The sequence below is a fragment of the Scyliorhinus canicula genome, chromosome 13 (assembly GCF_902713615.1).
Source record: "Scyliorhinus canicula chromosome 13, sScyCan1.1, whole genome shotgun sequence".
Taxonomy (NCBI): Eukaryota; Metazoa; Chordata; class Chondrichthyes; order Carcharhiniformes; family Scyliorhinidae; genus Scyliorhinus; species Scyliorhinus canicula.
In genome coordinates, this window is record NC_052158.1 from 54,964,014 (window position 1) to 55,099,136 (window position 135,123).

A 135,123-nucleotide genomic window follows, 5' to 3' on the forward strand; every position below is an offset into this window, starting at 1 on the left:
TTCTCAATTGTCCCACAATAAAGTATTTTCTCTCAGTCTACCTTTGCCAACTCCTCCCTCATCCCATTTCAGTCTCTTTTGTTTAACCACAAGACACTGGTATTGGATTTTAACTTCTCACACTCCATCTGTATTTTAAATTCAAACATACTGTGATCGCTCCTTCCAAGAGGATCTCTAACTATGAGATCATTAATTATTCCTGTCTCATTACACAGTACCACATCTAGGATAACTTGCTCCCTCGTAGGGTCCATTATACGGTTCGAGGAAACTATTGCGGATATATTCTATGAACTCCTCCTCAAGGCTGCCTTGGCCAAGCTGGTTTGACCAATCGACATGTAGATTAAAATCCCCCTATGATAATTACCATACCAGGAGGAAGCCTTCACCAGGGTAAAGCAGCAGCTCATATCGTCGGGATTGCTGACACATTACGACCCCTCCATGTTGGTGATATGTGATGCCTTGCCTTACGGAATTGGGACAGTGTTATCCCACTGCATGCCTGATGGTAGAGAAAGCCAATAGCGTACACATAACGGGCTTTGGCTTCTGCGGAACGCAATTAGGTACAAGTCGATAAAGAAGGTTTGGCCGCCATACTCGCGGTGAAGAAATGTTATCAGTTGTCATTGTGTACAGTCATTGATTCACCATTGCAACAGACCGCAAGCCTTTGCTGAGGCTTTTTAAAGGGGACAAGGCGATCCTGCCAATAGCATCTTCCCAAATATAGCAATGGGCCCTATTGCTAACGGCGTATGAGTACGTCTTCAAGTATCGCCCAGGCCCACAGATCGCAAATGCAGTCACGCTGAGCTGGCTCCCATTGCCGACAACCGCCCCCCCCAAAGGGTTTGAAAAGTTGTTTTGTCATTTAACTTATTGCCGGTCACCGCTGCCCAGATACATGACTGAATACAAAAGACTCTGTATTGGCGAAGTACACCACATTTTCTTATACAGGGACTAACAAGAGAAGCTACCTGAAGAATTATAGGCCTTTGAAGCCAAGATGCAAGAACTCAGCAAGGCAGACGGCATCCTCCTGTGGGTGGCTCGTGTCCTGGTCCCAAGCCTGGGCAGGTAAGTCATTCTCCAGGGCTTACACAACAGACCCAGGGGTCAAAAATGAAGATGCTGGCCAGAAGCTATGTTTGATGGCCACACCTGGATGGTGAGATCGAATAAATGGCCCAACAATGTACCACATGCCAGGAACATCAGAAGCTCCTATCTGCCACCTCACTGCATTCATTGGGAGTGGCCAGGCTGGTGTGTGGTGGGCACCTGGAAGTCCATCATCTGTCTTCCACCACATCTAAGGCTACTGTTGAGTAGCTAAGGCTCTCCTTCAGCATCCACGTCATCCCGGAGGTGTTAGTCACAGACAATGGCATCCTGTCCACCAGTGATGAATCTGAATGCTTTGTGAAGGCAAATGGGGTGAAACACACCTGCACAGCCCCCTTTCACCCTTCCTCGAACGGGCTGGCCAAGCGAACAGGAAAAGTAACAGACCACAGGATCCATGGAGACAGGATTAGCACGATTTTTGTTTACCTACTGGACCAAGACTGTGACTGGCATAGAACTGGCGGAACTGTTGATGGGTCGGAGGCTCAGGACCCGCCTCAGCCTCATGTCCCCCAATATTGGCCGGAAAGTGAGACATGGTCAGGACCTGCAGAGACAAGACCAAGGAAGATGTGCGCGGACCAAGAGTTTCAAACCAGAGGACGCTGTGCATGTCCGAAACCTGAGAGATGGTGCCCGTAGGATTCCAGGGTTACTGGTACAACAAATCGAATCAGTCTCGTACCAAGTAAAGACTCAAAGACAGTATGGAAGTACTTTGGTCACCTCAGGAGAAGAGGACCAGTGTTAGAATACGCCCCACCAGAGGAACTGTGAGCCTGGCACACGGGGGCCTGGGGGTGTTGCCCCCTGGGGGCCCAGACGACGAGAAGAGGTAGTGGACTCGGACTCTGAGATGGAGGCCCAGGCATCTGCGATCGTGCCAGAGATCAGAAGCCAGCGGTACCCCCCCCAAGACAGTCATCGCAGAATAGACGTTCCCTGACATGCTACTCCCCCCCCCCCCCCCCCCCCCCCCCCCGACCCAGCACCACAGCCACAGGAGGTGCAGCTGTGGGCAAAGAGGGGTAAATGTCTACCTGCACTCCCTCCTTCAGAGGGACCTACAAACGTTGCGGGGGGTGGGGGGAGGATGTTACAACCCCCAACTCCCAGGGACGACCCGATTGGTTCGCACGGTAGCCACAGTGGTTTGCACTGTTGCCTCACAGTGCCAGGGTCCCAGGTTCGATTCTCGGATTGGGTCACTGTCTGTGCGGAGTCTGCACGTTCTTCCCATGTCTGCGTGGCTTTCCTTCGGATGCTTCAGTTTCCTTCCACAAGTCCCGAAAGACGCGCTGTTAGGTAATTTGGACATTCTGAATTCTCCCTCTGTGTATACGAACAGGCGCTGGAATATGGTGACTAGGGGATTTTCACAGTAACTTCATTGCAATGTTAATGTAAGCCTACTTGTGACAATAATAACGTTTATTATGATTATTAATCTCCCTGTGAGCCTCATGGAGTACAAGCTCCACAGCTGAGGTGCGGAGACCCATCAGCGGGCTAAAAGCCGGCCCAGGTAGGAGCCCAGTTGCAGAATAATCCCAGCTGGGACTCCAGTTGTTGCATGTAAATAAACTTTTCGAAATAAACATTGTTTGACTCGTCTTGACTACTAAAAAGGGTTTGAATAGTCTTCAGGCAGGATGGGGTGGAATGGGGGGGGGGGGGGGGGGGGGGCGGTGGAGAGCCACATGTGTTTACATTATAAAAAAATCTCTAGCCACAAAAACAGCATGTGATAATGTTTGATTTCCAATTTCATTTACTCCAGGGAAATTTCCAGATTAACTCTGTGGCTCCATCATGTGGCTAGAGACTGAATATCAACATCAGAGCTCCAGATTTCTCAAATGTTAAGCATGAGCTTCTGAAGTGGCTGACTTGGGGATCCATATAGATTGCTAAACAACAAATGGACAGTTACCGAGGCTGGAGGGGTGGGGGCCAGGTGAATACAACTTGGTAAAAAAGAGGGGAGCTTTTTAAAAATAAATTAAATTACTGCAAAATTAAACTCTGAGAAAATTCATCAAAATACAACTGAACACCAGAACAACTGAACACCAATTTCCTTAAAGCCAAGAAGAGAAGGCCGAGATTCTGTCTGTCCACCCTGCCTATATGAAGTGGAGAATTATATAAATGTGTTACTGTCAAATATGTGCAAAAGGATGGAAGACTGTATTGAGAAACACCCCATCTCACTGATATCTGTACCTAAACTTTTTTGTTCTCCCAAAAGTTCTGAGTATTGGTGTTCATGATTCTTAAGTCATCTGAAAAGGAATCTTTCTACCTTGAGGTTCAAGACAACAGAGTTATGTCATGTGTAATCCGTTACTCAGTTAGCTGGACAGCTGGTTCCTGATGCAGAGTGATGCCACCAGCATGGGTTCAATCCCCGGACCGACTGAGGTCATTCATTCAATGTTGCCCCTTGCCTGAGATGTGGAGATCCTCCGGTTCAATCACCACCAGTCAGCTTTCAAAGTGGAGAACAGTGTATGGGTCCTCTGGGACTATGGCGCCATTCACATTAAATCTGTTGAAGAAAAAATCTTATATTTACTGTTTGCCTCTGGAGAGAGCTACACACATTTTCATTTATATGGCACCATTGATGGCCAGCAGATATCTCTAAGTGCTTTCCAGTTAGTTAAGTACTTGTGGAAATGAGTCGGTTATAATTTCGGAAAGGTGTAGCCAATTTGCGCACAGTCAGCTCCCACAAACAGCAATCCGATAATTACCACGAGGACACGGTAGCACAGTAGCTTCACAGCTCCAGGGTCCCAGGTTCTGTTCCCGGCTTGGGTCACAGTCTGTGCAAAGTCTGCACGTACTCCCCGTGTCTGCGTGGGTTTCCTCTGGGTGCTCCGGTTTCCTCCCACAATCCAAAGATGTGCAGGTTAGGTGGATTGGCCATGCTGAATTGCCGTAAGTATCCAAAAAGGTTGGGTGGGGTTACTCGGTTGCGTGGATTGGGTGGAGGTGTGGGCTTAGGTAGGGTGCTCTTTCCAAGGGCCGGTGCAAACTCGATGGGCCGAATCGCCTCCTTCTGCACTGTAAATTCCATGATTCTATGATACCAGAAAATCTGAAAGAGCTGGAGCCCAGGCCAAAGATTGTGTGGGTGAATGTAGAGGATAACACCTGCAGTGGGCATCTGATGGGCTGTGGGCCTGTTATGGAGAGAACTCCTTCCATAGTGAAACCTGAGAGGCTGGGCTCTTGAGCATCCTAATGCTGCTGATTCAATGGTGGCATGAGGTCATTAAGTGGGAATTAATTGTTGACTGTAAGGTGGGGAGGCAGTGGCATAGTGGTATCATCTCTGGACTAGTAATCCAAAGACCCACGGTCATTCTCTTGGCACCCAGGTTCGAATCTTATCACTGCAGATGGTGAAATTTTAATTCAATAAAAAAAAATCTGGAATGAAAAGTCTAAAGATGACCATGAAACCATTGTCGGTTGTCGTAAAAACCCATCTGGTTCGCTCGTGTCCCTTTAGGGAAGGAAATCTGTCGTCCTTACCTGGTCTGGCCGACATGTGACCAGACCCACAGCAATGTGGCTGACTCCCAAAGGCCGCAGGTATGGGCAATATGGTCCAGCCAGCGACGTCCACATCCCATGGACAAATTTTAAAAAGCTCTGCTGCTGGTATAATTGCATGGGGGCAGAGCAGGAGAGTTCAGTGGCAAAGCCACATGCTGTATTGAACATGTACCCCCCCCCCATATTGAAAACTGCCAGCGGGGAAGCAAACATTACATCCAGCTGCAAGACTGGATAATCCAGGTCAGTTTGATAGACATAGATAGGAATTTGTTACCTTTCGCCATGGTGTCACCGCAAAGCTGCAGTAAGTGTAACTGGAGGCTGATTTGCTGAGAATATCCATAAATGAATACCCTGGGGAGAAGCCAAAGATGTCTGGCAGCAGGAATCATAGAATCCATACAGTGCAGAAGGAGGCCATTCGGCCCGTCAGGTATGCACCGGCCCCTGCTCCGAAACAGCACCCTACCTAGGCCCAATCCCCCGCCTCATCCCCGCAACGCTACCCGACCTTTGGACAATAAGGGCCAATTCACCCAACCTGCACATCTTTGGGCTGTGGGAGGAAACCGAAGCACCTAGAGGATACCCAGGCAGACACGGGAATAATGTGCAAACTCCACACAGGCTACACCCTGCTGGAGCGACTGCTGCTCCCGGATGTGGAAGGGGATATAACAAGTGGCTGGGGGAGCAGGGAGGTGAGCGGGTGGTGAAGATCAAAGAGAAATGGGAAGCAGAGTTTGGCGGGGAGATCAATTGGGGAGTATGAAGTGAGACACTGCGTAGGGTAAACGGGACCTCCTCATGTGCAAGGATGAGCCTGATGCCGTTTAAGGTGGTGCACAGGGTGTATATGACTCGGGCGAGAATGAGTGGGTTCTTTCAGGTGGTAGCAGATGAGTGTGAGAGGTGTGGGCGGGGGCCAGAGAATCACGTGCACATGTTTTGGGGTTGTGAAAAATTGGGAAGATTCTGGGTGGGAGTGCTCGCATCTTAGCCAGGATTGTGGAGGAGGAGGTGGACCAGACCCTTTGGTGATGATATACGGGGTCTCATAGAAGCCGGAGCTCATGGAGAGGAGGAAGGTTGTGTCGTGGCCTTCGCCTTTCTGATTGCACAACGGCGAATTTTGCTGGAGTGGTGGTCGGCATCGCCACCGGGTTTTGCGGCTTGGTTGGGTGACCTGTACGACTTCCTGCGATTAGAGAAGGTAAAGTATGAGTTTTTTTTTAAATTTAGATTACCCAATAATTTTTTCCAATTAAGGGGCAATTTAGCGTGGCCAATCCACCTACTCTGCACATTTTTGGGTTGTGGGGGCGAAGCCCACGCAGACACGGGGAGAATATGCAAACTCCACACGGACAGTGACCCAGAGCCAGGATCGAAACTGGGACCTCAGCGCCGTGAGACGTTGTGCTAACCACTAGGCCACCGTGCTGCCTGGTAAAGGGGCTCTTCAAGAGGGGGTTTGAGGAAAAGTGGGGGATGTTTGTGACCGTGTTTGAGTGGCTGGTCGTCGCAGGGCGGTGGGGGGGGGGGGGGGGGGGGGGGGGGCATTAAAAAGAGGAAAAATCTGTACAGACTGTGTCGTTGATTGTCGGGGAGAATGTTTCCCGGGGGTGTTTGTTCGCTGTAACCTGTTTTGATACATGTTTGTAACAAAATACATTAAAAAAACACCACAAGGCAGTCACACGAGGTCACAATCAAACCCAGGTCCCTGGTGCTGTGAGGCAGCAATGCTAACCACTGTGGCACCGTGCCATCCTCTGAGGTTTATGTTCTGATAGTGAATGGGTGATGAATTTCACAGCCATTCCCTGCTGCTTTCAGGAGAGCTAAATTATACCCATAGGTCATCTCAGGGGAATGAATAATAGACATTGGTAATTATAAAACCATATACTGAGCCAGTCCACCGTTAGAATTATGGATTCGGATCAGAATCCCAATTTTTGCATTTGGTAAAACTGAGGAAATAGTGCTGCACCAGAGGAGTGATAACACTGACCAGTAGACAGCTTTTATATGAAAACACATTTTAATATGAACACAGAATTCAGCACATAACAACAAACAAATAGCTTTACAGTTCACAGGTACATCTGAATTTGCTTCCTGAAATCTGCCTCTACATTCTGATTAACCAACCCATATATCACAGCTCTATCAAACACACTTAACGTGCAGCATTTTAACCCAGGTTTTATTAACATTACTGGGAAAATACAAACTATGAAGTATGAAAATTTCTTATCTTCCCCTCTTAAAAAGATGAACAAACAATATGAAAAGGTTGCTTCATTTTCCCGAGCCTTTTCATTGTTAGATGTTCCATTTCTCTCCCATTTTAAAGTTATGATAGACCATCTGCAATTAAGCTACTTGTATAATTATTAAGTTAAATGGTTGTAGCATTAAGCTCAATTTAAACAATCTTGCATTCCGATCTTAAAACTTCTCTAGAAACTTTAAGGGATTATGGTCGGTATAAATAATTGTCTCCGATAAATTATTGGAAACATGAATATTAAATTGCTGCAAAGCCAGGACAGCATGGTGGTGCAGTGGCAATCAATGGCGCTGAGGACCCGGGTTCGACCTGGCCCTGGGTCACTGTCTGTGTGGAGTTTGCACATTCTCCCCGTGTCTGCATGGGTCTCACCCACAACCCAAAGATTGTGCCGTTTCGGTGGATTGCCACGCTAAATTGCCCCTTAATTGGAAAAAATAATTGGGTGCTCTAAATTTACTTTTAAAATATTAACCTGGATACTGAACAGTCCATGGTCAGTATTAACCCAGATACTGAGCCAGTCCATGGTCAATATTACCCCACTGAGCTAGTCCATGGTCAATATTAACCCAGATACTGAGCTAGACCATGGTCAATATTAACCCAGTTACTGAACTAGTCCATGTCAATATTAACCCAGATACTTGACTAGTCCATTGTCAATATTAGCCCAGTAAGAAGTCTTCCAAAGCCAGGTTAAAGTCCAACAGATTTGATTTGAATCACTAGCTTTCAGAGCACAGCTCCTTCCTCAGGTGAATTACGAGGTGTGTTCCAGAAACAGATATATAGACAAAGTCAATGATGCAAGCGATACTTTGAATGTGAGTCTTTGCAGGTAATTAAGTCTTTATAGGTTAAGATGGAGTAACGGGAGAGAGGGATAATCACAGGTTAAAGAGGTGTGAATTGTCACAAGCCAAGGCAGGAGGAAGGAGCTGTGCTCCGAAAGCTAGTGATTCGAAACAAGCCTGTTGAACTTAACCTGGTGTTGGAAGACTTCTTACTCTGCTCACCCCAGTCCAATGTCGGCATCTCCATGTCATGGCTACCGTCGACACCGCAAACTACCGGCTCAAAGTGGAGAGGATCTCCAAGAAGATCGCGCATATAGACACTGACATTAACTTTCTACAAAGATGCAAGAATGCAGACAAGATCCTGAAATGGCTACAGATCACAAACCCACTCAAGTCGACCTACAACACAGACTACGCTGAGAGACTCTGCCGTCACACCTCTCACACACTCCTCAACAATCTCGTACACCAGCTCTGCAGCAGACGCCGCAACCTGGAAACCAAGATAGAGGCCATATTCTCAACTTGCGCTCAGGACACAGCAGACCAGCTGTGGAACTCCACCAAACAGATGAGACAATGATACTATGCCACCTGCATGCACACCAAGAACAGGAAGCTTGAGAAACTTGACATCACTACCAGCAGCAACCAAACCTTCCCCGGTACCATAGTAGAAAACAATACAGGGAAATCTATTGTCAACTTGAATTGGCGGAAGGTCGAAAACCCTTCACCCAGACAAAGTCCTCAGCAGAGGGCTCAATTTCTGCACCACCACCAAAATGGACCCCATCAGTCTCGTGCAGATACGGAGGAATTAATCAGGCGAATGAGGCACCGGGAGTTCTTCCACAGACCCCAAGAGGCCAACAGTGAACCCAATGAGACAAGCAATGAACTGGAACAGCAGACCGAGAGATCTGCGGTGCGGTGTCCAAAGAGGAAAGAGACGAATTGGGACTCTCCGGCAGGCTGCTGCCCTAGATTCGACGTGTATGCTCAAGCCGTCAGGAGTCGCGTCAAAGCCAGATTCATCAGTCGCATTCAGAAAACAGCCCCGAACTTCACCCAAGCACAACGCAATGCCATCCACGCTCTCAAAACCAATCGCAACATCATCATCAAACCAGCAGACAAAGGAGGGGCCACCATCATACGGAACAGAACGGACTACTGCAAAGAAGTGTACCGACAACTCAACAACCAGAAACACTACAGACAGTTACCCACAGATCCGACCAAAGAACACATCCGCCAACTCAACAGACTAATCAAGACCTTGGATCCAGACCTTCAGAGCACCCTACGTGCTCTCATCCCACGTACTCCCCGCATTGGAGATCTCTACTGCCTCCCAAAAATACATAAGGCCAACACACCAGGCCGTCCTATTGAATCAGGCAATGGGACCCTGTGTGAGAACCTCTCTGGCTACATCGAGGGCATCTTGAAACCCTCGATACAAGGAATGCCCAGCTTCTGTCACGATACAACAGACTTCTTATAGAAACTCAGCACCCATGGACCAGTTGAACCAGGAACATTCCTCGTCACAATGGAATCTCGGCACTCCACACCAGCATCCCCCATGATGACGGCATTGCTGCAACAGCCTCAGGACTCAACACCAACAACTGCCAATCTCCACTTGCAATTCTGCAACTCATCCGCTTCATTTTGGATCACAACATCTTCATCTTCGACAACAAGTTCTTCATCCAGACACACGGAACAGCCATGGGGACCATATTCGCACCTCAATATGCCAACATCTTCATGCACAAGTTTGAACAACACCTTCTCACACACAGGACCTTCAACCAAGGTTATACACCAGATACATTGATGACATTTTGTTCCTTTGGACCCATGGCGAAGAATCACTGAAACGACTACACAATGACAGCAGTAAGTTCCATCCCACCATCAGACTCATCATGCACTACTCTCCATAATCGGTTGCATTCTTGGACACACTCATCTCCATCAAGGACGGTCACCTCAGCACTTTGCTATACCGCAAGCCCACGGATAACCTCACGATGCTCCACTTCTCCACCTTCCACCCTAAACACATTAAAGAAGCCATCCGCTGTGGACAAGCCCTCTCTGTATAAACAGGATCTGTTCAGACGAGGAGGAGCCTAACAGACATATACAGACGCTGAAAGATGCCCTAGTAAGAACGGGACATGGCGCTCGCCTCATCGATTGACAGTTCCAACGCGCCACAGAAAAAAACCGCACCGACCTCCTCAGAAGACGAACACGGGACACAACCGACAGAGTGCCCTTCATCATTCAGTACTTCCCCAGAGCAGAGAAACTACGACATCTTCTTCGCAGCCACGTACGCGGTACATATTCGTGCAACTCAGCCAACATTGTCTACCTCATATGCTGCAGGAAAGGATGTCCCGAAGCGTGGTACATTGGCGAGACCATGCAGACGCTGCGACAACGGATGAACGGACATCGCGCGACAATCACCAGGCAGGAATGTTCCCTTCCAGTCGGGGAACACTACAGCAGTCAAGGGCATTCAGCCTCTGATCTTCAGGAAAGCATTCTCCAAGGCAGCCTTCGGGATGTGGGACAATGCAGAATCGCCGAGCAGAAACTTATAGCCAAGTTCCGCACGCATGAGTCTAGCATCAACCGGGACCTGGGATTCATGCCGCAATACATTCACCCCCCACCATCTAGCCAGGGCTGGCAAAATCCTACCAACTGTCCTGGCTTGAGACAATTAATTTACACCTCTTTCACCTGTGCTTATCCCTCTGTCCAGTTACTCCGTCTGGACCTGTAAAGAGTTAATTACCTGCAAAGACTTGCATTCAAGGTATCATATTGCATCTTTTACTTTGCCTATATATATATATGTTTCTGGAACGCACCTTTTAATTCACCTGAGGAAGGAGCAGTGCTCTGAAAGCTAGTGATTCGAAACAAACCAGTTGGACTTTAGCCTGTGCTGTAAGACATCTTATTGTGCTCACCCCAGTCCAAGGCCGGCATCTCCACATCAACATTAACCCAAATACTGAGCTAGTCCATGGTCAATATTAACCCAGATACTTAACTAGTCCATGGTCAATATGAACCCAGAAACTGAACCTTCCCTCTCTGATTGTGGCATGTGGAGCCACTGAAGAGCAAAACCAAGGCCGCTCCACAGCATCACAGCTGGCCAGTGCCGGCAGCGCAATGCAGGCTCGCCCTGAGCGCGACTGCGCGGTGTTGTTCCGGCATCAGTGTGGTTCCACAGTGTGTCCGGGGACACTGCGGCTGCGCTATCGTGAGTGGCGTCACTATGGCTGCGCCATGTCTGTGTGTGTGTGTGTGTGTCTGGCATCTGCGCCTGCGCAGCGCTGACCTGGAGCCGAGGGAGAACTTCAACTCCCAGCAGTCCTGTGCGCAGGCGCAGTGGAGCGAAGCCAGTCTGGCTGGCTCTGGCGGCGGTGATTCTGAGGTAACCGGGAAGGGGAGGCGGGTAATGGTCAGCAGGCTGGTTCAGTGGCTTCCCGCCGGAAACGGAGGCTTTCTTTCTGTGTTTGTTCAGTGTGTGGGAGCCAGTGGGAAAGCCGGTGATTGTTGCCCACTCTGACTGCAGTTGAGCTGTTGATGTGGGGGCACCTTCCATACGATAAGGCCATTCGGCCCCTCCAGCCTGTTTTATCAAAGAACAATGCACCACAGGAACAGGCCCTTCGGCCCTCCAAGCCTGTACCCGTCATGATACCACCCTCGGCCAAAACCCTCAGCACTTCCTCTATACCCGTCCTATCACTCTGGCTGTCATGGTTAAGATGGTTGTGGCCTGAGACCCACATTTACATCTGTCTCCTATCACCCGCAACTTTCTCACTCATCTAAACTCAGTCTTCACCATATTCACTGACCCAGTCACTGCTCTCTAAGGAAGGGAATTCCTCAGCGTAATGATTCTCAGAAAAGATACCTCCTTGTGTCCGTCCTCAATGGGGAAACCTCTCATTCTTGAATTGTGCCTCCCAGTTCTAGATTCTCCCAACAGGGGCAACGTCCCCTCAGCATCGGTCCTCTCAAACCTCTCAGAATCTTATAGTCTTCGAGAAGATCTGTTCTCCTAAACTCCAATGAGTACAGGCCCAAGCTGCGGAACTTTTCTCTGTAAGAAAATCCTCTTCATCCTCAGAATAAAAACAAAAAGTTCTGGAAATACCCGCCAGGTCTGGTAGTGTCCTTTGGAGAGAGCAATAGACATTTCAAGTCAAATGTGACTCTTTGCGACTTGTCTTCTGCTTCCAGTGCAAGCAAGTCCCTGCTTAAGTAAGGAGATGAAAACTGTAAACAGTACCTGCAGTCTCGCCAATGCGCTGTATATTTGTAGCAAGATTTCCCTCTATTTTAATAGAACCCCCCCTTTCAATAAATACTGTCTGCAAATCTGGCTACAATCGTCTGTCCCTTCATTGAAGGCATCATTATAGATTGTAAATAGCAGAAGCCCTTGCACTAATACTTACAGTACACCATTAGTTTGCTCACCTGAAAATGACTGATTTATCCTGAATCCGTTTCCTGTTAGTTAGCCAGTTCTCTATTCATGCGAATGATAGCAGCACAGTGAGCAGCATGGTGACATAAGGTTAGCATTGCTGCCTCACACTGCCAGGAGTCCACATTTGAGTCTGGCCTTGGATGAATGTCTGTGTGGAGTTTGCACTTTCTCCCCATGTCTGCGTGACTTTGCTCCAGGTGCTTTGGTTTCTTCCTACAGCCCAAAGGTGTGCAGGTTAGGTGCATTGGCTATGTTAAAATTGCCACTTGGTGTCCAGAGGATAGGGTGGGGGAAGTAGGGGCTGGGTACGGATCAGTGCAGACTCAATGGGCGAATGATTTCCTTATGCATTCTGGGATTGGGGAGAGCGTGGGGGTGGAAATAAACTGCATTCAGATTGGGGACAGAATGGGGCAAGGTGTTAAACCAGGTGGGTAGGGGGTGATAGCTTGCAGCAAGTTTGATCTTTTTGCCTGTCCGTTTATTTTCTGTTCTGGCGAATCTTGCTGGTGTTGATCCTCATATTCTCTGGTATTCCTGCGAATCACTAATCTGCACGTTTTCAGTATTTTAATTTATAATATAAATGTTGAATTTTCTTCTGCCCCTCAGTTCAGTGCACTGAAGGTGAGGGTGGAGTGATGTCGCTGAAATTGAAACAAAGCTGATTGTGACCATTAACCTGAAAGTATAACTTCACTTTTCAAACAATTTATCACAAATGATTTTTTTCATTATTGTTTTTACTTTTCTTTGCTTTCTGTCCTTCTTTTTACTCTGTGCTTGTATTCTGTGTGCATTACTGATTTATCCTTTGTTTCGTTCTGCATCTCACCGTATACATCAGGGGATGGTTGAATGATCGATTCAGCAGATATTGAGGTAACAAATGACAGATATTTAAACAAACCAGTGGAGATGAAAACCATGTGGGTCAATGTTGCCCTCGGGGCTGGCTCGCTGCAATTTCATTGAGCATATTTGTTTTACGATTTGTTTTTTTGTGGGCATTTTAAAATGTAGCCAGTATTTTACCACCTTTTCCATGATGCACCGATTGCATTTAAGTGATGGAAATATTGCAATTCATAATTGGTTCAACTGTTGGTGGCAGAAGCAGAGACCGTGATCACTAAAAATCACCAGTGGCTTGTGAATCTGCTGAAACTGTCTTTGAGTCTTATGAACAGGTTAGCTGTAATTTACTGTGTATTTATAGAAGGAATTCTGTTATAAATCAGCTCCAAGTTAAGTAACAGTATTAATGTAGCTGTACTAATGTAGTGTGCCTCACTGAGAAACTAATTTGAAGGACCACAGCTTACTAATGATCCCAAAGCCCACGGTAGCACAACATTTTGAAAGTTGAAATGAATAAAAGAAACATTAAATAAATCAGAACATATTATTTGTTCTTGGAGTGTCACCAGCAATTGTTATGCATCCCAAATTGCCCTTGAGAAGGTGGTGATGAGCCACCTTCCTGAACCACTGCTGTCCATGTGGTGTAGGTACACCCTCTGTGCTGTTAGGGATGAAGTTCCAGGATTTTGATCCAGGAGCGGGAGTGCAAGAAAGGTGATATATAAGTCAGGATGTGTGTGACTTTGAGGGAAATCTGCAGTTGGTGGTGTTCCCACGTGTTTACTGTCCTTGTCCTTCTGGATGGGAGAGGTCACAGGTTTGGCAGGTGTCATTGAAAAAGCCTTGGTGAACTGATGGCACTGCATTAGGTGTATAGCACTCACTGCCACCACTGTGTGTCAGTGGTGAAGGGAGTGATTGTTTAAGCTGGTGGATGGGGTGTCAATCAAGAAAGCTGCTTTGTCCTGGATTGGGTCAAGCATCTGGAGTGTTATTGGAGCTGCACTCATCCAGGCAAGTGGAGTGTAATATTCTATCACACTCCTGACTTGTGCCTTGAGATGGTGGACATGCTTTGTGCAGTCCGGAGGTGAGTTACTCGCTACAGGATTCCCAGACTCCAACCAGCTCTTGTGGGCATGTTCCATTCCAGTTTCTGGTCAATGGTAACCCCGATGATGTTGATAGTGGGGATTTAACAATGGTAGTTCCATGGAGTATCGAGGGGAGTGAGATAACCTTCACGGGAACCACGAGGAATCACTCATTGATCTCCCTGTATGAGTTTCCATGGTAACGGGCGGACGTCTGTCCATCTGTTAACAAGCTTTTTAAATAATGGCCTGGACCGGACTCGGAATGCTTGTTAGCGTGATTTAACCTCTATCTTTGTGTCTCCTGGATTACTACATTGGCAATGAGGAGCAATAACTGTATTCTGGAACAGCTGTGCTTAAACGAAAATCACCTCCGGTAAGAAGTGTGAGGAGGAAACCTGGAAATGCCATTATTTTGATGTGGGTGTGGAGGATTTGCCCAGTACAGTGAAATATGCTATTTCTTTCGTGCGAATAGAATAGAGGGTGACGACCGACAAAAGGTAATCTTTTTGACTGCTTGTGGAGCCCAGACATTCGGCATCGTTAAGAGCCTGACTTACCCAGCGGCCCCAGACTCTCAATCTTTTACTGACTGGTGGCAAAACACTACAACCCGAGACCATCGGTTATTCTTCAGCGCCACAGGTTTAATACAGCTGGAAGCCTCCTTGGAGAGCCTTTAACCGAGTTCCTGACCAGGCTCAGGAAACTGGCCAAGTACTGTGAGTATGGGCCATCCCTGCGGGAGATGTTAACGGGTCTACCTGGTATGTAGGATAAACAGTGTCGTGACACAGAGAAAACTGCTTGCAGAACCCACCCTTGATCTCAAAAGAGCCATAGAGTTGATGCTGTCCCTGGAAAATGCTGAAAAAGGGGCCCAGGAACTCCCAAGTTTCAATGGACTGCAGCATGCTCTATGTTGGACATCCCCGGTAGCAGAAAACCTGTAAACAGCATTTCCGCGCCCTGTCAACCACCTGATCCTTACTCAACCACGGCACACAAGGACATGGAATAATGACGTCAAAACTCCAGGACTGTTAAAGAAGCTCTCACAGGACTTTGGGGAGTAGTCACATGAGTGCTGTACCTGCAGCCGAAGGATGGGCCCAAAGCAAAGCTGCCAGAATCGTCTGTATGCATATCGACCAGTCCGGAAGCCAAAGTCGCCTCCAGCCTGTGCCCTGAAAATCCACTGGCCAGAACACGATAAACTAATGCAGTTGAACTGCATCACACCGCCAAAGTCACCCCACCCCAATCAAAATTAAACTGTGGGTCAATGGTCACCATAGGAAATGGAAGTGGACATGGGAGCTGCCATCTCCATTGTGAGAGAACAGACCTTCAGGTGCCTCCAAGCTGGCATCATGCCCCTGTCAGACCAGGCTGGCCACGTATATGGGGGGAGTCTCTGTGGCACGTATCAACCACCTTGACCCCGGGCCAGGACCCAATCTTCTGGGCAGAGACTGGCTGCAAAAATCCAATCGGACTGGCAGCAGATCTTCAGGATGCAAATCAGGGGCCTGTGTGAAGTTGTTGGGAAATATTCTGAGGTGTTTCAGGAGGGCCATGGCAGGATCAAAGGAACAAGGGCAAAGATCTACATTGACTCAGAGGCCCGGCCTAAATATTTCAGAGCACAATTGGTCCCCTAAAGGCCAGACTTGGGTCTCTGGAGCGCCTCTGCATAAGATGCCCAATACAGTTTGCGGAATTGCGCTGGTGGTTTCAGGACTAAAGCCCAACAAGTCGGTCTGCCTTTGCACAGACTATTAATTGACGGGCAACAGAGGCTCCCATCTTGACCAGTACCCCGTGCCGCATATCGACGATATCTACCCAAAGCTGGCTGGAGACCACATGTTTGCCAAGCTGGGCATGAGCCATGCATACCTTCAGCTGGAACTCTATATGCATCCAGGAAAATCGACCCCATCAATACCCATGAGCGGTTCTTTGAATACATCCACTTGCCTTTTGGAGTCTCATTAGCATGTGCCGATTTTCAGCACGTACTACTAAATATCCTTCAGGGCTGCCTCGATACTGTATTAATCACAGGATGGTATGTTGTCTCCCTGGTGCTCGGGTCAAGGATGTCTCGGAGCGGTTACAGGACACGCTGGAAGGGTAGGGTGAACAGCCAGTGGTCATGATACAAGTTGGTACCAACGACATAGGTAAAAAAAAAAGGATGAGGTCCTAAAAGCAGAAAACAGTTAGGAAGAAAGTTGAGAAATCCCATCTCAAAGGTAGTGATCTCAGGATTACTACCTGTGCCACGTGCTCGTCAAGAGTAGAAATAGCAAAATGAACAGGTGGCTAAAGAGATGGTGTGAGGGGAATGGTTTCAGATTTCTGGCGCATTGGGACCGGTTCTGTGGGAGGTGAGACCAGTACAAACTGGACGGGTTATACCTGGCATGATCGAGACTGATGTCCATGGGGCAGTATTTGCTCGAGTGGTTGGGGAAGTTTTAAACGACAATGACGGGGATGGGAACCTATGCAAGGAATCAGGAGGAGGAAACAAGGACAAAATCAGAAGACAGAAAGGGGAATAAGAAAAGTGATATGCAGAGAAACCAAGGGCCAGATTCAAACAGGGTCACAGTGAAAAATATTGGGAGCGGGACAAGTAATGTTAAAAAGAAAATCCTCAAGGCTTTGTGCCTTAATGCGAGGAGCATTTGCAAAAAAGCGGATGAATTAATCGTGCAAATAGACGTAAACGGTTATGATATAATGTGGAGTATGGAGACAAGTCTGCAGGGTGACCAGGGATGGGAGTTGAATGTTCAGGAGTATTCAGTATTTAGAATGTACAGACAAAACGGAAAATGTGTTGGAGTTGAAGTGCTGGTTAAAGGAGGAATTAACACAATAGTGGGGAAGTATATTAATAATAATCTTTATTATTGTCACAAGTAGGCTTACATGAACACTGCAATGAAGTTACTGTGAAAAGCCCCCAGTCGCCTGTTCAAGTACACGGAGGGAGAATTCAGAATGTCCAGCATGTCTTTTGGGACTTGTGGGAGAAACGGGCAGCACGGTAGCACAAGTGGCTAGCACTGTGGCTTAACAGCACCAGGGTCCCAGGTTCGATTCCCCGCTGGGTCACTGTATGTGCGGAGTCTGCACGTTCTCCCCGTGTCTGAATGGGTTTCCTCCGTGTGCTCTGGTTTCCTCCCACAGCCCAAAGACATGCAGGTTAGGTGCATTGGCCATGATAAATTGCTCTTGGTGATCAAAAAGGTTAGGGGAGGCTATTGGATTACGGGGACAGGGGGGAAGTGGGTCGGTGCAGACTTGATGGGCCGAATGGCCTCCTGCACTGTATATTCTATGTTCTAAAACGTGAAAACCCGGAGGAAAATTAGCTCCGACAATGTGGAATCTGTATGGGTAGAGCTGAGAAATACCAAGGCACAAAAAACACTAGTGGGCGTCGTATATAGACCCCCAAAATGCAGTGGTGATGTTGGGAAGAGCATTAGAAAGGAAATCAGAGACGCATGCGATAAAGGAAGATCTGTAATTATGGGAGATTTTAATCTGCATAGAGATTGGTCAAATCAAATTAGCCACAATACCATATAGGAGGAATTCTTGGAGTGTATAGGGAATAGTTTTCTGGACTAACAGTTGAGGAACCAACTAGCGAGAAGGCCATCCTGGACGTGAAAGAGACTCAAGGATTGTGTGTTGGCTCCCTGGTGCCAGGGTCAAGGATGTCTCTGAACGAACACAGGACGTCCTGAAGGGGAGGGTGAACAGCCAGAGGTCTTAGGACAAATAGGTACTAAAGACATAGGCAGGGAGAGTGATGAGGTCCTGCAGAAGGTGTTCAGCGAGTTAGGCAGTAAGCTAAAAAGCAGGACCTCCTAGTGTTGTAATCTCAGGATTACTCCCTGTGCCACATGCCAGTGAGGCTAGAAATAGGAGGATGGGGCAGCTAAACACGTGGCTAAACTGTAGGAGGGAGGGTTTCAGATTTTTGGACCATTGAGATCTCTTCCGGGGCAGTTGTAACCTGTACAAGAAGGACGGGTGGCATCTAAACTGGATCGGCACCAATATCCTGGCTGGGAGGTTTCCTGGAGTCACGCGGGAGGATTAAATCTCTTGTGGCGGGGGGTGGGAACTGGAGCGTCAGCTTCGAAGGTGTAATAACTGAAAGGGAAATAGAGAACAAAAATAAGAGAACAACATCACCCTCAGGCAGAGCAAAAAAGGTGACAAGTGTTAGAAAGGAAGCGGTCAGTGCAGGACTGAGGGTGTTGTACCTAAATGCGTGCAGCATATGGAACAAGATAAATGAGCTTGTTGCACACATTGAAATTGGCCGGTACGATATTGTGGGCATCACAGAGACGTGGTTGCAAGAGGATCAGGACTGGGATCTCAATATATAAGGGTATGTGTCCTATCGAAAGGACAGGCAGATGGGCAAAGAGGGCGGGGTTGCATTGTTAGTAAGGAATTAAGTTAAATCAATAGCATTGGGCGATAAAGGATCAGAAGGCATAGAATCTGTGGGTAGAGTTGAGGAATCGCAAAGGTAAAACGAACCTGATGGGGGCAATGTACAGGCACCCGAGCAGTAGTCAGGATGTGGGGCAGAAAATAAATCGGGAGATAGAAAAGGCATGTAAAAAGGAATGTATAGGAGACAAAGAAATGGCTGAGCAACACATACTGTGGTTCTCTCTTCACAAATGAGGACACAAATCAAATACCCGAAATGTCGGGGAACGCAAGGTTTAATGAGGGAGGAACTGAAGAGCTAGTAGAGCAATGGTGTTGGGGAAATTTGGATTGCAGCTCAATAAATCTCTATGGCTAGATAATCTACGTCCCCGAGTACTTAAGGAAGTGACTCTAGAAATAACGGATGCATTGGTGGTCATCTTCCAGGATGCTACAGACTCTGAAACAGTCCCCGTAGATTGGAGGGTAGCTAATGTAAATAATGTCCATTATTTAAAAAGGTGGTAGAGAGAAAGCTGAATTGTAGACCAGTAAGACTGACGTCAATGGTGATAAAAATTTTAGAATCCATTATCAAACAGCACTTAGAAAATAGTGGCAGGATCTGACAGAGTCAGCATGGGTTTATGAAGGGGAAATCATGCTTGACAAATCTACTGGAATGTTCTGACGATGTAACTAGTAGAGTTGACAAGGAGGAGCCAGTGGATATGACATATTTGGACTTTTGGAAGGGTTTTACAAAGTCCTGTATAAGAGATTAGTGTGTAAAATTTAAGCACATGGGATTAGGAATGGTGTGTTGAGATGGATAGAAAACTGGTTGTGAGACAGGAAACAAAGAGAAGGAATTAACAAGTCTTTCAAATTGTCAGGCAGTGACTAGTGGGGTACATAAGAACTAGGAGCAGGAGTAGCCCATCGGGCCCTTTTAGCCTGCTCCCCCATTCAATGAGATCATGGATTTTTTGTGGACTCAGCTCCACTTTCCCACCCGAACACCATAACCCTTTATTCCTTTACTGCAGGGATCGGTGCTAGAACCCTAGCTATTCACGATATATATTAATAATTTAGATGAATGAACAAAATGTAATAGATGAGATTCTCCGCAAATGCGGAGAATCGTAAAGGTTGCCGTGGGTCAGGCCGTGACCCACGGCAGACTTCTTCCGGGGCCGATTCTCCCCCCCTCCCCGGGCGGGGCTAGGAGCGCGGCCCCGTGGGCCACGGCGGCGTGGCCTTGACGACGGTCGTCAAGGTCGCATGTCAAGCGTCACGCCGGCTGACGTGGCCGATGACGTCGGCCGCGCATGTGCAGGTTGGACAACGCCAACCCGCGCATGCGCAGTTGCCGTCTTTTCCCTCAGCCGCCCCGCATGACGTGGCGGCTTGATCTTGCTGGGCAGCGGAGGGAAGGACGCACGCCCCGCGATCGGTGCCCACCGATCGCGGGCCTATGCCCCTCTTGGCACGGCCATGGTATTGCCGTGCCAATCGGGCCCCCAGATGCCCCAAACGGGCATCTGGTGCCCGTTTCACGACGACAGCGAGCAGGTGTGTTTGCTGCCGTGTTGAAACGGGCGTGAAGGCCCGGCCGCTCGGCCCATTGGCCTCGGAGAATCGGCGCTTGCCATAAAAAACGGCGAGTGACGATTCGTGTTGGGGGGGGGGGGGGGGGGGGGGGCGAGAATAGCGGGAGGGTGTGAAAAGTGTCGGGAGGCCCTCCCTCTATTCTCCCACCCGGCGTGGGGGGCGGAGAATCGCGCCCAATATCTCCAAATTTGCAGATGACGCCAAGTTATGTGGGAGGGTGAGCTGTGAGGAGGATGCAGAAATCCTTCAATGTGATTTGCGCAAGTTGAGTGAGTGGGCAAACGAATGGTAAATGCAGTATAATTTGGAAAAATGCGAGATTATCCACTTTGGTAGCAAAAACGAGAAGGCAGACTATTATCTGTGGTCATAAATTAGTAATGGGGAATGTGTACCAACACCTGGGTATCTTTGTACACCAGTCACTTACAGGTAAGCATGTAGGTACAGCAGGTGGTAAAGACGGCAAATTATATATTGGTCTTCATAGCAAAAGGATTTGAGTTCAGGAGTAGAGATGTCTTGCTGCAATTATACAGGGCCTTGGTGAGACAGCACTTGGAATATTGTGTGCAGTTTTGATCTCTTTTTTTAGAAAAGAAATTCCAATTTAGGGGCAATTTAGCGTGGCCAATCCACCTATGAGGAACAATTGAATGTGTTAGGATTAAATTTTGGAGTTGTAGTTTGGATGTAGGAGTTCAGAAGAATGAATGGAGGGGGAATTTCATAGAAATCTATAAAATTTGATTTGATTTGTTGTCAGGTGTACTGAGGTACAGTGAAAAGTATTGTTCCATACATGGAAAAAAAAACATAGGACATACGATAAAAACACAATGTAAATACATAGACACAGAGAGATCAGTTCAGTCCATAAGAAGGTCATTCAGGAGTCTGTTAACAGAGGAGTGAAGCTGTTTTTGAACCTATTAATGCGTGTTTTCAGACTTTTGTATCCAGAGGATGGAAGAGAGAATAACCCGGGTTGGAGGGGTCTTCGATTATGCTGCCCGCTTTCCCAAGGCAGCGGGAGGTTCTAACAGGACTAGACAGGATAGGTGCAGGAAGGATGTTAGAGGACAAAGGCCATGAATGGGGCAACGACCCCGTGCAACACGACGGAATTGAGGTCATATCTAGGCATTGTCAATTATTATTGGACATTTATCTCCAACAAAGAACAGTACAGCACAGGGACCTCCAAGCATCAACCCTCCAAGCATGTGCCCTTTCTAGACCAAATGCCTGCATCCTTCTAAACCCTGTATGTTCATGCGTCTATCTTAAAGGTCACTAACATATCTGCCTCAGCTACCTCACTTGGCAGTACATTCCAGGCCACCACCACATTCACGGTAAAAAGATGTCCCCTGCACATCTCCACTGAACATAGCCCCTCTCACCTTGAACTTGTGCCCCTTGTAATTGTCATTTCCACCCTGGGAAAAAGCCTCCCAACTGTTCACCCTATCTCCCCTTATAATTTTATACACTTCTATCAGGTTGCCCCTCAGCCTCTGTCTTTCTAGGGAGAACAATCCCAGTTTATTCAATCTCTCCCCATAGCAAATACCCTCCATACCAGGCAGCATCCTGGTAAACCTTTTCTGTACTGTCTCCAACCTGGCCATCTTCCCCATCTTACTGGCACCCCTACATGCAGGCTCCACAGTACAAAGCCTTCACAAAAGTGAAGCAACAGCTGCTGTCATCCAATATCTTGCCATACTATGATCCCACTGCTAGTACTAACATGCGATACCTCTCCCTATGCACTAGAGGCAGTCCATAATATTCGGAGTAATGAAATTCCATCCACACATTTACTGCCAACACTTTATGATAAGAACATAAGAACTGGGAGCAGGAGTAGGCCATCTGGCCCCTCGAGCCTGCTCCACCATTCAATGAGATCATGGCTGATCTTTTGTGGACTCAGCTCCACTTTCCGGCCCTAACATCATAACCCTTAATCCTTTTATTCTTCAAAAAACTATCTATCTTTATCTTAAAAACATTTAATGAAGGAGCCTCAACTGCTTCACTGGGCAAGGAATTCCATAGATTCACAACCCTTTGGGTGAAGAAGTTCCTCCTAAACTCAGTCCTAAATCTACTTCCTCTTATTTTGAGGCAATGCCCCCTAGTTCTGCTTTCAGCCGTCAGTGGAAACAACCTGCCCGCATCTATCCTATCTATTCCCTTCATAATTTTATATGTTTCTATAAGATCCCCCCTCATCCTTCTAAATTCCAACGAGTACTACTCAACCTCTCCTCGTAATCCAACCCCTTCAGCTCTGGGATTAACCTAGTGAATCTCCTCTGAACACCTTCCAGTGCCAGTACGTCCTTTCTCAAGTAAGGAGACCAAAACTGAACACAATACTCCAGGTGTGGCCTCACTAACACCTTATACTCCATCCCTCTAGCAATGAAGGACAGAATTCCATTCGTCTTCTTAATCACCTGTTGCACCTATAAACCAACTTTTTGCGACTCATGCACTAGCAAACCCAGGTCTCTCTGCACAGCAGCATGCTTTAATATTTTATCATTTAAATAATCCCGGTTGCTGTCATTCCTACCAAAATGGAGAACCTCACATTTGTCAACATTGCATTCCATCTGCCAGACCCTAGCCCATTCACTTAACCTATCCAAATCCCTCTGCAGACTTCCAGTATCCTCTGCACTTTTCGCTTTACCACTCATCTTAGTGTCATCTGCAAACTTGGACACATTGCCCTTGGTCCCCAACTCCAAATCATCTATGTAAATTGTGAACAATTGTAGGCCCAACACGGATCCCTAAGGGACACCACTAGCTACTGATTGCCAACCAGAGAAACACCCATTAATCCCCACTTTTTGCTTTCTATTAATTAACCAATCCTCTATCCATGCTACTACTTTACCCTTAATGCCATGCATCTTTATTATATGCAGCAACCTTTTGTGTGGCACCTTGTCAAAGGCTTTCTGGAAATCCAGATATACCACATCCATTGGCTCCCCGTTATCTACCGCACTGGTAATGTCCTCAAAAATTCCACTAAATTAGTTAAGCACGATCTGCCCTTTATGAACCCATGCTGCGTCTGCCCAATGGGTCAATTTCTATCCAGATGCCTTGCAATTTCTTCCTTGATAGATTCCAGCATCTTCCCTACTACTGAAGTTAAGCTCACTGGCCTATAATTACCCGCTCTCTGCCTACCTCCTTTTTTAAACAGTGGTGTCACGTTTGCTAATTTCCAATCCACCGGGACCACCCCAGAGTCTAGTGAATTTTGATAAATTATCACTAGTGCATATGCAATTTCCCTAGCCATCTCTTTTAGCACTCTGGGATGCATTTCATCAGGGCCAGGAGACTTGTCTACCTTTAGCCCCATTAGCTTGCCCATCACTACCTCCTTAGTGATAACAATCCTCTCAAGGTCCTCACCTGTCATAGCCTCATTTCTATCAGTTGCTGGCATGTTATTTGTGTCTTCCACTGTGAAGACCGACCCAAAAAACCTGTTCAGTTCCTCAGCCATTTCCTCATCTCCCATTATTAAAACTCCCTTCTCATCCTCTAATGGACCAATATTTACCTTAGCCACTCTTTTTTGCTTTATATATTTGTAGAAACTTTTACTATCTGTTTTTATATTCTGAGCAAGTTTACTCTTATAATCTATCTTACTCTTCTTTATAGCTTTTTTAGTACCTTTCTGTTACGCCTAAAGATTTCCCAGTCCTCTAGTCCCCCACCAATCTTTGCCACTTTGTATGCTTTTTCCTTCAATTTGGTACTCTCCCTTATTTCCTTAGATATCCACGGTCGATTTTCCCTCTTTCTACCGTCTTTCCTTTTTGTAGGTATAAACCTTTGCTGAGCACTGTGAAAAATCGCTTGGAAGGTTCTCCACTGTTCCACCATAAAGTCTTTGCTCCCAGTCTACCTTAGCTAGTTCTTCTCTCATCCCATTGTAATCTCCTTTGTTTAAGCACAAAACACTAGTATTTGATTTTACCTTCTCACCCTCCATCTGTATTTTAAATTCCACCATATTGTGATCGCTCCTTCCGAGAGGATCCGTAACTTTTAGATCATGAATCAATCCTGTCTCATTATACAGGACAAGATCTAGGACCGCTTGTTCTCTCGATAATCACGGACCAAAACCCATGCTGTCTTTTTAAGGAGGATAATGCAATCTCGCGCATTGCTTCAGCTCAGATTCAGCACTGGGCACTCTTGACCGCACATGAATACTGTTTTGAGTACTGCCTGGGAACGCACACGCCAATGCTGATGGCCTGAATTACCTACCGTTGCCCACAAGCTTGCAACCTCACCGAGAATGGATGAGGTCATCATGACTTCGAATTTTATGGACACCCTGTCTGTGTCCGCCAGGCAGATCCAGACATGGATCCAAAAAGACCCTAAGTTGACAAAACTATGGCATGTAATCCTAAGCGGCAGAATTCAAGGACACCCTACAGAAGACCTGAAGCTCTTCCTATCTAAACGCCAAGGATTTCCTCGCCCTGGCCCCTACCCAACCGTGAAGGAGCTCCACAGTGGTCACCCAGGTGTCTCCAAGATGAAGATGCTTACCAGGAGCTATGTCTGGTGGCCATGCTTGATTCCAACATTAAAAGTTTGGTGAAATCCTGCCCATCATGTCAGGAGAATAAGACGCTCCTGCCATTTGCCTTGTTACATCCATGGGAGTGTCCAAGAATGCCTTGTGTATGGATACATGCGGACTGGTAATGGCTGGGCCATTCATGGGGTCAATGTTTTTGATCTTGGTCGATGCCCATTCTGAATGGATGGACATGCATTGGATATCCTCCGTGACTTCCAGCATTACTATAGAAAAACTCCGGCAATCGTTTTTCACTCATGGTCCTAATGTCCGATGACGGGACCCCTTTCACCAGTGGAGAAGTCCAGGCATTCGCAAAGTCCAGTGGGATGAAGCACATTTGGGTGGTGCCCTACCACCATCTTTTAATGGCTTGGTCGAATGGCAGTTTGCCATCGGCATGAAGAAACAGACCAGCAGCTCACTCAACACCAAACTGACTCTGTTCCTTTTCACTGACCGGAACACGCCACATGTCGCGACGGGGGTTGTAGAGATCTACCATGTGGATCTAGTGGCACTTGAGAACACTAAAACTCAGTAGAAATTTGAGTTAACACTTCTTGGGTGCAAATGACAATCGTTTTATTGACTCTAGTTGATTACAATTAAGAATCACTTAAATCTTATTCTCTAATAAGTCCGGCTAGCAAAGAGAAGCAATTTGTAGACAATATGACTTTCAAATAATACAGAAATGATTTTCTTGCCTACGGCAAAACAGGTTGCATTTACTTCAATAGTCAGAGTTGGAAAGTGAAAGTATTAAAGATAGAGACAGCGAATAGCTTAGATCAAAGAATATTGAATGATCCAGATAAAAATAGCCACACAATCTTTCACGGTTATACTAAATCATATCTGTCTTTAGCCATCTAACTACACCCCTGTGTCGGGTTAGGGTTAGGGTTCGAATCAAATTAGTTTGATTTGACGGTTAGTTGTCTGTCTTTAATGTGCGACATTAACTTGAAATGTTTCATAAATGAATTTTTGTATGTGTTCGGGAATGCGATTCTGTGCCGTTATTGCAAGCTGCTTGAACTGGATTCTTGCTGAGGATTATAGCGCCTTTAGATTGCCATGGAGCCTGCCCTGTCCTTGGATGCTGTCTTGAGAAATGTATTTATTAGCTTAGTGAAAAGTGTTTGTTTTACCATGGATTTTGTGTTTGTTAAATTGTGTATTTTAATGTTGTACTGTCTTGAAAGGAATGATGCTGTGTCATGCTGAATGTGTTTTGAAATGACCTGAGGTTATGAGTGAGTTTTAAAATGGGTATTTAATAGACTAGGGGCTTAATGCTAAATAGCTATCTTTTACCTATCATTTTTACCTATCAGGTGTGTTTAGAAAATAGCTGGCTTCTACAGGGGTGCACCAGGGAATTGCTGATGGGCCGACGCCTCTGGACCAGATTCCAGCTAATATTTCCCAACCTAGATAGGAAAGTGAAGTCAAAAAAGGAGGCTCAAAAGAAAAATTATGACACCCGACAACCTGATCGGACTGCCTAGATCCGCAATTTCAGGGACGGGTTGGCCCCCTTTGATCCCTGGAGTGGTAGTTGAGAAGACTTGACACTGTGTCATACAAGGTCAAGACCAGGGAGAGAACAGTAAAAAAGCAGGTGGAACAGGGAACCTTCGACTACACAGACTACTTCCCTGCTGTTACTAGACTCCTGAATGACCCTGTTAGGATCTGAACTAATCTTATGGACTGAACAGATCTTTCTATGCATCTTCTCTACAGGGGTAGCATTATATACTGTATACTACACCCATCGTCCATGTTATGTATTTTCATTATGTATCCTCTGTGTTTATCGTATGTTCTATATTTTCATGTTTGGACCAATCTGCCTGGACTGTAAGCAGAACAATACTTTCACTGTACCTCTGTACACGTGACAAAAACCGAAATCTACTCCGGGTGGTGTGACACCCTCAACGTCCTTGGAACCAAGCACTGGGGCAGAGGACTAAACCCATGGTACTCCCAACAGCCGTCCCCCAGGAGGATGAAAGTTCAGGTTCTGATATACAAACTAAGGTTATGAACCTGCAGCTGAAATCAACATTGGGGTTGAGCACCCCACACCCCGGTCTGCTTTACACCCCCATAACCGACTCCACTGACGATGGTCTCCAGGCTATTGGCGAAGCGGTGCACGAGTCTGCATGGTCGTGGGAGCGAGGGGGAATGATCTGGACACGTGGCGGAGGGAAGGGAACATGATAATCTTCATGAGGAGGACCATTAGGAATTACTCATTGATCTCTCCATGGGGCTCCTTGAATATGAGTTCCTTAGGAACAGGCAGAGGCCTGTCCAGTTGGGACTAATATTGAGCCTTTTAAATACCATCCCAGACTGGGAGTTTCTGTAAGTCCGGGGCTGGGACACTGGTGTTGTACATAGATAACCTAGATGATAGGAGCAGGAGGAGGCCTTTTTTTTTGGCCCTTCAAGCCTGCTCCGCCATTCATCACGATCATGACTGATCATCCAACTCAATAGCCTAATCCTGCTTTCTCCCCATAGCCTTTAATCCTATGCTCCCCAAGTGCTATACCAGCCGCCTCTTGAATATATTCAAAGTTTTAGCATCAATTACTTTCTGTGATAATGAATTCCACAGGCTCACCACTCTGTGTGAAGAAATATTTCCTTATCTCTGTCCGAAATGGTTTACCCTGAATCCTCAGGCTGTGACCCCTAGTTCTGGACACACCCATCATTGGCAACGTCTTCCCTGCATCTACCCTGTTTAGTCCTGTTAGAATTTTATAAGTCTCGATGAGATCCGCCCTCATTCCTCTGAACTCCAGCGAGAACAATCCCAACCTAGTCAATCTCTCCTCGTATGACAGTCCCGCCATCCCTGGAATCAGTCTCGTCAACCTTCGCTGCAGCCGCTCGAGCAAGAATACCCTTCCTCAGAGAAGGAGACCAAAACTGCCCACAATACTCCAAGTGTGGCCTCATCAAGGTCCTGTATAATTGCAGAAACACATCCCTGCTTCTATACTCGAAGCCTCTTGCAACAAAGGCCAACATACCATTAGCCTTCTTTACCGCCTACTGCACCTGCATGCTTACCTTCAGCTAATGGTGCACAAGGACATCCAGGTCCCGCTGCACACGCCCCTCTCCCAATTTACAACCATTCAGGTAGTAATCTGCCTTCCTGTTTTTGCTTCCAAAATGAATAACCTCAACACTTATCCAAATTATTCTCCAGCTGCCATTGGTTTGCCCACTCACCCAACCTGTCCAGATCTTGCTGTCGGATCCTCGTCACAATTCACCCTCCCACCTAATTTGGTATCAGCTGCAAACTTTGAGATGTTACATTTTGTTCCCTCATCCAGATCATTAATATATTTTGTGAGTAGCAGGGGTTCCAGCACCAATCCCTGCGATACCCCACTGGTTACTGCCTGCCAATTTGAAAAGGACCCATTAATCTCTACTGTTTGTTTCCTCTCTGCCAACCAGTTTTCTATCCACCTTAATACATTTCCCCCAATCCCATGCGCTTTAACTTTGCATAATAATCTCTTATGCAGGACTTTGTCAAACGCCTTCTGAAAGTCCAAATATACCACATCGACTGGCTCCCCCTAGTCGACTGTACTGGTTACCTCTTCAAAGAATTCCAACAGATTTGTCAAGCATGATTTTCCCTTCATAAATCCATGTTGACTCACTGATCCTGCCACTGCTTTCTAAATGTTCCGCTATAAAATCCTTGATAATGGATTGAAGCATTTTCCCCGCTACCGATGTTCGGCTTACTGGTCTATAATTCCCTGCTTTCTCTCTACCTCCCTTTTTGAATATCGGAGTGACGTGAGCTACCCTCCAATCTGCAGGGTCAGTTCGAGAGTCTCTAGGATCACAGAAGATGACCACCAATGCGTCCACTATTTCCAGAGCCACCTCTTTAAGCACTCTGGGATGCAGATTCTCAGTTTTATCCGCCTTCAATCCCATCAGTTTTCCCAGCACCATTTCTCTACTAATGTTGATCTCCCTCAGTTCTTCCCTCTCACTAAACCTTTCATTCTCCAACGCCTCAGGTGCAGCTTTTACTTTTGCGTTAAAATAAATTTGAATCAACCTTTAGCCTCATGTCTCCTGAATTACTACAGGGAGGTTGTTAAATTTGATCTTGTTGGAGATGGTCATTGCCTGCCACTTGTATGGTACGAATGTTACTTGTCACTAGCAGCCCAAGCCTGGTTGTTATGCAGGTCTTGCTGCATATGGACATGGACTGCTTCAGTATCATGAATGGTGTTGACTATTGTACAAGCATCAGTGAACATCGCAACTCGCCTAATGATGGAAGGAGGATCATTGGGCAGGATTTTCCGACCGCCCAGCCACATGTTTCTCGGCAGCGGGAGGAGACATGCCATTTACTGACGGCGGGATTCTCTGCTCCTGCTGCTGTCAGTGCTGTCTTGGAAACCCACGTGCGGGGTGTGCTGCCGACGATTGAATCTGCCTCCATCACACTCTCGGGTAGTGCTATCCAGATCCTAACCACTCGCTGAGTGAAACAGTTTCTCTTCATGTTGCTATTGCTTCTTGTGCCAATCACCTTAAATATGGACCCTCTCGTTCCCAGTCCTTCCACCAATGAGAACAGTTTCTCGCTATCTACTCCCTTCAGACCCCACATGATTTTGACCACGTCTATCAAGTCTCCTTTCAATCGCCTCTTCTGCAGTCAACCTGTTTCCTCGTCTTGGAGCCTAACAGAATGAGAGGATGATTGAACACCTCTATGCTGGTCATGCCTATGCTGACTCTTTGAAAAATTGATCTAAGTACTCCTACTTGCCTCAATGCTTTCTCTGCACAGTCACATAGATGTAAACCAGGTGATTTGAAAAAAGCAAAGGTAAGCTATGGGGTAGCAGAGTGAATTTAACTCATCTACTTCCAAAGAAGGAACACGTGGGAGTGTATTGTAGAAATTAGTGTGGATGTTGTGAAAGAAAAGGGTGCAATGACTCCAGATTTCATAAGTATGATGAAAGTGGAGCAGCAAATTTAATCGATTGTGGCAAATATGGTTTTGAAAACATTTATTTTCAATGAAACTTACATTTATCTCTTCCTGTCATTGTATATGTGAAGCTGGGAGGAAGGAAGGAAATGGAGGCTTTACTGGAAGCAGTGCAAAGCTTTGGCCAAGATGGGTGAGTAGAATATCTAACTCTAATGGATAGAGTATTGTTGTGCTTAGAAAATCTGATGTTTAGGGGCTTAATCTCGCTTTTGTTTTTGCCACTGTGGTGAACAGCTTCTAAATTGCATTGCTGTACAATCATACCTCAGATTTGCCCCAAAACCTAGCACAAGATTTAATTCTATGTTAGACTTTTCTTTCACTTTTTTTTTACCTTGCTAGAAGACTCCGAAGTCGCTGTGGGGAAAGAAGGGGGAGGTGGGGCTACTTGGATCACTCCTACAGAAAGCTGGCACAGACACGACGGCTACGTGATTGCCTTGCTGTTGTAAATTGTGAAAGGGAAAGGAGGGGAGAAATGGAGGATTAGGTAGTGAGAAAAAAGACAAGTGGCTACAGAGAGTGCAAAAGGAATAATGCGCAAATGTATGGTTTTCACTCCTGGACATTCTCAGTAATGGTGCAGTTGTCTTAATGCCTTTGAACCAACAAATGGGTTATGGGCAACCTCATTAATTTGGTTTGGCATGCACGGGGTGATCTATTTAAATTCATATTTTTCGTGCAGCTATATACGCACGCCAATTTAAAGTGGCTGGCTTTTGCGTGACATGGGAAGGGGCTTTTAGGTAACCATGTGGTCGTGGAATTTATGTTGGTTATTGAATTATATTTCCAGTGGATGCATCTCCGCTGGAATTATGCTCAAGTGGACAAAGCTTTTTTATAATCTGTCCTTGAGAAATGTGCGATGTTGGCAAGGTAGCATTTGGTTCGTAGTTGTCCTGAGGACATTGTGCTGAGAGACAACTATTTACTGTGTACTGGAGTCACAGGTTAGAATGGCAATTGTGAATCAAATTCCATGGTCATGCCTTCTGGTACTTGCCCACAATCCCATGGATTTTCATGCCTGGATTTTCATGCCTCAGTCTGTGTTGGAATGGAGGCTGGGATTTAAAAATTGTGACCAGCAGCCGATTCTGGCATTGCTGCTCCCATTCCCATTAGATGGGATTTTTATGACCCCGGGATAAGGGTGCAGGTAATGAGCCTGTACTCAGCAGGCTGATCCTTATCCACTTCATTGTTGGTGTTGCTATTTCGGATCATCTTTTTATGGGGTTGGATCCATTTTGATAAGAGATGTGGTCCATGGCACCTCGGGGATAATAAACTGTGGGGCCATGGAAATCTGGCCCTCTAAAACTAAATTAGCAAATTATTTAATTTTGTTACTAATTAGCCAACCTATGGGCTGCTAGCCTAGTACCAGAACATAATATTAACTTGTGATATGGTGACGCTTACAGTGGAATAAGCTAATATTTACTATCGAGAGGTGAAAAATAGCCACTGGGAGCATTGAAGGCACCCGCTTTCTCAATCATGCCCTTTGCCTGAGGTGTGGTGATGCTCAGGTTAAATCACCACCAGTCTGGTCATCTGGGACTATGGTGACTTTACCTTACCTAAAATGAATCATTAGCTGAATGGGCTGGTGAAACATATACAGAGAAATGATGGGTAGAAAGTGAAAGGAAAGTAAATAACTGAGGACAACTAAAGAAATATTTTATTTTGTTAGTTTGTTTCCAGCCTCCTTTTTTTTCAATAAATTTAGAGTACCCAATTTTTTTATTCAATTAAGGGGCAATTTAGTGTGGCCAATCCACCTAACCTGCACATGTTTGGGTTTGGGGGTGAAACCCACGCAGACATGGGGAGACTGTGCAAACTCCACACGGACAGTGACCTAGGGCCGGGAGTCAAACCCGGGTCCTCAGCGCCGTAGTCCCAGTGCCACATGCCGCCCCTCCAGCCTCTTTTGTTGATGACAATGGCTCCCATTATATATCGGCAGTGCTCTGGTATTGCATCAAAGTCCGGCGGGATTCTCCATTGCACTGGCAGTGCCCCCCCCCCCCCCCCCCCCCCCATTTACAGCTGGTGGGAACGGAGAATCCCGCTGCAGACGAGGGCACGCTGCCCAGGAAAATGCGGCTGGCGGACCCGACACTCCTACCCATTGTGTGCAACGTATGATTCCGGGAGTATGACTGTCAGGCTGTTGCTTGACTAGACTGTGGGGCAGCCCCGAAATGTTAGTGAGGAGGACTTTGCTGGGTTGAAAGGGTTGGGTTTGCCGTCATAGTTTCTGGTGCATAAGTTGATGCTGGCCCGTTTGCCTTTATTGCTTTTAAAATTTTCTGTAGTAGTTTGGTGCAACTGACTTCTTCGGCCATTTCAGAGGGCAGTTAAGAGTCAGCCACATTGCTATTGGTCTGGAGTCACATGTAGGCGAAACTGGATAAGGATGGCAGAGTCCATCCTTAAAGGACATTTTTATGGCAATCAATGATAGTTTAATGGTACCATTGCTGAGACTATGTACTGGTGTTACCTTTATTTACCAAGTCATTAAGGTAGAGAGTCTTTTAAAAAAAATAATTTCTGAATTTCTATCTCTCTCCTAATTTTTATTGTCTTTGAATGAATCAAGTTGCAGCAGTGCCCTGACCACCTGCGAGGCTGAATTACAAGAATTAATGAAGCAAATCGATATTATGGTGGCTCAGAAAAAGTCTGAATGGGAAGCGCAGTTCCATTCGGTAGAAACCAGACTGAAAGTTCGGGAACAGGAGCTCAGTGACTTTCGACTCCTGCTTGACCAGAAACACACAGAGGTAGGAGCAAAACCTCCCTCAATACCATAACCGAAAGTGGTCTTGCAGACTTTGAATTTAGCCACCTGTTACCAGGTCGGTTCAGTTGAAGAGGATATTGCAATTTCTGTATGAGTGTGGTTATAAACTGACTGGGGAGGTGTGTACATAAGGAGTGACCCTCACAGTAGACAACAACCTGGAGAGTGTGAGGCTGTGCAGGATAGCTGATCTTGGAGGGGTGGGGGGGGGGGGTGGCCGTGATTGCAGGGAGAGGGAATGGTTGGATGGGTATATCTGCCAACAGTACAAAGTGAACTTGAAAGAGTGGGGAGATGGAAGCTTTCAGTGTGACGTTCACATGAATTTAATTCAAAGATTTCCAACAAATGCTGCTGAAAACCAATTTCCTCTGACTCATTTATACAGCACTCGGAGGAGTCTGGTTTTCAGCGCCATTTGTTGGAAACCTTTGAATTAAATTAATGTGAACATCAGACTGAAAGTCCGGCACGGTAATTGAGATATTAGTGATTTCATTGCCACTGCAGTTTGCTGAAAGTTGTGAGGTTTCATTTGAGTTGCTGATGGGGCATGTTTTGATTGACACCCTGGTGAAACTCAGAACTGAAATGGTGCCTTGCTCCAATCTCATAGAATCATAGAAATCATAGAAATTTACAGGAAGCCATTTGGTCCATTGTGTCCGTTCCAATCATATCTATCCAACCTAATCACACCTTCCTGCACTAAGTCCAGATCTTCAACTTGACTACTTTACAACTGTGGTGGCAGAAGCAAAATCTGTCACCCTTTCAGGCAATGGTTCCAAGTCCTTATCACCCTCTGGATTAAAAACTGCTCCATCATCTCTGCGAATCCTTCGACCAATCATTTTATTTATTTATTTTTTATTTATTTTTTTAAAATTTAGATTACCCAATTATTTTTTCCAATTAAGGGGCAATTTAGTGTGGCCAATCCACCTAATCTGCACATTTTTGGGTTGTGGGGGCGAAACCCACGCAGACACGGGGAGAATGTACAAACTCCACACGGGCAGTGACCCAGAGCCGGGATCGAACCTGGGACCTCAGCGCCGTGAGGCGGTTGTGCTAACCACTAGGCCACCGTGCTGCCCTCATTTTAAATCTATGCCCTTAGTTTTTGACTCCTCTGCTAAGATAAATAGGTCATGTCTATTTACTTTATTTCGCCCCCTCATCATTTTGTACACCTTAGTTAAATCCATTTCAAATACCCTAATATTAACTGGGATACAGTCAGTGTAAAAGGTACAGAGGCACAGAATTCCTAAATTGAATTCAGAAGAATGTTTTTAGTTAGAATGACAAAGTCAACAAGCGATGGGCAATTCCGAATTTAGATTCAAGGAAACAGGGCTGGTGATAGGAGTACCAGTGGGAGAGCGTTTCAGGACATGTGGGAGGAAACCGGAGCACCTGGAGGAAACTCACGCAGACACGGGGAGAACGTGCAGACTCCACACACAGTGACCTAAGCCATGGCCTAGATATTTTTTTTTTTCTGACTCAACGATATTGCCCATTTTTTCTGTGCTCTCCCTATCCAAGCTGCGGTGACACAGTGGTTAGCACTGTTACCTCGCAGCTTGCAGAGTTCGATTCTGATCTTGGGTGACTGTCTGTGTGGAGTTTGCACTTTCTTCCTGTTTCCACCGGGTGCTCCGATTTCCTCCCACAATCCAAAGATGTTCTGGTTAGGTTGTTTGGCCGTGCTAAATTAGCCCTTAAGGTGGGGCTGCATGAATAGTGCAGAGGATTAGACAGAGATAGAGTGGTCTTTCGGAGGGTCGATGCAGACTCGATGGGCTGAATGGCCTTCTGCTGCACTGTAGGGGTTCTATGAAATCGGCAGTGCAGACACTGCAGGGCAAGTCCAGTGTAGGAGAATCTGGGGCGGAGAGGAGGATGTTTCCTTTTAACGATAGTAACTGCCATATGTTCAGTTAATTTCTAAAGGTCTTGATCCTTTCAATGAATGAGTTTGGGTGAATGTGTGAGGTGGGTTGGGTGGTCGAGAGGGGTAATTGGGGGGAAAGAGGTCAGTTGAGATGTTCAGTTGAGTTACACAGCTTGTAGGCTAGGCATTAACTCAACTTAAACGATCCAGTGACCCGTGTTTCGGTGGCAACTAAAAACTCATATTTCCAGACGTCAATCTTGTTGTGTTCCGTGATCTTTTCTAGCACAGAACTGCTGGTGACGTAGCCAGAACGATGATTTATTAATGTACACGTGATTAGGTAATGATCAGAGTCTTATAGAACATAGAACATAGAACAGTACAGCACAGAACAGGCCCTTCGGCCCTCGATGTTGTGCCGAGCAATGATCACCCTACTTAAACCCTCGTAACCCGTATACCCATAACCTTACACTCCGGGCAATTTAGCATGGCCAATCCACCTAACCCGCACATCTTTGGACTGTGGGAGGAAACCGGAGCACCCGGAGGAAACCCACGCACACATGGGGAGGACGTGCAGACTCCACACAGACAGTGACCCAGCCGGGAATCGAACCTGGGACCCTGGAGCTGTGAAGCATTGATGCTAACCACCATGCTACCATGAGGCCCCAACTTATACAGGCCAAGTTATCACAGAGTTACTTTAGACTCTCCTGAAAGTTGCCTTACAACTTTCTGCTGGTAGCTGGATGTCACCTGACTGATCTCTTAGAGTGAAAAGTCGCATTGCTGAGTACATGTAATACTATCTACAGGCATATCACCACAAATCTGTGCCCTTATTATTTATGATGCTTCTCGTTGTTAGGTACTTGCCATTAAGCAGAACCAGATTCTCTCTCTGTTTATTTTCCAATCTTTGTTACTCTGCCTTCAGACTCTCTTTCTAATGGCAAAACTTCAGAATATAGAAAGCCAGAAAGATCTGGGCGTGCAGGTCCACAGATCTTTGAAAGTGGCAACACAAGTGGACAAGGTAGTCAAGAAAGCATACGGGATGCTTGCTTGCATTGGATAGGGCATTGAGTATAAAAACTGGCAAGTCATGCTGCAGTTGTATAGAACCTTTGTAAGGCCGCACTTGGAATATTGCGCACAGTTCTGGCCACCACACTACCAGAAGAATGTGGAGGCTTTGAAGAAGGTGCAGAGGAGGTTTACCAGGATGTTGCCTGGTCTGGAGGGTGTTAGCAATGTGGAGAGGCTGAATAGACTAGGACTGCTTTCATTAGAACGGCGGAGGGTGAGGGGTGGCCTGATAGAGATCTACAAGATTATGAGGGGCATGGATAGAGTGGATAGGCAGGCACTCTTTCCCAGGATGGAGTGGTCAGTCACCAGGGGGCAAAGATTCGAGGAGATGTGTGAGGCAGGTTATTTTACACGGAGGGTGGTGAGTGCCTGGAACGGCTTGCCAAGGGAAGTTGTGGAAGCAGATATATAATGGCGTTCAAAACGCATCTTGACAAATACATGGATAGGATGGGTATAGAGGGATACGGCACAAGGAAGTACTGGGGGTTTTGGCCAAGGTTGGTATCATGGCAGGTACAGGCTTGGAGGGCCGAAGGGCCTGTCCTGTGCTATTTTGTTCTTTGTTTTAATTTTCTGTCTTCCATTTTTAGCTCTCCCTTTCTCCCTTCTGAATCTCTGCTCAATTTCCCAACCCAGCTAGTTAGAATTTCACCCAACAGCATAAGCAATTCTGTGCTATCTGTAACTGGATCAGTGCAGTCCTTCACTCTGAAAGTCAATCCTGCCAGATTTTCATTTCATTTAGATCATGTAGCAGGAAGTTGCCTCCTGGCTTATCATTGCACTTAAATGTGTCTGTAGGTAGCATCAGTGCTGTACGTTTTATTTGATTCTTTACGGCAAAGGTATACAGAAGAACTACTGTTGAAATTGCAGTGAATAAGAAGAAGAATAAGGATTCAAAATACAAAATACTGGAAATACTCCAACAATGCAGGCAGCATCCGGGGAAGTGAGGAACAGGGTTTTAAATTTAGGTTGATGACCTTTCATCAGGACCTCTCCTCCGTGATGAATATAAGAAATCCTCTCAAAATGCTTCACCTCAGACTTGTCACGGTTAAATTCCAGGGCAATTTATAAACAGATAAAAAATAAATAATTTTGATCCTGGGAGAGGGCAATTAGAAATACAGTGAGCAAGAAAAGGGAAAGGTCAAAGGGAAAATATATTTAAGGGGATATTGAAACCTTGGCAGGGTGGTTGGGGATCCCTCTGCAGTTTGCATGGAGGATGCCATTTATTGGTTTTCTCTTCCGCCTCCCTCCCTGTTTAACTGAAGGAAAGTCTTTGGGCACTCCCCTCTCTGCGTCGGCCCACCCCAACAACACAAAAACATCTGCTGCTTTAGATCTCGGCCAATAGCAGAATTAGCTGTTTAACTCCCAGCAAGCAGTGTGAAGGAAACCAGATTCAAAAAGTAAATTACTGGTTATCTTCAGAAGCAACCCCAAGAGACGTGAATTTCATAGAATTTACAGTGCAGAAGGAGGCCATTCGGCCCATCGAGTCTGCATCGGCTCTTGGAAAGAGCACCCTACCCAAGCCCACACCACCCTATCCACATAACCCAGTAACCCCACTCAACCAACACTAAGGGCAATTTTGGACACTAAGGGCAATTTATCATGGCCAATCCACCTAACCTGCACATCTTTGGACTGTGGGAGGAAACCGGAGCACTTGTAGGAAACCCACGGACACACGGGAGAACGTGCAGACTCCGCACAGACAGTGAGAACCTGGAGCTCTGAAGCAATTGTGCTAACCATGATGCTACCGTGCTGCCGAAAAAGTACTGTAAAAGTTATTGGTCTTGAAACCTATAAGGTGTGGAACAGATTAGCGAGAATTAGCTCCGGTGGTAGTTAAATTAAGAATGTTTGGACCTGTTTAAAGTATCGATAGTATGTAAAGCAATTGTCTTATTTTAATGTACTTCTATTTTACGTTATTTTCTATTTCTTAATAAACATTTACTTTGTTACAAAATCATCACAATTAATTCTGGATTTCACATCTCCTTGTAACATACAAGTTGCAAACACAGTTGAGAGTAGTTGTTTCAAGTTTCCCTTCTGGGATTTGAACAACTCGGCACACATCTGCTGCGTATTTTTCAGTAGTTTCTGTGTTTAATCCATATTTGAATAACTTATTCACCAACTCTGGGAGTGAAGAGCACACTCTGTGGGTAATCACTGAACTACTCTTTGATTACATGCTTGTGTGCGATTTCTCTCACAAATAACAAAGGACTGTTTCTTCTATTTTTCAGGTGGGACTATTACGACAGCAGTTACAGGACAATGAAAAGGTTCAACATGATATGGTGGTGCAATATGAAGCACAGCTGAACATATTTCGGGAAGAGGTAAGAGGTAGTCTCACAAAAACTAATTTTCTCTTTTGAAAGAGAAGCTGTATAAATTGTACATTAATATAATTATTTTCTTGACAGTTCCTCCTTCTCCCTACTGTGTCAAAGCGCTATTGTGGGGTCGCAGGTCCATAAGTACCTCATTCGCATTCCTACATCTGTGAGTCTGAACACTGTGCTGGGGGACATCAAAATCAAGCTTATCAGGTCCTCTCTTGGTGGCCACACATTAATGCTACCATATTGAATTCCTGCACAGCATCACGAGACTGAGCTGACATTTCCTCTCTTCACCTCACTGTAAATCTGGCTGACATGCTGTTGCATTCTGTACCCCACCATAACAGAGTTGAGGCTGTAGCTTTTTGTTTGTTTACCTTGCCATGAGATGGGGTTCAACATTAAAGTATCATGCCTTGGCCTAGTGTGGAAATTCTCATAGCTCAGGAGACTTACTGCACAGTTCACCAAGGGATCCCTGAGGCAAGCCAGCCCAGCTGCCTGCCCATTGCAGGCTACAGAAGTGGGGAACGTGGGGACAGAATGTATTTAGCTTTCATTCAAATTTCATATTTCAGACTCTCTTTTATTTCATACTTTCAGATTGGGAAACTGAAGAAAAGCTATGAGAAGCTGCAGAGACGACATATGAAGGACAAGAAGGACCTATGTAAGGAGGATCTGAATGACCGACATGAGAAGCAGGGCACACCTGAACTTAACAGGCTGAATAAGAAGGTTGAGGTAAACAACCCCATTTGAAATTTAGCTTGCTTGCTTTGGCCATTTTGATTATTCAGTATTTCTCCCAGAGTTTTACCAATATTTTCAGCTGTCAAGGTTCACTGAGTACACTGCATTTTTGTTTTTTCCCTGCCTGACTTTCTGCTGCAAGATGGTACTGAGGGTTTAACAGCATGGGTTATTGTGAGTGGGCACAAGTATGGTATATGACAGTCAGGTAGCTATTTGGAATTCTGTACAATTTTATCATCTTCAACCCAGGTGTCCTGAGCTAGTGCTCCACACCGGCTTTATCTAAGCCAATTTCCAAGTGTTCTCTTTCTTATATGTTTATCTAGCTTCCCTTTAAATATATATGTGATCACCTCAACTACTCTCTCTGGTAGTAAGTTCCACATTCTCACCGCACTCTGAGTAAAGATATTTTTCCTGAATTCCTTATGTGATTTATTAGTGACTATTTAATATTTAATTTTGGATTCCCTGTAAGTGGAAATACCTTGTCTACATGTACCCTTTAGAGCCCTGAACCCTGTCATAAGGGGAGGCGGTGGCATAATGGTATTGTCACTGGAATAGTAAACTGGAGACCCAGAGTAACGCTCTGACGACCCAGGTTCAAATCCCACCACTGTAGATGGTGAAATTTCAATTAAATAAAAATCTGGAGTTAAAAGTCTAATGATGACCATAGAAACCATTGTTGTTTGTCGTTAAAAACCCATCTGGTTCACTAATTTAGATATAGATTGTCATGTGTAATGAGGTACAGTGTATTATTCTGTATTCAGTCCAGGCAGATTGTTCAATACATGAGAAACAAAGGACATACGATAAATACACAATGTAAACACATACACATCGGGTGAAGCATACAGAGTATAATGCTGCAGCAATAGCAAAGATGTGTAGATCAGTTTAGTCCATATGAGGCTCATTCAGGAATCTGGTAACAGCAGGGAAGAAGCTGTTTTTGAATCACTGGACCAGGACAGATTGTTGGTGATGTGTACACCTAGGAATTTGAAGCTGTCAACCATCTCCACCTCGGCACAATTGATGCAAACAGGAGTGTGCATAACACTTCCCTTACCTGAAGTCGATGACCAGCTCCTTAGTTTTGTTGACATTGAGGTAAAGATTGTTGTTGTTGCACCATGCCACTAGGGTCTCCATCTCCCTCCTGTACTCTGACTCATCGTTTGAGATACGGTCCACTACGGTCGTGACATCAGCAAACATGGAATTGGAGCTGAATGCTGCCACACAGTCATGTGTGTAAAATTAGTATAGTAGGGGGCTAAGTGGGACTTTTGGGACCCCAGTATTGAGGACTATCGTGGAGCAGGTGTCGTTGTTTATCCTTACTCATCGTGGCCTATGCATCAAGAAGCCGAGGATCCAGTTGCAGAGGCAGGAGCCAAGTCCTAGGTTTTGGAGTTTGGATATGAGCTTGGCTGGGATTATAGTGTTGAAGGCAGAGGTTTAGTCATAGGAATCAGACGTAGGTGTCCTTGTGTTCCAGGGATGAGTGTAGAGCCAGGTAGATAGCATCTGCTGTTGACCGGCTGTGGCGGTATGCGAATTGCAGTGGATCAAGGCATTCTGGGTGTATGGAGTTGATGTGTCTCATGACCAACCTCTCGAAGCACTTCATAGAACAGTACAGCACAGAACAGGCCCTTCGGCCCTCGATGTTGTGCCGTGCAATGATTACCCTACTTAAACCCACGTAACCCGTAACCCAACAATCCCCCCATTAACCTTACACTACGGGCAATTTTAGCATGGCCAATCCACCTAACCCGCACATCTTTGGACTGTGGGAGGAAACCGGAGCACCCGGAGGAAACCCACGCACACACGGGGAGGACGTGCAGACTCCACACAGACAGTGACCCTGCCGGGAATCGAACCTGGGACCCTGGAGCTGTGAAGCATTGATGCTAACCACCATGCTACCGTGAGGCCCCAAAATGAAATGAAAATCGCTTATTGTCCCAAGTCGGCTTCAAATTAAGTTACTGTGAAAAACCCCTAGCCACCTTATTCCGGCGCCTGTTCGGGGAGGCTGGTATGGGAATTGAACCCACACTGCTGGCCTTGGTCTGCTTTACAAGCCAGCTATTTAGCCCACGGTGCTAAACCAGTCCCTTAAGGAGGGACTTCATAATGATAGATGTCAAGACAACCGGACGGTAGTCGTTGAGACATGTTGCTTGGTTCTTCTTTGGCACCGGTATGATGGTGGTCTTGTTGAGGCAGGTGGGAACCTCGGAATGGAGTAGGGAGAGGTTAAAGATGCCCGCTAAAAGACCCGCCAGTTGGTTCACGCAGGGTCTGAGTCCACGTCCTGGAACCCCATCAGGACCCGTTGCTTTCCATGGGTTCACTTTCAAGAAGGCCGATCTGACATCTGAAGCTGTGACGGTAGGTATGGGAATGTCACAGTCTCAGAAATCACATGGGCCTTCTTGAAAGTGAAGCCATCAATGCCTTTTAGGGAAGGAAATCTGCCATGCTTACCTGGTCTGACCTCCATGTAACTCCAGATTCACAGCAACGTGGTTAACGGAGCGGCACGGTGGCGCAGTGGTTAGCACTGCTGCCTACGGTGCTGAGGACCTGGGTTTGATCCCAGCCCTGGGTCACTCCATGTGGAGTTTGCACATGCTCCCCGTGTCTGCGTGGGGTTCACCCCCACAACCCAAAGATGTGCAGGGTAGGTGGATTAGCCATACTAAATTGCCCCTTAATTGGAAAAAACATAATTGGGTACATAGATCACACAGTGCAGAAGGAGGCCATTCGGCCCATCGAGTCTGCACCGACTCACTTAAGCCCTCACTTCCACCCTATCCCTGTAACCCAATAACCTCTCCTAACCTTTTTGGTCACTAAGGGCAATTTATCATGGCCATCCACCTAACCTGCACGTCTTTGGACCCGGAGGAAACCCATGCAGATACGGGGAGAACGTGCAAACACCGCACAGACAGTGACCCAGTGGGGAATCGAACCTGGGACCCTGGCGCTGTGAAGCCACAGTGCTATCCACTTGTGCTACCGTGCAACGTGGTTGACCCTTAACTGTCCCCTCGAGGGCAATTAGGGATGGGCAATAAATGCTGGCCCAGCCTGCAACACTCACGTCCCATGAACAAATTTAAATTAAAAAGAAAAATAATCTTAAAGATTGTTATTAGGTCAGCCCTTGGTCTTCTGAGTGCCAACCTGTTTGTCCTTTCCTGATGGTTAAGGCCCTCAGTTCCGGTATCATCAAATTATAATATGGAGACCAGAATTGCTCACTGTCCTCTCAGTGTGAACATTGTAAGGCCATGAAGTAGCATATGTTTGAGTTCCCATTAGAAGTAACTCTATAAAGCTGATTTCCTCCTTATGGATAGGCAGTTGTCCTGCCTCAGGTTGTATGTACAGATGAGTACAGTTGACATTCTTCCAAAATTGCACTTGCTGAGTTTGGAGCTGTGTCGGCTTCCAAATCTGTCAGCGCATTGCCTTGGCAATCATAAAATGGTCACCTGGCTACCAGCTAATATCAGGTATTTCTGTGACCTCTGAAGAATGACTATCAGTAGGCTGACATTTGTCTCCTGAGTCTGGAACACCTGAATGCACTCATGTGAGGCAATGCTGACCACAGTTCTTTGAAAGGTGTTGGAAAGGGGATCTGGTATCATGTTGCAGCACAGGCTGGTGATTCAAAAATAGATCCAAATGAATAAAATACATGTTTCCAATTGCTGCACGAGTGTGGATGTGGCAGCTACAACTTGAAAAATTAATCTGCCCAGAATTTTAATGTTTCCTTTTAATTTCTAGAATATATAATACCTTTATAGGAGGTCTTGTGGCATCGTGATTATCAGCTTGTGAATCCTTCCAATGTAGACCAATAGCAGGCAGTAATGTAATGGAAAGAAATTGGAGCCTCTACCCCCAATATCTATAGCCCTATAGGCTGCAGCATGCTTGTAAAGGTGTATGTCGCCACAGCAAGCAGGACTCCTGAGGGAGTTGGTTGGCCAGTCGGTGCTAACAGCACGGTAGCATAGTGGTTAGCACAAATGCTTCACAGCTCCAGGGTCCCAGGTTCGAATCCCTGCTTGGGTCACTGTCTGTGTGGAGTCTGCATGTTCTCCCCGTGTGTGCGTGGGTTTCCTCCGGGTGCTCCGGTTTCCTCCCACAGTCCAAAGATGTGCAGGTTAGGTGAATTGGCCAGGCTAAATTGCCCTTAGGGTCCAAATTGCCCTTAGTTGGGTGGGGTTACTGGGTTATGGGGATAGGGTGGAGGTGTTGACCTTGGGTAGGGTGCTCTTTCCAAGAGCCGGTGCAGACTCGATGGGCTGAATGGCCTCCTTCTGCACTGTAAATTCTATGAAAAAAAAACATGAGTTTTGATCGGGACCTGCCTCCTTATGTCGTAGTCAATATTTCCCCCGCTTCTGTACTGTGATAGAAAGATTCAAACAGCATTCATTAGGTAAGCAAAACTGAACTTTATTTTACGAATTATAACTGCTAGCAGTATTGGCTGAGACTTGAAGTCGGAAGGCAGTCAAGTACAAACTGGTGGTTCCTTTCCAAGTCAGCAATATCACAGAAGAATAAGACAATTTTTATACATTATAGGATCAAGATAACATGAATACAGCTTGGTCAGGAATTTGATCAAAAGTAAAACATAAGTAATATATCATTACAATGGCGTCACCTTGCTGACCTTTAGGGGACTGGGGTCTCATATCATTATCTTGTCTTTGTTTTAAGAGATGGACAAATTTGTTTAAGTACAGGAAGAGACAGTTTTTTAGCTTATCGTATGTATTTAGACTACTCTGGTCTCATGACGAACGCGCCTTAAACCAAGTTTTAGAGTCAGCCAGTTCTCGGGTCAAGTTGACCTTGGCTGTTTGTATTTGTGCCTTAGGTTATGTGAAGTCAGTTTAAATTCAATTGTACCAAGAAGACTTGACTAGTTTTCCCATCATGCCATTATTTGCTTCGCACAATACCACACTCCCCCCTTTTGTCATATCATGACAACTAGCTAAATAGGTATATCCATGATTCGTTTGAAAATGCATTTACACAAGCAGGCAAGCAATCCTATCCCTAGTAGCATTAGTAGTAGTAGAATAAAGGCCTTAAAGATCCAATCAAATAATCTATGACCCAACCACCCTAGCCGTTATAGTCGTGAAATTCGCTGCCAATTTCTAGAATTTGAGCAGCCTGTTTCTTAATATGGTCGGCCAGGTTAGTGATATTTTCAGAGCCTTCAGGAATGTAAGTACAGCACTCTTGGCCTATGATAGCGCACGTTCCTCTCTGCGAGGCTAACAGATAATCCAAAGCCAGTCGATTTTGTAATGCCACGGTCCAGACAGCCACTAGCTCAGCTGAGACCTCGGCCATTGCCTGTCCAGTGTCCCTGGCTTCTGTTGCCGTTACGTTTGCCAGATGTTCCAATGCTGAGGCCATGTAGATCAGTTTGATGGATGCCTTGCCCGTTCCGTACAAGGGAAAGGCCATCATAAGGAATTGTTCCGTTTTAGAAATAGTTCTTTTTGCTCGCGAGTGGGAGTGCTTAAGGATGGGTCGGGATGCATTTGGGGTATGACATATCCCAAAAAGCAGGATCCTGTCCAATCAATGGGGAGCCACGGATATGCTTTAGTGCCGCATATGAAATAGGTTCCATTGCAGGCTGTAAAATCATCAGCTGATGTCATCCAGGGGATTGTATTGGTAGGTTGAACCTACTTTGCCCCATTAACTTTCCTTTCCCTGATTTATTAAAACATATGGAACCTTGAACATTATACGAGTGGACAGTGAGGGAGGGTAGAGGCATGATTATAGGTAGGTTGATACGAAGCTGAAAATTTAGTCATGTCATAGCCAGCAGATCTCCATATCTTCAAATTCCCCCTATCTCCCCTGATCCCTGCTTGATTTTGTCGTAAAATCCATTCAACTGTCTCTGCGGTATGAATGGGGAGGGATTGGAGAGGTATTCCTTCCCTCGAATGGACGGGGATATGGGTGCAAACCCAACACTTGCTAATATTCAATTTTGTCGGCGTAAAGATATAACATATGTAAATAGGTATTGGAAGGCAGGTCTCGTTGAGTTCGTTTTTTTTTCTACCGAGTGGCCATTAAGGCTAAATAGTCCAGAAAGTCCAAAAATTATACTGAAGATCTTCATCCTGTGTTCTCATCTGGGTTGGAGACTATCTTCTTGCAATCGGATAGATGTATCCAACTGGCACGTCCTTCAAGTTTGACCGAAGTTGGTGTCGTCAGTAGTACGAGGAAGGGTCCGCTCCAGCGTTGTCCTAGTTTCTTTCTGTCCCAGTTTTTCACCAACACGTGGTCTCAGGGTTTGATCACTGGATATCGAGGGACGGCTGTCCCTGTCGTTACTGGGAGATGTGCCTGTTTTACCTGTGAGTGGAGAAACGTCAAAGAAAGTGTTAATTGCTTCAAATAGTTCTGCATTTGTTCCCCCATCACATGGAGGTCTACTCCCTCTAGGAGTTTTTCATGGGCATCCCAGGGAGTCCTCATTGGCCGACCATAGACTATCTCTGCAGCTGACAGTCCGGTCCGCGAATGGGGAGTCACTCGCATGTGAAACAGTGCCAAGGGTAATACTTTTAGCCAATTTAACCCAGTTTCTTCAGTTAATTTAGCATGTCTTGCTCCCCTGTACTTATCTGTGCCCCCGTGGGTACAGACCTATTCTAAATCGTCAAGTCGGGAAGAGGGGGAGATCCCACTGTGGGAGAACGATACAGCAGGGAAGCCCGCTAATACAATTTAAATAGGGTTTCCGTCACTGCCGGGGGCAGGGGTGATCACATCACAAGATCTCCCTGGCACAGATCTTGTTTTTGGCTCTTCGTGAGATTTTGCACCCTTGTGGACATTAACGTGCACGATAAAAGGGCGTGCAAACTCCCCGCCCACTGTCTGTACGTGCTTTAGATTTTGAGTGTTTTTTCTCTCGTTTACTGAATCCCACTAAAAGCATTTTTAATTTTAGGAGTTTCGAGAGAAGTCACTGGACTGGGAAAAACAGCGGCTTTATTACCAGCAGCAGGTGTCATCGCTGGATGCAGAGAGAAAGCTGCTGGCAGAGCAGTGTAAAACCATTCAGGTACAACACTTGATCAGTTTTTGGCTACATGAAACAAATTTACTTGTGCTCATTAGAATCTGCTTTTGGCATCCTGTGCATGACAATTGTTTGAAAAGAAATACAAATTGCATCGAGAGCATTACAAAGCAGGAACAATTACTAGGTAGTTCTCTCTTCAGAGAACCCAGGAGACATGAAAGTTGCTCCCCCTCTTGTGGTTGCTAATTATTTGAATAAATTAGTGTTTGGAAATGGCTCCAAGCATCCAATATGTCTCATAAGCGTGCAACAGAGTTTTGGAAAATTAATATTTTGTTGTTTGTTGGATTTGCTGCTCAGTTGTCGGTGATGGGTATCACGCTACTGGTAACCAGTTGAGGAGCTCCACATCACTGCGCAGTAATACGCAGATTGAAGGACTGTTACAAATTTGGGGTTCATTATCATTGATCTTTCCAATAAATGGACCCTCTCTTTTGATTGGGTGTTACATTTACTGCTCACTGTCAAATGATATGGTCATGCAAGCTGGGATTTGAAACACTTGTTATAAAAGGTGAGTACATTAACCCTATGTGTGCCTTATCCAGTATTCCGAAAAGTGGTCTCGATATTGTAACACAGAAAATAGGAGCAGAAGTAGGCCATTTGGTCCTTTGAGCCTTCTGGGCCATTCAACATGATCATGGCTGATCCTGTGTCAATGCTACACTCCCGCACTCCTTGATGCCTTTGGAGTCGAGAAATTTATCTAATTCTTTTTTAAATATATCCAGTGACTTGACCTTCACAGCCTCCTGTGGCAGAGAATTCCACAGGTTCACCGTCCTCTGAAGAAGTTTCTCCTCATCTCAGTCCTAAATGGCCGACTCTGCCATTCTGTTTCTCCTACCAAAGTCACACTTATCCACTTTATACTGCATCTGCCGTGCATTTGCCCATTCACTCAACTTTTCTAAATTGCCTTGAAGCCTCTTAACATCCTCCTCATGACCCACACTCCCACCAAGTTTCTTGTTGTCAGCAAACTTGGAAATATGACATTAATTTCTTTGTCCAGATCATTAATATATGTTGCGAATAGCTGGGGCCCAAGCACTGATCTCTAATCACTACTTGCCTCTCCGAGAGAGGCCCATTTATTTCTACTCTCTGTTTGTTGTCCGCTAACCAATTCTCAATTCATGCCAATGTATTACCCCCAATCCCATGTGCTTTAATTTTGCATGCAAACCACTTGTGTGGGACTTAATCAAAAGCTTTCCCAAAATCCAAAAACACCACATCCACTGGTTTTCCTTTATCTATTATGCTAATTAATCAGAGAACCCCTACAGTGCAGAAGGAGGCATTTTGGCCCATCGAGCCTACACCAACCTTTCAAAAGACCTACCTAAGCCCAATCCACCGCCCTATATCCTCAAAAAAATTGCAATAGGTTTGTCAAACATGAATCTGCTTTCAGAAATCCATGTTGACTTTATCTAATCCCATTGATAGAGAAGAGTCATGCTGTCACATCCTTTATCATTGTCTCTAGCATTTTCCCTCTGAATTATGTTAGCTTAACTGTTCTGCAATTCCTGTTTTCTTCCTCTTTTTTTAAAAAGCAGGGCTGCATTTGCCACCCTCCAATCTGTCAGGATTGTTCTAGAATCTATAGACTTTTGGAAGCTGACAACCATCACATCTACTGTTTACATGACCACCTCCTTTAGTACCTTGGGATATAGATTATCAGGCTCTGGAGATTTATCAGCTTTCTCCAACACCAATAATAGTAATTTCCTTCAATTACTCCTTCTGACTAAACCCATGGGTCCTATCTTCCTCCGTGAAGATACAACTAAAGAAGTTGTTTAATTGCTCTGCCATTTCCTTGACATTGATTATAAATTCTCCCGATTCAGTCTGTAAGAGACCTACATTTGTTTTCATTAATGTTTTTCTTTTATAATCTGTTTTTATTATGTTCCTTACAACATTATGCTCACACTCTAGTGGAATTCTCCATCGGCAGGATCCTTCAGCCTGCTAGCAGCGCACCCATGCTCGCGGGTTCCCCGACTGCGTGGGGTGACCACAATGGGAAACCCCATTGGTTGGCTGCCAGAATGCCATGCCGGAAAACACGGCTGCTGGACTGGAGAATCCGCCCTCTATTTTTCCCTTCTTAATCAATATTTTGGTCATCTTTTGATTAATTCTAAACTTTTCCCAATACTCAGGCATGCTCCCTTTTCTAGGAACTGTGTAGGAACTCCTCTTTGGATCTGGGTTAATATTGACCATGGACTAGCTCAGTTCTGGGTTAATATTGACCATGGACTAGCTCAGTTCTGGGTTAATATTGACCATGGACTAGCTCAATATCTGGGTTAATATTGACCATGGACTAGCTCAATATCTGGGTTAATATTGACCATGGACTAGCTCAATATCTGGGTTAATATTTTTTAAAAAAATAATTTTTATTTGAATTTTTACAGAAAATATAAAATATAACAACAAACAATGAAATGCAACAAAATAACCCATAACAACTGTAACACCCCCCAGACCGTATCAACGCATGTATCATATCTCCCCCACCCCCCCAACCACAACAAGAGAACTTAAAAATAAATTAAAATTAAATAAACAAACATAGTCATCCTAACCCCCTTCCCCCCCCCCCCCCCTCCCCCCCCTTCTCTTTCCCTCCCCCTTCCCCCCTCCCCCCCCCGGGTTGCTGCTGCTGCTGTCCCAGTACCCTATCGTTGAGCCAGAAAGTCGAGGAAAGGTTGCCACCGCCTAAAGAACCCTTGTACCGATCCTCTCAGGGCGAATTTGACCTTCTCTAGCTTAATAAAACCCGCCATGTCATTGATCCAGGTCTCCACGCTTGGGGGCCTCACATCCTTCCATTGTAGCAAAATCCTTCGCCGGGCTACTAGGGACGCAAAGGCCAGCACACCGGCCTCTTTCGCCTCCTGTACTCCCGGCTCCACCCCAACCCCAAAAATTGCGAGTTCCCATCCTGGCTTGACCCTGGATCCCACCACCCTTGACACCGTCCTCGCCACCCCCTTCCAGAACTCCTCCAGTGCCGGGCATGCCCAGAACATATGGGCATGGTTCGCTGGACTCCCCGAGCACCTGGCACACCTGTCTTCACCCCCAAAGAACCTGCTCATCCTCGTCCCAGTCATGTGGGCCCGGTGCAGCACCTTGAATTGGATGAGGCTAAGCCGAGCACATGAGGAGGAAGAATTAACCCTCTCCAGGGCATCAGCCCATGTCCCGTCCTCGATCTGTTCCCCCAGTTCCCCCTCCCACTTAGTTTTCAGCTCCTCTACTGACGCCTCCTCCACCTCCTGCATAACCTTGTAGATATCAGATATCTTCCCCTCTCCGACCCAGACCCCGAAAGCACCCTGTCACTCACCCCCCTCGCGGGAAGCAAAGGGAATCCCTCCACCTGCCGTCTAGCAAATGCCTTTACCTGCAGATACCTGAACATGTTTCTCGGGGGGAGCCCAAATTTCTCCTCCAACTCCCCCAGGCTCGCAAACCTCCCATCAATAAACAGGTCCTTCAGCTGTCTGATGTCCGCTCTGTGCCAACCCTGAAATCCCCCATCAATGTTCCCCGGGACGAACCTATGGTTCTCCCTTAACGGAGCCTCCATCGAGACCCCACTTCTCCCCTATGTTGCCTCCATTGCCCCCAAATCTTGAGGGTAGCCGCAACTGAAAATCGCTTATTGTCACGAGTAGGCTTCAATGAAGTTACTGTGAAAAGTCCCTAGTCGCCACATTCCGGCGCCTGTCTGGGGAGGCTCGTACGGGAATTGAACCGTGCTGCTGGCCTGCTTGGTCTGCTTTAAAAGCCAGCGATTTAGCCTGGTGAGCTAAACCAGCAACTACCGGACTCGTGGTATACCTCGTAGGAGGGAGCGGCCACGGCGCCGTTACCAGGGCCCCCAGGCTTGTATCTCCACAGGACGCCCTCTCCATCCGTTTCCATGCTGCCCCCTCCCCCTCCATCACCCACTTGCGCACCATCGACACATTGGCCGCCCAGTAGTACCCCGAGAGATTGGGTAACGCCAGCCCCCCCCCCCATCTCTACCCCGCTCCAAGAAGACCCTCTTCACCCTCGGGGTCCCATGCGCCCAAACAAAGCTCATGATGCTGCTGGTCACCCTTCTATCTGGGTTAATATTGACCATGGACTAGCTCAGCATCTGGCTTAATGTTGGCCATGGACTAGCTCAGTATCTGGCTTAATGTTGACCATGGACTAGGTCAGAATCTGGGTTAATATTAACCATGGACCGCTCAGTATCTGGGTTAATAATGACCATGGACTAGTTCAGTTACCAGCTCAATATCTGGGTTAATATTTTTAAAAAAACATTTAGAGTACCCAGTTATATTTTTCCAATTATGGGGCAATTTAGCGTCGCCACTTCACCTACCCTGTGCATCTTTTTGGGTTGTGGGGGTGAGACCCATATGCAGAAACGGGGAAAATGTGCAAACTCCACACGGATATTGACCCAATGCTGAGATCGAACCCGGGTCCTTAGAACATAGAATAGAACATAGAACAGTACAGCACAGAACAGGCCCTTCGGCCCTCGATGTTGTGCCGAACAATGATCACCCTACTTAAACCCACGTAACCTGTATACCCATAACCCAACAATCCCCCCATTAACCTTACACTATGGGCAATTTATCATGGCCAATCCACCTAACCCACACATCTTTGGACTGTGGGAGGAAACCGGAGCACCCGGAGGAAACCCACGCACACACGGGGAGGATGTGCAGACTCCACACAGACAGTGACCCAGCCGGGAATCGAACCTGGGACCCTGGAGCTGTGAAGCATTGATGCTAACCACCATGCTACCGTGAGGCCCCTTGGCACCATGAGGCAGCAGTGCTAACCATTGCACCACCATGCCGCCCCAAATCTATGTTTCTGATCAGTTATGTACCAACTTGACCAATTAGAACATAGAACATAGAACGATACAGCGCAGTACAGGCCCTTCGGCCCTCGATGTTGCACCGACATGGAAAAAAACTAAAGGCCATCTAACCTACACTATGCCCTTATCATCCATATGCTTATCCAATAAATTTTTTAATGCCCTCAATGTTGGCGAGTTCACTACTGTTGCAGGTAGGGCATTCCACGGCCTCACCACTCTTTGCGTAAAAAACCCACCTCTGACCTCTGTCCTATATCTATTACCCCTCAATTTAAGGCTATGTCCCCTCGTGCTAGCCACCTTCATCCGCGGGAGAAGGCTCTCGCTGTCCACCCTATCTAACCTTCTGATCATTTTGTATGCCTCTATTAAGTCACCTCTTAACCTTCTTCCCTCTAACGAAAACAACTTCAAGCCCATCAGCCTTTCCTCATAAGATTTTCCCTCCATACCAGGCAACATCCTGGTAAATCTCCTCTGCACCCGTTCCAAAGCTTCCACGTCCTTCCTATAATGAGGCGACCAGAACTGTACGCAATACTCCAAATGCGGCCGTACTAGAGTTTTGTACAACTGCAACGTGACCTTATGGCTCCGGAACTCAATCCCTCTACCAATAAAGGCCAACACACCATAGGCCTTCTTCACAACCTTATCAACCTGGGTGGCAACTTTCAGGGATCTATGTACATGGACACCGAGATCCCTCTGCTCATCCACACTACCAAGAATTTTACCATTAGCCAAATATTCCGCATTCCTGTTATTCTTTCCAAAGTGAATCACCTCACACTTCTCCACATTAAACTCCATTTGCCACCTCTCAGCCCAGCTCTGCAGCTTATCTATGTCCCTCTGTAACCTGCAACATCCTTCCGCACTGTCTACAACTCCACCGACTTTAGTGTCGTCTGCAAATTTACTCACCCATCCTTCTGCTCCCTCCTCTAGGTCATTTATAAAAATGACAAACAGCAACGGCCCCAGAACAGATCCTTGTGGTACGCCACTCGTAACTGAACTCCATTCTGAATATTTCCCATCAACTACCACTCTCTGTCTTCTTTCAACTAGCCAATTTCTGATCCACATCTCTAAATCACCCTCAATCCCCAGCCTCCGTATTTTCTGCAATAGCCGACCGTGGGGAACCTTATCAAACGCTTTACTGAAATCCATATACACCACATCAACTGCTCTACCCTCGTCTACCTGTTCAGTCACCTTCTCAAAGAACTCGATAAGGTTTGTGAGGCATGACCTACCCTTCACAAAACCATGCTGACTATCCCTAATCATATTATTCCTATCTAGATGATTATAAATCATATATTTTATAATCCTCTCCAAGACCTTACCCACCACAGACGTTAGGCTCACCGGCCTATAGTTACCGGGGTTATCTCTACTCCCCTTCTTGAACAAAGGGACCACATTTGCTATCCTCCAGTCCTCTGGCACTATTCCTGTAGCCAATGATGACCTAAAAATCAAAGCCAAAGGCTCAGCAATCTTCCCTGGCTTCCCAGAGAATCCTAGGATAAATCCCATCCGGCCCCGGGGACTTAGCTATTTTCACCTTGTCCAGAATTGCCAACACTTCTTCCCTACGCACCTCAATGCCATCTATTCTAATAGCCTGGGTCTCAGCATTCTCCTCCACAATATTATCTTTTTCTTGAGTGAATACTGACGAAAAGTATTCATTTAGTATCTCGCTTATCTCCTCAGCCTCCACACACAACTTCCCACCACTGTCCTTGACTGGCCCTACTCTTACCCTAGTCATTCTTTTATTCCTGACATACCTATAGAAAGCTTTTGGGTTTTCCTTGATCCTACCTGCCAACGACTTCTCATGTCCCCTCCTTGCTCGTCTCAGCTCTCTCTTTAGATCCTTCCTCGCTTCCTTGTAACTATCAAGCGCCCCAACTGAAACTTCATGCCTCATCTTCACATAGGCCTCCTTAGGACATGGGAATGTAGGCCTTAATAGCAGGAATAGGCCATTATGCCCTTTGAGCCAGTTCTTCCATTCATTGCTGATCTGAGTGTTGTTCCTGCCTGTGCATCATAACACTTGACTCCGTTGTCTATCAAAAATCTATCTAACTCGGTAGCACAGTGGTTAGCACAATTTCTTCACGGCTTCAGGGTCCCAGGTTCGATACCTGCCTTGGGTCACTGTCTGTGTGGAGGCCACTCGTTCTCCCTGTGTCTGCGTGTGTTTCCTCCGGGTGCTCCGGTTTCCTCCCACAGTCCAAAGATGTGCGGGTTAGGTGGATTGACCCTAAATTGCCCCTGGTGTCCATAAAAAGGTTAGGTAGGGTTATGGGGATAGGATGGAGGTTGGATAGGGTGCTCTTTCCAAGGGCTGGTGCAGACTCGATGGGCCGAATGGCCTCCTTCTGCACTGTAAATTCTGATTCTCTGCTTTGAATAGATTTAATGACCCAGTCTCCAATGCGTTTTGAGTGAGAGAAATCCATAGACGAATGACCCTCTGAGAGAACATATATTTCCTCATTTTCATCATAAAAAGGAGAGCTCTTATTCATAACGGAGCTCGAATTTCTTTTTCCAACATGCTCCACCATCCAAGAGACACTCACCTTGGTTGGGCAAGTTATTGAAGAGGCTCCTGGGACATTCTCTAGTGCGCACCACACAGCTGATCCGGTAAAAAGTGGGAGGTAGGAACACCCGAGGAGGTGGATGGTCGGAGGGCAGACCCACCCCAGGAACCACCTGCCATCCAGAGGGCTTCGTGAATGGACAGTCGCATCAATCGTGGCAATGCAGTTGCTGACTACAGGAGGTGTTGTCAGCGAGCATCCAGTTGGAGGAGTCGAACCCCATGGGTAGTGTCCATGGTGGAGGCATCGGGTGGGGAGGGGGGGGGGGGTGCAGTTTGGCTATGGATCAGCATGTCCAAGGCTTGGGGCATTCTGTGCAGGTGCTGGCCGAGGCCGAGTGCAGGGTTGCCGTCTTATGGGTCATGGGCCAGAGCCACCTGGACATCGCAGTGCCACTCCTGAGCATGACCCAGTCACAGCAGGCCATGGCTAGGAACATCAGCAGCATTGCCCAGGCGCTGGCTGATGTGGCACGGACACAGAGGGAGATGGCGCAGTTACTGGCTGATGTGATACAAACACAGAGGTGGTGTCATAGTCAATAGGTGATGTGGCGCAGTCCCAGACGGAGATGGTCCACTCTCTGTGCTCAACGGCTACGAGCCTGCGGACCCTGCCTGAGACTATAGTGGACCCCCTTCCGTCCCTGGTGCATCTGATGGGCAGTGAGCAAACAGGGCAGCACCATGCTACCTGGGTCACCCGAGCAGCAGCCTGGCCCATCCATGCCTGGTCGCCTCAGGAGATGCCCGACAACAGGGATCCAGGTCGCAGGGCTGGAATCACAGCAGGCCACTGCCACTCCTGCTGTACTGCACTCAGCGACTATATAGCGTTCAGGCCCGTAAGGCCAGAAAGTTAGACACTAGTTACATTGGTACTGATGCAGGGCAGGGTTCATTTATAGGGGCGAAGGCACAAATCTGTAAATATTTGTTCACACTGTTACAACCTGCCTCGGTGCTCTGTCAGAGGGGTGCTCTGCACTGGCCAGAGGGGGGGGGGGGGGGAATTTGTGATGTCGGGGGTGGCCCGCCACCCACGCTCCCACTCCCTCACCCGTCACCCCAGGGTATAGATGGGACCGTGTGATGGGATGGCCAACTCGCATACAGGTGGACAGAGGAAAGTGCTACTGTGGCCCGGAGTCAGACATTGTCGGACAATGTGGCGCACCCTAGCTCACCGCAGAGCGGGTTGCCACCATCCTGTATACCATGGACCAGACCCGCTGTTATTGTCAACCCAGGTGTCGCAGCAGGTATGTATCACAGAAGGGGTTGCAGGCGGAGGGGGTAACAGCAAACCTGCCCTGTTTCTTTCCCCCTGATGGTGAACCTGGAGGCGATCAGAGCATCCCGTGCACGTTGGCCCTGGCGTTCATGTCTTGCGGCCTCCCGTGCTTGCCTGGGCTCCATGTCCTGTCCATCCTCGCCATCCCCAGCATCCTCCTCGGATGAGACCTGGTGTTCTAAATCTTCCTCCAGCGCGTCACCCCTCTGCTGCGCGATGTTGTGGAGGGCAGGCTGCAATGATGCTGGCGACCCCCAGCCAGAGTCTCAAACATGTCAGGAATCGTCGAGTTGCCAGGATGAAAGCGTCGTGCACACTGCCCGGGTATCGGGCGCGGAGGTGCATGATGTGTCACATATCAGCTGCACGTTCATTGAGTGATACCCTTTCAGTTGGTGTAGGGAAGCCTGTCTTCTGCAGGTGCTCCTAGGTACCATGCATCCCATCGATCACCCACTGGACCCAGGGCATCCCGTCGATGGCTGCGAGCCCTGCTGTCCGAGCATCCTGGTGGGCTAAGTCCAAATTAATGTGTTGAGCTGCCTGGGTAAGTAGGGCCTCCGTGACGGCATGGATGCACCTGTATATCGAGGTCTGTGAGATCCCGGACGGGTCCCCACTCGGCGCCTGGAAGGACCCATGCAGTATGTTCAGAGCGACCATTACCCTGACGGCCACCAGGAGTGGGATTCCTTCCCCATACCCTCGCAGTGCCAGGTGTGCCATCATCTGGCAGATATGTTGCACTATCTGTCTGCTCAACCGGATTCTTTGACGGCATGTCCGATCCTCCAGGTCCTCGAATGACAGACGGTGGCAGTACACACGAGGCCTCATGCAGCATCTCCTCCTCCTCGCCCTGTTCGGTGGCAGGCTCGCCATCCTGGGCGGCTGCTATCTGTCCCTCTGCGGCACCCTCTGCTGCTTTGGCTCCCGGACCCTTTGCCTGTGAGAAAAGATGGCTACTCACCTCCTCGGCTCCCAACAGAAGCCTATCCGCCAGGTTCACGTTTTTCAAAAGGAGGACTAATCGGTGCCAGCGTAACCATTTGCTGGGGAGACTGTTGAATATGGGGTTGCTCTCGTTAATTGGATGGAAATGGGGCTTAAGTGGTGATAATTGGCTTCTCGGCCGCTAAGGCAAGATCCTGTTTTCGCTTACGGTTGCATCGCAAACTGTTTGGCGCTTGGCGCGGTTCTTGTTTTTGGCTTCTCTCGCTATTTCGCTTGAGGACACCAAGGTCTCGCTGAGTATCCACACCTCTCAATTTAAACCCATCTGCCTTCCTATTTTTGATACCGAAGTGGATAATCTCACATTTATCCACGTTATATTGCACCTGCTATGCATGTGCCCACTCACTCCGCCTGTCCAAATTCCGCTAAAGCATCTCTGCATCCTCCTCACAGCTCATCTTCCCACACAACTTTGTATCATCTGCAACTTTGGAGATAATCCTAGCACAGATCCCTGTGGTACCCTGCTAGTCACTGCCTGCAATCTGAAAAAAGACCCACTTATTACAACTCTTTGCTTCCTGTCTGTTAACCAGTTTCCTATCCCTCTCAACACACTACTTGTAATCCAATGCGCTTTAACTTTAAGAACATAGAACATTACAGCGCAGTACAGGCCTTTCGGCCATCAATGTTGTGCCGCCCTGTGAAACCAATCTAAAGCCCATCTACACTATTCCCTTATCATCCATATGTTTATCCAATGACCATTTAAATGTGTTTAATGTTGGCGAGTCCACTACTGTTGCAGGCAGGGCTTTCCATGCCCTTACTACTCTCTGAGTAAAGAACCTAGCTCTGACATCTGTCCTATATCTATCTTCTCTCAATTTAAAGCTACGTCCCCTGTGCTAGCCATCTTGTATGCCTCTATTAAGTCACCTCTGAACCTTCTCTCTAATGAAAACAGCCTCAAGTCCTTCAGCCTTTCCTCATAAGATCTTCCCTCCATACCAGGCAACATCCTGGTAAATCTCCTCTGCACCCTTTCCAATGCTCCCACAGCCTTCCTATAATGCGGCGACCAGAACTGCACGCAATACTCCAAATGCGGCTGCACCAGAGTTTTGTACAGCTGCAACATGACCTCATGGCTCCTAAACTCAATCCCTCTACCAATAAAAGCTAACACACCGTACGCCTTCTTAACAATCCTCTCAACCTGGGTGGCAACTTTCAGGGATCTATGTACATGGACACCGAGATCTCTCTGCTCATCCACACTACCAAGAATCTTACCATTAGCCCAGTACTCTGTCCTTCCAAAATGAATCACCTCACACTTTTCTGCATTAAACTCCATTTGCCCTCCCAGCTCAGCTCTGCAGCTTATCTATGTCCCTCTGTAACCTGCAACATCCTTCCGCACTGTCCATAACTCCTCCGACTTTAGTGTCATCCACAAATTTATTCACCCATCCTTCTACGCCCTCCTCCAGACCGTTTATAAAAATGACAAACAGCAGTGGCCCCAAAACAGATCCTTGTGGTACACCACTAATAACTGAACTCCAGGCTGAATATTTCCCATCAACCACCACCCTCTGTCTTCTTACAGCTAGCCAATTTCTGATCCAAGCTGCTAAATCACCCTCAATCCCATGCCTCTAATTTCTGCAATAGCCTACTGTGGGGAACCTTATCAAACGCTTTACTGAAATCCATATGCACCACATCGACTACTTTACCCTCGTCCACCTGTTTGGTCACCTTCTCAAAGAACAAGGTTTGTGACGCACGACCTACCCTTCACAAAACCGTGTTGACTATCCCTAATCAAATTATTCCTTTCCAGATGATTATAAATCCTATCTCTTATAATCCTTTCCAAGACTTTGCCCACAACAGAAGTAAGGCTCACTGGTCTATAGTTACCGGGGTTGTCTCTACTCCCCTTCTTGACCAAGGGGACAACATTTGCTATCCTCCAGTCTTCTGGCACTATTCCTGTAGACAATGACGACATAAAGATGAAAGCAAAAGGCTCTGCAATCTCGTCCCAAGCTTCCCAGAGAATCCTAGGATAAATCCCATCCTGCCCAGGGGACTTGCCTATTTTCACACTTTTCCAGAATTGCTAACACCACCTCCTTATGAATCTCAATCCCATCTAGTCTAGTAGCCTGTACCTCAGTATTCTCCTCGACAATATTGTCTTTTTCCAGTGTGAATACTGACAAACAATATTCATTTAGGGCCTCTCCTATCTCACCAGACTCTACGCACAACTTCCCACTACTGTCCTTACTCTTACCCTAGTCATTCTTTTATTCCTGACATGCCTTTACGGTTTTCCTTGACCATACCTGTCAAAGACTTCTCATGTCCCCTCCTGGCTCTTCTTAGTTCTCTCTTTAGGTCCTTCCTAGCTAACATGTAACTCTCAAGCGCCCTAACTGAACCTTCACGTCTCATCTTTACATAGGCCTCCTTTTTCCTCTTGACAAGTGATTCAACTAATTTAATAAACCATGGTTCCCTCGCTCGACCACTTCCTCCCTGCCTGACATACTTATCAAGGACACACAGTAGCTGTTCCTTGAACAAGCTCCACATTTCAATTGTGCCCATCCCCTGCAGTTTCCTTCCCCATCCTATGCATCCTAAGTCTTGCCTAATTGCATCATATTTGCCTTTCCCCCAGCTATAACTCTTGCCCTGCGGTATATACTTATCCCTTTCCATCGCTAAAGTAAATGTAACCGAATTGTGGTCACTATCACCAAAGTGATCACCTACCTCCAAATCTAACGCCTTGCCTGGTTCATTACCCAGTACCAAATCCAATGTGGCCTCGCCTCTTGTTGACCTATCTACATACTGTGTCAGGAAACCCTCCTGCACACATTGGACAAAAACTAAAGTACTCTAACTATAGCGTTTCCAGTCAATATTTGGAAAGTTAAAGTCCCCCATAACAACTACCCTGTTACTTTCGCTCCTATCCAGAACCATCTTTGCAATCCTTTCCTCTACATCTCTGGAACTTTTCGGAGGCCTATCGAAGACTCCCAACCGGGTGACCTCTCCATTCCTGTTTCTAACCTTCTCCCATATGACCTCAGTAGACGAGTCCTCATCAAACGTCCTTTCTGCCACCGTAATACTGTCCTTGACTAACAATGCCACATCTACCCCTCTTTTACCACCTTCCCTGAGCTTACTGAAACATCTAAACCCCGGAACCTGCAACAACCATTCCTGTCCCTGCTCTATCCATGTCTCTGAAATGGCTACAACATCGAAGTCCCAGGTACCAACCCATGCTGCAAGTTCCCCCACCTTATTCCGGATGCTCCCTGGCATTGAAGTAGACACACTTCAAACCACCTTCCTGCCTTCACCCGGAGCACTCCTGCAACCTTGAAACCTTACTCATGACCTCACTACTCTCAACCTCCTGTACACTGGAGCTACAATTCAGGTTCCCACCCCCCTGCTGAATTAGTTTATTAACTTACTTATTGATCTGCTATGTGAGACCTTGTCGAAAGTCTTTTGAATGTCTAATTAAACCACATCCACCAATTCTCCCTGGTCAACTACATGCTCAAAGAATTTAAGTAGATTTGTCAAGCATGATTTTCCTTTTGTAAATCCATGCTGACTTTGACTGATTAGACCACTGCTTTCCAAAGCTGTGCTATGAAATCCTTGATAATGGACTCTAGCAACTTCTCTGCTACCGACAATAGACTCACTGGTCTATATTTCCCTGTTATCTCTACCTCCCTTTTTGAATAGCGGGGTTATATTAGCTATTCTCCAATCTGTAAGAACTATTCCAGAGCCCCAAGAATTTTGGAAAATTACCACCAATGGATCTACTTTTTCTCGGGCCATTTCTTTAAGTACTCTGGGATGAAGATTATCAGGCCCTGGGGATCTGACTTCAATCCCATTAATTTCCCCAAAACCATTTCTTTATTAATACTAATTTCCTTGAGCTCTTCATTGCAACTTGTGTTTCTCAGAACTTCCAGTACATTATTTATGTCTTCGTTTGTGAAGACAGAAGCAAAGTACTCATTTAGTTCCTCAGCCATTTCTTTGTTCCCTGTTATGAATTCCTCCATTTCTGACTTCAAGGGGCCTACATTAGTTTTTAATCAATCTTATTCTCTTTACATATCTATAGAAACTTTTACAGTCAGTTTTATGGTCCCCGCTACTTTACTTTCAAATTGTATTTTGCCTTTCTTCATCAATCCTTTGATCTGCCTTTGCTGAATTTTAAACTTTCCAATCCTCAGGTCTATTGCTTTTTCTACCTAATTTGTATGCCTCCCCTTTGAATCGATTGATTGATTGATATTTATTGTCACATGTACCGATGTACAATGCAAAGTTATTTTCTGCGGCCAAGGGAACGTACACAGAACGTACATCGTAGACAAAAGAATAATCAACAGAGTACATTGACAAATTGTACATCAACAAATAGTGATTGGTTACAGTGCGGAATAAGGGCCAAACAAGAGCAGCACAGGGTGTCGTGAATAGTGTTCTTACAAGGAACAGATCTGTCCAAGGGAGAGTCATTGAGGAGTCTAGTAGCTGTGGGGAAGAAGCTGTTCCTGTGTCTGGATCAATCTAATACCATCTCTATTTTTCCTTGTGAGCCATGGTTTGGCCACAGTTCTCTTTCTACTCTTGCACCAAATAGGAATAAACAAGTTTTGGAGTTCGCCTATTCGTTCCTTGGATGTCTGCCATTGCCTGTCCACTGTCCTTCCTTTCAGTAAAGCTGGACCGTCTGGTGACAATCTTTGTGGTGTTGGAATTTGCGGGTATGCAGGAGGGGAAGGGGGCCGATGCCGTGGCCTTCGCCTCTCTGATTGCCCGGCGATGATACTTTTATATTGATGGTCGGATAGTCCACCAGGGGTTGCGGCATGACTGGGGGATCTGTATGCGTTTGCCTTAAGGGGGTCAGAGGAGGGTTTTGGTGTACGGTGGAGGCTGTTCATGGCTGTATTTGAGGAGCTGTTTGTCACGGGTAGGGGAGGAGATTCAAGGGGGGAAAATGTACAAACTTTGGATGTTAAGCTTGTGTTATTTTGTTGAATGTGTTGGAATAAAGTATCCTTTAAAATATTTTTTATAAAAATATAAAAGACGTAAACTCAAAACTGATGTTGTAAATTCGAAACGGGGTCAGTTTTTAAATATCACAAGTACCATTCGTGTAAGTCGAACATCTAAATTGAGGACTATCTGTACATATTGAGAAGGAGGGAGATGCAAATTGAGTTCTACAACACTATCATGCGAAGCAGGGTTGATTTACAGTGTGATTAGTTTGCATCATTGAATCATACAGCATAGAAGGAAACCATTCTTTGAGACAGCTCGCCAATTAGTCCCATTCGCTGATTTACCCCTCTTCCCCCCCCCCCCCCCCACATCCCTGCAATTTCTTTGATCCTTCAAGTGACTATTCTTTTAAAAGTTACTGTTGAATCTGTTTTCACCACCATTTAAAGCAGTGCACTCCAGATCATCTTAACGCACTATGTGGAAAAAAGTTTCATCTCACTTCTGGTTCTTTGGCTAATTGTCTTAAATCTGGTCACTAGTTTGCTGCTGGAAAGAATTTCTCTCTGTTTATGAATATAGTTCAACAGATATTCTGGCAGAATAGGAAGGCATGGGAGATTGTAGTGGATTTGGCTCGGGATTGAGGAGGCAAATAAAATGAGGAAAAAGTGGAGTCTGGCAGGACTTGGGCAGCACGGTAGCACAGCGGTTAGCATAATTGCTTCACAGCTCCAGGAATTTGATTCCCGGCTCGGGTCACTGTGCGGAGTCTGCACTTTCTCCCCATGTGTGCGTGGGTTTCCTCCGGGCGCTCCAGTTTCCTCCCACAGTCCAAAGATGTGCAAGTTGGGTGGATTGGCCATGCTAAATTGCCCTTAGTGTCCAAAATTGCCCTTAGTGTTGGGTGGGATTACTGGGTTATGGGAATAGGGTGGAGGTGTGGCCTTAGGTAGGGTGCTCTATCCAAGAGCCGGTGCAGACTCGATGGGCTGAATGGCCTCCTTCTGCACTGTAAATTCTGTGATTCTATGACTGGGTGACCAGAATATGAGAGATTAGAGAACGACTTGAACAGGACCAAGAAGGAAAAAAAGCTGGTACACTCTGTATGAAACGAAAAATATGATAAATCAAAACGTAGCCACATGAAATATTAGCCACATGTTCAACAGAGATAGGTTTTAAGGTGATCTTAAAGGAGGAAAGAGAGGTACCAAGGCAGGGAATTCCAAAGCTGAGGGCCCAGGCAACTGTAAACATGACCACCGAAAACTGAGGATGCTCGGGGCCAGAGTTAGAGCACAGATGTTTTAGAGGGTTGTAGGCAGCTGGAGGTTACAACAAGAGGGATGTCTGAGGACGTGGAGGCATTTGAAAACAAGGATAAGAATTCTAAAATCAAGGATATGGCTTATTCTAACCCAATATGGTGACAGATACAGGATTGGCCATGATAAATTTCCCTTAGTGTCCAAAATTGCCCTTAGTGTTGGGTGGGGTTACTGGGTTATGGGGATCGGGTGGAGTTGTTGACCTTGGGTAGGGTGTTCTTTCCAAGAGCCGGTGCAGACTCGATGGGCTGAATGGCCTCCTTCTGCACTGTAAATTCTATGATCTATGATAAACTGAGTCAGCAGCCACAGTAGATTCGAGAGCTGGTCAGAGTCGGCTCAGCAGAGTGAAAAGTTCCCAATGGATTAAGAGGAAACTGACCCTGCAGATGTCATAACACATCAGTGGTTCAACTTTCAAACTCTACCTGAAGATCAGTGATGCCCTGAGTGCATTGTTGATGTGTCTCACCACTGGTAAGGAAATCCTTGTACTTTTAACTTTAATACTTGGTTGATAGAATCTACCTTTTTAGTATAGAATCTACCTTTTAGTATACAACAAGTTAAAGGAATAAATGACCCAAGATTTAAAATGGCTTCTTGAAATGGAGTGTTAAAATCAAACAAGACAGTAAAATAATGCTGTTTCTCATGGGGAAACATCAAGACAAGAAAGCTAGACAGACCAAGGACACATTTGGTCAAGTAAAAGTTTTTGGGCAACATTCCCAGAAACTGTTTTCATGACAACGGATAGGATTCATAAGAAAGGCGCATTTCATTATCTCATGTTAAAATTTGATGGACAGAGGTTGATCGAATTGATTTAATTGTGTAATAACTTTAAGCCAATCACAACCAGAAAGGGGGGTACCATTAGTGACAGCAATGATCTTTAAAAAATTCGTGCCGGTTTGAACAACTCATTCTGGAATCACCTATCTTAAACCTCTGAAGCTACTTTTCTGTGCTAGTTTGAACAGCCATTTTGTTTTTATTTTCAACTTTCCTGTATCGTGTATTCAATTAGAAGAAATATCCAGAGCTGTAATTTGTATTTAATTCAACTCAGTACTCTGTATTTGCTTGGACAAAACAAACTTTACAAAACTCTGTATTTGCTTGAAAACTGACCTCTGATAAGGGACGTCTGCAAAGCTAAATGAATAAAGACAATTTACTTCATGCATAAAGCTCAGTTTCATAATCTGACGCATAGTGTATACAGTGCGGTGACACATAAGATACACTAACCAAAGTTCAGGTCTAAATATTGGTTGAACAAAAAAAGAATGAATTCCTTTTTTTTATGGCGACAGATTCTCAGCCCATTATTCCCAGGTATGCTAAATGGAATCTTGCTGTAACACTTTCCCAATGAATATTCTAAATGAAGTGGGCTGTCTGTCTGTATGGAACGTTCTGCTGAGACCTGAATATAGTGATTATTCTAATTGCCCAGTTGGTTTTATTTCAGCTCCATCTGTACACTCGCTCTTGCCCATGGTTATTCTAAGCTTCTCTGTTTCTGTGTTTGTGCTTTTCTTTTGTTTGGGTTTCTTCATCAGCAACAGTCTGTAAAATATCAGACCCAGCTCAGTGATCGGAAACAGCTCGTTGAACAGACTGAGTTAATGAGCCAATCAGAAATGCAGCACCTGAGGAGCCAGTTGGAGAGAGCCAATGACACAATCTGTGCAAATGACATGACCATGGAACGGCTGAACATGACGGTGGATGAACTAAAAGGTGCTAACCAGCAGTTTAAAGAAGGACAACGACTCTTGCAGGAAGAACTGCAGCAATTGCAGCAACTCATACAGGTTGGAAGATTTCAGCTTTAACAGTGGGAAAGGTTATTTCCCTTTGTGGAAATGTGAGGTGTTCTCCCTTTGTGAGAAAGGGTGGCGTTCTCCTGCAAAATGACTGCGTAATTTCGGCGGGAAAATCGGTGCGAATGGTGCTGGCTGTTCCAGCATAATTCCCATTGCGATCTTCCCACACTTAGTCATTTTTTGGGGGTCAGGGGTTGATTCATGGCAAAAGTGTGATGTGTGGGACCCGTAGATACTGGCAAGGCTGGATCTTAATCTGACAGCACCCTCCCTCCCCCCCTGTTCTTCCAGCACCCTCCCCCAATCACTGTCATCAGCCCCATCCCCATGCCCCCATTTCCCTTTTCAGACCCCACTACTTTGCAATGCCAGCTTGGCACTTCCCCTGGCAGTGCCAACCTATCCAGCCATGTCCCTGACCACCAGGGGGCTACAAAAGCCTCTAAGCCCCCCCAGCATGATCATCACCTCTATCCAGAGAATTCAACAGTGGCTGCGAGAAGATCCTCACTTGAACATAGAACATAAAATAAGAACTAGGAGCAGGAGTAGGCCATCGGGCCTCTCGAGCCTGCTCCCCCATTCAATGAGATCATGGCTGATCTTTTGTGAACTCAGCTCCACTTTCCGGCCCGAACACCATAACCCTTAATTCCTTTATTCTTCAAAAAACTATCTATCTTTATCTTAAAAACATTTAATGAAGGAGCCTCAACTGCTTCACTGGGCAAGGAATACCATAGATTCACAACTTTTTGGGTTAAGAAGTTTCTCCTAAATCTATTTCCACTTATTTTGAGGCTATGCCCCCTAGTTCTGCTTTCACCCGCCAGTGGAAACAACCTGCCGCATCTATCCTATCTATTCCCTCCATATAAGAACATAAGAACTAGGAGCAGGAGTAGGCCATCTGGCCCCTCGAGCCTGCTCCGCCATTCAATTAGATCATGGCTGATCTTTTGTGGACTCAGCTCCACTTTCCGGCCCGAACACCATAACCCTTAATCCCTTTATTCTTCAAAAAACTATCTATCTTTACCTTAAAAACATGTAATGAAGGAGCCTCAACTGCTTCACTGGGCAAGGAATTCCATAGATTCACAACCCTTTGGGTGAAGAAGTTCCTCCTAAACTCAGTCCTAAATCTACTTCCCCTTATTTTGAGGCTATGTCCCCTAGTTCTGCTGTCACCCGCCAGTGGAAACAACCTGCCCGCATCTATCCTATCTATTCCCTTCATAATTTTAAATGTTTCTATAAGATTTCCCCCTGTTCCTTCTCAATTCCAACGAGTACAGTTCCAGTCTACTCAACCTCTCCTCGTAATCCAACCCCCTCAACTCTGGGATTAACCTAGTGAATCTCCTCTGCACACCCTCCAGTGCCAGTACGTCCTTTCTCAGGTAAGGAGACCAAAACTGAACACAATACTCCAGGTGTGGCCTCACTAACACCTTATACAATTGCAGCATAACCTCCCTGGTCTTAAACTCCATCCCTCGAGCAATGAAGGACAAAACACCATTTGCCTTCTTAATAACCTTTTGCACCTGTAAACAAACTTTATGCGACTCATGCACTAGCACAGTCAGGTCTCTCTGCACAGAAGCATGTTTTAATATTTTATCATTTAAATAATAATCCCATCTGCTGTTATTCCTTCCAAAATAGATAACCTCACATTTGTCGACATTGCATTCCATCCGCCAGAGCCTAGTCCATTCACTTAACCTATCCAAATCCCTCTGCAGACTTCCGGTATCCTCTGCACTCTTTGCTTTCCCACTCACCTTAGTGTTGTCTGCAAATTTGGACACATTTCACTTGGTCCCCAACTCCAAATCACCTATGTAAATTGTGAACAATTGTGGGCCCAACACTGATCCCTGAGGGACACCACTAGCTACTGATTACCAACCAGAGAAACACCCATTAATCCCCACTCTTTGCTTTCTATTAATGAACCAATCCTGTATCCATGCTACTCCTTTACCCTTAATGCCATGCATCTTTATCTTATGCAGCAACCTTTTGTGTGGCACCTTGTCAAAAGTATTCTGGAAATCCAGATATACCACATCCATTGGCTCTCTGTTATCTACCGCACTGGTAATGTCCTCAAAGAATTCCACTAAATTAGTTGGGCATGTTGCACGTTTTACTTGAGTGTATTACACGTTTATTGGAGTGTATTAACACGCCTCCTTTTAAAGACCGTGTGCTTAACACTACTACAGCTCTGTGTGTGTATTTTCAGCTCGGAGTTGCCAGGTGCTGTATTTAGACACCTCACAAGTATTTCAAGGTCAGGTTCAAAGTAATAAAACTATACACCGATTAGTAAGTTCAAACGATTGATATTTATTATACAAATATAATAAATACGCATGCATACGCTAAAGACTAATACTTATTTCTACTATTAAACGACTAAATACTTATCTAAGTAGGAACCAGCAAGGTCAGGCGACAAGGCCTTTGTTCCTTTCCGGACTGCACCTTCTGTTCTCTAATAGTCGGCTAGAGTATAGGTAATGCCGGGGTCACGTAGCGAGCGTCGTTTGGCACTTACTGAACGATGGCTGGTGCTCAACGGCCGGTGATGAAAGACAGGATCTGGAGGCTGGAGTCGAAACAGCAGTCCAAGCCAGAGCACAAAAACAGCTCTGGGCCGGAGTCAACAGCAAGCCGGAGCAACAACAGACAGAACCATGTGCACTAGTGATAATTTACCAAAAAGAACCATGTACCTTTATAGGTCCACCAATGTCCGTGCCTCTTCGGGGCGGGCCTCTACCTGCCATGTATCGATTGGGTCATTTCCCAATCGATATTTTACAAATCCCCCAATCTGAGGGTCTCTTCTCGATGGGTGGGGCGGTCTCTAGGGTCTTTTGTGATGGATACTTCTGGTGCCGTTTCGTCTGGGCGTCCACTCAAAGTATCCATTCAAACTCAAATGTTTCTATTGTGTGGGCCCAGATCTGGATCGCCTCATTACTATGCAAAGCGTTTTGCTATTTACACCTTTGGTTGAGATCTTGCACCTGGCCATAAACTGGTTTCGATACGTGCAGAATGCTAATTAGCCTTTTGCAAACTGCTTGTCCTGGCTAAACTGTTTTCTCCCTACAGCCTTAGCAGTTCTCCATTTTGGTAGCCCAGTGTCCATCTTAGGTGGCTACAGGCACTACCTGCCCTTTATGAACCCATGCTGCGTCTGCCCAATGGGACAATTTCTATCCAGATGCCTCGCTATTTCTTCCTTGATGATAGATTCCAGCATCTTCCCTACTAGCAATGTTAAGCTCACTGGCCTATAATTTCCCGCTCTCTGCCTACCTCCTTTTTTAAACAGTGGCGTCACGTTTGCTAATTTCCAATCCACCGGGACCACCCCAGAGTCTAGTGAATTTTGGTAAATTATCACTAGTGCATCTGCAATTTCCCTAGCCATCTCTTTTAGCACTCTGGGGTGCATTCCATCAGCGCCAGGAGACTTGTCTACCTTTAGCCCCATTAGCTTGCCCATCACTACCTCCTTAGTGATAACAATCATCTCAAGGTCCTCACCTGTCATAGCCTCATTTCTCTCAGTCATTAGCATGTTATTTGTGACTTCCACTGTGGAGACCGACCCAAAAAACCTGTTCAGTTCCTCAGCCATTTCCTCATCTCCCATTATTAAATCTCCCTTCTCATCCTCTAAAGCAGTGCTTCTCAAACTGTCTGATGTGGCGTACGGCAGTTTTTTTTTTCCAATGTGCCAGGGACTGGTGAGCGAAACAAGCCAATCCAGCTGGGGGTTCGGGGGGTGGGGATGTGAACCCCCAGAAATTCTTTTGAGATATATCTTATTGCAGGGGCAATTATATTACATTATATTATTGCAAATATAATGCATATAATATAATGTAATATAATTGCCCCCCCCCCCCAAATTCACTAAATTCACGGTGGTCCCGGCGGATTGGAAATTAGCAAACGCGACACCACTGTTTAAAAAAGGAGGTGGGCAGAAAGCGGGTAATTATAGGCCAGTGAGCTTAACTTCGGTAGTAGGGAAGATGCTGGAATCTGTCATCAAGGAAGAAATAGAGATAGTAGCTGGTGGTGTCTCTCGGGGATCAGTGTTGGGCCCACAATTGTTCGCAATTTACATAGATGATTTGGAGTTGGGAACCAAGGGCACTGTGTCCAAGTTTGCAGACGACACTCAGATGAGTGGTAAAGCAAAAAGTGCAGAGGATACTGGAAGTCTGCAGAGGGATTTGGATAGGTTAAGTGAATGTGCTTAGGTCTGGCAGATGGAATACAATGTTGACAATTGTGAGGTTATCCATTTTTGTAGGAATAACAGCAAAAGGGATTATTATTTAAATGGTAAAATATTAAAACATGCTGATGTGCAGAGAGACCTGGGTGTGCTAGTGCATGAGTCACAAAAAGTTGGTTTACAGGTGCAACAGATGATTAAGAAGACAAATGGAATTGTGTCCTTCATTGCTCGAGGAATGGAGTTTAAGACTAGGGAGGTTATGCTGAAATTGTATAAGGTGTTAGTGAGGCCACACCTGGAGTATTGTGTTCAGTTTTGGTCTCCTTACTTGAGAAAGGACATACTGGTACTGGAGGGTGTGCAGAGGAGATAAACTAGATTAATCCCAGAGCTGAAGGGGTTGGATTATGAGGAGAGGTTGAGTAGACTGGGACTGTACTCGTTGGAATTTAGAAGGATGAGGGGGGATCTTATAGAAATATATAAAATTATGAAGGGAATAGATAGGATAGGTGCGGGCAGGTTGTTTCCACTGGCGGGTGAAAGCAGAACTAGGGGGCATAGCCTCAAAATAAGGGGAAGTAGATTTAGGACTGAGTTTTGGAGGAACTTCTTCACCCAAAGCGTTGTGAATCTATGGAATTCCTTGCCCAGTGAAGCAGTTGAGGCTCCTTTATTAAATGTTTTTAAGATAAAGATAGTTTTTTGAAGAATAAAGGGATTAAAGGTTATGGTGTTCAGGCCGGAAAGTGGAGCTGAGTCCACAAAAAATCAGCCATGATCAGCAGGCTCGAGGGGCCAGATGGCCTACTCCTGCTCCTAGTTCTTATGTTCGGAAGAATAGAAGAAAATGAACATTTTCGAACTGTGAGAAACTATTAAATATTGAGGTTCAGGATTTTTACAAGAAATAGAAAGTTAACATGCAGAAACAATGAGACATTGCGAAGGAAAATGTATATGGGGCTTTAATGCAAGAGGGCTGGAACATAAGAGTAAAGAAATCTTGCTTAAATTGCAAAGAATGTTGGTAAGACCACACCTGAAGAACTGGGAATAGTTTTTGTCTCCATATCCAAGGAAGAATATACTTGCCTGAGAGTGGGTGCAATAAATCTATCTAGATGGATTTGTGGGAGAAGAATACTTTTCACTCCGAGGATTATGCATTTTTAAAATTCTCTACTCCAGAAGGCCAAAAATGCTCAGTCATGCCAAGAATGAGGTGGATAAGGGAATCAAGGAATGTGGAAATCAGACAGGAAATTGGAGTTAAGCTCAAAGATCAGACATCATTTTATTAAATGGCTCAACAGGCTCAAAGTGCCAGATGGCCTATTCCGGTCCCTGTTTCTGGCAATCTTATCTGAAATTCAGTGACATTTCAAGTGTGGAATCCAACTTTCGTGCAATCTTTCTGGATTTAATTTGGTAAAGAGTTCAGCTAATTTGGATTTTGTAATTTCTTTAATTACTAGAAATCAGTGGAGGAAAATGAGGATCTGAAGAGTAAGCTCCAAGCACAAGAGGCTACATTTCAGAAAAAAGATCTGCAGCAAAAACAACTGTACAAGGAGTTGGTCCACTGTAAGGAGTTATTGCAGGCCAGGGAGAGAACTACCAGGTAACCAGCTCTTGCAAGGATGACACTATCAATTAAAGTGAGTTTGCCAGCATGTTTGTATTCCGCTGTGACCTTTGCTGTTTGTAGTATATGTAAATGATTTGGAGGAAAAGTAACTGGTCTGATTAGTAAATTTGCGGACGACACAAAGGTTGGTGGAAGTGCGGACAGCAATGAGGACTGTCAGAAGATACAGCAGGATATAGATCTATTAGAGACTTGGGAGGAGACATGGCAGATGGAGTTTAATCTGGACAAATGTGAGGTAATCATAGAATTTACAGTGCAGAAGGAGGCCATTCGGCCCATCGAGTCAGCACCGGCCCTTGAATGAGCACCCTACCTAAGCCCACACCTCCACCCTATCCCCATAACCCTGCAACCCCATCTAACCTAAGGGCAATTTAGCATGGCCAAACCACCTAACCTGCACACCTTTGGACTGTGGGAAGAAACCGAAGCACCCGGAGGAAACTGACGGAGACAAGGGGAGAACGTGCAGATTGCACAGACAGTGACCCAAGCGGGAATCAAACCTGGGACCTTGGCGCTGTGAAGCTATAGTGCTAACCACTGTGCTACCATGCTGCAATCTACGATAATTCCCTCCATGGATACGCAAGAGCAATTGGCAACTCTTAGGATTGCATTTTCGAAGGTCTAATGCTGGTGGGAAAAACTGTATATGGCAGAACTCTTAAGAGTATTGACAAGCAGAGCAATCTGGGTGTACAGGTCCACAGGTTACTGAAAGCGGCAACGCAGTTGGAGAAGGTAGTCAAAAAGGCATACGGCATGCTTGCCTTCGTCGGTTGGTGCATTGAGTATAACAATTGGCAAGTCATGTTGCTGCTATATAGGCTTTGGTTTGTCTACTCTTGGACTATAGTATTCAATTTTGGTCGCCACACTACCAGAAGGATGTGGAGGCTTTGGAGAAAGTTCAGAAGGTTTACCATGATCTTTCCTGGTATGGAGGGCATTTGCTATGGGGAGAGGTTGGATAAACTCGGTTTGTTCTCTGGAACAAAAAAGGTTGAGGGGCAACCTGATAAGAAGTCTACAAGATTATGAGGAGCAGAGACTGAGAGGAAAGTCAAGCTTTTTCCCAGGGTGGTAGTCAATAATACTAATCTTTATTAGTGTCACAAGTAGGCTTACATTAACACTGCAATGATGTTACTGTTAAAGTCCCCTGGTTGACACACTCCGGCGCCTGTTCAATTACATGGGAACATAGGTTTAAGGTGCGAGGGTCAAAGTTTAGAGATGTGTGAGGGAAGTATTTTTACACAGAGAGTAGTGGGTGCCTGAAACTCATTGCTGGAGGAGGTGGTGGAAGTAGGTACGATAGTGACATTTAAGGGGCGTCTTGACAAATAGATGAACAGGATAGGAATAGAGGGATAAGGGCCCCAGAAGTGTAGGAGTTTTAGGTGAGACAGGAAGCATGGTCGGCCCAGGCCTGAAGGGCCTGTTCCTGTGCTGTACTTTGTTCTTTGATTGCACTAATGTACTAAGAATATTGGACAAAAAAAGACCTAATTGCTTCAGAGAAGATAGATACTTTCTAACTTCACCTTGAAGTCTTGTGATCTCCTGGGGGAAGGATAAAAACAGCTTGAAAGTCTAGACCAATTGGGGAGTACAAATGTCTGGAAAATTCCACTCCAACTTCCTTAGATAATTGAAGGCAGCCATGTAGAACACCCTAGCTCTGGTAATTCTTGCATCTCATAGCTCTTGTACAAGGTGACCTCTACCTCAGCCAGAGACGGGTCCTGTTCTCGCTGGAAGGAGCTCTGGATTGACAATGAGACAGCACCCTAGTCTCTGGGAAAAGGGACCATATAATTGATATTGCACCTGAATCATAGAATTTTCATAGAATTTACAGTGCAGAAGGAGGCCATTCGGCCCATCGAGTCTGCACCAGCTCTTGGAAAGAGCACCTTACCCAAGGTCAACATGTCCACCCTATCCCCATAACCCAGTAACCCCACCCAACACTAAGGGCAATTTTGGGCACTAAGGGCAATTTATCATGGCCAATCCACCTAACCTGCACATCTTTGGACTGTGGGAGGAAACCGGAGCACCCGGAGGAAACCCATGCACACACAGGGAGGATGTGCAGACTCCGCACAGACAGTGACCCAAGCCGGAATTGAACCTAGGACCCTGGAGCTGTGAGGCAATTGTGCTATCCACAGTGCTACCGTGCTGCCCACGTTATCTGTCCTGTATAGCTTGAAATTCTGCCTATTGAGTTGATGCAGATTTTCTATCCTAACACCATCTAGTCCGAACAACATCTTATATACCTCAATTGAATTAATAATAAGTTTACATTTTCCTGGTGTTGAGACTCTTGACCCCATCTTTAAGATGCTTTGAATTGTGAATCAGTTCTTTTTTTTTAAATTTAGAATATCCAATTCTTTTTTTTCCAATTAAGGGGCAATTTATCGTGGCCAATCCACCTAACCTGCACATCTTTGGGTTGTGGGGGTGAAACCCACGCAGACACAGGGAGAATGTGCAAACTCCTCACAGACAGTGACCCAGGGCCGGGATTCGAACCCGGGTCCTCAGCGCCGTAGGCAGCAATGCTAACCACTGTGCCGCCCAGTTATTTTTTAACATTTATTTTATGGGATGTGGACGTCACTGGCTAGACCAGCATTTAATACCCATCCCTAGCTGCCCTTGCGAAGGTGGTGGTAAGCTGCTTTCGTGAACCACTGCAGTGTCCCATTCCAAAGTGTTAAAAGTAAAATGCAGAAACTGAGTGGTTGCGCTGTTGGAGGTGCTGTCTTTTGGGTGAAACCTTAAAGCAGGATCTTGATCTATTTAAAAGAAGGCAAATGGCATTCTCCCCTGTGTCTTGGCCAGTGTTCCTCCCTAAACCAGAGTCACTAAAATGGATTAATTGAGTATTATCACATTGTTGTTTATGGGATCTTGCTGTGCATAAATTGACTGTTGTATTTTCTACACTACAACAGTTCAAAAATACTCTAGAAAGCGCTTGATGTTCTGAGATCTTGAAATGCTCAATATAAGTGCAACTCTTTCCTATTATTAAATGCAAGCAAAATCACTTGGGCGACCAAAGAATACGCAAAATACTGAATGGAACTTGAAAACATGGGTCACTGGCACGAGGTCTGGCTCTGGGGCTCAGAAGGGAAGGGGGCAGATTAGGAGAGCACTAGTTATAGGAGACTCAATAGTTAGAGGTACAGACAGGCGGTTCTGTGGGCACGGGCGAGACTCGTATGGTTTGTTGCCTCCCGGGTGCCAGGGTCCATGGCGTCTCGGATCGTGTCTTCAGGATCCTTAAGAGGGAGGGTGAGCAGCCAGAAATCATGGTACACATTGGTACCAGCGACGTATGTAGGAAAAGGGGAGTGGATGTCATAAACGAGTTTGGGGAGTTAGGCTGGAAGTTAAAAGCCAGGACAGACAGAGTTATTATCTCTGGTTTGTTGTCGGTGCCACGTGATAGCGAGGCTAGGAATAGGGAGAGAGTGTAGTTGAACACGTGGCTGCAGGAATGGTGCAGGAGGGAGGGCTTCAGGTATTTGGATAATTGGAGCGCATTCTGGGGAAGGTGGGACCTGTACAAGCAGGATGGGTTACATCTGAACCAGAGGGGCACCAATATCCTGCGAGGGAGGTTTTCTAGTAGTCTTCGGGAGGGTTTAAACTATTTGGCAGGGGAATGGGAACCGAATTTGTAGTCCATCAACTAAGGTAGCCGATGTTCAGGACGTCAAAGCATGCAGTGGGGAAGGTAACACTGACAAAGGAGAGTACTTGCAGCCACGGAGATGGGTTGAAGTGTGTATACTTCAACGCAAGACGCATCAGGAATAAGGTGGGTGAACTTAAGGCATGGATCAGTACTTGGGACTACGATGTGGTGGCCATCACGGAAACTTGGATAGAAAAGGGGCAGAAATAGTTGTTGGAGGTTCCTGGTTATAGATGTTTCAATAAGATTAGGGGGGGTGGTAAAAGAGGTGGGGAGGGTGGCATTGTTAATTAGAGATAACAGCTGCAGAAAAGCAGTTCGAGGAGGTTATGCCTACTGAGGTAGTATGGGTTGAAGTCAGAAATAGGAAAGGAGCAGTCATCTTGTTGAGAGTTTTCTATAGGCCCCCCAATAGCAGAGATGTAACATAGTAACATAGAACATACAGTGCAGGAGACCATTCGGCCCATGGAGTCTGCACCGACCCACTTGAGTCCTCACTTCCACCCTATCCCCGTAACCTTTTTTGGTCACTAAGGGCAATTTATCATGGCCAATCCATCTAACCTGCACATCTTTGGACTGTTGGAGGAAACCGGTGCACCCGGAGGAAACCCACACAGACACGGTAAGAATGTGCAGACTCCGCACAGACTATGACCCAGCCAGGAATTGAACCTGGGACCCTGGCGCTATGAAGCCACAGTGCTATCCACTTGTGCTACCGTGCTGCCCACTTTAGATCAAATAGTTTGGATGGGGTGGTGTTTGTGCAGTGTGTCCAGGAAGCTTTTCTAACACCGTATGTAGATTGTCCGACCAGAGGGGAGGCCATATTGGATTTGGTATTTGGTAATGAACCAGGGCAAGTGATAGATCTGTTATTGGGAGAGCATTTTGGTGATAGTGACCACAATTCAGTGACTTTTACTTTAGTAATGGAGAGGGATAGGTGTGTGCAACAGGGCAAGGTTTACAATTGGGGGAAGGGTAAATACGATGCTGTCAGACAAGAACTGAAGTGCATAAATTGGGAACATAGGCTGTCAGGGAAGGACACAAGGGAAATGTGGAACTAGTTCAAGGAACAGATACTACATGTCCTTGATATGTATGTCCCTGTCAGGCAGGGATGGTCGAGTGAGGGAACCATGGTTGACAAGAGAGGTTGTTAAGAGGAAGAGGGATATTTATATAAGGCTGAGGAAGCAAGGTTCAGACATGGCGCTGGAGGGATACAAGATAGCCAGTAGGGAACTAAAGAAAGGGATTAGGAGAGCTAAGAGAGGGCATGAAAAGTCTTTGGCAGGTAGGATCAAGGAAAACTCCAAGGCCTTTTACACATATGTGAGAAATATGAGAATGACTAGAGCGAGGGTAGGTTTGACCAAGGACAGTAGCGGGAGATTGTGTATTGTGTCTGAAGAGATAGGAGAGGTCTTGAACGAGTGCTTTTCTTCAGTATTTACGAATGCGAGGGGCCATATTGTTGGAGAGGTCAGTGTGGAACAGACTGGTAAGCTCGAGGAGATACTTCTTAGGAAGGAAGATGTGTTGGGCATTTTTAAAAACTTGAGGATAGACAAGTCCCCCAGGCCTGACGGGATATATCCAAGGATTCTATGGGAAGCAAGAGATGAAATTGCAGAGCCATTGGCAATGATGTTTTCGTCCTCACTGTCAACAGGGGTGGTTGGAGATAACAGGATATTGGAGAGTGGCGAATATTGTGCCCCTGTTCAAAAAAGGGAATAGGGATAACCCTGGGAATTACAGGTCAGTTAGTCTTACTTCAGTAGTAGGCAAAGTAATGGAAAGGGTACTGAGGGATAGGATTTCTGAGCATTTGGAAACACACTGCTTGATTAGGGATAGTCAGCACGGATTTGTGAGGGGTAGATCTTGCCTCACAAGTCTTATTGAATTCTTTGAGGAGGTGACCAAGCACGTGGATGAAGGTAAAGAGTGGATGTACATGGATTTTAGTAAGGCATTTGATAAGGTTCCCCATGGTAGGCTTATGCAGAAAGTAAGGAGGAATGGGATAATGGGAAATTTGGCCAGTTGGATATCAAACTGGCTAACCGATAGAAGCCAGAGAGTGGTGGTGGACGGCAAATATTCAGCCTGGAGCCCAGTTACCAGTGGCGTACAGCAGGGATCAGTTCTGGGTCCTCTGCCGTTGGTGATTTTCATTAATGACTTGGATGAGGGAGTTCATAGATTATAGAATTTACAGTGCAGAAGGAGGCCATTCGGCCCATCGGGTTTGCATCGGTTCTTGGAAAGAGCACCCTACCCAAGGTCCACACCTCCACCCTATCCCCATAGCCGAGTAACCCCACCCAACACTAAGGGCAATTTTGGACACTGAAGGCAAGTTAGCATGGCCAATCCACCTAACCTGCACATCTTTAGACTGTGGGAGGAAACCGGAGGAAACCCACACACACACAGGGAGAATTGTGCAGACAGTGACCCAAGCCAGGAATCGAACCTGGGACCCTGGAGCTGTGAAGCAATTGTGCTAACCACAATGCTACTGTGCTGCCCTATTTGAAGAGTTGAAGGGTGGGTCAGTAAATTTGCAGACGATACGAAGATTGGTGGAGTTGTGGATAGTGAGGACGGCTGTTGTCGGCTGCATAGAGACATAGATAGGATGCAGTACTGGGCTGAGAAGTGGCAGATGGAGTTTAACTCTGAAAAGTGTGAGGTTGTCCATTTTAGAAGGACAAATATGAATGCAGAATACAGGGTTAACAGTATGGTTCTTGGCAATGTGGAGGAGCAGAGAGATCTTGGGGTCTATGTTCATAAATCTTTGAAAGTTGCCACTCAAGTAGATAGAGCTGTGAAGAAGGCCTATGGTGTGCTAGTGTTCATTAGAAGAGGGGTTGAATTTAAGAGCTGTGAGGTGATGATGCAGCTGTCCAAAACCTTGGTATGGCCACATTTGGAGTACTGTGTGCAGTTCTGGTCGCCTCATTTTAGGAAGGATGTGGAAGCTTTGGAAATGTTGCAAAGGAGATTTACCAGGATGTTGCCTGGAATGGAGAGTGGGTCTTAAGAGGAAAGGTTGAGGGTGCTAGGCCTATTCTCATTAGAACGGAGAAGGATGAGGGGAGACATGATAGAGGTTTATCAGATGATCAGGGGAATAGAGAGTAGACAGTCAGAGACCTTTTCCCTGGGTAGAACAAACCATTACAATGGGACATAAATTTAAGGTGAATGGTGGAAGATATAGGGGATGTCAGAGGTAGATTATTTGCCCAGAGAGTAGTGGGGGCATGGAATGCACTGCCTCCGGAAGTAGTTGAGTCGAAAACATTCGGAACCTTCAAGTGGCTATTGGATAGGTACTTGGATTACAGTAGAATGATGGGGTGTAGATTAATTTGTTCTTAATCTAGGACAAAAGTTCAGCACAACATCGTGGGCCGAAGGGCCTGTTCTGTGCTGTATTTTCTATGTTCTAGCTGGGGAAGTGGGCCGAGAAATGGCAAATGGTGTTCAATACGCATGAGGTATTGCATTTTGGAAAGTCAAATCAAGGTAGGACTTTCACGATGAACGGTAGGACCTTAGGGAGTATCGTGGAACAGAGGGGCCTTGGAATTCAGGTGCACGGTTCTCGAAAGATTGAGTCACAGGTAGATAGAGTAGTTCAGAAGGCTTTTGGCACGCTGGCCCTCATCAGTCAGGGCATTGAGTGTAGAAATTGGGAAGTTATGTTGCAGTTGTACAGGATGTTAGTGAGGCTGCACCTGGAGAATTGTGTTCAGTTTTGGTCACCTTGCTACTGGAAAGATGTTATTAAACTGGAGAGAGGGCAGAAGAGATTACAAGGATGTTGCCGGAACTCAAGGGACGGAGTTGTAGGGAGAGATTGGACAAGTTAGGACATTTTTCTTTGGATTGTAGGAGATTGAGGTGTGATCCTATAGAGGTGTGTAAGATCATGAGAGGCATAGATTTCATAGAATTTACAATGCAGAAGGAGGCCATTCGGCCCATCGAGTGTGCACCGGCTCTTGGAATGAGCACCCTACCCAAGCCCATACCTCCACCCCATAACCCAGTAACCCCACCCAACACTAAGGGCAATTTGGACCCTGAGGGCAATTTGACCTGGCCAATTCACCTAACCTGCACATCCCTGGACCGCGGGAGGAAACCGGAGCACCCGGAGGAAACCCACGCACACGCGGGGAGAACGTGCAGACTCCACACAGACAGTGACCCAAGCCGGGATTCGAACCTGGGACCCTGGAGCTGTGAAGCATTTGTGCTAACCACTATGCTACCGTGCTGCCCAGGGTCAGCATGGGTTTCACCCTCACAACCCAAAGATGTGCTGGGTAGGTAGATTGGCCCAGCCAAATTGCCCCATACGCTAAATTGCCCCTTAACTGGAAAAAAATATAATCGGACACTCAATTTAAAAAAAAGCATGGATAGGATGAATGCACTCCGTCTTTTTCCCAGGGTTGGGGAATCAAGGATTAGAGGGCATGAGTTTGAATTAAGAGGGGGAAAGAATTAATGGGAACCTGTTGGGAGATTTTTAATGATGAAAAGGCTTTAAAAAAAGTCGCAAAAATTGTACCTCACTGTAAATGAGTAAGATTTGTCAAGCCAATTCAATGTGCCTTTGTCTTCTTTCTACCCTGTATCCAAGCCAAGAGTTGTATCAGTCTCTCGTGCATTGCATCAAACATTTTATAACCTAAATAAAGAATGTATTGTGAAATTCTGAGACCATTTCCCAATTTTATTTTATATTTTGAATAAATATTTCAATTAAATTTTTTTAATGGATTGTCGCTTTATTCCATCGTCGTGTGAATCCCTCATTCACCATCTGAAAGAGTGAAGTTATTACAAATTGAAATAAACTTAATATGAAGTCAGATGTTTGTTTGATCTGCAAGCAAGTGCATTGAGTACTTTTCTGACAGACCCCTTTTAAAAACCATTCTTTGTTACTCTGAATTGTAGCAGATCACCAGAGGAGAGCTTACCGGAGCAGCAGTGTAATGACATTTGCCACAGGCAGGCTGAGCTCCAACAAGAACCTGTGCAATTCCAAGGAAACCTGCAAGATGACGTGAGTCTCAAGGAAGACGTAATACACCTTCAGCATACGTAAGCACCAGGAGATTTGTAAAGAAAGCAATGTCATAAACACAGGTTAACAGCTGAAATGTTACTCTGTTTTTTGCTAAAGTTGAAATATTTTCAGCATATCAGCAATCATAAATCACAAAGAGAACCATTTGACCCATCATGTCTATTCTGGCCCTTTCAAAGAGTTATTCAATTCATCCCACTTTCCCCATTGCCCTGTAAATTTTAGCTTTTTAAGTATATTGTGTTTTGATATTAAATATTTGACCTTTTTGGTTGCACTAACATGTAATGGGTACTTGAAGTCATGGGTTAGGTTAGGAACTAGCATGATTCAAAGTTAATTGAAACTCTTACATTGAGTATGTGCCTAGGTTTGCTGATACAAAGCTAGGGAGGAACGAAAGCTGTGAGTAGGTCACAAAGAGGCGGTAAAGAGATCTCAACCGAACATGGATGGTCAACAGGGTGGCAGATGGGTTATAATATGAGGAAGTGTGTGGTTATTCAATGATGCTAAGAATAGGAAGGTCAAATATTTATCAAAAAATGTGTTATAGTAGTAGTACTTAGAAACAATTTGAAGAATTGAAACCATTCCTAGCTTCTGGGTAACTAGAGCTCCGACTCGCCACGGGAGTCTCCCCCTCCCTGTGACACCCCCCCCCCCCCCCTCCCCAAACCCCCAATGAGATTCCCGTCATTGCTCCTTTGACCCTCCTCTTTTCCTCACCCATGTCCTTCTCAGGATCCTACTCATTAACTTACCTTCTTCCAGGATTGTCAAAAAATCTTTGGACTTAGCTGGATCTTTAAATTTATCTGGCTTACAAAAGCTAGTACCATAAAAGGAATACCTACCTTGAACTTAGCTGCACTACACTGATCACGCCCAGCTTGAATCGAAAGGCCGGCCGGGATGAGGTCACCTGGATTTCCAGGTAAGTTGTTTCGAGCAGAATGGCAATCCGACTCAGTTGCCTCTCCATCAGAAATTACAGCCCCTATAGATCTGCAATGTTCTCACCTACTTCGCACCATAAAAAGGAGGCCATTCGGCCCATCGTGCCTGCACCACTATCTAGGCCCACTCGTCTGCCCTATCCAATAACCACATGTAACCTACGTATTTTTGGACACTGAAGGGGCAATTATTAGCATGGCCAATCCACCTGACCTTCGCAACTTTGGACTGTGGAAGGAAACCGGAGCACCTGGAGGGACCCCTTGCAGACACAGTGAGAATGTGCTACTCCACACAGTCATGCAAGACCAGAATTGAACCCTGGTTCCTCGTGCTGTGAGGCAGCAGTACTTTGGATAGAAGCCATCTGGTCCTTGGGATTTGTCACTTTTTAGTGACTACTTTCTTCATTATTGTTATTTTGTTTGCGGTAGTTTTGGTGTGGCTGGTTTGCTCATTTGGCGAGATGGCTAACTTGTTCAAAGTAATGTCAACGACCCAGGTTTGATTCCCATTCCAGCTGAGATAGACTTGTGGCCTGCCTCCTTCCCTGGAACTAAGAGTGGAAGTGGAAAACCGTTACTGACAGAAAACGTTACCTATAAAGCAGCTCAGGATGAACGATCAGCAGCCGATGCAAGGACCTGCTTTGGGCACATATGAATGAATAAATTGTGGTATATTCCTGTCCCCATTCAATATTTGGGATGCTTACCATTTTGATTTCTTCCTTTACTTTAAATACTGACACAAAGTTCCATCTTTACTTTATTTAATTGTTCTGACTGTCCACTTTCTAAAAAAATAGTAACTTTTTTTGGTTTTGATATCCATACTCGCTGTTTGCAGCCATTACTATCTGTGTTATCATCCTTTGCTGTTCTTTGTATCAGTATCGCAGTGAGGAAAATGGAAAAGAATTGGTGTAATGACACAGGCTTGTTTGACCCCAGTTTCAACTGAATACAGGTTGTGCTGGTTCTGTTGCTGAGGATTCACCAATGGGCGATTAGGAAAGCAAGGGTGTCAGCCCTCTTCTCCTTATGAAGTTCTGGCTGGTCCGATACCCCGAAGATTGCCACTCTCGGGCTCCACCTTCGCCCCCACAACCTTGGACATCGCCTCGGAGAAGACTGTCTAGAACCCTACAAGCCTGGGGCAGGCCCAGAACATGAAGGTGTGGTTGGCCTGGCCACCCTGGCACCGTTCACACTTGTCCTCCACCTCTGGGAAAAACCTGCCCATTTGGGTCATGATTAGGTGTGCTCTCTCTCCCTCAGGTAGTCCCTCAGAATTAATGTCTTGGGGATGGCTGCGGGGTCCAATGTGCAATCTGCGTTGTCTGTCACAGGTTTGGGTTGTTGGGCTGTTTGGACATTTGCGCATGAGGAGGTGGAGTTGGCTCCACTTAGTGCTTTGCCTCAGAGTCCCGACCCTACTTCCGTTCCTAATCCATCCTCCCACTTCTGTCTTGCTCTGTCCAGTGGTGCTCTTGCCCTTTCTAAAAGTCAACCATATGTGTCCCCGCAGTTCCCTTCTCCGTACTGTTCGCGCCCAGCAGCTCCTTCAACATTGTGTCTTTTGGAGCCCCAGGGTACCTTGATGTCTCCTTGCGGAGAAGGTTTTTGACTTATAGATGTAAGAGCTCCTGTCCGTTTGTTAGTTCCAGTCTTTCTGTCAGCTCGTCTGAGTTTGCAAGTCTGACCCCCATGTAGAAGACCCTAATCACGAGCATCCCATGTCCTGTCTCCACCTCTTAAAGGTGGCGTCTACCGTGGCTGGTTGCCGCAGATGGGGGGGGCACCTTGGTAAGCTGAAGTGTTGTCTCATTTGGTTCCAGGTTCTTAACGTTGCTCCCACTACTGGGCCGGATGTGTATTTTTCCGGTGGGGATGGGAGTGTTGTCATGGCGAGGGCTGAGAGGGTTGTTCCCGTGCAGGAGGACTCCTCCATCCTCACACATTGCGTGCTCGGTTCCCTTACCAACCCCCTCACCCTTTTGGCTGTGGTTGCCAATGGTAGTATTGTAAGCTCGGAAGGGCCAGGCCACCCATGCTTCTTCACCTCTGCAGTCTTGTCGTAGGGATTATTGGATTCTTCTCTTCCCCCACCCCCCAGACAAACACCATAATCAATTTATCTATTCTTTGGAAAAAGCCCTTTGGGATGAAGATCGCTCCGGATCTAAACCGGAACATTGGCGGATGTTCATCTTGATCATCTGCACTCTCCCTGCCAGGGAAACCAGGAATGCATCCCATCTCTGTACGTCCTTTTTAACTTCCTCCGCCAGATTGGTCAGATTCAACTTGTGGATCCGTGTCCAGTTGTGGGCTAGCTGGATCCCCAGGTAGCGGAATTTGTTTTGGGCTTCTTAAATGGTAGACCCTCCAGCTCTGTCCCTCCCCGGTCTGTGTTCACCGGGAAAACTACTTTTGCCCAGCTTGAGTTTGTAGCCCGAGAAGGCTCCGAACTCTCCCAGGAGCCTCATGATTTCCTTCAATCCATTCAATGGGTCCGAGATCTAGAGGAGCAGATCATCCACTTAAAATGAGACTCTGTGCTCTCTGCCTCCTCTTCGGATACCCTTCCAACCTCTTGTCTCTCGTAGGGCGAACGCCAGGGGTTCAGTTGCCAGAGTGAACAAGAGCGAGGACAGCAGCCATCCCTGCCTGGTGCCACTGTGCAACTGGAAGTGTTCAGAGCTGGTGGTGTTAGTCCAAACGCTCGCCTTCGGGCATTGTGCAGGAGCTGAACCCCATCCCCAGCCCAAGCTGCTCCAGTACCTCCATGAGGTGCTCCCATTCAACTCTGTCGAAGGCCTTTTCTGCATCCAGAGAGACGATCACCTCTGGTTCTCTCTCCCCGGATGGGTCAATATCACATTCAGCAGTCCTCTGATGTTCGCAGTTAGCTTTCTACCTTGACAAAACACGTCTGATCCTCTGCAACTACTTTTGGTACGTAGTTCTCCAGTCTCTTAGCCAGGGCTTTCGTGAGTATTTTGCATCTACGTTAAGCAGCAAAATGGGCCTATATGATCCACCTTCTGTCGGGTCTTTGTTTTTTTCTGGGTATCAGCGAGATGGTAGCCTGGGTTAGCATATAAGCCTGCGGATATCTCCCGTAGGTGCAGGGCAAGAGCTGGTGAGAATATTTTGTAGAGGTCCGCTGGGAACCCATCTGGTCCTGCCTCCATGGAGTTAAACCACAAGACACAGGAGCAGAATTGGGCCACTTGGCCCGTCGAGCCTGCTCTGCATTCAATCATCCCCATTCTCCTGCCTTCTCCCCATAACCCTTAATGATCACCTTATTGATCAAGAACCTATCTATCTCTTTCTTAAAGGCGCTCAGTGATTTGGCCTCCACAGCTTTCTGTGGCAAAGAGTTCCACAGATTCATCACCCTCTCGCTGAAGAAATTCCTCCTCATCTCTGTTTTAAAGGATTGTCCCTTTAGTCTGAAATTGTGTCCTCTGCTTCTAGTTTTTCCGACAAGTGGAAACATCCTCTCCACGTCCACTCTATCCAGGCTTCGCAGTATCCAGTAAGTTTCAATAAGATCTTCCCTCATCCTTTTAAACTCCAATGAGTACAGACCCAGAGTCCTCAACCGTTCCTCATACGACAAGCTCTTCATTCCAGGGATCATTCTTGTGAACATCCTCTGGACCCTTTCCAAGGCAAGCGCATTATTCCTTGGATACGGGGCACAAAACTGCTCACAATACTCCACAATGGGGTCTGACCAGAGCCTTGCCTTATACAGCCTCAGAAGTACATCCCTGAAGATCATTCTAGCCCTCTCGACGTGAGTGCTAACATTGCATTTGCCTTCCTAACTGCTGACTGAACCTACACGTTAATCTTAAGAGAATCATGAACAAGGACTCCCATGTCTCTTTGTGCTTCTGATTTCCTAAGCATTTCCCCATTTAGAAAATAGCCTATGCCTCCATTTCACCTTCCAAAGTGCATAACACACTTTTCCACATTGTATTCTATCTGCCACTCCTTTGCCCACTCTCCTAGCCTGTCCAAGTCCTTCTGCAGCCCGCCTGCTTCCTCCATACTCCCTGACCCTCTACAGATCATTGTATCATCTGCAAACGTAGCAACAGTGCCTTCTTCCAGATCATTTATGTATATTGTGAAAAGTTGTGGCTCCAGCAGAGACCCCTGAGGCACACCTCTAGTCATTGGCTGCCATCCTGAAAAAGACCCCTTTATCCCCACCCTCTGCCTTCTGCCAGTCAGCCAATTGTCTATCCATGCCAGGGTCTTACACATAACACCATGTGCTCTTAACTTATTTAGTAGTATCCAATGCGGCACCTTGTCAAAGGCCTTCTGGAAATCTAAATAAATCACGTCCACTTTAGTAAGATGTTCAACAGTGTCCCACATGGCAGATTGATCAAGAAAGTGATAGACCATGGGATGCAAAGCAATGTGGCAAACTGGATAAATTGTTGGCTTTGTAACAGGAAACAAAAGGTCGAAGGCTGGCCTTGCAATTGGAAAGTTGTTTCAAGTGGTGTTCCACAGGGCTTAGTGTTTGTGTTATATATTAAAAATTTGGACGTGAATGTGGAGAGCGCGATTGGGAAATTTGTAGATGACACAAAGATTGGCCAAGTGGTGGACAGTGTACAGAATAGCTATAACCTTCAAAATGATATGGATGGATTGGTGGAATGGGCGATAAAGTGGCAGATGGAATTTAACACAGAAAATGTGAGGTCATAAGAATATAAGAATGAGGAACAGGTGTAGGCCATCTGGCCCCTCGAGCCTGCTCCGCCATTCAATGAGATCATGGCTGATCTTTTGGGGACTCAGCTCCACTTTCCGGTCCGAACAACGTAACCCTTAATCCCTTTATTCTTCGAAAAAACTATCTATCTTTATCTTAAAAACATTTAATGAAGGAGCCTCAACTGCTGCACTGGGCAAGGAATTCCATAGATTCACAACTCTTTGGGTGAAGAAGTTTCTCCTAAGCTCAACCCTAAATCTACTTCTCCTTATTTTGAGGCTATGCTGCCTAGTTCTGCTTTCACCCACCAGTGGAAACAACCTGCCCGCATCTATCCTATCTATTCCCTTCATAATTTTGTATGTTTCTATAAGATCCCCCCTCATCCTTTTAAATTCCAATGAGTACAGTTCAGTCTACTCAACCTCTCCTCGTAATCCAACCCCTTCAGCTCTGGGATTAACCTAGTGAATCTCCTCTGCACACCCTCCAGTGCCAGTACGTCCTTTCTCAGGCCACACAGTACTCCAGGTGTGGCCTGACTAACAGCTTATACAATTGCAGCATAACCTCCCTAGTCTTAAACTCCATCCCTCTAGCAATGAAGGACAACATTCCATTTGCCGCCTTAATCACCTATTGCACCTGTATCCAACGTTTTGCGACTCATGCACTAGCACACCTAGGTCTCTCTGCACAGCAGCATGTTTTAATATTTTATCATTTAAATAATAATCCCGTTTGCTGTTATTCCTACCAAAATGGATAACCTCACAATTGTCAACATTGTATCCATCTGCCAGACCCAACCCCATTCACTTAACCTATCCAAATCCCTCTGCAGACTTCCAGTATCCTCTGCACTTTTTGCTTTACCACTCTTCTTAGTGTAGTCTGCAAACTTGGACACATTGCCCTTGGTCCCCCAACTCCAAATCATCGATGTAAATTCTGAACAATTGTGGGCCCAACACTGATCCCTGAGGGACACCACTAGCTACTGATTGCCAACCAGAGAAACATCCATTAATCCCCACTCTTTGCTTTCTATTACTTAACCAATCCTCTATCCATGCTACTACTTTACCCTTAATGCCATGCTTCTTTATATTATGCAGCAACCTTTTGTGTGGCACATTTCAAAGCTTTCTGGATATCCAGATATACCACATCCATTGACTCCCCATTATCTACCGTTCTGGTAATGTCCTCAAAAAATTCCACTAAATTAGTTAGGCACGATCTGCCCTTTATGAACCCATGCTGCATCTGCCCAATGGGACAATTTCCATCCAGATGCCTCGCTATTTCTTCCTTGGTGATAGATTCCGGCATCTTCCCTACTACCGATGTTACGCTCACTGGCTTATAATTACCCGCTTTCTGCCTACCTCCTTTTTTAAACAGTGGTAATTTCCAATCCGCCCGGATCACCCCAGAGTCTAGTGAATTTTGGTAAATTATCCCTAGTGCATTTGCAATTTCCCTAGCCATCTCTTTTAGCACTCTGGGATGCATTCCATCAGGGCCAGGAGACTTATCTACCTTTAGCCTATCTCCTTAGTGATAACAATCCTCTCAAGGTCCTCACCTGTCGTAACCTCATTTCTACCAGTCACTGGCATGTTATTTGTGCCTTCCACTGTGAAGACCGACCCAAAAAACCTGTTCAGTTCCTCAGCCATTATTAAATCTCCCTTCTCATCCTCTAAAGGACCAATATTTACCTTAGCCACTCCTTTTTGTTTTATATATTTGTAGAAACTTTAACTTTCTGTTTTTATATTCTGAACAAGTTTACTCTCATAATCTAGCTGACTCTTCTTTATAGCTTTATTAGTAGCTTTCTGCTGCTCCCTAAAGATTTCCCAGTCCTCTAGTCTCCCACTAATCTTTGCCACTGTATGCTTTTTCCTTCAAGTTGATACTCTCCCTTATTTCCTTAGACATCCACGGTCCATTTTCACTCTTTCTGCCGTCCTTCCTTTGTTGGGAGAACCTTTGTTGAGCACTGTGAAAAATCACTTGGAAGGTTCTCAACTGTTCCACAACTGTTTCGGCATAATCTTTGCTCCCAGTCCATCTTAGCTAGCTCTTCTCTCATCCCATTGTAATCTCCTTTGTTTAAGCACAAAACACTAGTGTTTGATTTTACCTTCTCACCCTCCATCTGTATTTTAAATTTCATCATATTGTGATCGCTCCTTCCGGGAGGATCCCTAACTATGAGATCATTAATCAATCCTATCTCATTACACAGGACCAGATCTAGGACCGCTTGTTCCCTCATTGGTTCCATTACATACTGTTCTGGGAAACTATTGCGGACACATTCTATGAACTCCTCCTCAAGGCTGCCTTGACCGACCTGGTTAAACCAATCAACATGTAGATTAAAATCCCCCATGTACCATTTCTACATGCATCAGTTATTTCTTTGTTTATTGCCTGCCCCACCATAATGTTGCTATTTGGTGACGTATAGACTACTACTATCAGTGACGTTTTCGCCTTACTATTCCTGATTTCCACCCAAATGTATTCAACCTTATCCTCCATTGCACCGATGTCATACCTTACTATTGCTCGGCTGTCATCCTTAAATAACAGAGCAACACCACCTCCCTTACCATCCACTCTGTCCTTCCGAATAGTTTGATACCCTTGGATATTTAACTCCCAGTCCTCACCATCCTTTAACCATGTTTCAGTAATGGCCACTAAATCATAGTCATTCACGGTGATTTGCGCCATCAACTCATTTACCTTATTCCGAATACTACGAGCATTCAGGTAAAGTACACTAATGTTAGCTTCTATACCTGTTTTGAATCTTAACAAACTCGATCAGTAACCTCTCCTAAGTTATATTTCCTCTTAACGTTTCTCCTAATTTTCCTTGTCGTTGAACCCATATCTTCATGTAACAACCTGCCGCGCCGCTTACCATTTATGTTTTTATTCCCGTTTTATTCCTTTTAGTATTACTGGGTCTATTCACTGAGCTCCCCTCAGTCACTGTACTTTGTACTGTCACCATTTTTGATTTTTGACTGGCTTCTCTGCCTTACACTTTCCCCCTTACTGCCTTTTGTTTCTGTCCCTGTTTTACTATCTTCCAACTCCCAGTATCGGTTCCCATCCCCCTGCCACATTAGTTTAAACCCACCCCAACAGCTCCAGCAAACCCCCCCCCCCCCCCCCCCCCCCCACTCCCCAGGACATTGGTTCCAGTCCTGCCCAGGTGCAGACCGACCGGTTTGTACTGGTCCCACCTCCCCCAGAACCGGTCCCAATGCCCCAGGAATTTGAATCCCTCCCTCTTGCACCATCTCTCGAGCCACGCATTCATCCGATCTATCCTGACATTCCTACTCTGACTAGCTCGTGGCACAGGTAGCAATCCTGAGATTACTGCCTTTGAGGTCCTACTTTTTAGTTTAACTCCTAACTCCCTGAATTCAGCTTGTAGGACCTCATCCTGTTTTTTACCTATATCGTTGGTGCCTATGTGCACCACGGCAGCTGGCTGTTCACCCTCCTCCTCCTGCCCCCCCCCCCCCCCCCCCCCCCCCCCTCCCCCACAGCCGCTCCGAGACATCCTTAACCCTTGCATCAGGGAGGCAACATACCATCCTGGAGTCTCGATAGCGACCGCAGAACCGCCTTTCTATTCCCCTTACGATTGAGTCCCCTATCACTATAGCCCTGCCATTCTTCTTCCTGCCCTGCTGCGTAGCAGAACCAACCACGGTGCCATGAACCTGGCTGCTGCTGCCTTCCCCTGGTGAGCCATCTCCCTCAACAGTATCCAAAGCGGTATATCTGTTTTACAGGGAGATGACTGCAGGGGACACCTGCACGGCCTTCCTACTTTTGCTCTTTCTTTTGGTTACCCATTTTCTATCTCCCTCAGTAACCTTCACCTGCGGTGTGACCAACTCGCTAAACGTGCTATCCACGACGTGCTCAGCATCACGGATGCTCCAAAATGAGTCCATCCGCAGCTCCAAAGCCGTCAAGCGGTCTAACAGGAGCTGCAACTGGACACACTTCTTGCAAGTGAAGGAGCCAGGGACAGTGGACGTGTCCCTGAGCTCCCACATCGCACACGAGGAGCATGACACAGGTCTGGGATCTCCTGCCATGTCTTAAACCTTCGGTTAACTTATACAAGTACAATTCCAAAAAAAAATGAAGAAAAAATAAATAAAAATACGAATGAAAATAAAAAAATAAAATAAAAACTACTTGCCAGTCACTTACCATGGATAAAAAGCACCTCCTCTCTCCCCCCCCCCCCCCCCCCCCCTCCCCCCCCAGCTTCAAATTAAACTCACTCTTAGCTGTGTCTCACTCTGGCTGTGTCTCACACTGGCTCACTGGGGGAACAGTGATGATTATAGGGAGATCAAAATGTTGTAGGAGTACACAATAAATGGGAATATACTAAGAAGGGTAGATGAAGTGAGAGACCTTGTCATAGAGGAACACAACCCCTAAAGGCAGCAGTTCAGGTAAACAAGGTTGTAAAGAAAGTACATGGGATACTTTCCTTCATTGGCAGAGGTATAGAATATAAAAGTAAGGATATAATGTTGGAATTTTATAAAACACTGGTGAGGCCACAACTGAAGTATTGTGTGCAGTTCTTGTCACTACATTACAGGAAGGACATCATTGTTCTGGAGAGAGGATGTTTACAAGAATGTTGCTAGGGCTTTGGGGAGGTATTGGATAGGTTGGGATTATTTTCCTTGGAACAAAGAAGGTTGAGGGGTGATTTAATTGAGGTGTACAAAATTATGAGGGGAAGCAATAGGGTGGACAGGATAAAAATGTTTCCCTTGGTGGAGAATTCTAGAACCAGGGGACGTAGATTCAGAATAAGTGGCAGAAGGTGTAAAAGGGACATGAGGAAAAACATTTTTACACCGAGGGTAGTGGGAGTCTGGAATTCACTGCCTGAGTTGGTGGTGGATGGAGAGACCCTAAACTCTTTTTAAAAGTTCCTGGATCTGCACCTTCAGTACTCTGGGCTACAGGGCTATGGACCAGGTACGTGAAGGTGGAATTGGAAAGGCACCTGGTTGTCCTTTGGCTGTCATGGACAAGATGGGACGAATGGCCTCCTTCTGTGCTGTATCCTTTCTATGATTCTACCTACAGTGGTTGAAAAAGAGCATGTATATAACTGGAATTCAAAAGGAAGCTTAGTTATTATACTTCCAGCTCTCAATGTTTCAGTAAATATCACAAGATACTCAGCTTCAACAAATGACAGACTGCTTAAGGGAGCAGGTGACACCATTGAACATAAGCACATATACCTGTGATTTGTGACCGTGGCTCTCAGAGCCATTTGATTCTAGTGGTGGTCTATCTGAATAAAGCGCTGTAGATTTAAGAGGAAAATTAGTTTGATTAATGTTCTCGATGTAGATGGGGTTTTGATACCTATTTTAATAAATTACACTTTTATTAGTTTAGATTCATCGAATGATCACTGTACATTTCTATCTGAGGAAATTTTCAAAAGAGAGGAGGAGCTGAGACAGAGGGTCGAAGAGCACAATAAATCCAAAGTGGACATTAAAAAGGTACAGAATGAATACTGGGCACAGCAGTCTCTTCCATCCTTCATCATTATGTTAAATGCCTTTTTGTTTGCTAAAAATATTTTTTTTTGCCTTTGTGTTGTATAATTCACCCATTTCTATTTCTCACCTTGTCAAGGGCCACTGCAGAATCTCCATTCCTCCGGTCAATGTTGTCATTTCACAATTGAAACCCGTCCTCAATGCTGAGAATACATTCTGGCGTTAACATGCACACTTTATCCTGGCGATTCTTTCAAATTACTCAATGCAAGTCACAATTTGATCGCACACGGATGCACACACGTGCACGTACATAACACACCACCACCGCGTGCACACACACATACACACAGAATACTTGGAAGTGCATGATACAATAGGACGGAGCCAGCGTGGCTTTGTCAAAGGGAGGTCATGCCTGGTAAATATGTTAGAATTCTTTGAGGAAGTAACAAGGAAGTTAGGCAAAGGAGAACCAGTGGACGTGATTTATTTAGATTTTCAGAAGGCCTTTGACAAGGTGACTGTTAAATAAATTAAGAGCCCATGGTGTTAAGGGTAAGATCCTGACATGGATAGAGGATTGGCTGACTGGCAGAAGGCAATACACAAGGGGGTAGAGTTCCAACTTTGGGCACCTAGTTTTGTTGTATTTTTTGCTCAAGTTCCAGCATAAACACATTTGCATATAACTTCATAAGATATAGGAGCAAAATTTGTCCATTAGGCCTGTCGAGTCTGCTCCAAAATTCTATTATGGCTGATATCTTCCTCATCTACTACCTACAATGTTACAGACCAAGAGCTGGATTGCAAAATCAGCCAGAGCATCTCCTCCCTAGAACACATGACCTAGGAGCAGAAGTAGGCAATTTAACCTCTCGAGCCTAACACCCTCAATGGGATCATGGCTGATCCTGTCCTATCCTCAACTCCACCGCCCTGCCCATTCTCCACAATCCTTCAACCCATTACCAATTAACAATCTGTCCAACTCCTCAAATTTTCACTGTCCCTGCATCCACCGCACTCTGGGGTAGCGAATTCCACAGATTCACAACCCTTTGGGAGAAGTCGTTTTTCCTCAAATCTGTTTTAAATTTGCTACCTCTTATTCTTAGAATGCCCCACAAGAGGAAGCATCAGTTCCATGTCTATTTTATCCAATAGCATCTTGTACACCTCAATTAGTCACCCCTCATTCTTCCTCCGCTTCCTCCCAACCCCCCATCTCCCCTCTGGGTGCAACCCCGTCCGCCACCTACCCTGGGTCTGGCTCAACTCCCCCTGTCCAACCTGACTCCCTGCCCACCCCAATTGTCCGACCCGACTTCCCCTCCCCTACTCCTGTGAAAGGGAGGAGTGACTGACCGACCCCTTTGCACCTGTTACTCCACGCTGATATTGCCAGGGACGTGCTCCGCTGCTCCTCTCTCAGCCAGCCTGAGTGAGGAATGTTGGACAGGACGGGCTTGGGAATCCCAATGTGGGCAAGCCGTCGAGAGTGGCAAAATGCCAGAGATTGTCACTTTGAGGAAGTTACGGGTCATTGAGAGTGCTGTGAGAGCATCCAGCTCCCAGTTCACTAGAATGAGCTGATGATGGAGATCCTCGAATAAATGTTCTGAGTACTCTTTTCCTTTTGTAACAGCTGAGAGACCAGTTGAATTGTCTCGAGCAACAACATCACTCTGAATTGAAGGGAATGAAATTGGAGGTTGCACAGTTAACCACCGAACTGCACCAGCGTGATTTAACGATTGTGGCAATGAGTGCAGCCACCTCCAACATGGAACGACAGCTTCGAAGTGAATTGGATAAAAGTGATAGGAAGGCAAAAGACGTTAAGGTATTTAAACAAATTATTAATTCATTGCTTTGTCCTCGTAGCATAGTACGTAGAAATTTGAAAAGTAGGCTCTGCTTTTCAAAGTCATGGACGTTAGTGGCGGAGAGTGAAATATGAATGGGGGAGGGTCCCTGCCCCAGTTTTGGAATGCTCAAGAGGTATCTGCGCTGCTATTATTTCGATAGTCAGATGCTTTTTCCTAGGGGACATAGGTTTAGTGCGTGGAGAAAAGTTTAGAACTGCTCTGCGAGGCAAGTTTTTTTACACAGAAGGTGGTAAAAAAATGGAACGCGTGGCTGGGGAGGTGGTGGGAGCAGGTACATAGCGGCATTTAAGGGGCATCTCAACAAATATATGAATAGGGTGGGAATGGAAGGGTACGGATTCCGTAAGTGCATACGGTTTTAGTTCAAGCAGGTGCCATGACCGATTACAGGCTTGGAGGGCCGAAGGGCCTGTTCTGTGCTGTATTGTTCTTTGTTATTTGTTCTTTGGTCTCTTGTGAATCTGGTTTTGATCACTCCGCCATTGGTGACCATACCTTCAGCTGCTGAAGCCGAAAGCTCTGATATTCCATCACTTCTCCACCTTAATCTTCCTTAAAACCTACCTTGTTAATCGGGAATGTTACACCACACTGGACAAGTGCATGGTCAATTCCAGTCCCACGTACCCCGGAGTCGCAATGCAAGTGCATTAACCAATAATTCTCACAAAGATTCCTGAAATCTATGGCCCTTGGCTGCCCAATAATGACAGCCACCAGGTTCAAGTTGAATCAAAATTACTGTTTATTTATAACCATAATAATGATAAAATATGCAGCAGATATAGTTCATTAAATACTAATAAGTACCTAATTTCAACTGTAGCTTGCTTCACACACACAAGAAGAAAGATGGGGTGGGAAGAAAAAATGTAAATGAAAGAGAAAAGATTATTTGCTTCAGATGATGGGTCCATACAAGCTTTCTCTCCACAGTAGCTTGGGAATCACTGTCCTTGTTTAGCAGCCTGTACTCTCTATTTTGCTGGCGAGAAGGAGTCCCTATTTCATCAGGCTTTGCTTTCAGTTCATGACCGATCTTCAGGCCCTGTTGTCAGGAATCGAACATCCACAGGCTTATTGGAGAGCGAGAGTTAACTGGATCTTTTTTGGAGAGGCTGAGCACTCACTTTCTGGAGAGCATTTTCATAGAATAGAATTTACAGTGCAGAGGGAGGCTATTCGGCCCATCGAGTCTGCACTGGCTCTTAGAAAGAGCACCCCACCCAAGCCCACACCTCCACCCTATCCCCATTACCCCCACCCAACACTAAGGGCAATTTTGGACATGAAGGGCAATTTATCATGGCCAATCCACCTAGCCCGCACATCTTTGGACTGTGGGAGGAAACTGGAGCACCCGGAGGAAACCCACGCACACACGGGGAGAACGTGCAGACTCCACACAGACAGTGACCCAATCCAGGAATCGAACATGGGACCCTGGAGCTGTGAAGCAATTGTGCTAACCACAATGCTGCCGTGCTGGATCTTTCCCCTCCACTGCCTCTGAGAAACAATCCAGTGGGATAATATCCAATCACCAATTGTTATCTGGCAGAGCACTATCTTTTGGGCCAATTCATTGGCCACCAGCCACAACAATCAGACCCATCCAACATTGATGCCAGCCGATCTCCAATCGCCAGTCTAAAACAGCAGTCTTCTGGATCCTGCTGTTTGAATTAAAGGTGCAGGCCATCGCTTTCTTCTGCTTGAATTAAAATGGCAGGCTGCTTAAATATGCATTTCCATAAATGATCCATAGTAACGACAAAAATAAAAGAAATGAAATGAAAATGAAAATCGCTTATTGTCACGAGTAGGCTTCAATGAAGTTACTGTGAAAAGCCCCTAGTCGCCACATTCCGGCGCCTGTCCGGGGAGGCTGGTACGGGAATCGAACCGTGCTGCTGGCCTGCTTGGTCTGCTTTAAAAGCCAGCGATTTAGCCGAGTGAGCTAAACCAGCCCCTGGAAAGGGGAATAGACAGGGAATAAATAGGAACTAACAGAAAGGACCCTTAAGAAACAACAATGGCTTGTATTTATATGGTTCTGACAATGTAATTAAATGTCCCAGGGTATTTCACAGGAGCATTATAACACAAAATATGACACCCAGCCATTTTAAGAGATATTAGGTCAGATGCCAAAAGCTTGATCAAAAGGCTGGGCTCTAAGGATTGTCAGAAGGAAAGTCAGGTAGAAAGGTGCAGGGAGGGAATTACAGATTTTAGGGCCTAGTCAACTGAAGGCATGGCCACCATTGATGGAAAAATTTAAATTGCAGATGCACAAGAGGCCAGAATTAGAGGGAGAGCAGCCAGGAGTGTATTGGAATGGTCAGGTCTAAAAGTAACAAAGGCGTGAAATGAGAGTGTCAGCAGCAGATGAGCTAAGGCGGGCGGTTGTTACCGATGTGGAATTAGGGGTTCTTGGTGTGAGCTGGTAGCTCATCTTGAGATCATACGTGGCAGCAAGGTCGCAAACAGACTACATTATTGCTCGGGATGAGGGATCAAGCTTTGGGTCACCTGTCCTGATATTTACTTATGTGGCTTGCTGTCAGATCTTGTGAATCACCTTGGGACTTTTTATGACATCAATGATGTGATATATAAATGCAAGTTGTTGTTTTATGTAAATATAATAATTCCAAGTCATGCGAATCAAACCTGTGGTATTTTCAGACTGTTCACTAAAAATGTCAACGTCCTCCACAATTTTGAGCTTGCATGCAGTATATTCGGACTTTCTCCTTCTACAGCGAGAAATGGGTACTCACGATTTGAACGAGAAGAGATTGTATTATGTTATTGTTATTTTCCAAGCAGTATGGCTCCCTGCTCCTTTTCTGAAGGCAGTGACCGTTCCCTGGTCATCTCATCCAAATTGTTAGTGACTACTGTCACTAAATTTGTCAACTAAACATCATAGCTGAGTTAGATGTTGTCAACAGGCATCAGCCATGACTGATTTTTTTTTTTACCCCATTCGAACCCAGCAATGTCAAACACTTCTACTGCTGTTGTAGCATAGATAACCGTAGACACACCGACCGAAGATCAGGCCTATTTGCAAGACCTGTTTGCTATGTATGGTTCAGCTGTTTGCTCCTCAACCTCGAAGAAACGCAAGTCAAAATTTCAAGCAGGACCTGTCATCAGAATTGTTTCCATTCAAAGTGGTAAATCCCACCTCCCTTCTTCCAGCTCCCCGACCTCACTATTTTCAATGTTGATTACCATTTATATCAGATCAATGCAATTGGCTCTAAGCTTACAAAGCACCACTTCAATCAAACGATTACAATGGCATCAGGAACAGCAAGTAATTCTTGTATTTTAAAGCGCTGGGATTGAATTACAGCTTTTAAGTCACCATCAGACATTTGCTTCCTGATTTCGGAAAGTAAAGTTTTTTTCCATCTTATTTTTTAAATTTTGGACTGAAAGCAAATTTGGTAGAAGCAAACGTGAAAAAAGTTACCTCCCTAATCTAATTTACTATGGATTTGCGCAAAGCAATTCCATCACAACCAGAGCAAGTGGGAAAATAAATCTGGTGCTGCAATTGTTCAGCATGTGGCAGTAGAGGTATTTAAATTGATTTGTTTTGGTATTCTGTTTGTTCGCAGTGTGGTTGTTAGGAGAGTGTAGATGTCCAACATGAGGATGAGGGTTAGCAGCTGTTGGCATTTTATATTCAACATTTGTTCAGGACAGATGTTCCCTCATGTAGTTAACTAATCTAGCCTTTTATTCAATAAATATCCCCTGTGTTCCATTAAAGAAAAATACACAATAAAAATCTTTGTTTTAACAAGTAGGTTTACCATGCCGCCCGTACAATGTTATTGAACTTTATTTATTCCCCTTTCACTCTTGTCCAAATATACCCAGCATGTACCTAAAGCAGCTCCTCCTTAAAGATTTCCATTGTTCCGTTACAGTTTTTCCTGTCAGTCTTTAGTTCCATTTTACTCTGACTAGATCCCTTTCATCACATTGAAGTTTGCCCTTTTCCAATCTGGGTATTCTAATTTATATTGCTTCTTACTTTTCTCCATTTCTAGTCTAAACAATATGATACAATGATCACTCTTAGCCAAGTGCTCCCCCACAGACACTTGGCTCACCTCATTTCCCAGAATCAAATCTAGAGATGCCTCCTTCCTGATTGGACTGTGAACATGCTGGTCAAGAGAGTTCTACTGAATACATTTCATAATTTCCTCACCTTCCTTATTCTACACTTAGATTTTGTTAAGAAAAGTGAAATGGTCACGTGGCTTGGAAAATACGAATCTGGATGAGGTAGAGGAACAAGGAGATCTGGGAATACAAATATTGAAAATGAACAACAGTTTAATGGATCCAATTAAAAATGCAAATCAAGCCTGGGATTTATTAAGTTTATATTGAACCTTGGTTATATCACCAAAACCAAGTACTGCAGATGCCGAAATCTGAAATATAAACAGGCATTTGCTGTAAAAACGCAGCAGGTTGAGCAGCATCTGTAGAGAGAGATAGACCGAGGTAATATTTCAGAACAATAACCTTTCAACAGAAACATAATAGATTTTAAGCAAGTGAAATGTTGGGGGAAGGAGAGTGGGAAAATATCGAAAGGAAAGGTCTATGATGGGGTGGAAGACAGGAGAAATCAAGATTTAGTGGTGCAGGGTGTAGAGATCTACCATGCGGTTCAAGTGCAGTCTCGCATACACTTTAAAACTTGATACAAATGTGAGTTACACTTCTGAAATGAAATGAAAATCGCTTATTGTCACAAGTAGGCTTCAAATGAAGTTACTGTGAAAAGCCCCTAGTTGCCACATTCTGGCGCCTGTTCGGGGAGGCTGGTACGGGAATTGAACTGTGCTGCTGGCCTGCCTTGGTCTGCTTTCAAAGCCAGCTACTTAGCCCTGTGCTAAACTTGTATTGCCTCTACTGATTAGAATTGAGAGAAACTTAAATCTATTCTCAATAAAGCCTTGCCAGCAAAATATTTAAAGAGAAGTAATTTATAAAACAATTTTAACCTTCAGAAATAATACAGAAATGGTTTCTTGCGTAAGGCAAAGACAGCTTTGCGCAGACTTCAAGAGTTTTAGAAGGGAAAATATGAAAATAAGGATAGTGAATAGTCAAGTAAAAGTATAGAATGATCCAGATAGAAAATGGCTGTCCGAACTCTCATGTTTAAGGAAAATGTTATCAGTCTGAGGCCATCTGTCCATACCTCTATGTCGTCCTAATTGGTTTGGGTGAGTTTCAAATACATTTGATTGGATAGTTAACTGTCAATCCTCAATGTGCAACATAAGTTTTAAATGTTTCATTTTTGAATTTTTGTGTGTGCTATGGAATGTGATTTTGTGCTGTTAGCGAGTGTGGTTCTTACTGGTTTTCTGCTGACTTTCATTTTATCCATAGTCTGAACAATGGTGGCTTCAAATTGCTATGGTGCTTATTTCGACCTTGGTTTGTTTACTGGTACAGCTCATTTCTTAATATGAAACTTATTTTGAAATCTGTCCATTAGAACAATAGTCGGTTCATATTGTCACTAAAAATGTTGCATTTACCTTCAACTAGTGGATGTGTCAAGTTTTGTACCTCTGTTTCAGTTATGTGTTTTGTTATGACCTAAGGTTATGAATACTGAAATCCTTATTTTAAAATGGGTATTAAAGATTGGGCTTTAATATTTACATTAAAATGGCCTTTTACCGATCAGAAATAACTGATTTCCTTCATGGGGCAAGTAAATAAACAAAATATGTGTTTAGAGGAAACGTGAATATGAATGATCTAAAAGTAAAGAAATTTTAAAAATACATAAAACCAAAACCTGCAAAGAAAACTGAAACAAAATGGGAGCACAGGTTATTGAACTCTATAGTCAGTCCAGAAGGCTGTAAATTGCCTAATCAAAAGGTGTACAGCTCGAATTAAGCTGAGGACAGAAAGACCAGAGAAGGTGGAGGAATAAAAAGGCAACTGACTGGAAGCTCAAGATCATGCTTGTGGGCTGCATGGAGGTGTTCTGTGAAGTAGTCAATCAATCTACATTTGGTCTTCCCAATGTGGAGTCAACTGCATGGTGAGCAGTGATTTAGATTTATTGTCACGTGTACCGAGGTACAATGAAAATTGTTGTTCTGTGTACAGCCTGGAAGATCGTTCCATACATGAAAAACATAGGATATACGATAAATACACAATGTAAATATATAGACATCGGGTGAAGCATATGGAGTATAGTGCGACAACAATAGAGAAGATGCGTCGAGAGATCAGTTCAGTCCATAAGAGGACCATTCAGGAGTCGTAACAGCTGTTTTTGAATCTGTGTGTGTTCTCAGACTTTTGGCATATTCTGCCCAATGGAAGAGAGAATAACCCGGGTGGGAGGGGTCTTTGATTATGCGGCCCTTTTTCCCAAGGCAGCAGGAGTGTAGGAGCAGTTTCAAGGCCTGTGTATTGAGTCGGCTTCCACGTGGGCTTTTCTTCTGTGGCTCAACTCAGTACAAAGAACAGCAGACACATCAACAATCTGAAGACGGTTTAATTTTCTACAAGCTTACTTTCATGTATGTGAGAGATAAGACCTGTAAAGCTGCCACGGTCCTTCTACAGAACAAAGACACAAACTCAGCACATATACAACATTCAGAAATCAATAGCCCTCCCCAGTTGAATGTGAGCCAATCCCTGATGCTGCTATGTTTAAACTCGCCCAATAGAATTGCAGGCAATGTTTAAACTTCATCCAATAGAATCACAAGCAATCCATGATTGATGCCAGGATCCTCATCCTGACAGCTATACAATCGCAACATCCTGTGCTGTTTGTTTGTGAGAAACAGAACCAGCACCCTGGATTGTTTCACTACTGATTACTTATTACTGTTATGTCCTAAAACTACATGTTTAATGGTTAATAATGATTACTCGGTACTCTTCCTATAATTCATCTCAATCCTTAATAAAGTAATTAATGTAAAATTAATCTAGTGGCATGCTAACTATTTAGTTTTAAGAGGTATCAACGCTTCAAGGAGGTGTAGACAGAGTCAATGGATGGATTTGCGTGATGGACTGGGCTGTGTTCACGGCTCTCTAGTCTTATTAAGCTGTGATGTGCCAGATAGGATGTTTCTATGATGTATCTGTAAAAATTGCTAAGAATCAATGTGGACATTCCAAATTTTCTTATTTTCCTGTGGAAGAATAGGCGCTGTTGTGCTTTCTTGGTGCTAGCATTGACAAGGATAGACCAGGACAGATTGTAGGTATCAACCATCTCCACCTCGGCACATTGATGTAGACAGGGGCGTGTACGATACTTCGCTTCCTGAAATCACTGACCAGCTCCTTAGTTTTGCTGAAATTGAGGGAGAGATTGTTGTCGTTACACCATGCCACTCGGTTCTCTGACTCCCTCCTGTATTCTGACTCATTATTGTTTGAGATCTGATTAGAGTTGTGTCATCAGCAAACTTGTAGATGGAGTTGGAGCCAAATTTTGCCACACAGTCATGTGTGTATAAGGGCTAAGTACACAGCCTTGCGGGGCCCAGTGTTGAGAACTATCATGGAGGAGGTGTCATTGTTGATCCTTAATGGATTGGATTGGATTGGTTTATTGTCACGTGAACCGAGGTGCAGTGAAAAGTATTGTTATGTGTGCAGCACAAATAGATCGTTCCTTACATGGAAAGAAAATACATAATAGCGCAAACATAAAATTCACAATGTAAATACACAGGCATTGGGTGTAGTACTTACTCAGGAGAGAAGATGTGTGAAGCGATCGAATCAGTCCATAAGAGGGTTGTTTAGGAGTCTGGTAACAGCGCGAAAGCTGCTTTTGTATCTTCTGCCCGATGGAAGAATTGGAAGAATGAGTAAGCCGGGTGGGAGAGGTCTTTGATTATGCTGCTTGCTTTCCCAAGGCAGCGGGAGGTGTCGGCAGAGTCGGTGGATGGGAGGCAGGTTCGTGAAAAGCCCACGTGGAAGGCAGGTTAATGTGATGGAGGGGTTTTTTCACGACTCTGTAGTGTCTTCCGGTCTTGGGCCGAGCAGCGGCCATACGATGCTGTGATGCAGCCAGATAGGAGCTTTCTATTGTGCATCTGTAAAAGTATTTTTGGCCTGTGGGTCAGGACGTCTGTGCAGAGAGAGGAGCCAAGTCCTAGGTTTCGGAGTTTAGATGTGAGTTTGGCTGGGATTATGGTGAGTCTGACGGAGGAGTCCTTGTTGTTTCATAGAATTTACAGTGCAGAAGGAGGCCCGTCGGCCCATCGAGTCTGCACCGGCTCTTGGAAAGGGCACCTTACCCAAGGTCAACACCTCCACCCTATCCCCATAACCCATTAACCCCACCAAACACTAAGGACAATTTTGGACACTAAGGACAATTTATCATGGCCAATCCACCTAACCTGCACATCTTTGGACTGTGGGAGGAAACCGGAGCACCCGGTGGAAACCCACACACACATGGGGAGAATGTGCAAACTCCGCACAGACAGTGAGCCAAGCCGGAATCGAACCTGGGACCCTGGAGCTGTGAAGCAATTGTGCTATCCGCAATGCTACCGTGCTGCCCAGGGAGTTTCCAGGGATGTGTGTACGACCAGGGAGATAGCGTCTTCTGTGGACCGGTTGTGGCGGTGCGCAAATTTCAGTGGATCAAGGCAATCTGGAAGTATGTTGATGTGTCTCATGACCAATCTCTCGAAGCACTTCACAGTGATACATGTCATGGCCACCGGACAGTTATTGAGGCATGTTGCCTTGTTCTTCTTTGGCACCGGTTGGATACTAGTCTTGTTGAAGTAGGTAGGAACTTCAGGTCGGGCATAGGGAGAGGTTAAAGATGTATGCGGACACGCCCTGCAGTTGGTCCGTGCAGGACCTAAATACATGAATAGGGTCGGACAGGGATACGGCCACCCAAAGTGCAGAAGGTTTTAGTTTAGACAGGCATCATGATCGGCACAGGCTTGGAGGGCTGAAGGGTTCCTTGCTGTACTATTCTTTGAGTGCACGGCCAGGGACTTGATCAGCAGTTGTTTTCCGTGGGTTCACTTTTAAGAAGGACGATCTGACTTCTGAGGCTGTGATGGTAGGTATGGATGTGTCCGAGGCTGCTGGGGCAGTTGACAACTGTTTGTTGGCTCCCTGCTCGAAACGAGTATAGAATGCATCAAAGGGAGCGGTGCTCTGCTGCCAGCAATTCTAATCTGCTTTGCTTTGTAGCCTGTTATATTGTTTAGGCCTTGCCACATTCAATGAGAGTCCGTATCGTTATTCTGTGACTAGCTTAGTCTGGAATTGTCTCTTGGCGTCCCTGATGACTTTGCGGAGGTCGTACCTAGATTTCTTGTATAGGTTACAGTTACCTGTCTTGAACGCCTCAGATCTGGATTAATCACAGATGCTTTGTCCCGTGAATGTAAATCATAGAATAATATAATTTACAGTGCAGAAGGAGGCCATTCGGCCCATTATGTCTGCACTGGCCCCTGGAAACAATATCCCACTTAAGCCCACATCTCCACCCTATCCATGTTGCCCAGTAACCCCACCTAACTTTTTTGGACATTAAGGGCAATTTTTGGATTGTGGGTGGAAATCCCGCAGACACTGGGAGAACGTACAGACAGTGACGCAAGCCAGGAATCGAACCTGGGACCCTGGAGCTATGAAGCAACTGTGCTAACCATTGTGCAACCGTGCCACCCACAAAGTTCAGTAGGGAGTGGATCTCCTGGTTAAACCATGGTTTTCGATTTGGGAATGCACGTACTCCCTCCTTTGGCACGCAATCTTCGACACAGTTACTGATGAAGTCTGTGACGGTGTTGGCATACCCGTTTAGGTTTCCCGCGGAGTTCTTGAATGTGGACCTGTCCACTGACTCCAAGCAGTCAGTAGGGGTTCTTCTGTTGCCTCGGACCAGCATGGCACAACCTTCTTAACCGGATTCTCCCGCTTATGCTTCTGCTTATATGTCAGCACCGTCTTGTTGTCTGATTTTCCAAAGTGAAGTCGGGGAATGCATTGATAAGCGCCTTTGATATTTGTGTATCAGTGGTCAAGGATGTTGGGGCTCCTAGTGGTGAGAAAAGATTGGCCTGTTTGAAGTCCCCGGCCATAATGAATAAGGCCTCCGGGTATTCTGTTTCACTGTTATTTATAGCGGTGTAAAGGATGGCACGGTGGCACAGTGGCGTTGACCCGTGGTTCAAATCCTGGCCCTGGATCACTGTCCGTGTCGAGTTTGCACATTCTCCCTCTGTCTGCGTTGGTTTCACCCCCACAACCCAAAATTGATAAAGAAATAACTGTGTACTCTAAATTTATTTAAAAATTATAGCAGTGTACAATTCATCAAGTGCTGCCTTCACTTCCGTTTGGGATGGGATGTAGACCACTGTGATGATGGCACTTCACCTGATGAAGGAGTAATGCTACGAAAGCTTGTGATTTCAAATAAATCTGTTGGACTTTAACCTGGTGTTGTGAGACTTCTTACTGTGCCAACCCCGTCCAGCACCGGCATCTCCCCATCATGGTGGCAGAAGTGAACTCCCGTGGAAGGTAGTATGGGCGGCACTTCACAGTCAGGTATTCCAGGTCTGGGGAGAAGTAGTTTGCCAGGGTCGCTACTTCTGAGGACCAGGAGGAGTTGACGCGGAGGCAAATCCCTCCACCCTTGCCCGATGATGCCGTGCAGACCATCCGATGTATTAAGAAGCCCTCCGGTTATATATCGCAGTGTGCTGTATGCTCGAATATACTGAAAAGAAATCCATGTAAATTGCTGTTTGACCTGGAAAGAGTGTTTGGGGCCTTGGATGGTGAGGAGAGAGAAGATAAAAGGGCGGGTGTTGCATCTCCTGCGCTTGTGTAGAAAGGCATCGGTGTTCCCAAGCATCTGCTGCCCTTGTTCTTCAGAGGTTGCAAATTTGGAAGAACAAATTAGAGGCCATCAATGTAAGATCGTCACAAGAAATCAAATAGGGAGAAGGGAACAGGGGGGTTTTGTTGATTGTTTAATGAGGAAGGATGGAAGGAGGCTCAAGTTTATTATTTGTCTATATAAAGTGGAGCATTAAACTGTTATTGTCTGGTTTAGTTGAATAGCTTATTTCTGTGCTATATATTCTATTTACTTCCATGTTGAACAGAGTCCTGCCTTTTGATTTATTTTTAGGTCTTTGCCTCAATTCAGAATTTGCTTTAATGTACTTAAATATCAAAATGGGCACACACTGAATTACAAGTCACATTGCAGCCCTCAAAAGATAACTCTTCGATATTAAAACGCTTTTCTTTTCCTTTTTTCCAGATTACCCAGATTCAGTTAGAGACCATGAAATTGGAAAATGAACACTTAGCAGCAATATTAAAAGTAGATGGGGTAAGGGCATACTCAGAATTCGAGTTTAATGTTCACTTAATAATTGACAGTTCTTCTTGACTGCAATTATTTGCCCTCAGTTCAGTTTGGAGATATTGGTCGTGAAGATATGATTCCAATCAACATTAGCACAAGGTTTGAGGGAAAACCTGAACACCAATTGGATCTTTCAACAGCAAGTCTGAGATCCAGGGCCCATCCTATCCAAAGCCACATACCTTTGTTTAATGATTCACTAATTGACCCAGTAACGCATTTCATCGACTGCGGTTTGTGGGTTGTATGCACCCCAGAGGTTTTGGTGCATAATTTAGGCTGACACTTTAGTGCTGCGTTGTCAGAGGTATCGCATAGATTACACCAAGCTCCAAACTGTTCACTGAGGTAGACATAAAAAATCCCAAGGCACAGTTTGGAGAAAAATAGGCGAAATATAGGTGTACTTGCCAATCTTTATCCTTCGATAACATCACTAAAAGGATGTGGACCTTGCTGTGTGTGAATTAGTTGCCCTGTTTCCTACTTTAAAATCACAAGTAGACTTTTAAGTACTATGTTAGCTGTAAAACACCGTGGGATGTTGTGATAGGCGATATATAACAGCAGATGTCGGATGCTCTGTCCCTCTAACACATTTCAACAACTTCAACGTAAATCCCCATGAACAGGGTTTTGCATTATGATCCTAGGTAGTCAGTCACAGAAAATTAAATTTATTTTCCAAGATGATGCCCAATTATAATTCTGAAATGTTTTTACAGTACAGGGCTACATTTATCAAAAATAATCTAATTTTACTGAAGTAAATGCAGTTTCTGCAGTTATTACCATTTTCATGTTAATAATTTGATTGCTGAAATGTTTCTTTTTTTAAAGTTCATGACCAATGCTATTTTTAACAATTGCTTTACGGACTTGGTGACTGTTTCATGGGTTTGAAAATGAACATTGGGTGCTCAGTTAGCAACTGTGACAGAAGATATTGGGTCATGTGCCCATTCTTGCTGGGTAATTGAATTCTGCTGGGCGAGCAATGTTAAGCTATAATTGATATTAGTACCTTGGGGCTAGATAAATGGAACAATGCCTAGAGTTCTTGGTTCATTCTGGAATGTGCGAATGTTGGATATTGATAGGATTATATATGGGAGGCACAGTGGAAGCACTGTTGCTTCGTAGCGCCAGTGTCATAGAACATAGACATAGAACAGTACAGCACACAACAGGCCCTTCGGCCCTCAATGTTGTGCCGAGCCATGATCACCCTACTCAAACCCACGTATCCACCCTATACCCGTAACCCAACATCCCCCCCTTAACCTTACTTTTATTAGGACACTACGGGCAATTTAGCATGGCCAATCCACCTAACCCGCACATCTTTGGACTGTGGGAGGAAACCGGAGCACCCGGAGGAAACCCACGCACACAGGGGGAGGACGTGCAGACTCCACACAGACAGTGACCCAGCCGGGAATCGAACCTGGGACCCTGGAGCTGTGAAGCATTTATGCTAACCACCATGCTACCCTGCTGCCCATTCCTAGGCTCGATTCTCTGCTTGGGTCACTGTCTGTGCGGAGTCTGCACGTTCTCCTGTGTCTGCGTGGGTTTCCTCCGGGTGCTCCTGTTTTCTCCCACAAGTCCCGAAAGACGTGTTTGTTAGATGAATTGGATATTCTGAATTCTCCCTCAGTGTTACCCGAACAGGCGCCAGAGTGTGGTGACAAGGGAATTTTCACAGCAACTTCATTGCAGTGTTAATGGAAGCCTTTTTGTGACACTAGTAAAGATTATTATTATATTTAGCCGTGATGCTGCCTGAGAATGAATAGTCTGACAACAGGTTGACACTTGAAGAATGGCTATTCAGTAAGCTGTAGGAATCCATGACTGCCAAAGGGGAAGAGGGAGAAAGGAATAAAAATTAACAACCTCTCCATTCATTCCAATGACAGCGGAATTGTTCAATGACAGATCTTCGTGATGGCTACATTTCATCTCTGAGGCGACTGGAACAAGAAAACCAGAAGCTCCAACAAGAATTGGCTGATGTGAGAAGTAAGCTGGATATGTCAGCCAAGGTGTCTCAGGACAGATATGAATTGCTCCTTCTGCAGATACAGAACAAGCTGACAGATATCAGAGAAGTGGAGGATAGGTATGAAAACTTGTCAGGCAAGATATGTAAATAAGTCTCAATAAGATGCACTGCATTAATCGCTAACTTTTACAACACCATGAGAGTGATGGTCTAATGTTCCAGAAACATGGGTTCACTGGCAACCAGGGGAATTCAAGTAATTCATAATTCTGGAATGAAATGCTAGTTTCACTAATAATGATCTGGACTATTGCGAAAACCTATTTTGGATACTATACCGTTTAGGAGAGGAAATGCCGTCCTTACCTGGTCGGCATACATGTGACTTCAGAGCCCAACCAATGTGGTTGACTTTTAAGTGCCCTCTGAAATGGCCAAGAAAGACAGCATCTTGTAGGTGGCTTACCACCATGTGCCCAGGGGCAATTAGGGATGGACAATAAATGCTGATCTTGCCAGTGATGCTCAAGCTCCAAATAAGAAAAATAAATGAATTGAGTGTTTTATTTAGAGTGTTTAGAGAAAAATACTTAACATCTTAATAGCCACAGCCTGAAAGTTATGTTTTAAGTAGTAGTGCTCCAACTTAATGGTGTCAAAAACCAGTTGGTTAACATTAGCACATGGACATAATACCAAATGTGCTAATATCAATATCATTAAAAATTGAGCAGTCATAGGTACCACATTTTCAAAGACATTTTCATCTAGGGGCAGCACGGCGGCACAATGGCTGAGGCACTGGCTACCTCTTGGCTCCAAGCTCCCGGTTTCAATTCCGGCCTTGGGCGACTGTCTATGCGGAGTTTGCACATTTTCCCCGTGTGTGCGTGGGTTTCCTCCGGGTGCTTCGGTTTCCTCTCGCAGTCCAAAAATGTGCAGGTTAGGTGGATTGGCCATGATAAATTGCCCCTTAGTGTCTAAAAGGTTAGGTGGGGTTACGGGGATAGGGAGGAGGTGTGGGCTTACGTAGGGTGTTCTTTCCAAGGGATGGTGCAGACTCGATGGGCCAAATGGCCTCCTTCTGCACTGTAAATTCTATGATTCTATTATTCTATGATTTACATTCATGGCGAAAAGCATCTGTGATTAGTCCATAAAAACACAAGCTTATCAAATGTCCCATTGACTAAATGCAAACAAGTAACTTGAAGACCAGAGTACATGTTTTGTGTACTTTTGAGTGTAAAAAACATTTAGGAGGGATGTAATAATGGCGTTTAAAATGATTAAAGCTTTCAATAGGTTAGAGATTGAGAAGCAAAGTCCTTTGATGCTAGAATCCAAATAATCTTAACGTTTAACTTAGAACCAGATCATTCAGGAGCAAAATCAGAAAGCATTTTCCCATGGGTAGTGCAAATCAGGAAGTCCAGAAAAGGCTGCCATCGTTTATAGAACCCTTGTATTGATCCTCTCAGGGTAAATTTGACCCTTTCCAATTTTATAAATCCCGCCATGTCACTGATCCAGGTCTCCACACTTGGGGGCCTCACATCCTTCCACTGTAGCAAGATCCTTCGTCGGGCTACTAGGGACGCAAAGGCCAGGACACCGGCCTCTTTCGCCTCCTGCACTCCCGGCTCTACCGCAACTCCAAAAATCGCGAGTCCCCACCCTGGTTTGACCCTGGACCCAACCACTCTCGACACCAACCCTGCCACCCCCTTCCAGAATTCTTCCAGTGCTGGGCATGCCCAGAACTTATGGGCTTGATTCGCTGGACTCCCCGAACATCTGGTGCACATGTCCTCACCCCCAAAGAACCTACTCATCCTAGTCTCGGACATGTGGGCCCGGTTCAGCACCTTAAATTGGATGAGACTAAGCCTCGCACATGAGGAGGAAGAGTTGACTCTCTCCAAGGCATCCTCCCAAGTTCCATCCTCTATCTGCTCCCCGAGTTCCTCCTCCCATTTAGCCTTCAGCTTCTCCACTGACGACTCCTCCACCTCCTGCATTACCTTATAGATGTCAGACACCTTCCCCTCTCCGACCCACACCCCTGAAAGCACTCTGTCCATCGTCCCCCGCGAGGGCAGCAAAGGAAACCCCTCTACCTGTCGCCTCGCAAACGCCTTTACCTGCAAGTATCTGAACATGTTCCCTTGGGGAAGCCCAAATTTATCTTCCAGTTCCCCCAGGCCCGCAAACCTCCCACCAATAAACAGGTCCCTCAATTTACTGATGCCCACCCTTTGCCACCCCCTAAATCCCCCATCCTTGTTCCCCGGGATGAACCGATGATTACCACCCAGTGGAGCCTTCATCGAGCCCCCTGTTTCCCCACTATGCCATCTCCACTGTCCCCAGATTCTTAGGGTCGCCGCCACCACCGGGCTCGTGGTAAACCTCTTAGGGGAGAGCGGCAACGGCGCCGTTACCATGGCACCCAGGCTCGTACCTCTACATGACGCCATCTCCATTCTTTTCCATGCCGCCTCTCCCCCCTCCATCACCCATTTATGCACCATTGACACATTGGCCGCCCAATAGTACTCCAGAAGGTTGGGCAGCGCCAGCCCGCCTCTATCCCTCCCTCGCTCCAGGAAAACCCTCTTCACTCTCGGAGTCCCATGTGCCCACACAAAGCTCAAAATACTGCTAGTCACTCTCCTAAAGAAAGCCCTGGGGATAAAGATGGGCAGGCACTGAAAGAGGAACAAGAACCTTGGAAGCAGCATCATTTTGACGGACTGCACCCTCCCCGCCAACGACAATGACAGCATGTCCCACCTCTTGAACTCCTCCTCCATCTGATCTACAAGTCTGGTGAAATTATGTTTAACATAGAACAGTACAGCACAGAACAGGCCCTTCGGCCCTCGATGTTGTGCCGAGCCATGATCACCCTACTCAAACCCACGTATCACCCTATGCCCGTAACCCAACAACCCCCCCCCACCCCTTAACCTTACTTTTTAGGACACTACGGGCAATTTATCACGGTCAATCCACCTAACCCGCACATCTTTGGAAGTGTGGTGTGAAGAGTCCCCCAGCCCCTGGCCACCTGCACCCCCAGGTACCGAAAGCTCTCCCCTGCCCGCCTAAGCCGGAGCCTATCAATTCCTTCCTCCTGGTCTCCAGGGTGCACCACAAACACCTCACTCTTGCCTAAATTTAGTTTATAACCTGAAAAGGTCCCAAACTCAGCTTGCAGCTCCATCACGCCTGGCATTCCTCCCACCAGGTCCGCCACATACAGTAACAGGTCATCGGCATACAATGTTATGTTCCTCCCCACCTCGCACCAAACCTCTCCACCTCTCTGAATCCCTCAATGCCATCGCCAGCGGCTCGATTGCCAATGCAAACAACAAGGGGGACAGGGGGCAACCCTGCCTGGTCCCTCGGTAAAGCCGGAAGTATTCCGACCTCCTCCCATTCGTGGCCACGCACGCCATCGGAGCCTCATATAGCAGCCTTACCCATCTAATAAACCCTTCACCAAATCCAAACCTCCCCAACACCTCCCATAAGTACCCCCACTCCACTCTATCGAAGGCCTTCTCCTCATCCAGCGCCACCACTATCTCTGCCTCCCCCTCAATCGCCGGCATCATGATGACATTCAACAATCTCCGCACATTTGTGTTCAGCTGCCTTTCCTTCACAAAACCTGTCTGGTCCTCGTGTACAACCCCTGGCACACAGTCCTCTATCCCGGTGGCCAGGATTTTTGCCAGCACCTTGGCATCTACATTGAGGAGAGATATGGGCCTGTAGAACCACACTGCTGGGTATCCTTGTCCCTCTTTAAAATTAACGAGATCAGCGCCCGCGACATCGTCGAGGGCAAAGTCCCCCTTTCCCACGCTTCATTAAGTGTCCGCACCAGCAAGGAGCCCACTGGGTCCACAAACATTTTATAAAATTCCACCGGGAACCTATCCAGCCCCGGTGCCTTCCCTGACTGCATCTGCCCGATCCCCTTAACTAGCTCCTCCAGCTCAATCGGCGCACCCAACCCCTCCACCTGCTCCTCATGCACCTTCGGGAAAGAAAGCCCGTCGAGGAACCTCTCCATTCCCCTCCTCTCCCCCGTTGGCTCCGACCGGTACAGTTCCCCATAAAAGTCCTTGAAGACCTCATTCACCTCTATCCCCTTCCGCACCACATTCCCACTCTTGTCTCTCACTCCAGCAATTTCCTTAGCCGCATCCCGCCTGCGGAGCTGATGTGCTAGCATCCTACTCGCCTTTTCACCATGTTCGTACACTGCCCCTTGTGCCTTCCTCCACTGTGCCTCCACCTTTCTAGTGGTCAGCAAATCAAATTTAGCCTGCAGGCTGCGCTTCTCCCCCAACAGTCCCTCCTCTGGTGCCTCTGCGTACCTCCTGTCTACCTGCAGCATCTTTCCCACCAGTCTATCCCCCTCACTCCTCTCGCTCCTCTCTCTCTGTGCCCGGATGGATATCAGCTCCCCACGAATCACTGCCTTCAGGGCTTCCCAGACCACCCCCACCTGAACCTCCCCCGTACCATTCACCTCGAGGTACCCCTCAATACTTGCCCGGACCCTCCTACACACCTCCTCCTCCGCGAACAACCCCACATCCAACCGCCACAACGGGCGTTGGTCCCGCACCTCCCGCATCTCCAACTCTATCCAATGCGGAGCGTGGTCGGAGATTGCAATGGCCGAATACTCGGCCTCCTCCACTCTCGGAATCAGTCCCCTACTCACCACGAAGAAGTCAACCGAGAGTAGACCCTATGTACGTGGGAGAAGAAAGAGTACTCACGTGCCCTCGGCCTCACAAACCTCCATGGATCCACCCCACCCATCTGGTCCATAAACCCTCTCAGTACCTTGGCCGCCGCCGGCCTCCTACCCGTCCTAGAGCTGGACCTATCCAGTGAAGGATCCAACACCATACCCCCCCCCCCCCCCCCTCCCATGATCAGACCTCCCGCCTCCAGATCCAGGACCCGTCCCAACATACGCCTTATAAAGCCCGCATCGTCCCAATTTGCGGCATACACACCAGCAAGTACCACCTTCTCTCCTTGTAGCCTGCCCCTAACCATAACATACCTACCCCCCTTAACCGCCACCACCTCCGATGCCTCAAACGACACATTTTTCCCCACCAGAATCGCCACTCCCCGGTTCTTCACATCCAACCCAGAGTGGAAAACCTGCCCCACCCACCCCTTCCTCGGATGGACCTGGTCCGCCACCTTCAGGTGGGTCTCCTGAAGCATTGCCACATCTGCCTTTAGCCCCTTCAGATGAGCAAGTACCCTCGACCGCTTCACCGGCCTATTCAATCCTCTCACTTTCCAGGTGACCAACCAAATCAGAGGGCGTCCCGCCCCCCCCTCCCCCGTCGACTAGCCATAGCCCGTCGACTGCCCGCACCAGGCCAGCACCGCCTGCCCGACCCAGTCCCCACAGCGACAACACCTCACCTCTGTTCCCCCCAGCCCCCACCAGCTCCTTCCTTTTTTTAAAATTTAGATTACCCAATTATTTTTTCCAATTAAGGGGCAATTTAGCATGGCCAATCCACCTACTCTGCACATTTTTGGGTTGTGGGGGCGAAACCCACGAAGACACGGGGAGAATGTGCAAACTCCACACGGACAGTGACCCAGAGCCGGGATCGAACCTGGGACCTCAGCGTCGTGAGGCGGTTGTGCTAACCACTAGACCACCGTGCTGCCCTACCAGCTCCTTCCTGACCCTACCAGCAGCAACACGGTATTCCCCTTTCCCACACCCCCACCCCCCCTTTCCCCCCAGGCTAGGAACCCTCCCAGCTGTGAACCGTCCTCCATTGTACTTCCGTGGGTCAGCTAACTTCTGCTGACCCCGGAAACTCCCGCCAATAACCCGACCCCTCCCAAAGTGGGATCATCCCCCAATCTATCCCTCCTCCAGGCACCGCTCCAGCGCAGGGAAGAATCAGTTAAGGTCTCGCCTCCCCCCGTCATCGTCTCCAGCCCCGCAGCGCGGGAAACCAGAGAAAAGCCCCACCACACCCTTCTGACGCAGCTCCCAAATACCAGCCCCACTCCATACCCCCAACCCGACATAGAATACAACAAACCCTCCCTGCAAGATACAAAACTCAAACATTGCCCCACAGCAAAAAAAACATAACAGAACAACACCCCCATAAATAACCATATCAAAATTGCAAAAGTACAAAAAAAAAGAGAACACAGCAACAGCAGAATCCAGCAATAAAGTATTACAACCGACCCCGCAACCCCCAACCCCTAGTTCAAGTCCAGTTTCTCCGTCTGCACGAAGGCCCACGCCTCCTCCGGGGAATCAAGATAATAATGCCGGTCCCAATAAGTTACCCACAGGCGACATTCCGAACTTTATCTTTTTCCTGTAAAGCACCTCTTTCGTCCGATTAAATCCGGACCGCCGCTTAGCCACTTCCGCAGTCCAATCCTGATAGATCCGTACTACCCCATTCTCCCAATTGCTGCTCTTCACCTTCTTGGCCCAGCGCAGCACACACTCCCGATCACTGAACCGGTGGAACCTCACCAGCACCGCACGCGGGGGTTCATTCTCCTTAGGCTCCTGGCCAGTACTCTGTGTACTCCCTCCAGCTCCAAGGGCAGATGGAAAGACCCGGCCCCCACTAGCGAGTTCAGCATCATAGCCAAGTAGGTTGTCAGGTCCTCCGCAAGGCCCAAGATCCGCAGATTTTTCCGCCTCATGCGGTGATCAAGCTCCTCGAAGCGTTCCTGCCACTTCTTGTGGAGTGCCTCGTGTCCCTCCACCTTACTCACGAGGATCCCGGCCTCCTCTCGTTCAGTGGCCTGCGTCTGCAATTCCTTGATGGCAGCACCCTGGGTCGTCTGAATCTCCGAGAGCCTTCTGTTCGTTTCCTGCAGAGAGCTCAGTACCTCAGCCTTGAAGTCTGCAAAACAGCGCAGGAGAGCAGCTTGTTGCTCCAGGGCCCACTGCTTCCACTCCTCTGGAGCTCCGCCGGCCGCCATCTTGGATTCCTTCCCCCATTTTTTCTGGGGAGCTGCTGCCGTTTTTCCCCCCTTTCCACTCCGAGTTCGAGTCATGGACTGCGGGGAAAGTCGATCAGCACACCTTCTCCCACCGGGAGACGTCGAATAATTTCGTTTTGGGCTCTAAAAAGAGCCGAAAAGCCAGTTTAAAACGGGAGCTCCCAAATGTGCGGCTTCCTACGTCATCGCTGCCACCGGAAGTCCTAGAGTTAGATATTTTAACAAAATTGGACAGATTCCTCTCTCCATAACCACTGCCTGACCTGGAATAGTTTAAGGATCAAATGCAAGACTATTTATATGTAGTTTATTGCGACAACCATTGAACTTTAAAATTATGCATGTAGCAGTCCGATAAAAAGTGATTGCAGATGCTTTAATTACGACTTTGAATTGTGCGAAGACTGGAACATTCGAATATTGAAAAGAAAGACTGAAATGAACTATACTGTTTATGTTGCCATGTTAAAGATTAAAGTTACCAATGCCCTTTACTCGTGACCCTGACAGTGCAGTGTTGGCTGCCTTCTGACAATACTGCAGCCCGGCTGATAAAGTTGTTCTCTTATGCTATTAGATAGCATATTCAGCCACGTAGCCCATCCTCTTTTACACCCATTAGTTTTTGTACTGGCTTAGACACATATAAATAGCTAGCTAGACTACTGAACAGTGGATCACGATGCAGTATGACGAGTCATATCTAGAGCAGGCCAGAAAGGAGCAAATTTCCTTCCCCAAAGTAAAATGGTATTTATGCAATAGATTTTGGTCAAAATTCCTTTTAAATGTGATAACGTAAATTGATTCATGCAACAATGTTTTATAGCTCCCAGCACTTGTTTTAATTCTATTCATTAGAGGAACAGTTGTATAATCTGAAACTTTCTGAATATTTGTAGACGAGTAGAGGAGCTCCAACTTGAACATAAGAAGGAACTGAGAGAGCTGCAGAACAAACTCCGGGAGATAGCTGTTCACTCTGAAGGAAACAAACAGGCATTACAAGATCAGCAACCATGTACAGAGTCTGACTTCCACCAGTTTAAAGAGGGCCAGGTTCCAGAGAGGGGCTTTTCCAAAGTAGCTCAGAGTGATTCATCTGAAGCTTCATTTTCGGATTCTCTGCACAGGACCACTTCCTGCATCACCCTGTCTGCTGATGAAAATGATGCAGATTTTTCTGACAATGTATCAGGACAGTCGGTCCATTCACTTTCCAGTGAACAATTCCTGCATTTGGTAAGTGAGTTGTGTGGTACATTTATTGTGAAACCCTTGCATTCTCTTCATTGTGTTTTATTCCGAAATGTAAATATGAGGGATATTGATAGTCAGCTGGCAAGTGAATAAGTAAAACATGTTTAAAATAATTTAAAAAAAAAATAAATTTAGAGTACCCAATTCATTTTTTCCAATTAAGGGGAAATTTAGCGTGGTTAAGCCTGCACATCTTTGGGTTTTGGAGGCGAAACCCACGCAAACACGGGGAGAATGTGCACAGGGACAGTGACCCAGAGCCGGAATCAAACCTGGGACCTCGGCGCTGTGAGGCAGCAATGCTAACCACTGTGCCACCGTGCTGTCCACATGTTTAAAATAATTGACAATAACAGCCAGGGACAAAATACATTTTTTAGGCAGTGAAATGTTAAGATGCAATGTCTGGAAGCAGATTCAATAATAATTTTCTACTCAAAAGGGAGGAAAAGTTGCAGGTGTATGGATAAAGAGCAAAGGAGTGGGACTAATTTGTCTGTCGAAGAGCTAGCATAGTTACAATTGGCTGAATGACCATGCATGCAGTATGAGTGAGGGGCGACTTAACTGATGTTTATAAGATCCTGAGCTATCTTGAGAAGGTGGACGTGGAAAGGATGTTTCCTCTTGTGGGTGAGCCCAGAAAGGTTTTAAATTGGAAGTCACACTTTTAGGACAGAGATGAGGAGAAACAGTTTTTCTCAGAGGGTTGTGTGACTTTGGAACTCCCGTCCTCAGAAGGCAGTGGAGGCACGTCACTGAATATTTTTAAGGCAGAGGCAGGTGAATTCTGAAAGGAAAGAGAAAATTCTGGAAAATCTCAGCAGGTCTGGCAGCATCTGTCGGGAGAGAAAAGAGCTAACGTTTCGAGTCCGATAACTCTTTATCAAAAGCTAACAGACAGAGAAAGTGAGAAATATTTATACTGTGGAGTGAGAATGAAAGATGAATCATAGCCACAGAAACCCAGGGAAACCGGGTGCTCACGGCCACAGAAACCAAGGGGAAAGAGCGCTAATGGCAATCCTCAGAGAGGACAAAAGGTCAAACAAGCAGGGAAACTAACATCAGAGGCTGAACTGTAGATGTGGGGGGAGGGGAAGGGGGAAGCAAAGAGGAGAAAGGTGAAGGAAAGCTGCATAAGATTGTGTGGGGGGGAATTAAATATATATTAAGAAAGAAAGAAATGGTAAAAGACAGTTAAAATGAAATGGGTCGAGGTGGGGTAGAGCTGATCATCGAAGTTGTTGAATTCGATGTTCAGGCCGGAAGGCTGTAGCGTGCCTAACCGGAAGATGAGATGTTGTTCCTCCAGTTTGCGTTGAGCTTCACTGGAATATTGCAGCAGGCCAAGAACAGACATGTGGGCATGGGAGCAGGGTCTTTTGTTAAAATGGCAAGCAACGGGAAGGTCAGGGTCCGGAATGCGCACAGACCGAAGATGCTCAGCAAAGCGATCACCCAGTCTGCGTTTGGTCTCTCTGATAAATGGTAGATTCTTGTTGGACAAGGGAACCAAAGGTTATCAGGAGTAGATGGCAACGTGGGATTCAAAACACAAACTTCAGCCATGATCGTATTAATAGTGGGGCAAGCTCGAGTGGCTGAATGGCCTGCTTTTACTCCTAATTCAGATGTTTTTATGGTTCTATGATTCTATGTATTAATTCAAAAAAAAATCACCATTTAAAATAAGGTAGCACAAGTGCTTTTCTGATCTACTTTAAGTGTTCCTGATGCTTTAGCTCAGTTGGCTGGACAGCTGGTTTGCTAAGCAGAACGAGACCAACAGCACAGGTTCAATTCCGGTACCAGTTATTCATCAAGGCCTTGCCTTCTCAACCATGGTGACCCTCAGGTTCAACCATCACCAGTCAGCTCTCCCCCTCAAAGGGGAAAGCAGCCTGTGGTCATGTGGGACTATGGTGACTTTGTAACTTCATATTCTATAATGGCATTTATCTTTGGAGCAGAGAAATGAACATAACCTTTTCTAGAACATCCATCACAAAAACTTGTATTTATTTATATTGCACCTTCAACTTAATAATGGGGCAGATGATCAAGCCTGGTCAAAGATGTAGGTTTGAAAGAATGTCTTCAAGGAGGAAAGTGAAGCAGAGCGGTAGGGAGGAAATTCCAGATTTTAGGGCTAGGCAGCTGAAGGTACGGCCTCTAATGGTCGTGATTAGAACCACAGATGCTCGCTGAAAGGTTGTTGGATTGAATGAGATTAGGATATCGGAAGAGGGCAAGGCTACGGATGGGAATTTTAAAGCTGAGGAATGTTTAGCTGGGAGAGAAGCACATCAGGGTGTTGGGTGAATGGAGCTCGGTACATGTTAGGACACAGCAGAGTTTTAAATGACCTTAAGTTTACAGAGAGTAGAATGTGGAAGTTTGGCCAGGAGTGCATTAGGATAGTCAAGTTGAGGGGTAACAAAGGCATGGATGCAGGTTTGTGCAATAAATGAGCTAAGGTAGGGAGGGAGTTGTGTGATGTTACAGTTCGAAATCGGCGATCTTGGTGATGATGTGAATATCTGTCACATGTTGATATTCGGGTCTTAATCAAGGTTCAACTGATACCAGGCTGGACAGGCTGAGCTGGATCTATTGGAGTTTAAATGATTAAGAGGCAATCTTATTAAAACATAGAAGATCCTGAGTGGACCTGACAGGGTGGCTGCTGAAAGGATGTTTCCTCAGTGGGAAAGTCTAGAACGAGAGAGCACAGTCTCCCATTTAAGACCGCGATGGGGAGATATGTTTGTCTGAGAGTTGTAAATCTCAGGAATTCTGTCTGAGGAAGAGTCAATAAATATTTTTGAGGCAGAGTCAGGAATATTCCCGAATAAGGGGGTGAATGTGAGTGGAATGAAGAGTTGAGGCCACAATCAGACCCCTTTGTATATTTGTATGTCTGGTTCAACCTCAGCCTCAGCAGTAGCCAGGGAGAGGGATCTCGAGTCGGAGAATAAAGAATGGTGTTTGTGGCAGGGACTGAAAACATTGTTTTTCTTCCGTTCAATATTTAAACGGAGGACATTTCTGCTCATCATCCTGCTTGTCCGTCACCCAGTACTGGGTAACTGAGAGGTAGTGGAGGGGTTGAGAGAAGTGGTGGTAAGGTAGAGCTGGGCATTATCAGCGTGTATGTGGAAACTGACACTGCATTTGTAGATGGTGTTACTGGGGAGCAAAGTGGAGCTCAGAAATAGGAAGGGACCAAGGATAGATCCTTGGCCGCACCACCTAGAGGCAACTGTGGGAATAGGAAGGGAAGGAATTGTATGTGATTCTCTGGCAGTGGCTGGATAGATAACAATTGAACTAATCAAGTACAATCCAAGCCAGATAAGTAGGCATTGAAATAGGGTAGTGTGGTCAGCTGTGTGAGGCTGCAAGAAAAAGGAGAATTCACAATTGTTACAGTCATATTGGATGTCATTTGCGACATTGATAGTGGGTCAGTAGTGTGCAGATTATAAACCACAAAATGGATTTTCAAACCATAAAAGTGATAGAAGTTATAAAGACTGACCGATCTTACCAGCTACTTACCAATCAGCTTTCTCTCTTATAGCCTCTTCTCCCCCCAGTCCCACCTAACTCCCTGTTTCTACCCAACTTTGAATGCGCACTCACTCAGCCAACCAGCACTGAGTGCAGACAAGCCAGCAGCACTCGAGAGCTCTGCTTTTATAGGTTTCCAATTACAATGCTCTGGAGCAATGCTCCACCCTGTCCATGCCCCTCATAATCTTGTACACCTCAATCAGGTCACCCCTCAGTCTTATCTGCTCTGTCTATGTTTCTACCTTGGCTATCTGAATTAGAATGTGCAGCCTTGCCTGCCTCTCGTAGGTTTGGTGCTGCTGCCTTCAGTTTTTGCTTCTGTTGTCCACAATGGATCATGTTGTAATGTATTTAGGCGATGATTGCGAGATGTGGGTGTGAGGCTTGTGACAGTGCTCAGTGCAGGAGGGTGGGATGAAACCATGAATGTGCGGTATGATTCATGATTGATAAAGAAAATGAAGTTTTGCATTTCTATAGCATCTTTCCTGACCTATAAAGCTAAAATGCTTTATAGCCAATGAGATTCTTTTGAAGCCTGGTCACTGTTATAATGTGGGAAATGAAACACCAATTCATGGACAGCAAGCTCCCACAACAGAGTATGTTCCATGCCCTGTTCTGCCATATTTTAATGTTCTTCGTGCTCACACTCTTCTCGACAGCTGTTTCCAGCATATGCAGTCAGAATACATTTAAGAGGTGTAGAATAGATTTACATGAGTGTGACAGAATTTTGGGGACCCTTGCTTACACCCACTTAATAATATGTTTACCCCTGGCTGCATGTAGTTATCATTCAAATTAACAGGCAGCACAAAATTTGCAAGCTGCTTGTGTCAGAAGCAACACGTGCGGGTAAATTGTACATTGCAATATCCACACCAGTTTTTGGGCTTTGTCCAATTTTGCAGCCAGTGCGTATTAAAACCATAAACGGTGATTGAAACTGTTTAAATATGATGTTGCTATGAGGGAGTTATGTTTGTACCGAGTCCATATGAATTTCCCTTTCCCCTGCAGGTTGTTAAGAGACTCAACTAATGGTCTGGGCACATAGTGTATAATCAGCGCCGGCCCTAGGGTTGCTGGCGCCCCGGGCAAGCTGAACTTCGGCGCCCTTCGGGGGTGGGTGGGGGGGGGGGGGGGGGGGGGGGGGTTCGGGTCGGGTCAGGTCAGGGGGGAGGGCGGGTCGGGTCGGGAGGGGGGGGGGGAGGGTCAGGCAGGGGGGGGTCGGGTCGGGGGGGGGTCGGGTGGGGGGGGGTCGGGGGGGTGGGGGGGTCGGGTCGGGTGGGGGGGGGTGGGGGGGTCGGGGGGGGTGGGGGGGTCGGGGGGGGTGGGGGGGGTCGGGGTGGGGGGGGTGGGGGGGGTCGGGTCGGTGGGGGGGGTCGGGTGGGGGCGGTCGGGCGGGGGGTCGGGTCATTGCGGGGGGGGGGGGGGGGGGGTCGGCGGGGGGGGGGGCGGAGTGACCTGGTATATGATCGGGACTCACCGATCGGCGGGCCGGTCTCTGTCGGCAGATCTCTGACGGCAGGTCTCTGACGCCGGTCACGCACTCGTTGATGGCGCCCCCTAGCACATGGCGCCACGGGCGACTGCCCGAGTTGCCGGTACCTTGAGCCAGCTCTGTGTAAAATATCTCATACCTGTATACTAATAGTGAGAATTTATCTGTCTCAGTCAAAGTAGATAGTCCTCACTTTATTGTTTGTATTCATGTTGGTTAATGTCTTTCAGAGCCCAACAATTACATCTACAAACACATCGATTGCGGTCAAGTATCTTGAGGAAGAGGACAGGAGATCGCAGCAGCTTTTAAAACGTCTGGACATGCACATTGAGGAACTCAAAATTGAAAGTGAAAGAACGGTGGACAAATATGTCAATCCACTGTGATTCAACAGTACCTCACAGGTTCCAGATAATTGACATCATTCAGTGAGAGACTGAATAAAATGGAGGTACTGTATGTACTGTTGACCAGCTTCAGTGACTTACGTTTTGGTTCTTTGAACTCTATCTACCTGATGTATATTGGAATATGCATTGGCTATTCTTGGCCTTCTGGTTTCTTAATAACCTGTGGTGCTGTATCATTCAGCCCAAAGTTACTGAGACGTAATCATATTGGAAGTGTAGCCAACACATGTCACAAAGTGCAGTTAATAGCAGTCTTTGGCGTTTACGTCAAACTCATTCTTTCCTTAAAAACCAGTCTCTGAATGTTTGCATTTTCAGAGATGGCACTGAGAAACCTCTCCGCTCCCTGCATCGGTCCAAGGATTTCATGTTCCAATAGTCAAGCTACAAGGCCATAATTACATCAGTACTTGTGACCAAACACATCTGTGAACCTTTTGAAGACGAGCTACCTTCCTACATTGGTACTGTTCTAAGCATGTTGCAGTGGTCCTAATTGTTCAGGAAACTATCCAAAATGCAACAATGTTAAAGGCGAGGAAAATGCTTCTGTTAAAGGCGAAGGAACAATCGGCTGTCTGCTTGACAGTTGTATTTTGGTACAACATTGTGGCCAAAAGAATGATCAGTTAACAAGGTCTTGTGTTTTAAATTACATGTCTGACATTATTTTATACATGTCTGAAATCATGATATTTGTTTATTCTTTTAAAACCCCTGTAAACTGGTGAACAAATGCCGGTGAACAAACTCTAGCTCTTTCTAGACTCCTATTTGTGCAATCGAAGGAATGAAACTGATATGTTCACCCTTTGCTTGTTTATCCTTTGTCAGGTATGCAAAGGTAACAGGTTCCCACGCCACAATGGTATTACTCGAAAAAATCTGCATCTTCCTGAAAGGACTAATCAGTGCAGCTAGTTGTGTGTTTCACAAAGGAAAGCTTCAATGCTAATTTATAATTGTATATTTATGTACATAAGATTTATCAATAAACTTTATACATAATTGATTAAACTTGTTCCAGCATGTTTTATTGAAGTACACTGAGTCCAAAATTATCTGGCTTTTCCCACCGGTGGGACTTTCCAGTCCGCCAATGGTGGAGGATGGGGGCACACAAAATCCTGTAAACATTGGCTTGACTGGAAGATCGTGACATTGGCCAATGACAGATTGCCTCTGCCGCCAGAAAATCCCACTCTTTGCCCTTTACATTTTGTGATATAGATGATCTCGTGTTGCATTGCACAGACATGGAATTATGGGGGGGATGATCCTCCTGGGCAGCTAGCCCAAGGTGGAAATCGTGATGACTCTAGGGCAACAACCGGATTGTAGGCAGGCCTAAAACCCATTGCGAGTCTCCCGACCTGCTCCACTAGTCCTGATTCGGCTCCTGCTGGCCCAATGAGGTTGAGCAAGAGCATACTAATAGCCATTTACATTCATCTGAATGTAATTATCGGGCAGGAAGCCCCATTCATCTATCTCTTGGGATGCTCCAGGAGTCACGCTGACATAAATTGGTGCAATTCCTGACGAGTGGAGATCTGGCATCCTGCACTTCAAGGAGGGAAAGGGTGCAAGGTGGTGTGTACCCTCCCTACTCTTGCCTACAGGGTATTATGGGCCAGGGTTGAGAGAACACCAAAGTATATCATTGGAGTTCACCTGACCCACAACTTTAAATAGATTTTGATTATGGGGAGCACAAGGGCCCACCTTACAGGTGTGATACAACAGAGTATCTTTAAAACAAAACAATGTTTATTCTATGAATCCAGTTAACATTTTATAAACATTTGGGGCAGCAGGGTAGCATGGCGGTTAGCATAAATGCTTCACAGCTCCAGGGTCCCAGGTTCGATTCCGGCTTGGGTCACTGTCTGTGCGGAGTCTGCACGTCCTCCCCCTGTGTGCGTGGGTTTCCTCCGGGTGCTCCGGTTTCCTCCCACAGTCCAAAGATGTGCGGGTTAGGTGGATTGGCCATGCTAAATTGCCCGTAGTGTCCTAATTAAAAAAAGTAAGGTTAAGGGGGGGGGGTTGTTGGGTTACGGTATAGGGTGGATACGTGGGTTTGAGTAGGGTGATCATGGCTCGGCACAATATTGAGGGCCGAAGGGCCTGTTCTGTGCTGTACTGTTCTATGTTCTATGTTCTAAACACACAGTAAACAGTTTATCAACTACAAACACTGATACGTTCCCAAATACAATATTCTATAGCTTAATGACTTCCCAAGCAACATCCATGAATTAAATCCTTTTTAACATAAAGACAGCAGGTTTAAATGCTCTACAGAAACAGGTATTACTTTGAAATCATCAATGATCTGGAGATATTCCTTAGCTTGTGGAGAGAGGGATCATTATCCAGCTGCTTGCTTTGATTATAGCTATCCACCTCTGAAATTGAAACCAAAAACACACTGCATCTGCCAGCTCAAAAGCGAAAGTGAAAGACAGCCCAACTCCACCCACACATTGACATCACTGCAGCTACTTCATAAACATTCATTTTTTAAAGGTACATCCACCTGACAAGGGTACCAATGGGTCCTGCAGGTGGAGTTCGGGAGGGGTGTTACCAATTGGCGCCAATAATGTTTCCAATTAATGATGATCCTCCTTAGAGTCGCCAGGCTCCTCCATCAGGTAGCGATCGTTGGTCTTGAACTTGGCTGTCTGGTCGTTATGCTGCAGTTGGGTTGACATAGGCCGATCCAAGAGAGATCGAGCACATGGCTGTGTCTCATTCCTCTGGGATTTTGCGCTCTTTGGGGTGGTCCTTAACTTGGACCCAAAATTCGACAGGCTTTGATCACCACCTTCGATTTTGGCCAATAAAGGGGTAGGTGCTTTGATGGCTGGGCATGTCCTTAGCGGGCATTGACCTTGGCTGTTTGGGCTCCCTGAGTAAAGGGAGTGGCACCGAGTCTGCATCTATGTTGGTTACCTCAGTACAGTTCTTTTGTTCTAGGGAAATGGGCCATTAGAATGCAAACGAGCGGGGGTTTCGATCGTGTCTAGCTATCTGGGTTGCAAATACACACACCAGCTCTGAGTCTGAGTCCTGGGTTGGCCATAATTCCCATGGCCCTTTGCAGGTGGCCATCTGAGATGGCTACAGGGTTGGGGGGGGGGGTGGAGTTGGGCTGGGCTGGAGGGGCTCATGTCAATAGTAATGATATGTCAGAAGAAAGTGAAAGTGTTCTCTCTCTAGCCTTTAAACTCTCGCCTTCTTACCAATCATTGATACTGACATGCTGGGACAGTCTTCCAATTAATGTGGTGGAAATATTTGAAGTGCTTTTCTCAGTCAATTTCATTGCCATTTAACTTTTTCAGTCCTTTGTGTAAGCTATGAAGCCTAAAGCTTTGAACTACATTGTTTATATTCAGTGTCATGTCCCTTGCCTTTTACTAGCCTCTCAATTAATAGGCCCACACCACCTCAAAGGAATGATTGTCATTGTTTATATAGTTCTTCAGGAGTCCATTAACTCTGAAGTACTTCCTTTTTTAAGCAGGTGTTCTTTCGAACGGCTGTTTTTTTTAAAGAGGCTGTTTCTTTGTTCTGAAAAACTTCCTATAAAGACCAGTTGCTCTGTCTGATTTCTGCCGCCGCATCACTGAGTGAAAGGGAAATGGTTGGTGGAAAAGATGCTTATGACAACTGGAAGATTTTAGTCCAACTAGCAACTTGCAGTAGGAATGTTTCAGTTCAAAGCCAGTCTGTAGTTTTAAAACCAAGGACTGCAACTCTGAGGCAGCCAGAAAGGTAGGAAGTACATTAGGTAAACAAGTTTTGGAAAGCGGTTCCTTATAGTGGTGAGCTACCTACTTGAACCGCTGCTGTCCCTGAGATGTAGGTACACCTACAGTGCTGATAGGGAGGGTGTTCAGGATTTTAACCCTGCGATAGTGAAGAAATGGCGATTAATTTCCAAGTCAGTGTGGTGAGTGACTTGGAGGGGAACGTCCAGGTGTTGGGATTCCTAAGTATCTGCCGCTCTTGTCCTAGATGGTAGTGGTCATGGCTTTGGAAGGTGCTGCCTAACGAATATTGTCGAGTTATTGCAGTGCACATGGCTGCCACAATTCGTCAATGGTGGTGGGTTTGAATGTTTGTGGAGGGGAGCAATCAAGCGGGCTGCTTTGTTCTGGGTGGTATCAAGCGTCTTGAGTGCTGTTGGAGCTGCATTCATCCAGGTAAGTGGGGAGTATCCTATTACACTCCTGACTTGTACCTTGTAGATGGTGGACAGACTTTGGGGTGTCAGGAGGTTAGTTACTCGCTGTAGGATTACTAGCCTTTGAGTTTTAATACAGCTAGTCCAGTTCAGTTTCTGATCAATGATGACCCCCTGAATGTTGTTTGTTTGGTATTCAGCAATGGTAATGCCATTTAATGTCAAGTGGCAATGGTTAGGTCCTCTCTTGTAGGGGATGGTCATTGCGTGGCACTTGTGTGGTGGCGTGAATGTAACTTGCAACTGTCAGTCTAAGTCCCGGTCTTGCTGTATTTAGATATGGACTGAGGAGTCATGAATCATGCAGAACATTGTGCAGTCATCCGCAAACATCCCTACTTCTGAACTTATGATGGAAAGGAGGTCATTGATGAAGCAGCTCAAGATGGTTGGGCTTAGGATACTACCCTGAGGAACTCCTGCAGTGATGTCCTGGAGTTAAGATGATTGACCTCCAACCACCACAACCATCTTCCTTTGTGCCAGGTATGACACCAACCAGTGGGGAGATTTTCCCCTGATTCCCATTGACTCCAGCTTCTTGATGCCATACTCTGTCAAACGCTGCCTCGATGTCCAGAGCAGTCACTCGCCCCTCACTTCTGGCATTCCGCTCTTTTGTCCATGTTTGAACCAAGTCTGGTAATGAGGTCATGAGCTGAGTGAGAACAAAAATAAGAGAACAACATCACCCTGTCTGCTCAAACGCAGCGGTTTGAAGTGTATTTGTTTCAACGCCAAACGTATAGCGGGTAAGGCAGATGAACAGAGCACTTATTAGTACTTGGAATTACGATGTGGCTATCACAGAAACATTGTTAAAGAAAAGGCAGGATTGGCAGCTGAACGTTGGAGGATATAGATGCTTCAGGAGAGATAGAGGGGGATGCAAAAGGGGAGTATCAATACTGGTTAAGGAGACTATTGTAGCCGTACTGCGGGTGGACACCTTGGAAGGGTCATACAATGAGGCAATCTGGGTAGAGCTCAGGAACAGGAAGGGGCAATCGCAATGTTGGACGTTTATTACAGGCATTCCCAACTGCCAGCAAGAGATAGAGCGTAGAGAGAAAGAACAAAGAAAAATTACAGCACAGGAACAGGCCCTTCGGCCCTCCAAGCCTGCGCCGATCAGATCCTCTATCTAAAACTATCGCCTATTTTCTAAGGATCTGTATCCCTCTGCTCCCTGCCCATTCATGTACCTGTATAGATACATCTTAAATGACTCTATCGTGCCCGCCTCCACCACCTCTGTCGGCACCCACCACCTTCTGCGTAAAGAACTTTCCACGCATATCTCCCTTAAACTTTTCTCCTCTCACCTTGAACTCATGACCCCAAGTAATTGAGTCCCCCACTGAATTACACGGATGTTGGGTAGGTGCAAAAGTAACAAGGTTGTTGTGGTCGAGGATTTTAATTTCCTCATGTTAACATAGAACATAGAACAGTAGAGCACAGAACAGGCCCTTCGGCCCTCGATGTTGTGCCGAGCAACGATCACCCTACTCAAACCCACGTATCCACCCTATACCCATAACCCAAACCCCCCCCCCCCCCCCCCCCCCCCCCCCCCCCCCCCCCCCCCCCCCCCCCCCCCCCCTCCCGAACCTTACTTTTTTTTTAGGACACTACGGGCAATTTAGCATGGCCAATCCACCTAACCCGCACATCTTTGGACTGTGGGAGGAAACCGGAGCACCCGGAGGAAACCCACGCACACACGGGGAGGACGTGCAGACTGGGACTCGCTTAGTGCTAGGGTTTGGATGGGGCAGAGTTTGTAAGGTGTATACAGGAAGGCTTCGTAATGCAAGATATAGATAGTCCAACTAAGGAAGGGGCAGGACTGGATCTGGTATTGGGGAATGAGCCTGGAGAGGTGGTTGAGGTTTCAGTAGGGGAACATTTGGGAGTAATTATGTAAGTTTTAGGTGGTGACTTCTATATTTTGATGTGAACCACAAGCTATCCCAACTTAGGCATATGCCCCAGATATTGGTAAGGAGGACTTTGCAGGGTGGAATGGGCTGGGTTTGCCATTGTCATTTCTGGTGCCTGGTTCGATGTCGGGTGGTCCGTCCGGTTTCATTCCTTTTTTGTGTTCTTGTCGTGGTTAAATATAACTGTGTCTTGCTGGGCCATTTCAGACAGCATTTAAGAGTCAACCACATTGCTGTGGGTCTGGAGTCACAAGTAGGCCAGACCAGGTAAGGACGGTGGATTTCCTTCCCGAATGGACATTAGTGAACCAGATGGGTTTTAATGATGATTGACAATGGTTTCATGGTCATCTTTGGACTTTTAATTCCAGGTATTTTATTGATTTTAAATTCCCCTAACGGTCATGGTGGGATTTGAACCGGGTCCCCAGATCATTACCCTGGATCTCTGAATTACTAGTCCAGTGATGGTGGGAGGGAAAGGGGAAGAAGGATCAGATATTAAGAAACAATAACACATGATCTCTTTTACAGAATGTATTCACTCGCAGTGTGTTACATGGGATTCTTCATCCGGAAATGGACACAGGACATAAACCTACGAAAGGAAGGACTTACAACCAAAAAGTCGAACTAAAATACCCTGGGTACAAGTGGTTTACCCCACCAGATACGGGCGAGTGTGGGAATGGTATTCTTTGGGTGCATGTCAATAAAACTATCACCTATGGGTGCAACACCCAAAGGGTGGTGTACAGAAAGGTTAATGAGAGCTCCGATTACTGCTCCCTGAAGGTGACCCTCACAAGTGATTGGTGGGGATTCACAAACCATGGGTGTATGGAGCTACCAAGTTTAGTCTACAGCCTGGAGAAGGGGCTGGAATTAGGACAGAGGTCCCCTAGGAAGATCATAGAGAGGGAGTACATATATTATGAAATTAGGAATGGCCTAAGGCCAGCTGCCAGTGCACCCCTTCTCACTTGTCTCAAAATGCTTAGGGTCCCAAAATGGGTTGGTATTAAAACACATGGGGAAGGTAGTATAAACCACTAGGAATTGGTAGCTGTATTGGTGGATTTAATTGGGATACAGCTACCAGGCTGCTGTCCTTCTCCACTCAGGAGACTATAACTCCACTTGACCCATTGGCTACTGGGCAGAAAGAGGGTATAGACAAGGGCAAGAATAGACCTCGGCCGAGGGGGCGCAAAAGGAGGGAAATCCTGAATGACTTAGCAACTGCGCAAGGTGCAGGGGTGTCCGCAATTAACATACTTGATCTGGATAACCACCCGACAAGTTAAACAGATCTTGAAAAGTTTGATTGAGAACATTCAGCAGGACGCTGAGGGTGTTTTGCCAGGGTACAAGGCCAGCAGCCTTATGGTTGCTGTGCCAGAAGGGCATGTCCAAACTATTGATCAGATTAACAAGAGGAGGGTAAAGGATGATGCCAGGCAACAGAACCAAACCTTGTGTAGTATGTATAGACAGTGGATGGTAAAGCAGCTGAGAGAATGCCGCGACCAGGTCAGCAGGGGAAAGGTTCTGAACTGGATCAGTGATGAGCAAATAAAGTACCTGTCCCAGGGATAAAGACATCCCAATGTCACAGATTGTCAATTGCGACAGCCAACCTGGGTCTGGTTTACAGCACAGAACAGGCCCTTCGGCCCTCGATGTTGTGCCGAGCAATGATCACCCTACTCAAACCCACGTATCCACCCTATACCCGTAACCCAACAACCCCCCCTTAACCTTACTTTTTGTAGGACACTACGGGCAATTTAGCATGGCCAATCCACCTAACCCGCACATCTTTGGACTGTAGGAGGAAACCGGAGCACCCGGAGGAAACCCACGCACACACGGGGAGGACGTGCAGACTCCACACAGACAGTGACCCAGCCGGGAATCGAACCTGGGACCCTGGAGCTGTGAAGCATTTATGCTAACCACCATGTTACCGTGCTGCCCTTTGCAACAGCAAAGTTTGAATACACTGAACAGAGACAGACAACTGGGGAAAGTCTGGACCTTCCCTTTAAACAAGATATCGGAAGATAATCGGTGTGGAAGGGAAATTAATGAGTTGCCGACGTAGAAGCAAAGAAAAAAGAAAATTACAGCACAGGAACAGGCCCTTCGGCCCTCCCAGCCTGCGCCGATCCAGATCCTTTATCTAAACCTATTTTCCAAAGATCTACTTCCCTCTGTTCCCCGCCCGTTCATATATCTGTCGAGATGCATCTTAAATGATGCTATCGTACCCGCCTCTACCACCTCCACTGGCAATGCGTTCCAGGCACCCACCACCCTCTGCGTAAAAAACTTTCCACCCACATCTCCCTTAAACTTTCCCCTTTATCCCCTGTATAATTCAGAGTACTGTGGAATGGCTACTTAGCCAGACTATGGGCCTTTCCGCAAATATTTGTGTCAAATAAATTTCCTGAATCAAAGCCTCGAATAATTTGTCTTTATTATAATTCCCACGACAAACAGTCCGATTCTAAGGGAATAGCTGGCAAATTTCAACCTCAGAGTTTATGTTGCAGGCAGTCTGAGGTCATTAGCAAACTGACATCAATTAGTGACATTCTTGAGAACACCTGCCAGTAGTAAAGTAAAAAGATTTGTTAAAAAACATTGTTTGACTAACTTGTTCGAGTTTCTTTTGAGGTAAGAGGGATCATGGATGGGACCAGTGCAGTTGATGTGCTTGTGGACATCCAAATATGTTTGATAAAGTACCAGGCGTGTGAGCAAAATTGAGATAAAAAGAATGTAGTAGCATGGATACAAAATTGGCTAAGGGGTAGGAATGAGTGGGTGTACGTTGTTTTAGGCTGGAGGGAGGTTTACAGTGGAGTTTCCCCTAAGATCAGTACCAGGACCACGACTGTTTTTTTACATAGAATTTACAGTGCAGAAGGAGGCCATTCAGCCCATCGAGTCTGCACCGGCTCATGGCTGTTCACACCAGTGGGATATTCTGGTCCCACGTCAGCTTCCAGGTTTCCCGGCGACGAGGGGTGCAGTCAACAGGAAATCCCGTTGACAACCTCCACAAATCCCATCCATACACAGGTTGGTGGTAGGGTGGACACTAGGTGATCCATTTTGGAAGTAAGAATGATGCAAAGCCATACAGTGAAAATGGTATAATTTAAAATGAAGTAGAAGAGGAGAGAGACGTTGAGTTTTGTTTGTGTAAATCTTTGAATTTGGAAGGCCAGGTTAACAAAGTCAGTAAGTAGTAAAGCGTATGAAATTGTGGGCTTTATAAATAGCAGTAGAAAGAGCCAGGGCTTCATATAATATGGTTTCAGCTTCAGCTTGACTCGGGTGAAGCCTATCCCATCGGAACATAGAACAGTACGGCACAGAACAGGCCCTTGAGCCCTCGATGTTGTGCCGAGCTTTGTCCGAAACCAAGATCAAGCTATCCCACTCCTTGTCATTCTGGTGTGCCCCATGTGCCTATCCAATAACCGCTTGAAAGTTCCTAAAGTGTCCGACTCCACTATCACAGCAGGCAGTCCATTCCACACCCTAACCACTCTCTGAGTAAAGAACTTACCTCGGCCATCCCTCCTATATCTCTCACCCTGAACCTTATAGTTATGCGCCCTTGTCACAGCTACATCCACCCGAGGAAATAGTCTCTGAACGTCCACTCTATCTATCCCCCTCATCATCTAATAAACCTGTATTAAGTCGCCTCTCATCCTCCTCCGCTCCAAAGAGAAAAGGCCTAGCTCCCTCAATCTTACTCCATAAGACCTACCCTCCAAACCAGGCAGCATCCTGGCAAATCTCCTTTGCACCCTTTCCAATGCTTCCAGATCCTTCCAATAGCGAGGTGACCAGAACTGCACATAATATTCCAAGTGTGGTCTCACCAGGGTCATGTACAGTTCCAGTATAACCTCATGGCTCTTAAACTCAAGCCCTCTGTTCATAAACACAAACACACTATAGGCCTTCTTAACGGCTCTATCCACTTGAGTGACAACCTTCAGGGATCTGTGGACATGAACCCCAATATCTCTCTATTCCTCCATATTCCTCAGAACCTTGCCATTGACTCTGTAATCCGCATTCAAATTTTTTCTATCAAAATGAATCACCTCGTACTTATCAGGATTAAACTCCATCTGCCATTTTTCGGCCCAGCTCTGCATCCTATCAATGTCTCTTTGCTGCCTACAACAGCCCCCCACCTCATCCACTACTCCACCAATCTTGGTGTCATCAGCAAATTTACTGACCCACCCTTCAGCCCCCTCCTCCAAGTCATTGATAAAAATCATAAATAGCAGAGGACCCTGTGGTACACCGCTGGTAACTGTTCTCCAGTCTGAAAATATGCCATCCACCACCACCCTCTGTCTTTTATGTGATAGTCAGTTACTTATCCAATTGGCCAAATTTCCCTCTATCCCACACCTCCTTACTTTCTTCATGAGCCGACAATGGGGAACCTTATCAAACGCGGAACAGCTCCCTCCGTCATCAGTACTGGTGCTAGTGTCTCATGAATTCAAAGCCAATTATCGCACACCAAACTTATTGACCCTGTGCCAATTAACTCATGGCTCAGGGAGTAATCTGAAGATTATCACCTTTTGGTTCTGCTTTTAAGTTTAGTCCCTAATTGCTCATATTCCCTCAGCAGAACCTCTTTCCTTGTTCTATCTATGTAATTAGTACCCACGCGGACCACGTCAACTGGATCTTTACCCCTTCCACTCCAAGTTCCTCTGAACCTAGATGAGATATCCAGAATCCCGGCAGCATGTAGGGAACCCAACCTTTGGGACCCTCAATCCTACTCACGGAAAACAGTGTCTATGCTTCTAACTATATTATCGCCAATTATGACTACATTTCTCTTCTGGCCCCCACTTGAGTGGCTCCCTGTACCATGGTGCTGTGTTCAGTTTGCTCTTCCTCCACACAGTCCCTGCTCTCATCTGCACAGGGAGCAAGAATCGCAAACCTTGGACAAGGACAAGGACTGAGGCTCCTGCAACCCTACCTCTTAAATCCCTGTACCTACCTCATTCATAGTAACACCTTCCTGTCCCTGACTACTGGCCAAATTCAAGGTAGTTAATCTAAGGGGTGTGACTGCCTCCTGAAACCGCATACAGGTAACTCTTCACCCTTCCTGATGCGTCGCAGTCTCTGAAGTTCAGATTCCAGTTCTCCAACTCTGAGTCAAAGTTCCTCGAATAACCAACACTTGCTACAGATGTGTTCACTAGGAACCACTATGCGGACACCAACTCCCATATCTTGCAGGTACAGCACATCACCTGGCCCTACATCTCTAGTTTGTTTAATTTATTTTTAATTCATTTTGATTTTAAATTTCCAACTAGTTTTTAATCATCTGTAAAATATATCCACTTTTTAACCTTTAATCTGAAAGCAACTTTATAAGTAATGCAAATTAGCAGTTACTTACCAGCCAATGAACTTACTGTTTTCCTGTGATGTCACTCCTGGATCATTTTTCAGCCCGCCGCCTAAGTAAAGGTGACCCTTGTGGGTCCTGCTGTCTCCAGTCCACCCTCTTACACCTAACTCACTGTTTCGCCAAACTCCTGCTGCACTCTGCAACAAGACACTCAGTGTAGCTGGATACAGGGCAGATTGTGTGGAAGCTTGAATGCACAAAGCAATCCAGGGCAGAGGAAGAGGTTGAAATCTTTGATGTGGATCCTTGGTGAAGGTATTTGAAAGAAAGCATTGTTTGGGAGAAGATTCCAAGGCTTATTCTTCAAGAACGGTTATTGGAAACCCTTGTGTGAAAGGCGAGATCAGGTATTGAACTCTGTGATCAGCGAAAATCATAATTAATGGTGGAGCAGGCTCGAAGGGCTGAATGGCCTCCTCCTGCTCCTATTTTCAATGTATGTTTCTATGTATGAAAGATAGATTTCCAGTGAGAACTTCTGGCTCACAGAGTGACAAGCATCCGAGGCGAATGAATGAGGAATCCACACAAATTGCTTTGGGGTGACATCTGCCACTTGATTTCAGAGTGCAGCGTGTCTGACCATATTTTGCCAATTGGTTTACATGGACTGTGTACTTGCTGAGAACATTGGCATCTGAATACATTTTGCAACTTGTGTTATCCCGACCAATTTGTATATAACCGCAAAGGATAGTTGGGGTGAAGGAGTAATGTGTTATAGTTAATCTTTTCTTCTTTACTAAATGTTTAATTTTTTTTGTTCAAAGTTCATCGGCGGTTTGTGACTCTGTTCATCCACGTCTCTAAGCACAAAATAAAAGTTACAGTCTATCAAGACAGGTTCCTGGGAACTGACTTGTCCAGAAGTAACTTCAGCTGGGATTGTTTGATACCCAATTAACAACTCTCACCTGAATACAATTAGCTTCCACAATTGATTTCATAGAATCATAGAATTTACAGAGCAGAAGGGGGCTATTTGGCCCATCGGGTCTGCACCGGCCCTTACAAAGAGCACTGTACTCAAGCCCACGTATCAACCTTATCCGTGTAACACAGTAACCCCCACTTAAGCTTTTTAGACACTAAGGGCAATTTAGCATGGCCAATCCACCTAACCCGCAAATCTTTGGACTGTGGGAAGAAACCAAAGCACCCGGAGGAAACCCGCGCAGACACGGGAGAAGGTGCAGACTCCGCACAGACAGTGACCCAGCCGGGAATCGAACCTGGGACCGTGGAGCTGTGAAGCAACTGTGCTAACCACTATGCTACCATGCTGTGTTGCCTGATTGAATGCTGGAAATAAATAGAAAATCAGCCTTGAGAAGGAAATTGGATAAATATATGAATATATATGGGGAAAGACAGTGGAGTGGGACTAACTGGATAACTCTTCAAAACTGCCAAAATAGATTTTATGGGAAAATGGCATCTTCTGTGCCCATCCCTAATTGCCCTTGAACTGAGTGGCTTACCATGCCATTTCAGAAGACATTTAAGAGTCAGCCTCATTGCTGTGGAGTCTGGAGTCACATGGAGGCCAGACCAGGTAAGGATGGCAGATTTCCTTCCATAAAGGGATATTAGAGAACTAAATGGATTTTTACAACAATCCAATGATGATTTCATAGTCATCATTAGATTTTTAAATCCAGATTATTATTGAATTTAAATTCTGCATCTGCCTTGGTGGAATTTGAACCTGGGTCCTCAGAGATTTACCCTGGGTGTCGGGATTACTAATTCAGTGTAAATGCCACTATGCCACTGCATCCACTAAATTGATTTTCTGGCCCCCCCGCCGGGTCAGAGAATCCCGGGGGGCCGGCGTGAATTCCGCCCTGCCGCCCCGATGCCGGCTGCCATATTCTCCGCTGCCGGTTTTCTGGCGGGGGCGGGATTCATGCCACGCCGGTCAGGGGAAGTTGGCAGCGGAATTCTCCGGGCCCCGATGGGCCGAGCGGCTGCCCGTTTCTGACCAGTCCCGTTGGCGTGGATTGGACATGGTCCCACATGGCGAGACCTGGCAGGTAGGTTGGCTGGTGTGGTCCTTGGGGGGGTGCAGGGGGATCTGACCCCTGGGGTCACAGTTGGGGGGGGACCCACCGATCTGCAGGCGGGTCTATGCCATGGGTCTGTTCCTTCCGCGCCGGCCTTTGTTGGGCTCTGCCATGGCCATCGCGGAGAAGACATCCTCCTGTGCATACGGCAGAATACACCGGCTGGTCTGCGCATGTGCGGAGCCATGCCGACGGTTCTGCGCATGCGCTAACTCGCGCAGTCCCTTTGCCGCTGGCTGGCATGGCGCCAATCCCTCCGGAGCCAGCCTAGCCCCCGGAAGTGTGGAGAATTCCGCTACTTCTGGTTGGCCCGACGCTGGAGTGGTTCGTGCCGTTTTTGACGTTGGCGCGGCCATCGCACCGATCGCGGAGAATCCTGCCCCGATCTTAAAAATGCTATTTTACACTTATGATTGAAAATGCCATTGTATATATATAGCTATTTTTCTTGTTTATTATCTGCTACGTGGACATAGCCGGGTTTGATGTCAAGGCAATTTTAAGAGAGCCACATTGTATTAAATGCTTGGTGTCTGTGTTAGTTGCAAGAGAGAGAGAGAAAATGTGACTTTGAGAGAGCATTGTGACTTAAACAAGGTCTGTTTGTGTTCAAGTTATAAACAGTAGGATTATAACAAGTAAACTAAAATTGTGTGTGAATATATATTCTCCTTGTGTAATGCTGACTATAAGCGGGAGTATAGCATGTCTTGGTTGAAAAGGAGGTTTGACTTATTCCCCCAAGTATATGCAATAACATGGGGTGAAATTCTCCCCTACCAGGCGGGGCGGGGGGTCCCGGCGTAGCGGAGAGGCGGCAACCACTTCGGCATTGGGCCTCCCAAAGGTGCGGAATTCTCAGGCGCGGGCCGCATTGGAGTGGCTCCCGCTCCGCCGATGGCGCCAAAACTGGCGGCAATGGCTTTTGGCGCTACGCCGCCCGGCGTCGGGGCTGGCCAAAAGGCCTTTGGCATCAGTGGCCGCTGACGTCACCACCAGCGCATGCGCCTCCGCCATGGGGAGGCCGTGGCAGCGGTGGAAGAAAAAGAGTGCCCCCACGGCACAGGCCCGCCCGCCGATTAGTGGGCCCTGATCGCGGGCCAGGCCACCGTGGGGGCACCCCCCGGGGCACAGAGGTGGTTTAAATCGTGTCGGCGGGATTGGTCTGTCAGCGGCGGGACTTCGGCCCATCACAGGCCGGAGAATTGCTGTGGGGGGCACGCCGATTGGTGGGGCGGATTCCCGCTCCCGCTGATTCCCAGGTGCCGGAGAAATCTGGCCATGGCGAGGGTGGGATTTACGCTGGCCCCGGGCGATTCCCCGATCCTGCAGGGGGTCGGAGAAATCCGTCCATGATTTTGGAGGCCAGAAATACAGGGTTGTCTTATGTCCTAGGTCAGGGCAGCACGGTAGCATGGTGGTTAGCATAAATGCTTCAAAGCTCCAGGGTCCCAGGTTCGGTTCCCGGCTGGGTCACTGTCTGTGCGGAGTCTGCACGTCCTCCCCGTGTATGCGTGGGTTTCCTCCGGGTGCTCCGGTTTCCTCCCACAGTCCAAAGATGTGCGGATTAGGTGGATTGGCCATGCTAAATTGCCCGTAGTGTCC

General features: G+C 46.1%; 1 protein-coding gene across 6 annotated transcripts; it reads left to right on the forward strand.

Annotated features, from left to right (window-relative positions):
• The first annotated feature begins 11,241 nt into the window (after positions 1-11,241).
• On the forward strand, positions 11,242-119,825 carry cep63 (centrosomal protein 63). 6 transcript variants are annotated; one of them, XM_038816349.1, is made up of 16 exons: positions 11,281-11,296; positions 13,215-13,249; positions 30,239-30,300; positions 32,794-32,977; positions 38,284-38,379; positions 38,989-39,129; positions 46,208-46,321; positions 64,179-64,433; positions 70,203-70,348; positions 79,113-79,259; positions 90,452-90,566; positions 92,218-92,415; positions 103,833-103,904; positions 105,863-106,065; positions 113,904-114,243; positions 119,578-119,825. In XM_038816349.1, the coding sequence occupies exons 2-16, from the start codon at positions 13,226-13,228 to the stop codon at positions 119,734-119,736; spliced, it is 2,256 nt and encodes a 751-aa protein (XP_038672277.1). In that variant the 5' UTR covers positions 11,281-11,296; positions 13,215-13,225; the 3' UTR covers positions 119,737-119,825. The 6 variants fall into 6 exon arrangements, with proteins under 6 accessions (XP_038672278.1, XP_038672277.1, XP_038672276.1 ...); XM_038816348.1 differs by lacking the exon at positions 11,281-11,296 and adding an exon at positions 13,040-13,055; XM_038816350.1 differs by lacking the exon at positions 13,215-13,249 and having other exon boundaries at positions 11,242-11,296.
• The last annotated feature ends 15,298 nt before the right edge of the window (positions 119,826-135,123 follow it).

Bases quoted from the DNA above. Each gene is read 5' to 3' on its own strand.
- cep63 (XM_038816349.1), top strand. From the start codon at position 13,226: ATGATCGATTCAGCAGATATTGAG. The intron at 32,978-38,283 runs GTAGGAGCAAAA...TCTATTTTTCAG, and splicing joins TTGACCAGAAACACACAGAG to GTGGGACTATTACGACAGCA. The intron at 70,349-79,112 runs GTAACCAGCTCT...TCTGAATTGTAG, and splicing joins GCCAGGGAGAGAACTACCAG to CAGATCACCAGAGGAGAGCT.